At 40.4% G+C, this 144,179-nt stretch overlaps 2 protein-coding genes across 2 annotated transcripts; both read right to left on the bottom strand.

Annotated features, from left to right (window-relative positions):
- Positions 1–12,681: 12,681 nt before the first annotated feature.
- Positions 12,682–14,582, bottom strand: LOC126213218 (zinc finger protein 708-like). The gene is made up of 2 exons (XM_049940860.1): positions 14,164–14,582; positions 12,682–13,911 (listed from the first exon to the last, which is right to left on the bottom strand). Exons 1-2 carry the CDS (start codon positions 14,580–14,582, stop codon positions 13,266–13,268), a joined length of 1,065 nt encoding a protein of 354 aa, XP_049796817.1. The 3' UTR covers positions 12,682–13,265.
- Positions 14,583–14,690: 108 nt separating this feature from the next.
- On the bottom strand, positions 14,691–104,321 carry LOC126213219 (uncharacterized). Its single transcript, XM_049940861.1, has 8 exons — positions 104,200–104,321; positions 102,027–102,108; positions 99,668–99,730; positions 90,666–90,758; positions 89,046–89,138; positions 71,902–71,949; positions 50,779–50,816; positions 14,691–14,826 (listed from the first exon to the last, which is right to left on the bottom strand). Exons 1-8 carry the CDS (start codon positions 104,226–104,228, stop codon positions 14,739–14,741), a joined length of 534 nt encoding a protein of 177 aa, XP_049796818.1. The 5' UTR covers positions 104,229–104,321; the 3' UTR covers positions 14,691–14,738.
- Positions 104,322–144,179: the final 39,858 nt, after the last annotated feature.

The raw sequence follows: 144,179 nt of genomic DNA on the forward strand, positions 1-144,179 counted from the left end.
CTAGCGATGCAAGCGCGACGCGCGGCGCGAGAAACTGTGCCTCAACCACAACGCCGCGCGACCTGGCGCAGGCGCGTGTCGCGTCCCAGTCGCGTCGCGTCGCAATTTGCGCGGTCCCATTTGAACCTATGATGTTACAAAAACGCGCGCTGCGCTGCGTCGCGCCACACGCGCTATACGCGTCTCAATTTGCGCCTAGCCTTAGTGTATTTAGATAATATCATATTTTCAAGGAGTACTGAGGAACATTTGGTGAGATTAAGGTACGTTTTATCAAGTTTAACAACGTACACATTTGAATTTAAAGTTTTTTTTTTTTCTGCACAGTCAAAGGCTAAGTACCTGGGACATATTATACCAGTTCAGGTGAGGTTAAGACAGATCCACAGCTAACCAAAGCAGTTCAGACTCTTCCAGGCCCACTAACGTTAAGGAGATTCAACGTTTCTTGGCCTCACTAATTATAATCGTCTTTGGTAAAGGTTTACACAATGACATCCAAACGATTAAATAAGTTGTTAAAGTAAGGTGCAGTGTTTGAGTGGACAGAAGGATTTGAATTGGCTATGAGGAAACTTAAATATGATTTGACAGGTTCACATTATTAATATACTGATTCTGAGAAGCCTTATATCCTTTGAACAGACACCTCGAATATGCTGTTAGTGCTGTTCGTTGTCATGTATAATTGCTAGAACTTAAAGTTGGAGTCAACTATTTCGGATGTTGTCTGTACAGAAGAAAATTCGCTGTAGTACCTGATAATACTGCTCTTTTGTAGAGGTTCAGTTTAAAGGGCCCCAGTAGTCATTTGACTCGTTGGGCATTAAAACCGTCAAAATAGGATTATGACGTATGCCACAAACAAAGCTGTTCACACCTGAACGCTGATGCACTGAGCCATATGGTCAAAATGATTCAGACTGACAATGTTTTAATAAAAGAATTGAGAGATGTACAGTGTCACTGGTACAATTCTCTTCCACATTTTGTCACAGTTGATTATATTCTATGCCATATAAATCCCCCTGAGCAACAGAGTCATAATTGCACAGAGAGTTGCAAGCATGTATACTATCTCAGTATCATGACAGTTTGCAGGCATGTCATAATGGACATAAACCCATGAATGCCAGAATAGACACACGGTATTGATGGGAAGATAGACAGACTGATGTTCAGAAGCACATACAAAACTACTTGTCTTGTGGTCAGAGGTCAGTCCCACCATGAACTTAAATTGCCTTGCAAGCACTTCTAGACGCTACAGACGTTACAAACCCGTTTCAGAATGTTACCTCAGACATTGTCAGACCGTTGTCACAGACGACATAAAATAATAAATATATCCTATCTATCACTGATCTTTTCCTAGATATCTAATTCTAGTAAAAGTGTGCAGATATGACTACAGGAACAGTAACAAGAGCCTTTGTCAATAGTTAAGTTTAATCATTCGGAAGTCCTGATGATATTTTGAGTGAACAAAGGACTAATTTCTTGTACACCCTGTTTTTACAAGCGGACAAATTTCTAAGAACCAAAAATAGAGAAACACGCCTTTTCACCCAAAAGCTAACAGCCACCTCCAATGTGTTCATCAAACAACAGTTCGGATTTTGTCTTACTACATAAACCACACAGTGACTGGGACAGGTAGGTCGCCTATGTAACGTCTGCGTAAAATGGTCATATACATGAATCAACTTCCTATGAGGAAGTATATGGACGGCCTATGAGCTCCACATTTGAACATGATAAACTCCCATCTGTCGTGGATCTGGCAAAATTTGTCACCTCAAGGCTATCTGTAAGGAGATAAAGCAAAATAAATATAAGCTACCCAGAAACATGATGAACGAAGTAACAAAGGAGCTGTGCTTTCTCAGTATAAACCTGGAGAATTACTTTTGATTCGTAACCCCATGATTAAGAAATGGAGGACTAAGAAGCAGATATTCATTGTCTGACCATACAGTGGTAGTATATTCTGACTGGTTACAGCTATACCATGGTCAAGCTCTGCCACCCTCTACAGTGTCACTTAGTCCAGCTCAAAATAATTTATGAGAAGGCGCATGTACTATCATGCAGAAATGCAGGAAGAAAAGGACAAGTTGCTGTCAGCATATCCTCAGTATGCCTTGGGAAATAAGCACCCTTATGCCTTGAGGTCATGGTATTGTTTGTTTGAACAAGTTTCATGTGGTATTTTATTCTGTGTAGGAGTGATTTCACTATGGGAAGAAACGTAGTTTATTGATGTGGTTCTGAGTAATATTTCTTTTGTTCAGTCAGTCATTTTGACTGACTGGTGCAAACGAATTGTGCTAGACTGTAGAACCAGTCTCCAGTTGAGGCTAGATTGCCATCTTCCATTTGCAGTTTTTTATGCAAGAAGTTGCAAGAATTGCTTTCTAAAACTGGAGTGTGCCTTGCTGTTTTATAAGTTACTGCATATTAACAGCAAAGTAACGAGAGCAGTGATAATGTAAAGGATTAAAGTGTGACCAGAAGTAATTGCTTATTCAGTGGACAAGAGTTTAGAGAGATCAGTTATTTAGTAATAATAATGTACCAGTAAAAGAGAATGTGAGGGGCTACTATTCAACATCATCAGGAGGTTACTATGTTACTCAGTAAGGCCTTAGATGTTCCTTTAAGTGAGAAACGCACTGTGGTGATACATGAAATAACTGTTTTCCGTTATATGCACTAAAGATTTTACGTCATGTGAAGTGAACTTTTTACGAACGAATTTACACTATTGCAAACGAGGTTTAATCAGTACTACATTCTTATAAGATGAGAATTACAGTTTTGAGGTAGAAGAATGTTTTACTGAACCAGTTCATAAGCGGCGTTGAAGTGAAATAGATAATTGGAGATATTATGTAACGAAGTGTCTTTCCAGTAGCTGCTATTAATAAAATGGTTTCTTTATAGGAATACATATTTTTCTTTTGCCGAGTTTCGTACGAAAAACACATACACGAAATTTCAATTATTATCAGATGTCACGCTATTTCCACGTTACTATCAAAATTTACTTTAGAATTCATAGTTCTCTTGTCCAAAATAGGCAAGTAAACTTCTTAATTAAATACATGAAGAGACAAGAGATAAGTGCATTCATTTATAAAACAGTTTAGAACCAAATTTGCAACAATCAGAGGACCTTTACATGAAGTGTTTGGCGTTAACACTAAAGACCAATTAATGCAATGAGTAACCTACAGAGATCATGTACTTGACACACTCGCCTAAAATCGGCAAACCACAGTTATTTGAAATTACCCAAAACTCTCGTAGTATACACTAGTCGGAAGTTATAATGTATAAAACAATATTATCTGGAAGTTGTGTTAGCCCTTTTGTAAACAAATAATAACTCACACTGCAACATTTTACTAGCAGTCAGGCTAACGCATGCACATAGTGTAGAATATGTTACTGTTTGGCAGCACCTTTGTACGTCAGATGACCTATATTCTTTGTATGTAAAGGATAACACAGCAAAAATAAGCCCTGGTCTTCGTAATTTGTGGTGGAATGTGTTGTACCTCACGTGGATTGATCTGGTGAAACAAGCGATTTATGGTTACGAATTTTGCCATATGCCATTATAGGAAATGTATTACGCCTTTAAAAAGTACACTTTCCTCGATTCTCCAACTAATATATAATAGATTTCAGACGTGAAATCCTGAACATCACAGGTAAGTCCATTGTCAGAAGACACTCCTACATGTCAAGACCATAGATCCAGCATGACAAAAATATAGGGTATGAATGGTACCTCAGGAGAAAGAAAGCATAGATAAGTTGAATTATATACTACTGCTGTATCAAAAATGACTTAACTCCATTACCAAACAATGATACTTGAAAGGAACTACGAACACAGGTGTCAAATGTAGTTTCTCAGCAATGGTTTGCGAAAGGTAATGTTTAATTATGCCCAGTTCTATATGAAGTTAAGAGACAAACAATTTTCTAACAACAGTAGCACCTTCACTGTCATATGGATGAATAAGATTTACTTACGGTTCTGCAAACAAGGGTAGATGCATTGATTGTTGTAATTACACAGTGATGGGCTAACTGCTCTAGTCACTGCGACAGTTACTCTGAAAGCACGCCATTCATAGATGGTCATTTACATTTCACTTTAAATATTTTCATGAGTACCTCTTTTTATGCTTTGTGTTACTTTTTCTGTATTTTGTTTACTGTATTTCATGTGTGATAGAAATGATGACATGACAGTCACTCTCCCCTGAAACTAGCCAAAACCAGTAAGCTGGTTTGTTACACTATTATGTGATAGATTACCTTCCTTTAAGCTTCAACACAGTATTTCACTTGAAATACTCTGATCAGTCAGTGTGCATATTCTTATACAATAATTATTTTGTTTCTTTCTTTTATGGGTTACCCAGTGATTGTGATTGAATATCCTCCTGGGAAACCTTACTTACTACATTCACTACAGTGACGCATGTTATCTCTCCATCCACTTTTGGCATCATTAACTACATTGTGTGCTCTGGCCAAGTAATATAGTACTATATCTTAATTGTATTTGCGCTTCTACTGCATCTGCCACTATTCAAATGTGTAGGCATCATTAAAACGAGTTGTTCCCACAAGACCTCGTGGTAGTTACCTGTATTACATATGGTTAATGTCCAAGTGGCATAATTTTGATACAACCCCACGGTTATGAATAAATATATGCATTGATCCATAGTTGTACCATTTTGTCGTTAGACAATCCTATGGTGCTGGCATGTGATAATGAAGATTATGCTAGCCTCTTTTAATCTGGCTATCTGCTAAAAAATGCATGTAGTGTCATTGGTTCTCATATTCAGTAAACAAAGAGGAATAGGGACAACTTCTCAATGACGTGGTTTCTTACACTACTGCTAATGCACGACGAACAGTCATCCTGTACTGCTGGAGAAATCCTGTAATCAGATATCATTGCAGTTAGTTTCTTAACCCTTCCCTGTTATTCCTGTCCCTACCACCATGTTCCTGAATCTGTTCTGCTCTTCTTCTTCCGCTAAGAAGGGACTAGTCTCAGTTCATCTTGACCATGTCGCTCTCATAGTACCATAGTACCAGAATCTGTTCTGCTCTTCTTCTTCCGCTAAGAAGGGACTAGTCTCAGCTCATCTTGACCATGTCGCTCTCATAGTACCATAGTACCAGTTCTGTTTCACTATTCCAGCCAATACAACAGAATTATCAGTGCTGCTTTGTTGCAGTGTCCGCTTTAGCTATTCTCCAGAGACTTACTACATGGTATGTGCCGTCTCTCAGTTGATCAGTTAAGCAAGGAGGCAGTGTTATTTTCTATAGGAATGATTGCATCTTGACAGCCCTCTTCCTCTCCCAGCTGGCTCAGTACATGGTCGGAGCACTTGCTGCCTCTGCACTACCACACCACTGTACCAGTTCATTATCTCAGTTGGCTGCATATATTTCTACAATAACCAAAATTGGCCAATTCAAACTATAAATTATTGTACTATTATCTTTAACTTCTTAAATTCTTTTGAGTTTTCTATTCCTGTCCACTTTTTGTACTACATTTTGGGAATTATTTGTTTCCCCTATTAAAACCTTGCATTGCTTAGCAAGAGCCACCTGTCCAAAGGAGCATTTTCAAACATTAAACTACTACTTTTGTGATTTTGAAATAATTAGCCTGATGCTATGGAGGGGGAGTGAAGTGTCCATGGTAGACTGACAGACTAAGTCAGAAACACTTTATGAAATATGTTTCACTGCAGAGCTGTGGCTAGGCAAGGGATGGTTCTGTACCAATTACCACTGTATATGCCTTGTTCACGTTCATACCATCCTGGCAGTAAGAATGCTGATGGGGTGACACTTCTGAAAAGCATCGCTAGTGAGGAATAGCTTCTAGAAAACCATCCAGCAACCAATTAGACAACTGTTAATGGTCACATGGGGCCATAAAGCGTTGCTGGGATCAATTTGGCTCACTCTTAGCAACCAGCTTTCAGTCTCATCAGAGGTGCCCTTCCATCCCATTCTCCAGCACTATGCTCCTCAGTCTGTTAGTGGCCTTAGAGGTAAAGTTCTGATGTAAACACAAGTCAATTGTTTCAAAGCACTCTACATTGTTGTTTTTTTAAACAATATGCTCGATTACCATGTACTCCTGGATCCACATCCTACAATTGAGTTGTACTTGACAATTCTTGTACAACAGTTTATTCTGTCATGATTAGCTTAGGTTATGATTTTATTAGGTGCAGTTACACTCTTTAATTTATGGGTATCTACTGTGTTTATGTAGACTCAGTTCTCTGGGTGGTTTTCCACACAACCACTGAATATGTTTATTTTCTGCTTACATCTCGTGTACCAGAGAAACGCTAAATGACCCATCTTTAGCTGACACATTCAATACATATTGTGTACCTTTTTTAACATGTTACTACAAATTTAACTGTTTTACTTAGAGATTCACAATTTGTATAGTCGCCACACTTAGTAGTATATTTTCAGATTCAACTGAATATAAGGCTATTGGCCAGACACCCTGTTTTTCTTCCGTTTTATTGGAAAATAATATTTAATATGAATGTATGTGGATGTTGCCTATTATGAATAATGTATACAGCAATTGTGGATGTCCTATCATGTTAAAGATGGAATAAAATGTAATCACATCACTACAAAGTGCCATAGTGTAGCAAAACAGAACAGTGCCAATCACTTAATCACAACTATCTCCAGTTCCTACACATACGATGGGACATACTAAACCACTTTCACCAATAACAAATAGATAGGAAATCAAAAATAAAACAATCGTTCTGAAATTAAAAATGAAGCATAAATACAGATTTCCAAAAATGTCATTTATTTATACAAATTAAGAAAAATATCCACAATAGAAACATCTTTGAATATAACACAAGAAATATTTAGTACAGACGTTCTGATGTCTCCCAAGTGTTTTTCTTGTGTATAAAAATATATGGAATCGAATTGTAACATCTAATGTTTGTTTACCTATTTCACTTTTAGAGAACTTACACAGTATTAAATGCAGAACAAATAATTACGAAGTTTGGTGCATAACACTTATCTACACTATCTCTGAATCATGTACAAAGCTTTGTGAAACAAAAAAATTTCACACAAAATATAGCTGTTGTGCACTGGTGTAAAGGCAACCAGGCACAATGAATTTGTTAGATTACACATTTTCGCATCTGACCCATTGACGTGAAGATGAACTGATGAACAAAAATGTCATGAACACTGCCCATCAGGAGACTGAATGCCACATGTTGTTACACACATGATGCAATAAGCAGATTACAGGTATATAAACACACGAGAGATTAACAAGAAATTGTTCCACCAGTTAGATAGGTTGTGAGCATATGAATCCAATGCTGTAAGTGACTTTAGCAAAGGGCAAGTTACAGTGGCATTGCAGTTGGGAACTAGCGCCTCAAAAGTGGTGAAGCTGGTTGGCTGGATCTATGCTACTTTTGTGAACATCTGTGGAAAGTGTCTGAAAGATGATAAATCCATGACCTTATGAAAAGGTGTAATACATCTATACTTCATCACAAATCATGGTGGCCAGAGGCTTGCCTGCTCTGTAAAGCTGGACATGTGGCAATGTGTGGCATATCTAATGACAGAAAACAATGATGCAGCAGCCATACATGTTTTTGAACACACAATTCAACGTACATTTTTTAACATGGGGCTCCACAACATACAGTCACTGTATGTTTCCATACCGATCCACCAAAACGTTCAATTGCAACTGCAGTGGGCAAGGGATCATTGATGCTGGAATGAAGGTCAATGCAAATGTCAACTGTCAGGATGGGTGACATTTCCTGTTACACTAGATCAGTTGTCACATCCAGATATGCTATCATTTAGGTGAATGATACCAGATGGAGGGCCAATTGTGCATGCGACAGTCACTTGGGCTCCTTTGGGACATCTGGTAGTAATTGAAAGCATCATGGCAGTTGCAAACTATGTGACCTATGTTGCAACTGATAGATTCGTTCATGCCTGATGTGCTCTCCTATGGTGAAGGCATCTTTCAGCAGGGTAACTGTCCATGTCACATGTGCAGAACGACTCCACAGTGGTCTGAGTAGCATGGTAACTAACACTGATGTCTCGACTACTCCATTTAGCTGATCTGAACGTGTGGAATACAACTGGTGCAACATACATCCAGAAATGTGTAAAAGACATGTCAAATCCATATCATGTAGAATTGTCATTGTATTGTGTTCCACAGGAGGACAAACATGCTATTAAGCAGGTTGCTATATCTTTTGATACGTTTACTAATGCAGGATTAGTACTAACAGAACTTAAATGTACACACTATTTACCCATCAGTGCCGTGCGTTGCCATAATGCAATGTCTGTAACACTTTTTTAAAATCGTTGATTCCACGACAACAATGAAGCGAGAGTGTTGGCAGCACTGGATTCCGTTCCACAAGACTGTATAGATAACTACAATGCAACAGTTTTAACAATACATTTAAATTCTGCGGCGTAAGCAGTGTTGGAAGTCGTTGTTTGCTGTACGACGAAGAAATATGGAGTATAAGTTCGAGTAAGTATGTTTTACACAGTAAGTTACGATATACACTCCTGGAAATTGAAATAAGAACACCGTGAATTCATTGTCCCAGGAAGGGGAAACTTTATTGACACATTCCTGGGGTCAGATACATCACATGATCACACTGACAGAACCACACGCACATAGACACAGGCAACAGAGCATGCACAATGTCGGCACTAGTACAGTGTATATCCACCTTTCGCAGCAATGCAGGCTGCTATTCTCCCATGGAGACGATCGTAGAGATGCTGGATGTAGTCCTGTGGAACGGCTTGCCATGCCATTTCCACCTGGCGCCTCAGTTGGACCAGCGTTCGTGCTGGACGTGCAGACCGCGTGAGACGACGCTTCATCCAGTCCCAAACATGCTCAATGGGGGACAGATCCGGAGATCTTGCTGGCCAGGGTAGTTGACTTACACCTTCTAGAGCACGTTGGGTGGCACGGGATACATGCGGACGTGCATTGTCCTGTTGGAACAGCAAGTTTCCTTGCCGGTCTAGGAATGGTAGAACGATGGGTTCGATGACGGTTTGGATGTACCGTGCACTATTCAGTGTCCCCTCGACGATCACCAGTGGTGTACAGCCAGTGTAGGAGATCGCTCCCCACACCATGATGCCAGGTGTTGGCCCTGTGTGCCTCGGTCGTATGCAGTCCTGATTGTGGCGCTCACCTGCATGGCGCCAAACACGGATACGACCATCATTGGCACCAAGGCAGAAGCGACTCTCATCGCTGAAGACGACACGTCTCCATTCGTCCCTCCATTCACGCCTGTCGCGACACCACTGGAGGCGGGCTGCACGATGTTGGGGCGTGAGCGGACGACGGCCTAACGGTGTGCGGGACCGTAGCCCAGCTTCATGGAGACGGTTGCGAATGGTCCTCGCCGATACCCCAGGAGCAACAGTGTCCCTAATTTGCTGGGAAGTGGCGGTGTGGTCCCCTGCGGCACTGCGTAGGATCCTACGGTCTTGGCGTGCATCCGTGCGTCGCTGCGGTCCGGTCCCAGATCGACGGGCACGTGCACCTTTCGCCGACCACTGGCGACAACATCGACGTACTGTGGAGACCTCACGCCCGTGTTGAGCAATTCGGCGGTACGCCCACCCGGCCTCCCGCATGCCCACTATACGCCCTCGCTCAAAGTCCGTCAACTGCACATACGGTTCACGTCCACGCTGTCGCGGCATGCTACCAGTGTTAAAGACTGCGATGGAGCTCCGTATGCCACGGCAAACTGGCTGACACTGACGGCGGCGGTGCCCAAATGCTGCGCAGCTAGCGCCATTTGATGGCCAACACCGCGGTTCCTGGTGTGTCCGCTGTGCCGTGCGTGTGGTCATTGCTTGTACAGCCCTCTCGCAGTGTCCGGAGCAAGTATGGTGGGTCTGACACACCGGTGTCAATGTGTTCTTTTTTCCATTTCCAGGAGTGTATAATTTGGGTTTTTGTATGGTTGTGCTTTAAATACTCAAATATATATTCTTTGGAAGTTACTGCTTGCTGTGAAATAAATTACGTTCATTTAGTCCGTTTGAACGTCGGTGTTGCCATATGGCAACGCTAGGCGCTTGTACTCAGTAAAAGGACGAATATTTTGTTTTGTTTTACAAGAGGTTTCTCGCTTGCTGAGGCGCTGGAGATTCTTTATAATGACGATATTGAAGGTGATGTGTTTCTTAAGCCCCCAGATCCGAATGTAGACACAGATGAAGATTCGGGAGATGAACATGTTGGCGGGTGAGTATGTCTATCATTGGTTTGTAATTGTTTGTATACTGATGCCGACTTTATTATTATTTACTATTTCATTTCTTATTTTTACAGATCATTAGTCAACCGGTCCTCTCGTCAGCTACGAGCTAATGCCGAAATAAGAATGCCAAATAACGAAAGGATTGGTGTTGATTATGAGCACTGTAATCCGCCAGCACCATTAATGCGTACTGCACAAGATCCAATTGTACCTGAAACAGCTACACAACGTCCAAATATACCAGAGCCATCTGTATCTGAGGTAAGATCTACCTTATTATCGGACAATATCGTGGTCTGGGTTTCTGTAAAAGATACGTGTGGGAGGCAGTGGGAGAAAGGAGCTGACTTTGAGGGTCAAATTACCTCTACATTTCCAAAACCTGACTACTCAAGCTATGGAAACATGTCGATTATTGACATATTAGAACTTTCCATTGGCCAGGAATTTATTGAGCATTTAGCGAAAGAAACAAAGCTTTATGCACTATTTCTCAATTGTCAGGACCCAAAAATTACAGCAGACGAAATATCGTGTTTCATCTCCGTTTTGTATCTCAGTGGCTACAATAAGTTACCTCCTAAAAGAAATTATTGGGACTCAAAAGATGACATGAAAAACTTGGCTGTGTCTCAGTCTATGAGAAGAGACAGATTTCTACAAATATGCAGGTTTCTGCACTGTGCAGATAACACTAAGATCCATGGAAATGACAAGGCATGGAAAATTCGTCCAGTTATGGAGATGTTGAAGAAGTGCTGCATTGAGAATTTTGTACCTGAAGAACACCTGTCATATAACGAATTGTATGGTAAAGTACTACGGCCACCATGGATGCAAACAGTTCATTCGTGGTAAGCCAATTAGATTCGGCTATAAAATATGGAGCCTAAATACTAAAGATGGATATTTGGTGAATTATGAACCGTATCAGGGAAAAGTTCCTACGGGAAAAGCAGTCTATGAGCAGTTGTTTGCAAGTCGGCAAGTCCCTTACCTGTTTTAATTGATGAAATTCCTGAAGTGAACAGAAAAATTTGCTACAACTTCTACATGAACAATCTATTTACAGGGGCATCTCTATTTTCATTTCTCAAGTACTGTGGATACTCTGCCATTGGTACCATCAGAGAAAACAGACTTCCTAAGGAATGTATACTGCAAAACCAAATATTATTTTCCAAGAAAGATTGGGGATATTTTGAGACAGCAATAGAGAAGAGTGATGGATTATTGTATGTGCGGTGGCTGGACAACTCAGTTGTCACAATGATCTCTTCTTTATGTGGTGCACAAGAAGTTGGCCAAGTCAAGAGATTCTCACAACTAAAAAAGCGAAATATATGAGTCCCAGACCAAAACTGGTAGCCAAATATAATACGTATATGGGAGGTACTGATCAGATGGATCAAAATCTAGCATGCTATCGCATTGCAATAAAGAAGCAAGAAATAGTACTGGTGTCTCTTTACATGGATGTTAGATGTCGCCATACAAAACAGTTGGATTTTGTATAAATAAGCAAGAAACCAAACCATTTCTCAGCTTGATTTGAAGACAGACATAGCAACAGTGTACTTGCAAAGACACCAAGCTTTACCAAAAGGAGCTGGGAGACCATCTGCATGAAGGGCATGTTCCGACAGCTGCATATCAGATTCAATTAGGTTTGATAAGACTGACCACCTCGTCCAGCACAAAGAAGGGAAGAAGAACAAAAGGTGTGCAAACAAGGACTGTAAACCTATTGTGAGAACAATGTGTTCAAAGTGTAATGTGGCATTGTGTATTGACTGTTTTATTCCATTTCATGTAAAATAATGCTGAGTTCAGAGTTTGATTCTTAATTGTACTGTGCTATAAAGTATCAATTGTATGATGAAGACTGAATAATAAATTTGCACAAAAATTGTATATGTAATAAGAAATTTCAATAACCTACTTATTTTAGTTGAAGTTGTAATCCATATAAAATTAGGTAATGAAAGCACCTATTGTTGCCATATGGCAACATCAAATAACTTGCTAATGACGGTAATGACTTTCGTCAAAAAACTCTGTTGTGTAATTTATGCCTTTTACAGACATAATAACGCAATTTAAAGAAAAATCACGAAATAATTAATTCCGGCGCTAATGGGTTAATGACATATACAGCATATCTCTTGAGGAAAAATACCTGAGTAAAATAATTGCCATAATCATGGATCTCCAGTGTTGAGTTTATGAACCTCAGTGAAGGAAGTGCCATGAATATATTTTTGCTGTCACTTTCTCAAATGCAGAGTTACAAGTACTACATAATGACCATGTTTGGAATAATAAGCAGCAAGTCATCACATTTCCTTGGCCTTATACTGAATATTGCATGGTAATTATAACTATTGACAGTGTTAATGACAAAAACACATTTGATTCATGTTTCTGGAGTATTTAGTAATACAATTTCTTAACATCTCAAGCTGCAGATAGTGATTTTTGTATTTCACATTATCTCTTACCTCAATATAGTACACATTATTGCACTTTTTTCACAATGCTACAACACTTTAATGTTATTCCACATTCATTAAAATTTATTGTCCCCCTACTACATTCATTATTTTATAGGCCTTTAGGGCACCAACCAGGAATATCTATTTGCATAAACTAACAATTACTTGTAGTTACTTTCTGATGTGAAGTAATGCATGTGTCTTGAAAGTACCACACTGAGAAACTTTTGTCACAGATATCACATTTGTGAGGTCCCCTTCCCATGTGGACTAATGCATGTGTCTTGAGATCACCTGATGTAGTAAATGATTTGCCACAAATATCACATTTGTGAGGTCTTTTCTAGATGTGAAGTTTCTTTCCAGTGTGAACTGTTATATGCCTCTTGAGAGTGCCTGACCTACCGAAGGATTTCCCACAAATCACACATTTGTGAGGTTTCTTTCCAGTGTGAATTAATAAATGTGTCTTCAGATCGCCTGACCTAGCAAACCATTTGGCACAAATACCACATTTGTGAGGTTTCTTTCCAGTGTGAAGAAATTCATGAGTCTTGAGATCATCTGATCTAGCAAAACATTTTCCACAAATCTCACATTTGTGAGGTTTCTTTCCAGTGTGAATTAATGTGTGCTTCTTGAGACTGCCTAACAAAGTAAAAGATTTCCCACAAATCTCACATTTGTGAAGTTTCATTCCAGTGTGAATTAATACATGAGCCTTGAGATAACCTGATGTAGTAAAACATTTTCCACAAATCTCACATTTGTGAGATTTATTTCCAGTGTGAATTAATACATGAGTCTTGAGAGAACGTGATGTAGCAAAACATTTTGCACAAATCTCACATTTGTGAGGTTTCTTTCCAGTGTGAATTAATACGTGAGTCTTGAGATAACCTGATGTAGAAAAACATTTTCCACAAATCTCACATTTGTGAGATTTAATTCCAGTGTGAATTAATAAATGTGTCTTCAGATCGCCTGACCTAGAAAACCATTTGGCACAAATACCACATTTGTGAGGTTTCTTTCCAGTGTGAATTAATGTGTGCTTCTTGAGATTGCCTAACAAAGTAAAAGATTTCCCACAAATCTCACATTTGTGAAGTTTCATTCCAGTGTGAATTAATACATGAGCCTTGAGATAACCTGATGTAGTAAAACATTTTCCACAAATCTCACATTTGTGAGATTTAATTCCAGTGTGAATTAATAAATGTGTCTTCAGATCGCCTGACCTAGCAAACCATTTGGCGCAAATACCACATTTGTTGGTTCTGTTTGCAATATGTAGATCAGCCTGGGCACTGACATTAACAGCTGTAGATAAAATTCCATAAGCACTTGTTGTATCATTTGTCATGTGTGTGTTACACATGTCATTAGAAGCCTTCTTTGAAGTTTTCCACGTTTCCTTATATGAAGACTGTTCAATGTGTTCTGTAACAGAAACTTCTGGCTCACTATCCAAGAAGATACTGCTTTGATGCTCATCACTATAGTCATATTTTTCATGGTGGCCAGCAGTTAAGACATGATAATTCTCTCTCACTCTCAAATGTGTTTCCAAACTAACCTTACTGCGAAATACCTCACCACACCACTTACAAACATACAAAGGTGGCTGCATGCCATCAATGTGCATAAACACATGCATTATGAGTCTGTATTTTGAAGGAAAGTTCTGTTGGCAGAAATCACAGCTAAATAGAAGTAATTCCTTTTCTCTCTTACTACAGTCATATTGGGTGGCAACTGAGCATTCCTTGTCAATAGTCACATTTTCTGTACCAAACTCATGTGTTGACTTCTCCTATATCACCGAATCATCCTGGACCAGCCCATGGTGATAAATTTCTCCACATGATATGCCACAGCTCCCACCAGTAGTCTGAGTCAATCTGAAGAGTGAAGACAAGAATGTTAAATGTTGATATATATACAACAAAGAAACAATATTTGAATGTCCATAAATGCAGTACTATAGGCCACAAGTCATAAAAGTGCATAAGAAATTGCATATTTAGTAACTGTTAATGATTTAAAATTACTACACTCCTGGAAATTGAAATAAGAACACCGTGAATTCATTGTCCCAGGAAGGGGAAACTTTATTGACACATTCCTGGGGTCAGATACATCACATGATCACACTGACAGAACCACAGGCACATAGACACAGGCAACAGAGCATGCACAATTTCGGCACTAGTACAGTGTATATCCACCTTTCGCAGCAATGCAGGCTGCTATTCTCCCATGGAGACGATCGTAGAGATGCTGGATGTAGTCCTGTGGAACGGCTTGCCATGCCATTTCCACCTGGCGCCTCAGTTGGACCAGCGTTCGTGCTGGACGTGCAGACCGCGTGAGACGACGCTTCATCCAGTCCCAAACATGCTCAATGGGGGACAGATCCGGAGATCTTGCTGGCTAGGGTAGTTGACTTACACCTTCTAGAGCACGTTGGGTGGCACGGGATACATGCGGACGTGCATTGTCCTGTTGGAACAGCAAGTTCCCTTGCCGGTCTAGGAATGGTAGAACGATGGGTTCGACGACGGTTTGGATGTACCGTGCACTATTCAGTGTCCCCTCGACGATCACCAGTGGTGTACGGCCAGTGTAGGAGATCGCTCCCCACACCATGATGCCGGGTGTTGGCCCTGTGTGCCTCGGTCGTATGCAGTCCTGATTGTGGCGCTCACCTGCACGGCGCCAAACACGCATACGACCATCATTGGCACCAAGGCAGAAGCGACTCTCATCGCTGAAGACAACACGTCTCCATTCGTCCCTCCATTCACGCCTGTCGCGACACCACTGGAGGCGGGCTGCACGATGTTGGGGCGTGAGCGGAAGACGGCCTAACGGTGTGCGGGACCGTAGCCCAGCTTCATGGAGACGGTTGCGAATGGTCCTCGCCGATACCCCAGGAGCAACAGTGTCCCTAATTTGCTGGGAAGTGGCGGTGCGGTCCCCTACGGCACTGCGTAGGATCCTACGGTCTTGGCGTGCATCCGTGCGTCGCTGCGGTCCGGTCCCAGGTCGACGGGCACGTGCACCTTCCGCCGACCACTGGCGACAACATCGATGTACTGTGGAGACCTCACGCCCCACGTGTTGAGCAATTCGGCTGTACGTCCACCCGGCCTCCCGCATGCCCACTATACGCCCTCGCTCAAAGTCCGTCAACTGCACATATGGTTCACGTCCACGCTGTCACGGCATGTTACCAGTGTTAAAGACTGCGATGGAGCTCCGTATGCCACGGCAAACTGGCTGACACTGACGGCGGCGGTGCACAAATGCTGCGCAGCTAGCGCCATTCGACGGCCAACACCGCGGTTCCTGGTGTGTCCACTGTGCCGTGCGTGTGATCATTGCTTGTACAGCCCTCTCGCAGTGTCCGGAGCAAGTATGGTGGGTCTGACACACCGGTGTCAATGTGTTCTTTTTTCCATTTCCAGGAGTGTATATTCCTCCAGAAGGAAAGAACTGATGAAGTGAAAGTGGTTTAAAACGAAATTAACCACAGGAAATTCAATAATGATGAATCTGAGTCACTGCTGATTTCATTTGAAATTTTAAGTGAGAGTTAAAATAATTCACTTTCATGTGTTACAATCTTTTCAAAATACAGTACTACAAGTTTACAGTTTACACCAATTTATTAAATGTATCAAAAACATTCTTATGTTCAAGGCATTTAAGATTTAATTAAGAGAGATAATTTTTAAATGTTCTTCTCCCATTATCTTTTTCTGTTTCGCAAACACTTTCACCTTTGGAAATGATAAATTTATTTCACCTAATTAACAGATTTTTTTTGTTTGATTCCCAATGACTAAAGAACTAGTGCAAGCTTCAACATTTTGTTAGGTATCTAGAACGGATGTTAATCAGGTGAATAATGATGGTTCATGAACAAGAATCAATGTCACATCAATCAAGGGAACAATCTGCATACTGATGAATGAAAGTGAATGACACACTTGCAGATGGTTTTAATCTAAGACTGTGTTTTCGGCACTGCAACTTGTATGAAGCCTTGCACAAATGGAAATACTGTCTGAAAAGATGGAAATAGTTGTAAATTTTCCAGTATATTTGCACTGAGCCTTTTTGAAAATTTTTACATCTTCCTAACATCTGCTCATCTGGCATTGCAGAACACCATTGACTGAAGGGCACACATATAAATGGCCACTTCATCACCCATAAGACACTGCTAGCTGACACCACATATTGTGTGGCAGTGGTAACAGCTGATGCATGAGCTGAGTATCTGGGTCCCATTATTCCACCTGCAGTTAAAACTTTTCCCACAGAACAGAACTGTGATGCCTTTCAGGTCCCCAGTATGTGCATCATGTTGGACATGAAAAAGTATGAACTACTGAAGGCATGCATACCCAGTGTTATCTTTTGCTCTGCAACTTTTGACTTTTTTGCGTTTTGTTGGGGATATAGTTTTGCGTGGCATGATATCTGGTAAATTTCGAGTGTTTTTAAACTCTTAATTAGGATCACACGATTTTTTTAACGTAACTGGTATCATGATGTGTGTCAGATTCTAGAAGTTGACAACTGTATAACTAGATATTGTAACTTTTTTAAAACTCAATTAGTTACAACATGTATTTTCATACATATGGAATAAAATCAACTGAATGTTAATAATTAAGAAAGAAATCAAAAAATATGCAAGTAAGGTTTCAGACAAATAGCTTTCTTTTTCTCAAAGTACTAGATATAAAACTTACAATTAAAATTTTATGCTATGCCAGTGAACCATAAACAAACCAGGATAAGGAAGAGAATTTGTGGAAAAATTCAACAATAAATAAAGTTTGATGTTAATTATTTATCAATTGTTTTAGAGACCTCCATGCAACCATTGTGTAGGTACTGGGTACTTGTGTCATATCCTTAATATTTACTGCACAACATTTTTTGTGGCAGGCACATTCATAAACTGTTCATGCAGTGATAATGGAAGTGCACATGTATTTTATCAACACACATACTACAGCCTGGACAGTAACAGTGCTGATGGCTCACACCACATTTGTTAGAAATTTTGGCACTAAAGCTGTTACCTCTACTTTATTCCTTCCTTTGTTCTCTCAAACCAAAGAGCTGTCATCATGAACAAATACCGTTTCTTACATTCTATATATCTATCCCGGTACCCTTTATCCAACCACCAGATTTTATACACCCCAACTGTCTGCGTCCAGTGTAATTCATGGGAAAGTGCGAATGTCTGCAAATGTTTGCCAGTTGTGTAACTGAGGTGAAACGTGGGGACCAGCCCGGTATTCACCTATTAGGATGAGGAAAACCGCCTAAAAACCCCTTCCAGGCTGGCTGGCACACCGGCCCTTCATCGTTAATCCGCTGTGTGGATTCGATCCAGGGTCGCTGTACCTACCCGAATCCAGGAAGCAGCATATTAGTGCTCTGGGCTACCCTGGTGGGTCGTTTGATACATTGCCATGAAAATATAACATCTGCTTCCATCTACTAAGGAAATATTATCAATGCATTTGATGTCAGGGTTGGAGACTGCTGTTAATGCGAGCAAGCCTATAAAAAGCTTTTATCTCAGAAACATCAATATCATGCAAAGAAGGTACGTTCTTTTGAACATTTTTATATTATCAAGATTGTTTCCACACTGTTGAATCCCATCTAAAATTCCTCAAGGGAAAAGTACACCTGATTTGTTGTTCAGTGTCTCGATTTCTACCCATCACAATACCACTGAGTAACAGGGCAGAAATCTGCAAAGCAATGTTATATTGTCTAGCACAAACATTGCTTGGGTTGTGCATTTCTCTATTTGAAAGCGTTTCCCCTCCCACAGAAGAAGTAATCATGATGATATGACTATGTCCTCCGTTATCACCACCACCACCACCACCACCACCACCACCACCACCACCACCAAGGCCCTGTTGTGAATTTGTATCACCAATTTTACAGTCTATTTTTTTTACACAGTCCATTGTAGCCAATGTCACGGATGATGATGATGATGATGATGATGATGATGATATTGTTGTGATGATGATGACAACAACACAAACACCCAGTCACCAGGCAGAGAAAGTCCCCAACCTGGCCACGAATCAAACCCGGGACCCAATGATCCAGAAGCAGCAATGCTAGCTACTAGACCATGAGCTGCAGACAGAACTCATGGAGAATAGCACGTCCATTGAGGCAGGTTTTAATGATTAGAGAGACGTGGCACACACTGCATATTGTAAAAGACACTAACAGAAGACACGATAACTATTACACTGTAATAACAACAATAAACACAAGCTGTTGATAAAAACTTCTGCTGAGTAGCAATCATAGAATGAGTGTGGTATCTCTGCAAGACGTCATAGCAACTTTATTATGAATTTATTGAGGGGAAAATTGTCTGATGTTTTGGTGCTGCAGTGTGCGCTCTATACTTTGTAGGATGCTGTAACATCGTAATGTAGGGAAAGAGGAGAAACGATCAGAGCGATGATAATGATGGTTCTGGTACATTTATTAGGATATGATCAGAAGTTACGTGTTCAAAATGGTCTACTGACTCTGCAACATGCTGTATCCATGACATGACATGGCTAACAGTTGCCTACAGCATATCCTGTGTAATCAGATTGATTGTCATCATATGATATCTTTCTGATCAGGAATATCTGGATACATCCCCAATAAATCTTCCCAATCAATGGGAAGGGGACCTCACAAATGTGATATCTGTGACAAAAGTTTCACTCAGTTGGGTACTTTCAAGACACATGCATTACTTCACATCAGAAAGTAACTACACGTAATTGTTAGTTTATGCAATATCCCAACATGCACATGTCGCATGAACTTAGGTCGGGGGATCTCTAAGGCCACATATTTTAAACTGCCTAGATATAATGCGGGTGATACCAAAGATTTCATGAAACCAATAGTTCACTCGACAACTGACATATCATGCCACCCCATCTCACATCAAAATAATGGTGCAGACACTTGTGGTCTTGAAATGCTTGAATCACGTTACATAACATGGTCCTTATAAAGTTCAGATGCCTCTGTACACCTAAGAGGTGCTTGACCTGTCACCTACAAGGAACGGTGACTCAGAATGAAGGGGCTTGTGAAATCACACCACACTGTCACATAAGCTGAGTGCAGTGGATGTTCCTGCACAAGATTTGGGAGGACAACCCCATATGTAATAGTTCTGTGCACTCATGGCCCCATGCAGAGTAAAATATGCCTTGTACTTCCAAAGAATATTCCCCAGCCAAAAGTCACTCTTTTCCAGGCATGCCAAAAATAAAGACAAAGTCACAGTGTTGTGGCCTATCCTGGGGCTTCTTAAGCAGCAAATTCTGAGCCTTATAGAGATACTAGTGTGAAATGTGCCACAAAATCTTTTGAACTGTTGACTGGGGGAGGCACGGTAAGAGGCAGTGTGTGTGAGTGAGACAGAGAGAGATAGAGATAGAGAGAGAGAGAGAGAGAGAGAGAGAGAGAGAGAGAGAGAGAGATCCTGTGACAACTCTAACACTTAATGCAGAATTTGAGGCATCTGTTGCATGGTCAGCTAAAAGCAACTTGAATGACCGCTATCGGAATCTGCTGCACCACTCAATTCACCCATTTCTTCAAATTTCTTGCTTGTATTCTTCACCATATTTATTGACATGGAGCTCTTCTCGGCCATTATGTCAATGATATTCTTGCAATGCAGTGCTGCTGTTCTGATAAAACAACTGTACCACCCATGCAGGCGTCTCTTCTCAGTAGGCATTTCATTTCATATGGAAGCCTTAAACCTTTTTAACTGTTTTTTTTTGTTTGGGTTTAAGGGCGCTCAACTGCTGAGGTCATTAGCGCCCAGTCACTGATATGAGAGCACATGGAATCTGGTAAAACTCAAGGGGATGGGGGGACACCAGAAGGACCTGACAAATATGCAGATAAAATAAGGAAAAAGTTTAAATGTCTTTGGACAAGCCAGTTAAAGTTATAAAACGCAGAATACGAGCAGCTGCTCGAGCGTCATCAGCTAAAACATCCGGTAAAGTAGATGGCAGGGACAGGACAACACGAAAGTGACTAAAACGGGGACATGACAATAAAACATGGCGCACTGTTAATGCCTGACCACAAGGGCACTGCGGGGCTGGGTCACCGGAGAGCAGGTAGCGGTGGCTAAACTGGCAATGCCCAATCCGCAACCTGGTCAGAAGGACCTCCTCGCGCCGAGATGGTCGGGAGGATGTTGTCCAAGGAGTTGGGAGCGGTTTTACTGCCCGGAGCTTGTTTCCTTGGAGGGATGACCAAGCATCCCACCACAACGACACAAGCCTCTTACATACATCCCCACGAACGTCAGATGACGGGACACAATGGGAGGCTGGCCGAGGCAGGAGGACTGCAGCCTTGGCTGCAGCATCCGCAGCCTCATTCCCAGGCACTCCTACATGTCCGGGAACCCACAGAAAGCTGACAGAACCACCGTTATCAGCGAAAGAATGGAGGGACTGCTGTATCCGTTGAATCAAGGGATGGACCGGATAGGGAGCTCCAAGGCTCTGAAGAGCACTGAGTGAGTCAGAGCAGAGTACATACGATGAATGGCAGTGGCGGCGGGCATACTGAACGGCCTGATGGAGAGCAAAAAGCTCGGCCATAAAGCTGGAACACTGGTCGAGGAGCCGGTATTCAAAGGTGGCGGCCCCAACGACAAAGGCACAGCCGACACCATCGTCAGTTTTGGAGCCATCGGTGTAAATAAAGGTGTGACCGGCAAGTCGAGCACGAAGTTCGACAAACCGTGAGCAATACACTGCAGCCGGAGTACCCTCCTTCGGGAGTGAGCTGAGGTCGAGATAAATATGAACCGGAGCCTGGAGCCAAGGTGGTGTCGGGCTCTCACCCTCTCTGAAGGTGGTAGGGAGGGCAAAATCCAATTGTCGAAGCAGGCGACGGAAGCGGACTCCGGGGGGCAGCAGGGCAGACACATACAACCCGTACTGACGGTCGAGAGAATCGGCGAAGGAGGACTTGTAAGAGGGGTGGTCGGGCATAGACAACAGCCGGCAGGCATACCGGCACAGCAGGACGTCGCGCCGGTAGGTCAATGGTAACTCGGCAGCTTCAGCATAAAGACTCTCGACAGGACTAGTGTAGAAGGCTCCGGTCGCAAGACGTATCCCCCGATGGTGGATGGAGTTGAGCCGGCGTAAGAGGGATGGCCGAGCGGACGAGTAGACGAAGCTCCCATAATCCAGCTTCGATCGGACTATGGACCGATACAAGCGAAGCAGGACAGTGCGATCCGCTCCCCAAGATGAACCGCTAAGAACTCTGAGAATATTAAGGGAACGTGTACAACGGGCCGCCAAATAAGAGACGTGTGGAGGCCAACACAGTTTCCTGTCCAACGTGAGCCCTAGAAACTTAGTTGTGTCCACGAATGGGAGAACAACGGGACCGAGATGTAAAGATGGCGGAAGGAACGCTTTATATCGCCAAAAGTTGATACAAACCGTCTTCTCTTCAGAGAACCGGAAGCCATTTGCCACGCTCCATGAGTAGAGGCTGTCGAGACAACGCTGGAGGCAGCGCTCCAGGAGACATGTTCTCTGGGCACTGCAGTAGATCGCGAAGTCATCGACAAAGAGAGAGCCTGAGACATTAGGTGGAATGCAATCCATAATTGGATTGATCGCGATGGCAAAAAGGGCTACGCTCAAGACGGAGCCCTGAGGCACTCCGTTCTCCTGGAGGAAGACGTCGGACAATACGGAACCCACACGTACCCTAAACTTTCGATCCGTTAAAAAGGAATCAATAAGAAGGGGCAGGCGACCGCGTAGGTCCCACCTGTGCATAGTGCGGAGGATACCTCCTCTCCAACAGGTATCATAAGCCTTCTCCAAGTCGAAGAACACGGCTACCGTTTGGCGCCTGCGCAAAAAGTTGTTCATGATGAATGTCGACAAGGTCACAAGGTGGTCAACGGCGGAGCGGCGGCGACGAAAGCCGCATTGGACATTAGTAAGTAGCCGTCGAGATTCAAGAATCCAGACTAACCGAGCATTAACCATGCGCTCCATAACTTTACAGACACAGCTCGTAAGCGAGATGGGTCGATAACTGGAAGGCAAGTGCTTGTCCTTCCCCGGCTTAGGAATCGGGACAACAATAGACTCGCGCCAGCATGCGGGAACGTGTCCCTCAAGCCAGATGCGATTGTAAGTATGAAGAAGAAAACCTTTACCCGCAGGAGAAAGGTTCTTCAGCATCTGAATATGAATAGAATCAGGCCCTGGAGCGGAGGACCGTGATCGGCCAAGTGCGTTTTCGAGTTCCTGCATGGTGAATGGGGCATTATAACTTTCACGATTCGAGGAGCGGAAGTCAGGTGGCCTAGCCTCCTCTGCCTGTTTGCGGGGGTGGAAGGCAGGGTGGTAATGAGCGGAGCTCGAAACCTCTGCAAAAAAGCGGCCGAAGGCATTGGAGACAGCCTCAGGGGCCACAAGGACGTCATGCGCGACCGTCAAGCCAGAAACTGGTGAGTGGACCCTAGTGCCAGATAGCCTGCGCAGGCTACCCCAGACAACAGAATAAGGAGTAAAACTGTTGAAGGTGCTTGTGAAAGCAGCCCAGCTGGCTTTCTTGCTTTCTTTAATAATACGACGACACTGTGCACGTAATCGTTTATAATTGATACAATTCGCCACTGTAGGGTGGTGGTTAAAGGTGCGTAAAGCACGTCGACGAGCACGTAAAGCGTCTCTACATGCCGCGGTCCACCAGGGGACCGGTACGCGACGTGGAGAAGAAGTAGGGTGAGGGATGGAATATTCAGCAGCAGTGAGAATGACTTCCGTGAGGTGTGCGACCTGACTATCACAGCTTGTGAATGTTTGATCCTGAAAGGTCGCCCTGGAAGAGAAGAGCCCCCAGTCTGCTCTGGAGATGTTCCAACTAGACGAGCACGGAGAGGGGGTATGCTGCAGGAGATGGATAACACACGGGAAGTGGTCGCTCGAATATGTATCAGAAAGTGCATACCACTCGAACCGGCGTGCAAGTTGGGGAGTACATATAGAGAGATCTAAATGGGAATAGGTGTGAGATGTGTCCGAAAGGAAAGTAGGGGCGCCAGTATTGAGGCAGACAAGATGGAGCTGGTTGAAAAGGTCGGCTAACAGGGAGCCCCTCGGGCAGGATGCTGGAGAGCCCCAAAGGGGATGGTGGGCATTGAAGTCTCCAGTTAACAAAAATGGTGCAGGTAGCTGAGCAATAAGTTGCATCATGTCTGCCCTGGTAACGGCAGACGACGATGGAGTGTAAACGGTACAAATGGAAAATGTAAAAGATGGGAGAGTAATGCGGATGGCAACTGCCTGCAGGCCGGTGTGCAACGAGATGGGATCGTAGTAAATATCATCCCGGACCAGCAACATAACCCCTCCATGAGCTGGGATACCTACCACAGGGGGTAGGTCAAAACGCAGAGGTGTAGTGTGCCAAGGCAATTTGATCGCATGGGCGTAGCTTCGTTTCCTGGAGGGCTACGACGAGCGGACGGTGCAAGCGGAGCAGCAACTTCAAGTCCTCTCCGTTGGAGCGAATGCTGTGAATATTCCAGTGAATAAGTGCCATCGTAAGAAAAGAAAAAAAAGGGAAGATGAAAGAAGGGGTCACCTCGAAGGCCGCTGAGGGCCTGGCTTCGAGCGAGCACTGCCGCCGCTGTCAGTAGGCGGACAGTCATCGTCCATTGGGTCTATAGGTTCATCGGCCATCTTGGGAAGATGGCCGGGAGGGGGAGCTTCCTCCGCCGGTGAACGGCCAGATGTTCGGCTACCAGCGGTGCGGCCAGGCGAAACGGATGACGGCCTGGGGCGGCAACCGCTGGGTGGCGCAGGAGAAGAAATGCGCCGTGGCGGCGAAGGAGAACTGTGCTTCCTGTGAGCCTTCTTGGAAGGTCGTTTGGTGGAAGTACCGGTCGAAGGCTGGGAGGTCGAGGTACGTAGGAAGTCTGCACGGGACGGCTCCTTCTTGAAGGCCCGTGCATCTGACTTCTGGGTCTTCGTCTTAGCAGAAGCTGATGAAGGGACTGGTGTCTGTGGGGTGATGGGAGGAAGAGGAGACGTCGACCGCGCGATCTTAGCACTGGCCGAACGGACGACCGTAGTGCTGAAGGTCAGATCGCATGTCTGGGTTGCCACCTCCATGGTAGTCCGAGGAGAGGCGAGGACAGTACTGTATTTCCCCGCTGGGAGCAGCGTGGGCTTCCTACTAGCCAATAGCTTGCGAGCAGCCGATGTGGACACTTTCTCTTTGACCCGAATTTCTTGGATACAGCGTTCTTCCTTATAGACAGGACAGTCGCGGGAGGATGTGGCATGGTCACCCTGACAGTTCACACAACGAGGAGACGGAGGTGGACAGTCACCCTCATGGGCATCCCTGCCACAAGTGACACATTTAGCCGCATTGGAACACGACTGGCGAGTGTGATTGAAACGCTGACACTGGTAGCAGCGCGTAGGTGTCGGGACATAGGGGCGAACAGAAATAACCTCGTAGCCCGCTTTGATGCGCGATGGCAGCTGAACACTATTGAAGGTCAAGAAAAGTGTCCGGGTCGGTACAAGGTCATTGTTGACCTTTTTCATGACCCTATGGACAGCCGTCACGCCCTGCTCAGCGAGGAAAGATTGAATCTCCTCGTCAGTCAAGCCGTCGAGGGATCTAGTATAGACCACACCACGAGACGAATTCAAAGTTCGGTTAGCCTCCACCCGGACAGGGAACGTGTACAGGAGTGTGGCCCGAAGCAGTTTTTGTGCCTGAAAGGCGCTCTCAGTTTCGAGTAATAAGGTACCGTTACGCAACCTGGTACAAGATTTGACAGATCCGGCTATAGCATCGACGCCCTTCTGGATAACGAAAGGGTTGACAGAGGAAAAATCCTTTCCGTCCTCAGATCGAGAAACGACGAGGAACTGTGGGGCAGGCGGTAGTACTTTTGTCACTGGTAGCTGGTCATGTTTCCGTTTTTGGGCAGAAGTCGAGAGAGATGGAGTGAAATCCATTGCGGAGGAATCCCCCATGATTGCCAGCGTCTCCGATGGCGTGCTCCTTCCTTGTGGGGACCCTCTCAGAGGGCACTCCCGCCTTAGGTGAATGTTTACACCTCAGGTCACACCTCCCGAGAAACAGACGGAGGGACCAATCGGCATGGTCAGAAGGTATCAGCGCAGGCAATCACCCCTCCCCGGGCCTGGCGTTTACCAGGGGGTACGCGCGTGCCTTACATATCTACCCAGGGCGGGGAATTACGCGTTACCCCGTCACCGGCTACGCGTGCGAACGCGTGGGTCGGCCTTCAGGCACGCACAGGGAGGAAGGAAGAAGAGGGAAAAGGAGAGAGAGAGAGAGAGAGAGAGAGAGAGAGAGAGAGAGAGAGAGGACAGACTGTCTCAAACGCCGAGGCGGAGACCAGAGAAGGCAAGGGGAAGAAGGCAATGAGAAGGCAAGGGGAAGAAGGCAATGAGAAGGCAAGGAGAAGAAGGCAATGAGAAGAAGGCAATGAGAAGGCAAGGAGAAGAAGGCAAGGAGAAGAAGGCAATGAGAAGGCAAGGAGATTTTGCAGGGGAATGAGTAAGGAAGACAGTGAGGTGGAGAAGAGCAAAGAAAGGAACCAACCAAACGAAGGAAGAAACGAGAAGTGAAAAAGCAAAATGACCGCAAATAGAGGTCGTGGAACCATCCGTCTCCGGACGCAGGCGCTAACTACCCCCTTGAGGGGGAGGGACTCCTTTTAGTCGCCTCTTACGACAGGCAAGAATACCTCGGGCCTATTCTAATCCCCGGACCCGCAGGGGGGCTTTTTAACTGTGTGTATGTCCAGAAAAGAAAAATTCCCAGATGTCCCAGTTAGAAACGCGCTTTCCAGGGTGAAAAACGTTTTAGTGGGTGGAAGTACATTTTTCCACCTTGAAAGATATCGTTACCCTAGGAGCTGTAAACCTCATCAATCCCTTGAATGGTTATGGGTTTATAAGATTGTATAGAACTCTCTGGCAGTTTAGGAATCTCAACCTAGCAAAAATCAAAGCATTTATGAAAGATCTTTGATGTGTGGCAACATGTCCACTACATATTTTCGTATGACGAAAGTATGAACACGAATTCCAACAATTACATCACAGTAGCTTCTAAAGCACTGAAAGATTGTGACGTGCTTTTGTGGGCCAAGCATAGCTTGTGTCACATGATCTCGCCGGCCGATGACAGCAGATATTCAGAGCATAGGAAATGTGATGTCAGCCAATAACAAAATGAATGTTAAGCTGTGCAAACACACAAGCGAAAGAAGTTAATTGTTTAAATTACTATGCATCAGTCAACTACAAGGAAAGTTAAGTTTTCATATATAATATTGACTTTCTAACAGTTTTTGCTGTTTTTCTGAGGGCACCAGTTTCAATTTTAGCAGCTTTATATTTCTGACAAGTACGATTATAAATTTCACTGATTTGCACCAGACACTTCGTGGGTTACATGGCTGGATGTGTGTTCTGTAGAGCACTTCGACTTCTCCCATAGTAAAGCCAGTTACATGTGAAATCACTCAAGAACTTCGCTCTTGTTTTTGAAAGGCAACTATATTCTTTGCCAGCATTATTGCATAATCTGTCATCAATGAACAAACTATAATAATTATGAAAGACTAAACTCGAAACTTCGTCATTTTTTGTATTACCTTTTCAACATATAGCAAATGCAAGTGTGTCACCAAAATTTAAAATATAAGGCATAAATGGCTTGTCCTCTGGGCCCAAAATTTTTTCACACTTGCTGGTGGTCAGTGTTAACTCTTGAATGTGAATATAATGCTCCATGATTTAAGAAAATCATCACACATTCTGACATGCATGATCATCTTACATAAAAGGAAATTTACTTCAAAAGTAATGCCTCTGAAACCAACATTCGAGATATTTCACCACGTCATGTAGAAATGTAATCAGTTGTGACTTCACTCATCAAAATGTGCCCAGGAATGAGATATATTGAAAGTTCATTGTTAGAAAATATTGTAGAATCTTTAACAGCGCTGTCGGCAGATGCCTGTGTGTGCATTTATTCTGTTTATGTGAATGGCTCATTTTCTTTGCAACGAAAGATTTATTTTGGTGATATTCCCTCTTTTGCGTTTTATTGCTGCAGTATTATTCTGCAGTGGCGAGCTAAACTAATTTTTTTTATTAGTGTATCAGTTCTTAGCAATCAAAATTACAAAAATTTTACTGAAAAACAAAATTAAAAAATTCCTACAATTCTGAAAAATCCCTTATCCGGATCTGAACAGATCCGAGTCCTTTTTGTGTGGCTATATTAAAGACAAGGTGTACAACAGTAATCCCAAACCACTGCTGAGCTGAAAAGCGACATTCAGGTGGTCATCGACGACAATGATGTTCTGACACTTCAGTGGGTATAGCAGAATTTTGCTATTTGGCTGAGCCACGTCATCGGTAATGATGGCAGGCATATCGAACATGTCATAACCTAAATCTCAATATCTGTGGTGAAGTTTACATGTTGAATAAAGTGTGTGAACGCTGTAGTTTGTAACTAATTTACGATTTTTTGATATAGTTCAATAATTATCACCTTGTATGTTTGCTAAGTTACAGACTGGGTCCTGGGCTACATATCCCTCACTGCTACCTGTGTTTTGACTAAGTAATTCAATTACATATGTTGGTGTGGCTTTCTGCCCAAGTTCAAAGTGAGGTTATCACTTCCTTTGCCATAAGGCATAGGAAGTTGAAATCACTGTTAATGTTTGTCATCCTTAACACACAGTATCACTCCTTCACTCTCTCATTCTTTCATGGAAACAATTTTTGGTCAAGAGAAAATTGAAGGGACCACTGATTGAAGCTTTCCGCTTTTGGTGAGGTTTGTGTACTGGAGAGTGTATATCATCCATGTACACACACTTTAGAACCATTTACTCTAAATGTCTGATTAAATATATTTATTTTGTGATTGATCAAAATGTTTGCAGATAATCACTTTATCGATTAGTAGTATTAACTGCTCACAATGTTACACATTGTTTCAATGAATTAAAAATTGTAGTTTAAGAATAAAACAATGAAATGGCTTTTCATCCAATTTTCCAAGTCGGCAGGTTGATGTGTAATATCATATCCTACTGATTTCTGTACTCTGTCTTCAAAAAATATATGCCTGTCTGGTACCCATGTAGGTACATGTCTTATACACCTGCTGTCAGATAGGACAAGTTACACAGCATAGAGGTCTAGTGAATCCCTTTTAGATATTGCTCAGAAGACAAACTTTCATGATCTACAGATGGCAAGTGCTGACTATCTACTTGAGGGTCCTCTGAACACAATTAATAAGACTAATAAGACCATTACAAACTTAATTTATCACGCACTGCTCAAACGTAACATTGACACACAGGTGGTCAGTGCATTCTGGCAATCATAGTGTACATAATAGAATGATACCTTTTGAACCCCGGCAGAAAGTCAATCAGTACTTTCTTGGATCTTTGACACAGGTAAACCACATGCTGACCAAACTTTCAACATGTTGTTGTTTACAGCTGGTAAGATACAAATTATGATAACTATAGAGTTATGTACAGTCCTTGCCAGGTTTGATGATACTACAATACATTAATACATGTTCCACAGATCCTGAATATGTCACTCTGCAATGTGGAACTTGTGAGTTTAACATTAGGTTTCTTTACACAATGTATTTTTTTTTACAATTACTATTTCAATTTAAAAATTTATCTTCTGAGTAGACAATGTCCTCATTCATAAATACTTTTGATTTGTTTTAGAAGCTGGTTGGCTATCTGTCTGACTGTTAATGCTACCTGATAGACGAACAAAGATTTTTCTGGCAGCGCAGTTCATCTCTTTCTGTGCCAAAGTCAGATTTAGCCACTGCTCTTTGCTACTATCTTTGAACTGTGATTCTTGTATTGTGAACCTCCCTAGTTCCTTAAATAAGTGTCTGCAATGTGATCTTCAGTGCTTCCCGACTATTATTCTGATTACAGGCTTTTGTGCAATGAATACTTTTTCTCTAAATGATGTGACCCTAAAACTTCATGGTATATGAAAGCAGTGAACGGAAATATGCATTATAAGTTAATTTACTGATATGTTTGTCACCAAAGTTTGCAATAACCCTAATGGCGTAAGATGCTGAACTGATATGTTTCATAAGCTCATGATGTGCTTCTTCAAATTAATTTTTTATCAATGCACACACCCAGAAATTTCAAATACTCTGCTTAGCAACAGATTCCTGTTCTAAATCTATACTTATCAATGGTATTCTGCCATTTACTGCACAGAACAGTGTACACTGTGTTTTCTCAAAACCATCTGCAGACAACCAATTAATTTCCTGAAAGACATAATTCACAGTTTCCTCAGCTAATTCATATTTCTTTGGTGTGATTACTGCATCATCAGAAAAAGAACTAGCTTTGCATCTTCATGACTGTAGAGTGTCAGGTCATTAACATATATTAAGAAAAATATGAGGAACAAACGTGAACACTGTGGGACACCATTCTTCATACCTCCTCAGAGGATGTAGTGTTATCAAAGCAACATTACCATTTCCGCTCATTCACATGACCGCAATGCAGCCATACCTGGATCGACACTAATAGACCAAAAGATTTACTGACTTTAAAAGAAAAGCAATACTACACAATAATTAAAAAATGATTCAGAAATGAAAGGAGAATGGTAGTGTTCCTCCCTGCCTCAATGCTGTGTTGGGTCCATCAGCATGATCGTAGGTTCTGGAGATAAACTGATACAAAATGATTAACATTAAAGTAATGAGGAGATGCAGATACTTATGGATAATTTGGCTATATAAGCACACGTTTTTAATGCTACGTACCTTTTAATATTAAGTTACAATGGCTGGTGCGTATTAACAAAAGCTTTGTACATAACAGGCAATACTTCATACTAATGTCCTCTCGATGGACCCTGTTAGTAATTAATTACATAAAACTACATGTTCTCTGATTGAAAAGACAATTAGGACATTTACGGAGTATTTTACACAAATTTTAACACAGCAAGTCTGCCTTTCATGGAATAATAACAGTAAAAGGTGAATCGCTCAAGGCTTCATTTGTCTTGAAATAACAGAATTCTTTTTTTATATCATTAATCGGTAAGTGTACTTAGAGATTTACGACCGCCGGGTGAGAGTGGCAAAGATAAAGAATAATAGATTCTGCCACTGCTATTTGATGGTTAATTTCTTTTACATTACAATTGTTTGATAGCTTCAGGCCATCAGGCGTTTACCATTGAGCGTATACTAATGTTTGTAGGGCAAATATTACTAATATTAAAAGGACTGCTAACTTTAGCACACTATCTCTACTGTTAAAATCAACCTTCTACATTCTTCCACTTAAATATGATTTAAACCGTTTGTGCACGTCCTGCTCACAACAGGCTTTTAGTACTTTGTTGGAAGTGCCATCAATTCCATGTGTACTTCTACATTGAGTGAATTAATTCTTTTCCTAATTTCAGTTCGAGAGGTGGTTTGAATTTCAATTGTATCAAATTGCATAGGTATTCCTTCTTCCATGTACAACCTTGTATTTCCCAATGAACAGCTGTATCCTTATTTTCCCTACAACATTTTAAAAAAATTATAATTACAATTAATTCTGATTTTTGTTAAACTTTTCATTGAGTTTGATAGGAATAAAATCTTTCTGTGATTTCCACTGTCGTGTTTCCTTTCTAGCAATATCCCAAATTTTTTTCATTTTATCATCAGAGGTGCTAATCCGAGACATGGTGCACACACTTCTTGGCTTTTTAATAACTTTTCCTAATACAGTGCAACAGTTTTTTGTAATATTTGGCTCTTACTCGATAATTACTCCTGGCTGTAAAATAAATTTCGATTTTCTGTTTACAACATATTATCTGTTTAATAAGTCACAGCTTTTTAGATTGTTTCTTACAATTACGATTTGTTGTTTCCTTTGGGAAATTATTTTCACATTAAATTTGAAATTAGCATCAGCTTCCCTGTAGATTTCATCCCATTCTGTTTCTAGCTGTACAACTGTTAAATTAAATGCACTATTTTGGAGGACTATTTTGCATTACTTGTATGGAACTATGTTATATAGTATACCTAGATGTGCATCCTGATCATAAGGATCATTCTCAAAAGGGGTAAGTATTTGACTAAATTTATATTCAGTCTGTGAAGTATCTTTCTTAGTGCTGCTTTCCTGTATGCAGCAAAATCTATAACTGGCATCAAATTGAAAGAACCAAGAAATACTCCAATGTAGTTCTGATTTCTTCAGAATATCTACATTGGAAACCCCGCAAACTATAATTTGCTTGTCTGACTGGCAGATGGCACAATAAAGATTCAAAGTATTTCAGAAATCGTTGGAAATATCTGACTGGGGACCTATACACAGCTAGAACTATAAAGGTTCCATTTAGTTTAAGCTCACAGGCACATGGATGTGCATGTTGCTCTAAGCAATATGTTTTTTAGTTTACGAATTTTTCATACTGTCTTTAATTTTAACGTATGAAGTCCCCTCTACTTGCCCACTCCCATCCCTCTAGCCCCTCTGCTCAACACCTTTTCTCCACTGCTTTTCTTCCCCCGCCCCTTCCCCTCAATGGTACCTCATCCAACTTCTCTGCACTAAGAGGCAGTCTCACAATCTTGTGCTTCATTTCTGGTGCTAAGCTGTGAAGTTCATATCGATTATAAATATGGCAATGACACCTAATCACCTCCAATATCGCCAACTTGGTATATCAGCATTAAATAGAGTTACTCTTCCCTTCCAGCTAATGTGGAATTTCCTCCTCCTTTCTTCTTGAATTAGAAAATTTCCCCTTTATTCTGTAAATTTAACTGGCATTGTCACCAATCAGAGCGCCCTCATTGAATTGTCTCAATAAAGGTAAACACAAGGATTCAAATACGTCACTGTTGAGTTCTTCGTGATAGTCATTGATTTTTGGGCATGTTCAGATCATTCTGCATGACAGACAGTAAGTGTGTTTCCTCTGCCATACAGTACTTTCAAACCATCATTTCTTTTTGAAGCTTGTCACATTTTGTTTATTGCACTATTTTGTTTGAGCCACATCTGATCAAAATAAATAATACGGAAACAGTTATTTCTTTTCCTGATGCTGTGAATTTATTTCAGAAGTAGCAACATTTAATACAGTATCGGATCCTCCATCAGAGACCATCTTTCATCTTTGCATTTGCTGAATATGTATGCCAAAGGTTTCAGAACTCTTCCTCTCAATAATTAGCCCCCTGTGAAAGGTATCTTACAATTTAAAACATCACCTTCATTTTGTCTTGTAGGTTACTCGCCATGGTCATGAAATTTCAATATAATACAATGAAGAATATCTTTCTAGAGATCCTCCAAATCCGTTTCCGTACACAGGTTTCCATCCACTGCACTTATGTAAATATTCTCAGTAAATTTCATGGTCAAACACCAGATATCTATGTTGTTGAAGTCTGCAGAGCTGATAAGATTCAGTCTCTTTTGCTTTGTCTTTAAGGTCATGAAGAAATTCGTTTAGCTTATGTAAAATACTCTTTGCTGGTTCTGTGTGTTTTGGAATCAAATCATCTTAAATCAGAAATAAAAACGGCAATATTAATAAATGGAAATCACTGCTCTCTTAGCAAACATATGCCACTGTCCAGTGAGCACAAGTAAAAGATGGATAGTGAGTGTCAAACTGTCTGCAAAGCCATGGCAACAGCAGCATGAATTAACCACAGCATTACCGTATGACCTTGTCTGTCTATTTCGAAGGCACCTGTCGTGGAAATGACACTGTGGCAGAAGTATGAGCTTAGAGACATGCACCAAGCAAAATGTGCCCAAGAGTGCTTGTTGGCATTCAAAAAATGGAGGGAAGATGAAAGCTGTGAAAACTGGCATAACCCTCACAACCACCACTTGTTGCTCCTTGATGTAGGTGGGCGGGCGGGGGCTGTGGGGGGAAGGCGGGCGGGCGGGGGCAGGGGGGCAGGCAGGCGGGCGGGCGGGCGGGCGGGGGCAGGGGGGCAGGCAGGCGGGCGGGCGGGCGGGCGGGGGCAGGGGGGCAGGCAGGCGGGCGGGCGGGCGGGCGGGGGCAGGGGGGCAGGCAGGCAGGCGGGCGGGCGGGGGCAGGGGGGCAGGCAGGCGGGCGGGCGGGGGCAGGGGGGCAGGCAGGCGGGCGGGCGGGGGCAGGGGGGCAGGCAGGCGGGCGGGCGGGGGCAGGGGGGCAGGCAGGCGGGCGGGCGGGGGCAGGGGGGCAGGCAGGCGGGCGGGCGGGGGCAGGGGGGCAGGCAGGCGGGCGGGCGGGGGCAGGGGGGCAGGCAGGCGGGCGGGCGGGGGCAGGCAGGCGGGCGGGCGGGCGGGCGGGGGCAGGGGGCAGGCAGGCGGGCGGGCGGGGGCAGGGGGGCAGGCAGGCGGGCGGGCGGGGGCAGGGGGCAGGCAGGCGGGCGGGCGGGGGCAGGGGGCAGGCAGGCGGGCGGGCGGGGGCAGGGGGCAGGCAGGCGGGCGGGCGGGGGCAGGGGGGGGGCAGGCGGGCGGGCGGGGGCAGGGGGGCAGGCGGGCGGGCGGGGGCAGGGGGGCAGGCGGGCGGGCGGGGGCAGGGGGGGAGGCGGGCGGGCGGGGGCAGGGGGGGAGGCGAGCGGGCGGGGGCAGGGGGGGGGCGGGCGGGCGGGGGCAGGGGGGAGGCGGGCGGGCGGGGGCAGGGGGGGAGGCGGGCGGGCGGGGGCAGGGGGGGAGGCGGGCGGGCGGGGGCAGGGGGGGAGGCGGGCGGGCGGGGGCAGGGGGGGAGGCGGGCGGGCGGGGGCAGGGGGGAGGCGGGCGGGCGGGGGCAGGGGGGAGGCGGGCGGGCGGGGGCAGGGGGGGAGGCGGGCGGGCGGGGGCAGGGGGGGAGGCGGGCGGGCGGGGGCAGGGGGGGAGGCGGGCGGGCGGGGGCAGGGGGGGGAGGCGGGCGAGCGGGGGCAGGGGCTGCGTATTCGTATTTTAATTCCTATGTATTTAGTTGAGCTCACAGCTTTTAGGTTTGTATTATTTATCGTGTGAACGAAATTTAGCACATTCCTTTCAGTACTCATGTGGTTGACTTCATACTTTTCATTATTTAATGTCAATTGCTATTTTTCACATCATACAGATATCTTTCTCACTTCACAATTGGCTTTGATCATCTGATGACTTTACGATAACGCAAATGACCGCCTAATCTAAGAGGGCTGCTCAGATTGTCTCCTACATCGTATATGTACATCAGGGACAAGACAGGGCCTATAACACACACTTGGGAAACGTCAGATATTACTTCAATTACTTTCTATCAGTTATTACGAACTGTGACCTTTCTGGCACAAAATCACGAATCTGTGCACACTACTAGGATGATACTCCAGGGGCACACAATGTAATTGGAAGTCACTTGTGAGGAATTGAGTCAAAAGCCTTCTGAAAATAAAAAATATGGAATCAATCTAATGTCATCTGTCCATATGAGTTATTACTTTGCGAGAATAAAGAGCTTGTTGTATTTCACAAGAATTATGTTTTCCGAATATGTGTTGGCTATTTGCCAACAAATGACATCTTCCAGGTAATTCATAATGTTCAAACAGATTATGTTTTCGAGTATCCTCCTGCAAAGCGATGTTACTGGAACGGGTCTGCGTTTCATCGGATTACTCCCATTTCCTTTCTTGGGTTCTGGAGTAATTTGTGCAACTTTCCTGTCTTCGCGTACCGATCTTCCTGCAGATGAAGAGTTGTATATGACTTAAGTATCGATCTATTGCATCAGCATATTCTAAAAGGAACCTGAATGGTCTACAATTTGGACCAGAGGCATTGCCTTTCTTAAGCTGCTCCACTGCATTTAGGATACCAACGCCTGAAGTTACAGACAGTTATTCTTGATTAGAATTCAAAATGGTTCAAATGGCTCTGAGCACTATGGGACTCAACTGCTGAGGTCATTAGTCCCCTAGAACTTAGAACTAGTTGTATGTATTCACGGTGTATTTGGATAGTATTAATCCAAATATACAATTTACTACGGAGGAAGAGAGAAATGGACAACTAAATTTTTTTGATGTATCAGTAATTAAACGGGCAGATTGCAGTCTAGGGCATAAAGTGTATAAAAGAGAAACACACACACACACACACACACACACACACACACACACACACACACACACACACACACACCGACCATTACCTCCATAAGGATTCGAACCATAATCCCAGGCAGAAGAGAGGCATCATTAAAACACTGGTGGACACAACTAATAATATCTGTCAGCCAGTTTACTTGCAAGATGATCTAAATCATTTGCGAACGGTTGTTAAGAAAAATGGATACGCTGACAACGAGATAGATCAAGCACTTCATCCCAGAAGAAAAGCGTGTGACAACATTCAGCAAGAACAACTGTCAGCTGGAAGAGTTTTCTTCCATTTATTTGCAATATTACGGACAGTATTGGGAAAGTTCTGGCAAAGTTTCAAGTTATAACAATCTTTAGACCCACGAAAACGATTAGTGAGTGTAAACGTAGGCTTTCACGGCCCTTGCCACAGTCAAAAAATTCTTCTGGGGCTAAGGCCGCATTGTCAACTATAAAATTCTGACGTTTCAGCGGCTGTTGCAAGACGCCTTCCTCAGGGTGTCTGAGGAAGGTGTCTTGCAACAGTCGCCGAAACGTCGGAATTTTATAGTTGACAATGCGGCCTCAAATCCGGAAGAGTTTTAGTGACCAAGTTTTAGTGTTTAAGATCGGCGAAAGATGCACTACACCTCTTATCAACTCCTGAGGTGTATACAATTCCGTGTGGCTGTGTGAAGGTTTATATTGGAACAACGATAAGAAGTGTTAATACCAGCTAAACCGAACACAAAAGGCAGTGTCGACTGGAATATACCGACAGATCAGTTGTAGCAGAACATGTTTTTAAAGATGTCGACCATGAAATAAAATTTAATGAGAAAAACGTGCTAGCCAGGACATCGATTATTATGCACATATGTATAGGGAAGCTATAGAGATTCAGGAACACCACAATGATTTCAGCACAAAAGCGGACGGCTTAAAGTTAGGCAGGATATGGCAGTCAACTTTGCACCAACGATGTGACGATCTATTACATTAAATCGAGAATAATGACGTTAGTCAGAGACAGACTTACAGTCGGCCCCACGTGACTTACGTTGGTGCCCTCTATATAAACGGGAAATCCATGGCCTGGCAGCCATCATTGACTCACCTCCGAAGATGTTGCCCGCAGTTAGCAACGAATTACAGATAGACTATAGCCTCTCAGCCTGGAACTTTTAATTGATTGCTATCTGTACTACCTCACAGGAATATCTACTTAAGTTTCATTACAAGGTAAACTACTTCGAACAGCAATGAACATTACACCAACTGTATTTCATCCATTCTTTGTGAACATGGTTAGGTCTCTTGAAAAATTTCAGCTGAACTTATTTCAATACCTACAAGGATTTGAGATTCAGTGCTTTTTGTTACCGCTTTGAGCTCTGTTCCTTTTATAATGCAGCTACCACAATTTACAACTACAATACTTATTGTGGTTGTATCTACCCTCCTTGGGTGTTCTACTTTCAGCCTTTGAAACTGAAGCCCTTTCTGCACTTACCTGAGACCCTCTCACCTAGAAAAGCCCAGTCTCCTCTACACATCCCCTATACTCGTGGAACTGCTTTCTTTGCGTAGTTTACTCCTGACCCATTTAGCAGAACCTGTAAATCCACCACATTTTGGCGCAGGTTGAGGAATCTGCAACCTACCCAGTTGCAGAACTGTCTGGGACTCTGATTCAGACCTTCACTCCACTCTGTACGAAATAACCACGTTCAGTTTAGCCCATGATGGTGAGCTCCACCTTCATCTCTCAGGCAAGAATGGCAGTCTTTATTAGCTAGGCGCTGAAACCAGACAGAACCTATTTCATTGCAATGTGACACATGTAAGTTGCGTTTCATAAGAAATGCGACCAAATTCATAAAAAAATCATTTATTTAATATATTCGTACAAATAAAAAATTTTCAAAATAGCACCCTCTTGCGTCAATACACTTCTGGAGGCGGTGTTTCCATGCCTGGAAGGCATCCTGGAATTTCTTTAGAGCTGATGTAACATGGGCCTGGATGCTTTCAATCGTGTCCTAATGTTTTCCTTTCATGACTCCTTTTAACCAAGGAAACAAAAAAAGTCAGCAGGAGCCAGGGCAGGACTGTAGGGAGGCTGAGGTACCAATGGGGTCTTGGTCCTGGCAAGGAAATCTTTTACAATGAAGGCACTGTGACTGTGTGTTGTCGTGGTGAACTTTCCACTTATTCTTGCTGTCGCTTCAGCAGCACGAGACCCTCCTTTTCAGTCTTTTGAGCACTTCCAAGTAGAAAGCTGAGTTCACTGTAGTCCCAGTAGGTAGGAATTCGTGGTGGACTATGCCCCTGACGTCCAAGAAGGCAATGTGCATGGTTTTGATCCTGGACTTGCTCATGCATGCCTTCTTGGGACGGGGCGATGATTGGGTGTGCCACTCTGAACTCTGCCTTTTTGTCTCAAGGACGTACTCAAAAATCCACGACTCTTTAGCAGTGATAACTGATTTTAAAAAATGAGGATCATTTTCACACATTTCCAACATTTCTTGGCAGCGTGCTTGTATTCTTCGGTCAACACTTTTGGGACAAGTTTGGCACACATCTTTCTCATGTTCATATCTTCGGTCACAATGCGGAAAAAGGTTGTTTTTGACATGTTTAAAGTTTGTGCTATCAATTGAAGGCTCAGCTGTCTGTCAGAGTTCAAACAATCGCGCACAAGCATCACATTTTCGTCGACTCATGCGGTTGATGGCCATTCACTGCGAGGTTTGTCAGTGATCTCCTCTCGGCCCTCCATAAACGACTTGTGCCATCGGAAAAGTTGCGATTTGGACAAGCAATCATCCCCAAAGTCATGCTGAACTAATGGAAACATTTTGGTGGCGGACTTCCTAAGTTTACCGTAAAATTTGATAGCGTACCATTCCTGTACAGAATGATCCATTGTGCCGAGTTACATAAACTCAAAACGGGGTTGACAGAAATGCATGTCCTGACTCTCCGGCAGCTTGCAACCGAATGAGACAAAGAGCGTTTTGAAACTAACACCCCCATCCACTTAGCCCAGCAGGTTACAACACACTGTGGTGTACCATTGTGTTAGAAAGACATTGGTCTCATTACTCATGGAACGCAATCTGTATTGTTACCACCAACGTGAGTCACCACTTACAGCTGGCTATGCCATGGTTTTCATGGCATTCAGAAGCACCCATTTCTAATCTGTAAAGACTCCAACCAGTATGCACACAGAATGCACATTGGATTCCTTCCCCTCCTATGCAGTCTTATCTCTAAATGACGCCATTACACACCTAACATCGAAGATTCCAAGTACCAGTAATACTACCCTCTGCGAATGCTCAGTCTTGCACACTGAGAGGCTTCCTTTGGAACATGGCACACGACTTCATCTGGCTCATGGATTCCATCAGCCATAGACAGCTCCCAAATCTGTTCATCAGACGAACAGAGCAGGCTCTTCGATCAGCAACATGGAAATTCTTCCACTGCCTCCCACACGCTTGAATGACTTTCCACTCAACCACAAGTGAGAGGTCAATCTCAGTGTGGACAGTACCCAATATGACTGCAGCAGTGGACCAATTGGTGTACAACACTGCCTGGAGCTGTGAGCGAAGAATCACCAACTTGATTCACATCTGAACACAGCAATTACTATATCTGTCCATACCAGAGTTGGTATTGTAGATACACAGACATATGCGAAAAATAGGAGTTGAAGGTAAGGAGCATTGACAAAATTTAAAATAAGTCGCTTCTTATGGAAACATGTGTCAGCCCACAGTACTCTGATGTGCTACTGCTGCTACTATGAGAGCTACCACTGGATTGGGCGATCTAAGTGCTGCAAGTAACACAAAACGAATGATTCAATGCAGACAGTGGTTCTATGCACTACACAGTTACTAAAGCGTATAAATGTGCCTGATAAATACACAAATGTGCACAAAATACAGGGTTTGAAGCTAAATAACAACAACAATATTACAATTATAACTATAATGATAGTAGATGTCACGAAAATATACTTACATCAATTGATAAATAATTTGCTCTCTTGTGACAAACAACAAATGATAAGGATGTCAAGTCATGCATCAGAAGTCCCTGTTGTGAGCCAGTTTAAGTATTAATGCTGACGCTGATGAACAGATAAACTGAGCAAATAAGCTTCTAACTAACACTATGTGCTTTCCTTGCGGGAAAGGTGAAGTCGTCGTAGCAGCAGGCATCTGGTGTCAACATAATGCTGTTCAACCAAACCTACTGTTTGAATACCAGTGGGTGTACGCATGTTAGTGTCAGTGTAATATCGAAAAGGGAGTTCTAATAAGTGGTATTACTTGAAAACCATCAATTTAGTGATGACAAAGTAATATCCCCCCCTCCCCCCCAATGAACCATGGACCTTGCCGTTGGTGGGGAGGCTTGTGTGCCTCAGCGGTACAGATAGCCATACCGTAGGTGCAACCACAACAGAGGGTTATCTGTTGAGAGGTCAGACAAACGTGTGGTTCCTGAAGAGGGGCAGCAGCCTTTTCAGTAATTGCAATCTGAATGATTGACTGATCAGGCCTTGTAACATTAACCAAAATGGCATTGCTATGCTGGCACTGTGAATGGCTGAAAGCTAGTTGATTGCCTCCATTTTTTTGTCAAATGCACGTGCTTTGCATCCTCTTAATGAATGTGCAACACATCTGCAAATTTGTACATAGTGTACAATATACTGACACATGTGCGTTTTGGTGCATTGCCTTTTTGAAGAATCTAGTTAAAGTTCTGTTTCTATTGATTCTCATTCAATTTACTAGTTTTATCTGTAACCAGCAAGCTATGCTGAGAGTTAATCCAGCAATCCTTACATATAACGAATTCATTGAGTAACATTTCTGTTCCTAGATGTGCTTCGAAAATATGCTTTAATTCAGATTGCCTGTTCGAAAGCTACAAGGGTGGTGCATTCCAGACCAACAGCTTTTGGATGCTTAAGTATGTCTCACTGAAATAAAATATATTGACTTGCATGCGGCGAGCAAAGCAGAAATATCTGCACATATCCTGATTTCCCACAGAGATGGTGCCAAATAAGAATGTGCTGTTTTGTTTTACTTTTTCAGGTGGTGAATATCACTGCCTGTTAGTCCCTCAATTCCGTGCAAAATCTCCTGCAGTAGCTGATATTTTAACTGAAACAGTATTTTTGAAAAATATGTACATGCTCTAAGTGGACTCCCACAGGATATGTCAACAGTGTAAAAATTTGATTATTTTCCACAGCATGAAGCCCCAATAACCAAAGCATTTCTAATATCAGGAAGTAATGATCCATTCGTCTCGTTCTTCTGGTTTATACCTTCATCATTGCAGGACCAGTCATTTAAAGACCCTTGGGGTGAGACTGTTTCTTTCGTCCACTTGGTCATGGTGGTAACTGTTTATTTACATTGAAATGGAGGGGTTTTATAAAGTATTAGTTACAGCTGGGCATATAAACAAACTTAAATACGATCATAATTCAGTGCCCACATCTGGTAATGTTGAATAATACATTGACACTTACCTCAGTGCACAGAATGCATCATGGAGTCGAGCTATGGTAGTTTCTAATGAGTGGAGAGTTTGGCAAGCTATCGACAGTAAATTACTGCACAGTGTGTCGTAGAATTGGAGAATATGTGACTGCCATCTTTGCCAACACTCTAGCTCATCCTGTACTGCATTTCATTAAATGTTAAAAATCAGCTCCTGTAGATCTGTGCTCCCTCTGTTAAATATTTTAACTGTCCCGACTGAATCCCCTACAGAGATGGTATGATCACTTTGTAACATCAGGGAACATCAGGGGAGAGCAAACTTTTCTGTGGAACAAGGCTGAAATCTGCGTTGACACACTGCATGCTCAATGTCATTAATCCAAGGGGAATATCGTTGTTGTTGTTGTTGTTGTTGTCTTCAGCCCAGAGAGTGGTTTGATGCTGCCCTCCATGCTACTCTATTCTGTGCAAGCTTAATCATTTCCAAGTTACTACTGCAACCTACATCCATCTGAATCTGCTTAGTGTACTCATCTTTTGGTCTCCCTCTACGATTTTTTCCCTCCATACTGCCCTCCAGTACTAAATTGGTGATCCCTTGATGCTTCAGAATATGTCCTACCAACCGATCCCTTCTCTTAGACAAGTTGTGCCACCAATTTCTCTTCTCCCCAATTCTATTCAGTACCTCCTCATTAGTTGCATGATCTACCCATTTAATCTTCAACCTTCTCCTGTAGCATTCTACCTATGTAATCTTCGACCTTCTCCTGTAGCACCACAATTCGAAAGCTTCTATTCTTTTCTTGTCCTAACTATTTATCGTCCACGTTTCACAACCATACATAGCTACACTCCATACAAATACCCCAATAAAAAAAATATTTTAACAAGATTGCGATCAAGACTGTTTTAAATTTTAATTTCAACCCTCAGAATCGCCTGATTTAATTAGACTACATTCCATTATCCTCGTTTTGCTTTTGTTGTTCGTCTTATAGCCTCCTTTTAAGACACTGTGTGTTCCGTTCAACTGCTCTTCCAGGTACTTTGCTGTCTCTGACAAAATTACAGTCTCGTCGCATCGGCAAACCTCAAAGTTTTTATTTCTTCACCATAGATTTTAATTCATATTTCGAATTTTTCTTTAGTTTCCTTTACTGCTTGCTGTCTCACTCCCTTCCCAACCACTGCTTCCCTTTCATGCCCCTCGACTCTTAAAACTGCAATCTGGTTTCTGTACAAATTGTAAATGGCCTTTTGCTCCCTGTATTTGACCCCTGCCACCTTCAGAATTTGAAAGAAAGTATTCCAGTCAACATTGTCAAAAGATTTCTCTAAGTCTACAAATGCCTTTCCTTAATGTGTCTTCGAAGATAAGTCGTAGGGTCAGTATTGCGTCACGTGTTCCAACATATTAATGGAATCCAAATTCATTTTCCCTGAGGTCGGCATCCACCAGTTTTTCCGTTGGTCTGTAAGGAATTCGTGTTCGTATTTTGCAGCTGTGACTTATTAAACTGACGGTTTGGTAATTTTCACACATGTCATCAGCACTTGCTTTCTTTGAGATTGGAACTATAATATTCTTATGAATTTGAAGTGTTGAATGTTCATATACAGAAATATGAACTGTGTGTCAACGAGAAAATTAAAGGAGTCAGTATAAAACTAAATTATGTGTGAAATATCGATGTGATAGCTAAGGCACTTCATGCCCGTCACCACCAATTGTCTCAAAGTAAACCTAAGTTGTAAACTGTCTCAAAAATGGCGTAATTCAAAAATGGTTCAAATGGTTCTGAGCCCTAAGGGACTCAACATATGAGGTCATCAGTCCCCTAAAACATAGAACTACTTACACCCAACCAACCTAAGGACATCACAAACATTCATGGCGAAGGCAGGATTCGAACCTGCGACTGTAGCGGTCGCACGGTTCCAGACTGAAACACCCAGAACCGCTCGGCCACAACGGCCAGCAATGGCTTAGTTTACACCAACATGTTGATGAGAAAGTGTAATGTTAAAAACTGGAAACTTGACCGAAGTTACTTTGGTGAAAGTAAGGTCAACTGCAACAAGACCATTATCTCTCAGTAATATTTAAGCCAGTAACTGAGAGGCTGAAAGAGCTGTCATGTACTATGGATAGAATCAGAAATAGGAGGAGGAGGAGGAGGAGGAGGAGGAGGAGGAGGCATGCTGAGTTAAGACAGAACATATAGGGTCATCAGGGCAAAACCATATTTCTTAGGTAAGCACACAATATGTTTAACCACGAAGGCAGTAAGAATTGTTAACAAGGAATTTGGAAGATTGCCTAGGCTGTTACAGTTAATAATTTTGAAAATGGCGAATGTTAAAAATATACCCTGTAACTATAAAAACACGTGGTGCAATATTAAGCATGACCAACGCATGTAAAACCCCGAAAGGATGAATGGATGTCTCAGAGCGACAAATACAGGACTGTAACTACAGCAGCAGTAGCAGCTCCACATAGTGTAGGTAAAAGTCGAAGTACAGCAAGAAAGACTAAACAATCGGCCTCTGAAGTATATAAATTATGGTAACTAAATGAAATCATAGCTCGATTACGACTGTTTACAGCTTCAGTTAGGCAAGAGATTGCAGATTACATGAACAAAATGTTATTGATCATACCTGAGCTTAGAAAAATACGCATCGTCGAGTAATTGCGAAGAGAGTAGTTCACGAGCTTTACAGACCTGCATGCAGAATATATCTGATAATACGAGGAATGGATTATGCATGGCAGGCTGATCTCTTAGATACACAGGACTACTTACAATCAAATAATGGTTTCAACTACATTCTCACAGTCACAGGCACACACGGTCACAGGCACAGAGGATTCTGAACAATTGTTGCACACAGGACTAAATCGACTGCCCAACCGACTTGAGGCGTATGATGGAAGTGAATTTTACAATAGGCATTTCAAAGCAGAATTGGAACGATGTGGGATAAATCACTATTCAACATTCTCTCATTTGGAAACTATTATTGCCAAATGGTTTAACTGGATAATTAGAAACCGAATGTAGAAGCAATTTAATCTTCAACGTACGTGCAAATGCCTGAACATACAGCCACAAATCATTTCAAGTATAATCACATTATTCACCACAGAATTAAAAACGAACCTATTGATGTTACAAACGAATTATGGGAACGCTTCGAACCCAATCTGTTCCTCATACAGCAGGTCATAAGATGTTGAGGGAACAGGGCATTGATCAAATGGCTTAGTTTCTCATCAAAGCACTACAGCTGGGTGAACACTTGCATTTTGCTATGTAATACGAAAAGCAAAGCTCAAGCCATGCAGTAGTGTGATATGAGTGCTAGGAAACGTATCAACAAAGTTGGAGGTGGCATTCTCAAGAATCTGCGATCAGAAGTTTGTATCTCTGGATACAGTTTCTGCGGAGTTGGAACAAAATTGAAATAGCACCTAGCTTATGGTGATAAGGGCTTTGATGCTTTGGACAATGTACGCAAAGAGCACATGATCGCCTACACTACAAACAAAGATCACCTTATTGCAGACCAAATATTCATTGATGAGGTTGTGCAGGTATGTCAAGAGATGGATATTCATGTAGGACAACCTATGTCTGCATATGTGGTTGATAAGGCGATGTTTGCTCGAACTTAAATTGGGTACTGGACTAACCTTCAAGCAAATACTAAATGCAGCTCACTGCATACTAAACAAGAAGAAAAACCTATGTGATGTTTAAAAAATTCGTGACAGCGGCAAAACGAGCCTAGAGGCAGAAAGATGGAAGGAAATGATGTGTTAAAAGGCATAGGTTGCTACCAATACCAAAGAGATCTGGTGGACCAATTCTGTTTATGATACCTCCATTTGCTGGGCTGTCAGCCACTGGTTTCATTAGCTAGGAGACCTGATATATTTCAAGCAGTACAGAACATCCAAAAATGCGAAAAGTAATTACAAGCGGGTAAAAGGCATAATATGACCATGGAGGCCATCGCTATGGGTAAAGGCTTATATTTACAATACAGGAAATAACTTGGGTTGTACATTTAAGAAACAGCCCACAGCAGTGGTACTGGAAAGAAGGATTAAAAACATAGATCCGCTTAAACTCGTCAGAAAATTTAAAATCGCGATATTTTACAGCATGTTTATGTAGGATACATGGCCTGAGACAGTGTGGAAACCCAAGAAACGTGGAACTGTCAATTTAGATGTTGTTCAGGGTATGTAGCGCTTTGTGATTTAAGGCCACATGAAAGATTGTGTTGTCATTTTACCAATAGGAACCAGCTGTTGTACAATGTTCGACACTACCATAACTTCAGTTCATACCTCTGAGGATATTTCTGCATGGTATTTTTCCAGAAAATTGCATAAAAACAAGCAGTATGCAAGTCTCCACATCATTTGAGGCTGCAATGTAATTACGTACACTCTAATGCTAATTGGTCTAAATTGAAAGCAAACTACTTTCCTCCAATAGATGAGCAGGGAGTAGGGATGTACAGAATCAACTGGTCTGGAAACACACAAAAACATAGCTAACGTCACTGAATTAATAATAAATTGCGTCTAGAGAATGGGGAAGTTGTGGCAATACCTCCTGGCTCTTGCCGCATTGTCAATTCATATGTACACTTGAAACGTTTTGCTGAGGGATTTGAGGTACATGTAAACGTTAATATGTTTAAATCAGAGCGGACTTCAGTCACAAATATTCAATAGGATGGCTACTTATTTTCTCAAAGGGTCAAGTGATGGTGTATAATACTGATAAAATTTTTGAGTTATCAACTGGTGGCCATACTGTCAGTAAGTACAATTCGCATAGAGCATAATATTGCAACGAATTTTGTACCTTGAAGACAGGTTAGTCCATACTATTTATCCATTTTTTCCTACAGTGGGTCCTGCTTATAAAAGTGAAGAAAATGAAGTCCACAATGAACATGGGCTGCTACACGAAGCCAAGGAGGTGAAGGGTTCACAACCATCACGAATGTGGCAGGTACCGTGAAGTTAGGCTGCCAAAGCAAAAGCCAAAAGTGAACTCTGGGATGTAACAGAAGAATGGCATGTCCCATACTGGCAGGCAAGGGAGTCTTCAAATATGAGGGAATAGGATGAGTGGCCACACGTGAGAGAGATACAACATGCCTATCCACTGAGGAGGACATCATGCCAGTATGACTAGTAGTTCAGCATCTTCTGCACAGACACTCAACTGGGCTAGTGAAAAAGCCACCAGTGGCGAAACGTATTCCGTGGTAGTGGAGTGTGTTAAGACACCATATGATGGACAGAGGTGCAGAGGAATAAACTAAACACCAACAGTCTAGTTATGAATGGACATGGGATAAAGAAAACGGAGCAGGGTAGTCTCATCAACTCACCTGGAAGTACCACTTAGGAGATGCAAGACACTGAGGAACTAGGTACTATGTAGAGCCAAGTAAGAATACATGGGAGGACCAAGGAAGTTTCGTATCAGACATGAGCCCCAGGAATTTTCTAGTTTCAGCGAGTGGAAGAACAAAAGGCGCAAGATGTAGGATGGTGTAAGAAACTCATTTCACTGAGAAATATTCATACAAAAGGTTTTGGCAGTGGAAAGTGAAAGCCACTGCACAAGCTTCACGAGAAAAACCGATAGGAACGACACTGAAAACGCTGCTGAAGGAGACAAGTTGATGTAGAACTGCAACAGATCGTAAAATCCTTGACAAAAAGGGAGGTGAGATGGCTGATGGGAGAATCGATAATATGGTTAATGGGGATAGCAAAGACAATGATACTGAGATAAATGTGTCCGACAAAGCCAAACCATATAAACAGATGTATATGGATGATGGTTCAAAATGTGGAGAGCACATCTCCACAAGCGAATCACATTCCTGCACACCTCAGTCCACCAGGGACCAGGACATGCTACAGTAAACTTGAAGTGCATGGTATGGAACAGTTTGCAACGGAAGGATAACGTTCAGAAGATTCCTTACTTGGTCATCACAGCTATGTGAAGGTCGTGAGGGAGGAGTAAAGCCTCCAGTCGGCCTCAGAAACCTGCCAACTGGGTTTGCACTCAGGTGGGGTAGAAGTCTGAAAATGGATAGCACACAGAAAGTGATCACTTGGGTATGTGTCAGAGGGAGTGGGCCATTCAAGATGACAGGTGAGCTGGACAGTGCAGAACGAGAGGACGAAATGGTAATAAATGTGAATGGAATCTGAAAGAAACATGGGTGCTCCAGTGCTAAGAGGGAGGATTCAGAAGGTCTGCTAAGAGGTAACCTCTTGGACAGGTTCTCTGGGAGCCTCAAAGCGGATGGTGGGAACTGAAGTCACCAAGTAGCAAAAATGAGTGAAGGAGCTGACCAATGAGCTGGAGTAAGTCTGACTTGGTAACAGCAAATAACAGAGGGGTGTAGATGTTACAAAGAGAAAAGGTGAAATGAAGGAGGAAAAAGCAGACTGCAACAGCTACCCAACGAGTGTTCAGTGAGATGGATGACCAGCATGGCTCCATGAGGTGGAATGCAGTCCTCGGGGGAAAGGTCACAGAGTCCCAGAACGAAATATGAGAGGTCAAAGGGGTTGTGAGGACAATTTGTTTCTTGGAAGCAGAAAACAAGCGAACACTGCAATTCCAAGAGCACCTGTAATTCCTCCTTGTTGGATCTAGTACCACAAATGTTCCATTGGATAAGAGTCATAATGGGGATTGGGGAGGAGGGAACAAATGAAGGTTAGTCACCTTGCGGTTGCTGAGTACCAGCCTTCAAAAATTCACTGCTACAGGGGCAGAGGCTGGAGAATCCTCTTCATGAGATCTACAAACATTTTGTCATTCTCCTTGGGTCAGCCTGTGAATTCCATGGCAGAAAATCAGTAGGCAGTGGGCACCAGCAAAATGGAGGTCAGCTGGGTGAGGGTATATGTGCCAACAGCACTGAAGGGGATCTCTAAGTCAGGGAAGGAGAAAACCGTTCATTTTTGTTTGATTTCATAGAACTTTCTAGTTGGCAGATGAAGACTACGTTTTTAGCTGTAGAAAGTATTTGCGGGAGTACTGCTTTTGTCCTTCCAGCCTGATAGTTCTGTAGCAGGCGATTTCGTCATCAGGGGCAAGGATTTGATGGCTTGTTGTGCAGCCGCAGGAGGAGAAGGAGATGCTACTGTGACCTGAGTGATTTCACTACTGCAATACTGAACTTGAAGTTGCAAGTCTGGGTGGGCATATTCTCCATTATTCATGGCATAGCAAAAATGATACTGTAAATGCCAGATGGGAAAATGCAAGGATCTTGACTAGCAAACAACTGTGAGTGACAAGGTGGAGTTTGATGTCCTTCACTCAGATCTCCTGGATGGCTCACTCATTAAGACACATGGGACATTCATGGGATTACAACTGATACAGCAGAGAGGAGGCAAACAGCTGCCCTAATGAGCATCTCTGCCAAGAGTAACACATTTGGCCATGTTTTGACAGGATATGTGTTTTATTATAATGTTGAACTCATTTTGTTTGTAATGTATGGTTGGACCATGATGACTTCATAGCCTGCCTTAATCTTTGAGGCAAACACTACTTGAGCAAATGGTAGAAAAAGAGTGCATGTGGGCTTTAAGTTTGCATCCATCTTCTTCATTACTCAATGGGGCACAGTGATGCTATGGTTAGAGGGAAGTGTGGATTTCTCCCTCGGTGAGGCCATCTAGCATCAGAATGTAAAGAACACCATGTGAAGAATTCAGTGAACGATGGTCCTCAACACAAACAGGATAACTCTGGAGGAGTGATGCTGTAAGCAGTTGTAGGGCCTGAAAATCACAATACGTCTTCAGAAGCAAAGTTGTATTACATAAATGACAAAAGAATTTCACAGGGCCTGCAACTACAACAACACCTTTCAGAATAATGCAAGCATGAACCGTAGCAAAGGACTGACCACCTCCAGTACGTGATACCATGAGGAACTGATGTACAGCTGGTATGGCCTTGAAATTTTTAGCCTCATTCTGTTTATGTTTAGTAGACACACCCTAAGACATTGATTGAGCCACTGCAAAAAATCCCCATGATTGCCAACATCTGCAATGGCATGCTCCTTCCAATTGGGTGCCCCCTCAGAGGGGGATTCACACACCGTAAATGACTGTTCACACCTCCCGAACTCCTGACAGGGACCAACTGGCATTTGGGAAAGTAACAGTCACCCCTCTCTGGGCCTGGCCTGTATCAGAGGGTATGTGTGAACCCTACTGTTAACCCAGAGCTAGGAATTATGCATTACCTTGTCACCTGTAATGTGTCTAATGAAAGAGCCAGCCTTCAGGAACACACCAGGATGATGGAGGAACAAAGAGAATGAGGACTTACCAGTTAAGTCTTCACAACCTTACTGAAACTGGCACCAGCTACTTTCAATTCTTCTTGATCATGGCCCGTAAACTGTCACCACTACAAGCTTGTGTGTGTTTCCTGAGCACCACTGTGGCACAGCATTGAAAGAGTTGTCCAACACTATATTCATTCATCTGAAAGGCTGGGAATCAGCTCCAATTTTTTGATTTATAGCCACTCACCATTTCTTGTTCTACTGCAGTATGACATTAGCTTGTGGCTATCAAGATGAATTTGTTGAATGTCAGTGATTTTCAAGTGATGTTCTAGATTAAGCACAATACAGCTGCTGATATACCACCTGAACATTTGTCTTCCTGTACAGATATTAGACATGTGCTCTATTTATTTAGGAACAGTCACATAATGGTTGTTGCACAGAACAGCATTACTGACCATACTGCCTTGTAATGTTGGTGCTTATTGGTAATTCTGAATAATTAAAATAGTGTATTTTATTTCTGAAGTACTCTCACAACAAATAAAAATTAATATTTCTCAAAAAGTTCTGCAGTGAATTATGAAAACTTACCTTGCACTATCAGATGCATATCTTGTTGAGGCTTCCACCTGAAACATTTCAAGAAATGGCCAGTGATTTACAACTGATGGGACAGTAAATAAATAGATTTATATTAACACCTACCAACATGTGATTAGTCCACCAAATGCTGTAAGTGAAGAAGTGAAGCTTGAAAATATCATTAAAGAGGACATGATAAACTGTTGCAGTTAATGAAACAGAATATTAGTCAGAATTCACTTTCCATTTTCTCAATTTGTCTTCAGTACTGTAAATAACTACACAAGCTAGTAATTTGGTTGTAGCCATACTTCCTACTAGACACTTCACATTTTTAACCTGTCATGCACTTCCGCCTTGTGTAAAATTTTCATTCACGTTTTTTTTATTATGAAAACTGCCATTCACTGACAGAAGAATCGATTATCATAAATGACACATTTGGGCCTTTGTACTCTGGGCAGCCCAGATGAACTTGCAGAGGTGAGGAGCGACTTCTAAACCCAACCTTAAGTTCACACCCAGAACTACATACAGACCTGGACCATTAAATATACAAACATTAATAAATATTGGCAAACTCAAAATACTTTCAGACACTATAAATGTATAACAAAATTGGTATTACAAAACAGCACATTCACAGATGAAGAAATACCACATTCAGAGAACTGTAGATTTTTACATAGAACACAGGGAAGAAATTCGCGAAACTATCCCAGACTAGGCTCTGCATTCATAAACGTCAAATCTATGTTGCAATCAGTACCAAATTTTTCCATTACCTCCAGAAAGACTCACTCCCTGCAGTAATCCAATATTTAGATGAGAGGTACACAATAATTGATGCACAATAAATCATGTTAACAAGAACAATGCAGAAAGCAAAACAGTCCTGAGAACTATGTTGAGAAGCATCTGTTGAAGTTCCAGAGGAAAACGTAAGTTTTTATTAAATTTTTATCCTCAGATTGGTACAGAATGGAGATGAGAACACTTTCTGCCTAAACTGCTATTAATTAAATGTATTCACAACTGGAATTTTGACTTAAGCCATTCTCAGGTGACAGCTTACTATGAACTATGTCGAAGTTATTACATGTCATGCCTAGTCATTGGGGAGTGGATATAAAGATGTGCAGTACGATATGACTGACAGAAATTAGTACATTAAGTACTAACATTGTCTGGACATACAGATTATGAAGACTCCAGTCTTGTAATGACTATGGAATTTGCAAACACGGTTAACACAAGGAAAATACTACCTCAAAAGGAATTATAAAGGTTTCAGACATCACACTGACTTACCACTTGAGAATCGTACAGCCGCCAAATTAATTTTGAATAAATATGTACCATAACAGTCCAGGGAGAAAATGTTTTCATTTATAAATGTCTGCCTGACTGTGGATGTAAGAAAAAAGGACAAATGGTAAGAAAAAGACAGTTAGCTAAATTGTTGGCAGATAACCATCCGCCCCACCCCACATATACATCACTAAATCAATAAAAAGATATGCAATCAACACTAATATGATTTGAGAATATCACATAGCTTATGTGCCAATAACAAAGCACAATTCCAAGAACTTGATAAATTTCATAGTCAGACATAGATACCTGTTGAAATTGACCATTACCACTGATTAATAAAAGTGGTTCCTGGCCTAGAATAACTGATAATCATGTTCACAGAAGATTCAAAGAAATTACATGAAAAGTTCAAGGAGAAAACAACAGCAGAAATTCTAAAATACAAGATATATCAGGGATGGCTTAGGACAGGAAGGTCCTGTGATGGGCAGATTGACGAAGGACTAAAGTGGCAAAATACTATTGGAATATATTTGTAAAATTTTAGAAGGCTTATGACTATAAAGCACGACTGCTTTTATTCAAAATACTTAAAAAATCTGACATGCAGAATACAACATGAGTCCTTTTAAAAGAACTTCAGCCTCATTTGATATAAGAACAGACTTTAGCCAAGGCAATGGACTAACTCCATTCTTCTTTCAGACCATAATAGAAAAATGAACATTGAACAGATGGAGCACTTGTCAGAACATAATACCACAAGTTGAATACTACTTGGTTAGAAAATGGATGTCAAAATTGACTGTTATACTTTTGTAGATAATTTAGCAATACTGATAGCGTAGAGAAGGTACAAAACAGAGAGAAAGAAAAACAGTAGGAAAAGCATGACTACTCATCTCCTCTGATAAGAAGCAGTAATGGGGGAACAGCAATACTGCAAAATCCCACTCAAATACTGAGTATGAGAGTATCAGGGGAAGACAAATTTAAGGATCTATGATAAGTCATATAGCCAAATGGTGGAGAAAATGGAGCCACAAGAGGAAGACTATGAAAGATGGACTTTGCATTACAGTAAACAGAAGATGTTCATAGTAAAAATTCATTCTCCAAAATTGCAGAACCTCTGACTCGCAAGGCAGTCATTTGGCCAGAATACACATCTGTATCATAAACACTGATTTCAGATTTAACAAATGATAGTGAAAATTATGAAAAAAGAAAAGGTATTAGGAAACAGAACACCAGTACAAACATTTAAATTCTGAAACAATAGACAAGTATACATAAATATGTAGGAAAATAACTGGGGCCAGAATTTGGCAAAGAAGGGTAATGAGTCTTAGCATACTGAAAAAACTCATTGGCTTACAGAAGTGCACAAAGACCTACAAGACACTTGTATAAATAAGCAAGAAACTGAAAACCAAACCAAATACAGAAACAGAATTGAGTTGATAAATTCTCCACAGCAAAATAGTTCCAAAAAGACAAGATAGAAACTAGACATCAGGTGAGTGGAGAGAAATACATGTACAGATGAAGGAGTAGCATAAAGAAATGTTAAACCTTAGCTGGCCTGTAACTGAGCAAAACAAAAAAATTTGTTTCTCATTTGTAATACCTTCGCAGTACAGCATAGTGGTGCTGTATGTACTGCAAATGAACTACAGCAAGGAGGTCAAAAAGTCTCTGCAAATATGCAGATAACAGTATTTGGGGTGTTTTGTTAGGCTACAGCAGTGCTCAGAAGTATTTTTCAGTTGCGTTGTTATGCTGTCAGTACTGCTTGCATGCAGTCACAGAAGAGCAATGCATTTAAGTGTCACTCCATCAAGCACTTCATGCTGCTGTTGTTACATATCTACTAAATGAGCAAAATCATACAACAATGTAAGTATATATATTCTTTTAGCTCAAAAGTATGTAACTTGCCTTGATGGCATGGTATTCATTGACCACTATAACTCAGGTATTCACTCAGAGATTGTTTACTTGTAGAGAACTAGAAGTATAACAAAATGGAACACTTGCTTGATGTGAAACAAACTGTTTGGCATGTCTTCAAGACTGGCAGGTAACAGTCTAGCACTGCTACAGAGTATGGCATATTGCAACAACTAACAAGTGTGCGAAGTCAATGGCATGAACAGCAAGTAACAGTAACCAATAAGCTACGTCCGATCATCCTTGATGAAGAGCGAGGATGAAAGACATTGATTTATTGATTTATTTTATTTCATTAACAGTACAGAGTAACCCACCACCTTGAAATTTAAGGTGGGTCAGACGCTTCTGAATCTAACAGCAAAGACTTCTCATTGTTACAATCTTATTGGTATACAGCTGCTATGCTTTTTTAAAAAATAATACGAAGAAAATAATATATAAAATTTTCTCTTAGGTTACAGCAAATGCAATGCTTAACAATTGTTAAAATGGTTGAAATGGCTCTGAGCACTATGGAACTTAACATCTGAGGTCATCAGTCCCCTAGAACTACTTAAACCTAACCAACCTAAGGACATCACACACATCCATGCCCAAGGCAGGATTTGAACCTGCGACTGTAGGAGTCGTGAGATTCCAGACTGAAGCATCTAGAACTGCTCTTAAAGTGGTTCCATATAATTTGTTACTACCTAGTTGATGAGAATATAATTTATAATATGCACATATCAAAGAAAAATAAATGAAAAGAATATGTAATACAATGAGTGCAGCGAAAGAACATGCCGTATTTGGAAGTGTAATATAGTCTAAGTAGCACATTGGCTGATAATGGCGTATTTCTACGTATTTCAGATGATAAGGTCTTGGTACAACCTCGAGCTATTCTCATCTGAAATGGTTTGTGCTAAGGACAGAATGATTTGTAGGCAATCAGCTGTAGCTCCAAGAGAAACACCTCAACAAATCAGGGATGATCTGAAGCAACATAATTGACTGAGCCCATACACGCCTACCATAAAAAGTCACTTAGTAACAGGCGATTTACATGATAAATGAAATAAACCAGCTCATAAATTCAAAAACTAGGGACAGGATAGACTTTCCAAGGAAACCCTTAACTTGGAATGCCAAAGACAGATTTAAGGTTTTATGGAGTGACAAAAATAAATTTAACATTTTTTTTCTGATGGTGTGGAGTATACAGGGTGAGTCACTAACTACTGCAGCCAAGAGTAACTCTGAAAGTATGATAGGAGTTGAGAGGTTTGTGGGACAAAAGTTGCATGGTACAACAGGGGCCACAGTATGAAATTGGTTGATTGTTGCTTCAGAGATATAAAGGTCAACTTTGCTTTTTAAATGGGATGCTACAGTTTGATACTTATTTTCTGATAGCAGCTATGGAGATGAATCCGACGATGTTTAACACTAACTTCTTTGAAGGTCAATGAAGGTCAAAAAGGTGGCTTGAACATCCATTTACAGAAGGTGTTCAAAGTGATGACCATTGGTATCAATGCAGTGCTGCGATCTTCTTACCATGGATGGAGTGGTATTTCTTATCACATCAGCACTTATGGTAACACACACTCTGACAATTGTCTCATATCTCATGCAAATAGATAAGCAGACTTGTAATAAATAGATTACAATTTCATATCCTTCGATTACCCAATGGCAGTTTTTTGTATTACACACTTATGTTTATGTAATTGTAACTAATGCTATCTATAAAACATTTTTGAGTGCTACTGTAATAGGACTGTATTAAGACCCATGGTGAGATGAAAGAAGGAGATAGTAAAGAACAGTGGCACAGTACAAATACTGTTTTGTTCTGCAGATCACTATATGCAATCTGGTGACCATCTGGACAGCAGCAACAATCCTTAAGTACATTGATGTGAGCTCATCAGATCAAATCAAATTGTATTCGAAGAAAATAACTACCATATTTTACAGACTATAAGGTGCTCCTTAATTTTCAATCAATTTTAAGGAAAGTACATTTTTACCATTTTTTTATTAGATTGCAAAGTCAGCCAAAAAATTTCTTAGTTTATAAAACCAAAATGACCTTGTAAGATCACTGACATTCATTATCTCAACTTTCCTCAGCATCATTGTCCTCTATATATAAGATGGTCTTCACTACCATTATGAGCATTATTTATGTTGACCTACTAAAAGATTTAACGACGATATTTTCTCTCACCCTACATCGCAACTGCTTTACTGACTGACACACTTGTTTGTTTGTAGATCATTTTAGAACTCCCTTTGTCATGAATTCATGTTGGGCTTAATCCATCACCCATTTGTTCCAATCCTCTTCCATTTACAATTTAAATGCACTGAAATGCCATGGAAACTGGTATACACATGCGTATTCAAAGATAGAGGTATGTCAACAAGCAGGATATGACACTGCAGACTGCAATGCCTATATAAAACAAGAAGTGTCTGGCACAGCTGTTTCATCAGTTACTGCTTCAACAATGGCAGGTAATTAAGATTTAATTGAGTCTGAATGTGACGTTATAGCCAGTGCATGAGCGATGGGACAGCATTTCTGAGATAACAATGAAGTGGAGATACTCCCATATGGCCATTTCATGAGTGTACAGTGAATATCAGGAATCCATTAAAATATAAAATTTCTGACATTGCTGTGGCTAGAGAAGGATACTGCAAGAATGGGACCACCAATAAATGAAGAGAATCATTCAACATGATGGATGTGCAATCCTTGCACAAATTGCTGCAGGTTTGAATACTGGGCCAACAAAAAGTATCAGCGTGCAAACCATTCAACAAAACATCACTGATATGGGCTTTTGGAGCCGAAGGCCCACCGTGCACCCTTGATTACTGCACGACACAAAGCATTACACCTCAATTTGGCCTGTCAACACCAGCATTGGACTGTTGAGACTGGAAACATGTTACCTGGTCAGATGAGTCATTTCAAATTGTATTGAGCAGATGGATGTGTAAAGGTATGGAGATAGCCTCATGAATCTATGGACAATACTTCAGCAGGGAACTGTTCAAGGTGGTGGAGGCTCTGTAATGGTGTAGGGCATGTGCTGGAGTGATATGGGACACCTGATACATTTTGATATGACTGACAGATCACACGTACATAAGTATCCTGTCTGATCACCTGCAGCCATTCATGTCCATTGTGCAATATGACAGACTTGGGCAATACCAGTAGAATTGCTACAGAGTGGCTCCATGAACACTCTTCTGAGAAACACTTCTGCTGGCCACCAAATTCCCCTGGCATTAACATTACTGAGCAAAACTGGGATGTCTCATGACATGCTCTTCAGAAAAGATCTCCAGTCCCTCATACTCTTTCTGATTTATGGTCAGCCCTGCAAGATTCTTGGTGTCAATTCTTCCCCTGCAGTACTTCAAACATTAGCTGAGTACATGCCATGTTGTGTTGCAGGACTTTTGCATGCTCACTGGGGCTCTACATCATATTACACAGGTGTACCAGCTTATTTGGATTTTCAGTCATCATCATCATCATCATCATCATCATCATCATCATCATCATCATCATCATCATTATTTACGACTGATTATGCCTTTCAGCGTTCAGTCTGGAGCATAGCCCCCCTTATACAGTTCCTCCATGATCCCCTATTCAGTGCTAACATTGGTGCCTCTTCTGATGTTAAACCTATTACTTCAAAATCATTCCTAACCGAATCCAGGTACCTTCTCCTTGGTCTACCCCGACTCCTCCTACCCTCTACTGCTGAACCCTTGAGTCGCTTGGGTAACCTTGCTTCTCCCATGCGTGTAACATGACCCCACCATCTAAGCCTGTTCGCCCTGACTGCTACATCTATAGAGTTCATTCCCAGTTTTTCTTTGATTTCCTCATTGTGGACACCCTCCTGCCATTGTTCCCATCTACTAGTACCTGCTATCATCCTAGCTACTTTCATATCCGTAACCTCAACCTTGTTGATAAGGTAACCTGAATCCACCCAGCTTTCGCTCCCATACAGCAAGGTTGGTCGAAAGATTGAACGGTGCACAGATAACTTAGTCTTGGTACTGACTTCCTTCTTGCAGAAGAGAGTAGATCGTAGCTGAGCGCTCACTGCATTAGCTTTGCTACACCTCGCTTCCAGTTCTTTCACTATGTTGCCATCCTGTGAGAATATGCATCCTAAGTACTTGAAACTGTCCACCTGTTCTAACTTTGTTCCTCCTATTTGGCACTCAATCCGTTTATATTTCTTTCCCACTGACATTACTTTCGTTTTGGAGATGCTAATCTTCATACCATAGTCCTTACATTTCTGATCTAGCTCTGAAATATTACTCTGCAAACTTTCAATCGAATCTGCCAACACAACTAAGTCATCCGCATATGCAAGACTGCTTATTTTGTGTTCACATATCTTAATCTCACCCAGCCAGTCTATTGTTTTCAACATATGATCCATAAATAATATGAACAACAGTGGAGACAGGTTGCAGCCTTGTCTTACCCCTGAAACTACTCTGAACCATGAACTCAATTTACCGTCAACTCTAACTGCTGCCTGACTATCCATGTAAAGACCTTTAATTGCTTGCAAAAGTTTGCCTCCTATTCCATAATCTCGTAGAACAGACAATAACTTCCTCCTAGGAACCTGGTCGTATGCCTTTTCTAGATCTATAAAGCATAGATACAATTCCCTGTTCCACTCATAACACTTCTCCATTATTTGCCGTAAGCTAAAGATCTGGTCCTGACAACGTCTAACAGGCCTAAACCCACACTGATTTTCATCCAATTGGTCCTCAACTAATACTCGCACTTTCCTTTCAACAATACCTGAGAAGATTTTACCCACAACGCTGATTAAAGAGATACCTCTGTAGTTGTTACAATCTTTTCTGTTTCCATGTTTAAAGATAGGTGTGATTACTGCTTTTGTCCAGTCTGATGGAACCTGTCCCGACTCCCAGGCCATTTCAATTATCCTGTGTAGCCATTTAAGACCCGACATTCCACTGTATTTGATGAGTTCCGACTTAATTTCATCCACCCCAGCTGCTTTATTGTACTGCAATCTATTGACCATTTTCTCCACTTCCTCAAATGTGATGCTATTTCCATCATCATTCCTATCCCGTTCTACCTCGAAATCTGAAACATTACTGATCGTATTTTCACCTACATTGAGCAACTCTTCAAAATATTCCCTCCATCTGCCCAAGGCATCCACAGGATTCACCAGCAGTTTTCCTGGCTTTTCAGTGTAGTGTATTTTTCAAGAAGTTGCAATTGTGAAGTAAGTCCTCCTGCAATAACAGCAAGCTCTGTATTTAATTGTCTCCATTTCTCTTTCACAGAATTTTACAAATGACTACTGAAGTGATCTAGCACAAGAAGAAAACTCATCTTCAATGAAGTGACTTTCCTTTGCTTCTGTTAATCCACAGTTTCATACCAGCCTCATCCATCCAACTCCTGTCACATACATGAACAACACCTGCCAGTATTCCACAAGGTTTTGACGTTTTTTAGCACTTGAAAATGATCACTGGATTAAGTTTAGTGCCATCAACACAACACGAAAGAACAACAGTGTAGTGCATTTTTTCATGTTCACCTGTTTTAATAGTTACCATTTTAGCACTTTTCATGGCAACAATTTTGTTACTTGGCAATCAAGTCTTTATGCACTATTTAACTTAGTTCCATACTGGTTTTCTTTCTATGTTGTATAATAATGTGATGGAAAGGTACTACTATTGTCATACTCTTGTGGAATTTTATGAGATGTTTTGGTCTTGGTTCACATGCTATGTCCATGACACTTTATAAACCTGTAGCACCAAACATTTTCACCCTTAGTATCTGTTAAGTTCCACTGTAGCACTAGCTTACAAGCATGTATTTGAGACTTTTTGTAGCAATTCGAACACCATTTGGATGGTGTGCTTGAATCCATTTCAGTACAGCATCTTCTAGTTTTCGCCATTTTGTATTCAGTCCCCTATTTGCACATTTGGCCTTCCTCATGTTTTTCTGTTCTTCTTTACTAGCCTGCCAATAGCAATTTTTTTTCTGTTGCTGGAGGACTGGAATGCTGCTCAGCTGCTGTGTTTCCACATTGTTTTGCATATGCTTTTACTTTCTATTTATAGCCTGCATCATATGAGTACCTTTTATTTTTTCCACTGTGAAGCTAGCTACTAAAGAAAATATTCTTCTGTTACCAATAACACAAATCACTTTCAATTAAAGTTTGCTGGCACTGTAGACTGCAATGACACGTCACAGGCTAGACAGTGCTCTTGGTTTGTGATTGTGGGGCATGAGGGAGACACTGTTAGCAAGCTTGTGAATCCCATTAACTCATGTTCGTTGCATTGGTGCAATTGAATCCAATGTTGCTAGATAGATTTCCTGCAGCATTGAATATGTGGCAAATTTTAAGGCAACCAGGAATTTTGACGCCAACACTGGACTTGTTATATTAAATTCGAGTATAACACACCTCAACTTTGAAGGCACTTTTTTGAACAAAGAAATGAGTTTTATAATCTGTAATATATGGTATCAAGTCTCTGTAAGTACCACTGGAAATTTGAACAAATAATTAAGGTAACTTAAAATTTATCTTGCATTCAAACTTTCAAATACTACGAGTGAGATATTAATGTATCATCAAATGTACAGGATTGATTGTCACTGAACATTTGTCATTTAACATTGAAACACGAACAGATATGTGGGAATGTCCATGTTACTGATAAGTCGCATATATGTACAGTATTTAACAATCACTTTCTGAATATAGCAGGTGAACTAAATAGAAACCTAGTCCCAACAGGGAATCATATAGCGCTCTTAGAAAAAAGTGTTCCGAGACTGTTACCTGATATGCTCCTCCATGATACTGACAAGAGGGAGATTGAGTTAATAATTAAATCACTAAAGACCAAGAACTCTCATGGATATGACGGGGAATCTAGCAGAATACCGAAGTATTGTTCTATGTATGTTAGCCCAGTACTTAGCCATATATGTAACTTTTCCTTTAGGAGTGGTCGGTTTCCTGACCGATTAAAGTACTTGGTAGTGAAGCCACTTTATAAAAAGGGAGACAGGGATAATGTTGACAATTATAGACCTATTTCTATGCCATCGGTGTTTGCTAAAGTTATCGAGAAGGTTGTATATGCAAGGTTACTGGAGCATTTAAAGTCACATAATTTGCTGTCAAATGTTCAGTTTGGTTTTAGAAATGGTTTAACAACTGAAAATGCTATATTCTCTTTTCTCTGTGAGGTTTTGGACGAATTAAATAAAAGGTTGCGAACGCTAGGTGTTTTCTTTGATTTAACGAAGGCTTTTGACTGTTGACCACAAAATGTTACTGCAGAAGTTGGACCATTATGGAGTAAGGGGAGTAGCTTACAATTGGTTTGCCTCTTACCTTAAGAACAGAAAGCAAAAGGTAATTCTCCGCAATATTGAAAGTGGTAGTGATGTTCCGTCCCAATGGGGCACTGTTAAGTGGGGCGTTCCCCAAGGGTCGGTGCTGGGGCCACTGCTGTTTCTTATTTATATAAATGATATGCCTTCTAGTATTACAGGTGATTCAAAAATATTTCTGTTTGCTGATGACACCAGCTTGATAGTGAAGGATCTTGTGTGTAATATTGAAACAGTATCAAATAACGTAGTTCATGAAATAAGTTCGTGGCTTGTGGAAAATAATTTGATGCTAAATCACAGTAAGACTCAGTTTTCACAGTTTCTAACTCACAATTCAACAAGAACTGATATTTTGATCAGACAGAATGGGCATATTATAAGCGAGACGGAACAGTTCAAGTTCCTAGGAGTTCGGATAGATAGTAAGCTGTTGTGGAAAGCCCATGTTCAGGATCTTGTTCAGAAACTAAATGCTGCTTTATTTACCATTAGAACAGTATCTGAAATAAGTGACAGTTCAACACGAAAAGTAGTCTACTTCGCATATTTCCATACGCTTATGTCATATGGTATTATTTTTTGGGGTAATTCTTCTGATTCAAAAAGGGTATTTTTGGCTCAAAAATGGGCTGTTCGAGCTATATGTGGTGTAAGTTCGAGAACCTCTTGTCGACCCCTATTCAATAGTCTGGGAATTCTGACATTGCCCTCACAGTATATATTTTCTTTAATGTCGTTTGTTGTTAGCAATATTAGCCTATTCCCAAGAGTTAGCAGCTTTCACTCAGTTAATACTAGGCAGAAATCCAATCTGCATGTGGAATGCACTTCCTTGACTCTTGTGCAGAAAGGAGTGCGGTATTCTGCTGCATCCATTTTCAATAATCTACCACAAGAACTCAAAAATCTTAGCAGTACCCCAAACACTTTTAAGTCTAAACTGAAGAGTTTCCTCATGGCTCAGTCCTTCTATTCTGTCGAGGAGCTCCTGGAAGAGCTAAAAAATTAAACAAATTCCAGTGTTACATTGTTGATTTTCTTTCTTTAAATTTACGACTTGTCACCTGAATATGTTTTTTTATATTTCATTTTATCTGTTTCTACAATCGTGTTATAATTTCATGTATTGACTCGTTCCATGACCATGGAGACTTCTCCTTAATTTGGTCCCACGGAACAATAAATAATAAATAAATAAATATACATTTAATATTTTTCTCTGGTGAACTATGTTCCTCCCAAGCCAAGAGAAATACCATTAACCGGCTATCCATTGGGAATACTTTCCTGAGAGAGAAAGCCGACAACTGCGAGGCAGTATTTAAATTCCCATTCATACAACTTTTGCAATAGTATCTTTGAGGAAGTTTAGGACATTTCGAAGGTCAATGCTATGATGGCAAGTAGAATTTGTCACACATTTAAACATACTCATCAACCCATTGACAAACAAAAGATGAATGCAGCCAAAGTAAGTGAGGAACAGCAATAAGCAAAGGATTCAACATATCAAATATTCTAACTATGCTGATTGATCTCTCAAAAAATCAGATGCATAGCCAACTGCTAATTTGTCACTTTCCGGCTATAGAACATTATTCACAAGTATTATATAGAAAAACACTAAAACTGAATTCAACGGTATTATACCAAACTGTGCATCTGAACTTCAGGAGTTAAATATAACACTGTAAAGTTTTTCATTAATAAGTTTTTATAAACACTGATGATTACAATATGGCTGAATTTTACTACTGTTAAGCCAAAACTGCCACAAGCACAAACCACACATCAAACTGTACAGTTTATCTGGAACTCAACTGTATCCAGGGTATCTAAAATTTGACTAAAACTACTCAATTAATTTGACAAGAGCTAAATATACTCCACAATTCCATACACCAAAAGACAGTATATTTTGCACTACACCCTTACCTTTATCCTTGGTCAGTATGTGTTCACACGTTTTTGGAAAATTAACTATTATGCAGTGTGAACAAGATATGTTCAGTTCAATTGGTTGAATTCAAACTTCGTATGTGCTACATAGTAGCATAAAGCACCATGTAAATAAGCAGGAAATTATGATCTAACCTGATAAGACGCATTTGTTTGTATACAAATATTCCTTTGTGTTTACTTATTTTAACAGTTTCATGATGGCAGTTTATTATGTTTCCACCAATATTTAATGTAATATTTATCTTAGAATATTTCATAAGGTTTTAAAGTGACAAGCATGGGGAGGTGCTTAATTCAAGCCAGGCTTCACAAACTCCTCACTAGGGTACGAACTAATCCAGAAGGTACGTTGAGGAAGGAGGATGGGGAAAATACAAAAACAGCATGTGAGACACTGGAACTGCTCCTCAAAATTCATTTTCCTCAATATGCTCTGGCGGATAACATAGGCCAGAATGCGACCCCTGAAAGACAATGGTTCACAGCCACTCAAAGAGAGGACTGTGACCTGCCAAGGCGTGTGTCGATTTCAGTAAAATCCAATGGGCAGTGGGAACATTGTAACTGGTCAAGTCACCTGGCCCCGATGGAATCTTTCCAGCTCTCCTGAAACAAGCAGGAGAGAATCTTGTAAGAGTGCTGTGCAGGTTATTCAGGGTTAGCCTAGCAGCGGGAGTCATTCCCAATGCCTGGAGGGCAGTGACAGTTGTCTTTATTCTAAAGCCAGGGAAAACTGATCATAACAGGCCCAAGGAAATGAGATCAATCAGTCTGGTTAATGTACATGTTGGGGAGAGGAGGCTAACTATGGCTCATCTATATTCAAACCAACACACACATCAACCAGGTAAATCACCAGAGAAAGTTTTCTGTCCATTTGTTGTGAGGGTGGAGAAAGCCCTTTGCTTTCAAGAAAGAGCCTACTCCATCTTCCTGGACATTGAGGGAACTTTTTGTAAGACAACCGTTGATTCCATGATTAGGGCAGCAGAGCTGCATGACCTTGTGACCACTATATGTAGGTGGACTAAGGCCATGCTTAGTAGGAGGAGGGTAGAAGCCACCGTGATGAATGAAAAGATGGTAATTAACACCACTAGAGATTCTCCACAAGGAGGAGTTTTGCCCACTTCATTGTGGAATCTAGTGGTGAACAAACTCATTGAGAAACTAGATTCCAGGCAATGATTTTGTGAAGGATACACCGATGACCTTGTCATAGTAATACTTGGCAAATTTACTTCCAACACTGAAGTTGGAATCTAAAGCTTTTTGATGAAACTCAATCTGTGAAGGGGATTGTGAAAAATCTAGGGGGTACCCTTAGATGAGGAACTAATATGGACCCCTCACATTAAGAGCATCTGCTCCAGGGCGAAAGGTACTCTAGTGAGTACCAGAAGGACTTTAGGCAAAAAACTATGGCCTAAGAACCTGAGGTATGCACTGGATATACAGCACAGTGGTTAGACTTAGGATCTCCTATAAGGCCGTAGTGTCCTGGAAGAAGGTAGAACAGCAGGTTGCAGCTAAGAAGCTTGCTAAGGTGCTGAGCCTGGCCTGCTTCATCACAAGAGGCAGAATTAGTAGCACACCAACCACTGGGGTGGAAGCCATGCTGGACATGCCTCCACTAAACCTTTGGGAAGCAGCTGGTGCATACAGACTCAAAACTGGTAAAAACTGGATCTCATTGAGATATCCAGACCCACACACTAATATAGAGAGTGAGGCAAATATAGGAATGGCTGGGGAACTGCCGGCCGACTATATAATAACTCCCAACTGCTTCAACAAGCTTTACAATATAATAATTTGAAGTTGGGAACAGTAAGAAAAAACAGTTTGACACCATACTGGGGACATTGTCTGGTTCACTGATTGGTCGAAATCAGACCAAGGTGCTGGGGCCGTGGTATATGGAATTCAGCGAAGACTGGAGGGCATCATCTCTCTAGGACAACTGGCCTCTGTATTCCAAGCTGAAATTACTGCAATCAGGGTGTGTGTGTGTGTGTGTGTGTGTGTGTGTGTGTGTGTGTGTAGGAAAAAATACATAGGTGCTAGAAGGATCGTAGCATCTACATCTATTCAGACAGCCAGACAGACCTTAAATCATTAGCAACTCCTGTAACAAGATCTAAAATTATTGCAGAATGTCACAGGGCTCTGGTGGAGCTAGGGGGAAGCGATTGGGTAAAACCAATGTTGGTCCTTGGCCACTCAGGGATCGGTGGCAATGAACAAGCTGACAAATTGGGGGCAGAGACTCCATTCATTGGACCGGAACCTGTCCTGACAATCACCAAGGCTATGATCAAACTAGAACTACAGAACTGGCTTAGAAGACAGCACATAGAATACTGGTCCAAGGTCGATAAGCAAAAACATGGCAAGTTAATGATGCCAAAGCCGTGTTTTGAAAGAAGCTCTGTAATCCTGGGCTTGAACAGCCAAGAGATTAAACTCACACCCAAAGGTGTAATGGAGGCATGTCCAGCACGGCTTCAATCCCAGCAGTTGCCGTGCTACTAATTCTGCCTGTTATAGCGAAGCAGTCCAGTCTCTGCACCTTAGCAAGCTTCTTAGCTGTAACCTGCTGGTCCACCTTCTCCCACGACACTATGGCTCCATACGAGATTCTAAGTCTAACCACCGTACTGCACAACCAGTGCATACCACAGGGTCTTAGGCCCTAGTTTTTTTGCCACAAGTCCTTCTGGTATTCACTAGAGTACCTTTCGCCCTGGAGCAGATGCTCTTAACCCCTAATCACAGTATTGAGTACTTCTCATGCAACTACAGTCATGCAGTCCCGTGGACTGCATTCAGAAGGTGGGAAAAATAAGTAAAAATCACCAATCTAGTGCTACTTTTTGAATTTAGTACTACATACTTATTCTTCAATTATACATAAATGGTAAATTATGAACAAAATATTGTTTCGGTGCTGTGAAAAAGACTTATTCATATTGCACTCTAAATTCTCATTGAAATTTACAGTAATTGACAAATATCCAAATATCTAAGTGTAGTTCTTTACTTGAAACTTGGTTGTTGCAGGTTAATGTTGATCAAGTACCACCGGTGTTAAATTTAATGAGAATTCTTGACAGCAAATGAAACAGAAAAAATCTGCACTACTGAAAGCGGCCACATTACGCACCACCTTACACGCACTGCGGACGCACCTTACAAGAGCATTCCAAACAAATTGGGACCTTGCACTTGCGACACAAGTAACTTGTCTTTCTCTTCTTTTTTGGTGGACAAATGCGACATGGCTTCCTTCCATCCCTAGGTAGTTTGTCCTCCTTTTCCAGCTCTTCATGGAGATGTACTTCAGTTCCTAGAACTCTAACGATAGAAAACCTCAATTCTCATGGGAGGCATTTATTCACTATCCTTTCATGCAGTGAATGTTCGATTAGTTCTTTCGCTAGGGCTTTCATGAAGTTCATCCTGGTAAGCACAGTTCTTTCCTTGAATGACTAATGAACAATATATGCACTGACAACACTCATGTCAAGAATATGGAAAACCACGGCCATGGTCCAACGTTGCGTGCGGCAACTTTAACAATATTTGACACACTTTTCGTCTACAGTATCAACAGCACCCTTTGTGTTGTTATAGTGGGCTATTATTACAGGTTTTTTTTTTTACTTTCCACGTCATCTTCTATGGAGTGATGCATTGTTGATATAAGAATTACTGCTCTTCCTTTCTTAGGTACATGCAAAATGAGCGTGATGTGTTTGGTAAATCCATACAGCATTGTTCCAACTTCATGCCTACAGGAAGGCAAGAAAGATGCAGGAATTTCCTTTCGGTTCTTCCGCATTGTTCCCACTGTGGTCAAATCATTTTTCTGTAGCACATCTGCAAGTTCGATTGACACATACCAGTTATCAGCAGTGTTGTTTCGGTTAGCATGTGCTATTGGCTTGCACAATCTGAGGACAGCCTGAGTGATAATGGCATACTTCTTCTCATCTGGGGAAGGTCCTACTCCATCAGTACCTTTTCCACAGTAGAGATAGGTGTTGAAGATGTAGTTAGTCCTGGAGTCAGCTAGGCATTGAAGCTTCAGGCCATACTTCGCCGGTTTAGATGGAATATACATTTTGAATTTACAGTGTCCTCTGAAACCGATTAGCATTTCATCAACTGTAGCATTAACCCCAAAAATATAGGATCGCTGCAAATTTTCGTTGAATTTATGTAGAATGTTTGTTATAGCAGCTGCTGGATCAGAAACCTTACGTAACTCCACGTCATCAGGGTTGTCAAATCTCAAGCAGGTGAGAATTACAGCAAATAATGCTGAAGATATAGTGATACGGAAAATAGCATGGACAGTCCCATCAATACAAAAGAGAGAACATATGTCTTAGTTAATCAATTTGAATACTGAAGTGTATATAAGAAGGTCGATGAAACTCGACATTTCAGACATTGTACAAGGTCTGATTTCTGTTCTCTTCCTGTAGAAATTGGTCACAATGGAACTGAATAAGTTCTCTACACTTTAATTACAATTCAAAGTTATATACAAAGTCCTTGTGGACACTAAGTACAATCCGTACTTGTAAATTTATTTGCACTGTCAAATTTTCCTCTGCCTCTCTTTTTCTTGTCTTTTATGAAATATTAATAAATACAGTACACTAATACACTGGACATCATTTTAGTTTATTTGCAGTGTAGTATAAAAATTGAAAATAAAAAGATTAAAAGATCAAACAATGGAAAATCCAGGACAGAATGGAACAATATGGTGAAAAGAGCAGTTGCTGTGCACCATATAGCAGAGATGCTGAGTCGCATATAGGAGAAACAAAAAGACTGTCACAAATATAGCTTTCAACCAGTGAGGCCTTTATCAAAATTATAGACAACAAACACACACATACACACTCGTACCAACATAACTCCTACACACATGACTGGAGTCTCAGCCAACTGAGGCCACACTGCAAGCAGCAGCATCTGTGCATTATGAAGTGAGCGGCAGCTGGGTGGGGGGTAAGGAGGAGGCTGGGGTAGTGAGGGAGAGGGATAGTAGCATAGTGGTGGCAGACAGTGATGTGCTGTTGGGTAGCATACAGCACTGAGGTGGAAAGAGGGTAAGGCAGCACACTATCTGATCAAAAGTATAGAGACATCCCCGAAAACATACATTTTTCATATTAGGTGGATTGTGGTGCCATCTACTGCCATGGTCTCCATATCAGCAACTTCAGTAAACATTATACATCATCAGAGAGCAGAATGGGGCACTCTGCAGAACTTACAGACTTTGAACGTAGCCAGACGATTGGGTGTCACTTGTGTCATACGTCTGTACACAAGATTCGAAACTCCTAAACATCCCTAGTGCCACTGTTTCCAATGTGATAGTGAAGTGGAAATGTGAAGGGACACTTACAGCACAAAAGTGTACAGGCCAACATCATCTGTTGACTGACAGATACCTCCAATAGTAGAAGAGATTCGTAATGTATAATAGGCAGACACCTATCCATATAATCACACAGGAGTACCAAACTGCATCAGGATCCACTATAAGTATTGTGATAATTAGGCAGGAGGTGAGAAAACTTGGATTGCATGGTCAAGCGGCTGCTCATAAGCCACACATCACACCAGTAAATACCAAACAATGCCTCGCTTGATGTAAGGAGTGTAAACATTCAACGACTGAACAGTGGAAAAACATTTTGTGGAGTAACAAATCACAGTACACAATGTGGCAATCTGATGGCAGGGTGTGGGTATGGTGAATACCCAGTGAACATAATCTGATAGAACGTGTAGTGCCAACAGTAAAATTGGAGGCAGTGGTGATATGGCGTGGTCGTGTTTTTCACGGAGGGGCCTTGAAGCCCATGTTGTTTTGCATGGTACTATCGCAGACCAGCCGTACACTGATGTTTTAAGCACCTTCTTACTTCCCACTGTTTAAGAGCAATTTGGCCAGAATACCAGGGGTATTCCACCATCCACCAAACCTACACAATTTACTCATCCACCCCTACACAACCCCTTCTTCTAACCTCTTAACCTCATGGCTCATACCCCTGTAATAGACATAGATGTAAGACCTGTCCTATGCATCCTCCCACCACCACCTACCTCCAATCCAGTCACAAATATCACCTATCCCATCAAAGGCAGGGCTACCTGTGAAACAAGTCAAGCAGTCTACAAGCTAAGGTGCAACCACTGTCTTGTATTCTATGGGGGCATGACAACCAGCAAGCTGTCTGTCCACATGAATGACCACCGAATAAACTGTGGCCAACAAACAAATGGGCCACCCTGTTCCTGAGCGTGCTGCCAAACAGGACATACTTTATTTCAATGACTGCTTCACAGCCTGTGCCAGTTTTTCTGAATTGCGCAGGTGGGAACTTTCCCTGTAATATCTCCTATGTTCCCATAACATCCTGGCCTCAACCTTAGTAAGTCATTGTCCTCTCCCATCCAGTCCATTCTCTGATCCCATTCCAGCATTACACAGCCCTCATTTCTCTATCACACCATCATTTTACATTTCCTCTTTTCTGCATTCCCCTCCCCATCTCTCCACTGCCCTTCGTCTAACCTCCCAACTGCACATGGCTGCCCTACCCTCTTTCCACCTCAATCCTGTGTGCTCCCCAACAGGATGTCACCCTCTACCTCCGCCACCCCTACCCCACTATTTCTCCCCATCCCCGCACCAACCTCCTCCTCACCCCCACCCAGTCACCATTCCCATCATGCACTGGTGCTGCTACTCACAGTGTGGCCTCAGTTGCCTGACACTGCAGTCATGTGTGTGTGAGTTGCATTTGCACAAGTATATATGTGTATGATTGTCATTTAATTCTGAGAAAGGCCTTACTGGATGAAAGCTATATTTGTGACAGGCTTTTTGTTGTTCCTATCTGTGACTCAGCATCTCTGCTATATGGTGAGTAGCAACTTTCACAATATTGTTAGAAGATTAAAAGAATCATCCACATAGGGGCTTGACCTAACAACCTTCAGACTACATGAATGTTGGTTGTCTACCATTTTTGACATGTCCGAAACAACAGACATGACACAGAATCTGCACCTCTTATAAATCATATGTAAATTAAAGGTGGAGAGGGAATAAAGGGAAGGAAAGGGAATCGATCACAGCTATTGGCTGCATTGGGACATTACGGAGTGAACATGTGTACCTGGATCTCCTGCTTACTAGGCAGGTTCAATAACCACTGCACCATCCAGGACATAACTGCATGGACTATCTTGGCTTGCCCCTCAGCTGATCCACACTCCCATCGAGCACCACCTACCCACAGCTCCTGTCCATGTCCAAAAGAGCAGACACCACACATTCATATAATTTTATAGGCCTAGCTAGGCAATGAATCCAGCTACTTCAATGTGGATGCACAAGTATGTCCTACCTCCTGTGGGAATCTCAGATGAGTAAATATGGAGGAAATGGACAGGGGCTGAGGATAGGTGGCACTCGATGGGAGTGTGGATCGGCTGTGAGGCGAGCCAAGATAGTCCGTGCAGTTGTGGTAACACTGAGTCCCAGATGGTGCAGTGTTTATCGCATCTGCCCTGTAAGTAGGAGATCCCATGTTCAAATCACAGTCTGGTACATACTTTCACTTGTCACCACCGATTCTGCATAATGTCCCAACGTAGCTGACAGCAATTATCGCTCCCCTTTCCTTTCATTTCCACCCCCCTTGACCTTCAATTTACATATAACCTTCAGATTATTGTTTTGTATTCTTTTCACTGTGCCAACCACTCCCTATAAACTATACTAATATAAATGGCCCATGCCTTACCCGACCTGTACCAAAATACTATTCCTTCTAAATCCTTGGGCATCTGGAGTTCCCACTTCTGTCATTATCATTTCTGGCCAAGCCCTGCATGTATCATAAATTTGTGCGAAATCAGACATGAAGAAGTACATTTACTTCTCAGTCATGTCGTCCTCTAATCTGCCAAGTAGGGGAGTTGAGACTTTCTTTCGTTTCAAAGACGTCTGAACATTTTCCAATACAAACTACAATGGTGAGTGCATAAGTTCAGAACTTGGGTTTATGGTCCCAAAAAGCAAGGAGCCCTATTTTCCTGCAGAAATCATGTACAATAAAACTACCCTTTCATCTGTAATCTATTTGACATTCCCATGCCTCACAACTAACAATGGATTAGCAGTATGAATTTTGTGTTTCCCCAAGTATCCACCTGCTGTATAAAAAATGCAGCACCTAAAGCTGAATGTGTTTTTCCTTGTGAATACTACACCCTCCTCCTCTGGAATTTGAGGTTCCACTAAGTGCACATAGAAACTAGACAAGAGATATATCCCGAGAAAAGAAAGACTTAAAAGACCTTAAGACATAGCAGTAGCTTACCTCCTCCATCTTAACTCCCAGAGGATCGTATTCGGGATTGCTGAACATCTGTAACAAAGAAATAATTTAAGAGATTCATTACTATCGTTGAACATGCAGTACATGCACACGTTAAATTCACAACATTAGGAATCTCTCATATGAATTATTGTATAAAGTGCTTTTCTTTAAGAGGATGAGGAGAATACACTAATGGCATGCACCAAATTAAAACATGACTCAAGATCACACACTTCTCTTAAAGTATAACCTCAGTGTTTTTATTTATTCATTCATTCATCCATTCATGAGGAAAAAACTATTTATCATGTAACATATATGAAATAAACAAAATATTCTCAGAATTTAATAAGAATGTGATTATTCCAGGTCCAAAGAAAGCAGGAGCTGACGTGTGAATATCCTGAACCATCAGTTTAAGAAGACTTTATTGCAAAATACTGTCATGAATGATTTACACACAAATGAAGTGACTGACAGAAGCCAACTTTGGCAACATTAATTTTGGTTTCTGGAGAAATGTAGGAACACATGAAGAAATACTGACCTCACAACTTAACTCAGCAGGTAAGAAAGGCTAGCCCCTGTTTATAGGGCATTTAGATGTATGGTGAGCTTTTGACAATGCTGACTGGAACACACTCTTTGAAATTTTGAAGGTAGCACAGAAAAAACACAGGGAACAAAACTTATTTGCAACTTGTTCAGAAACCATTTTGGTGTTCTAAATGTTAAAGGATATGAAAGGAAGACAGTAGTTGAGAAGTAAGTGTGATCAAGTTGTAGCCTATCCCCATGTATTTATACCTGAACATTGAGCAAGCAGTAAAAGAAACCAAGGAAAAATTTAGTTCGTGAATTAAAGTTCAGGGAGAAGAAATAAAATCTACAGTTTGTCGATTTTATTTATTTATTTATTTATTTATTTACACATCACGTTCCATAGGAGCAAATTTCCAAGGTCATGGAACATGTCATTACATGAAATTACAACATACAAGTAATAACAGAGGCATACCGACAATCCTCCTTTCCACGAACAATACGAGACTGGAATAGAAGGGAGAACTGATAGAGGTACTCAAGATACCCTCCGCCACACACCGTCAGGTGGCTTGCGGAGTATGGATGTAGATGCAGATGTTAGGAACCCAAGAAAAAAAGTCAGTCCATTAGTTTAAGTAAACACAATCAACAATACAATAGGAATCAGCTTACTTTTTCAAGGAACTCCTCAACAGAATAGAAGGAGTGACCCATGAGGAAACTCCAGTTTTGATTTGAAAGTGCGTGGATCACTGCTAAGATTTTTGAACTTGAGTGGTAACTTCCTGAAAACGGATGCAGTAGTATACTGCACACCTTTCTCCACATGAGTGAAGGAAGTCTGATCCAAATGCAGATTTCATTTCTGCCGAGTATTAACTGAGTGAAAGTTGTTTATTCTTGCGAATAAGCTAATACTGCTAACAAGAAATGATAGTACAGTCAATGTCAAAATACCCTGACTCACGAACAGGGGTCGACAAGAGGTTTGTGAACTTAGACCACTTATTGCCCAAACTGCCTGTTTCTAAGCCAAAAATACACTTATAGAATGGCAAGCGTTACCCCAAAATATAATACCATATGACATAAGCAAATGAAAATAAGCAAAGAACACTAATTTTCGTGTTGAACAATCACTTACTTCAGATACCTTTCAAATAGTAAAAATGGCAGCATTAAGTCTTTGAACAAGATCCTGAACATGGGCTTTCCACAACAGTTTATTATCTATCTGAACACCTATAAATTTGAACTGTTCAGTTTGATTAATCATAAGCCCATTCTGTGAAATTAAAACATCAGGTTTTGTTGAATTGTGTGTTAAAAATGGTAAAAACTGAGTTTTATTGTGATTTAGCATTAGTTTATTTTCTACAAGCCATGAACTTATGTCAAGAACTGCACTACTTGAAACCAAGCCAATGTTGAACACAACATCCTTTACTACCAAGCTAGTGTCATCAGCAAACAGAAATATTTCAGAGTTACCCACAACACTAGAGGGCATATCATTTATATAAATAAGGAACAGGAGTGGCCCCAACACTGATCCCAGGGGCACCCCCCACTTGACCTGTACCCCAGTCAGACCCCACATCACAGCCATTCTCAACATTGTGAATAATGTCCTTTTGATGTCTGTTGCTCATGCAAGAGGTGAAACAGTGAGCTACTCCCTGTATTCCATAATGGTCCAACTTCTGGAGCAATATTTTGTGAACAACAGAATAAAATGCCTTCGTTAAATCAAAAAATACGCTCAGCATTCAAAACCTTTTGTTTAACCTATCCAGTGCCTCAAAGAGAAAGGAGAATATAGCATTTTCAATTGTTAAACAACTTCTAAAGCTGAACTGTACATTTGATAGCAAATTGTGCAATATAAAATGATCAATTATCCTTACATACACAGCCTGTTTAATAACCTTAGCAAACACTAATGGCATATAAATAGATCTAATATTGTCTACATTATACCTTTCACCCTTTTTACAAAGAGGCTTTACTACTGAGTATTTTAATTGTTCGGGAAACTGACCATTTCTAAAAGAAAAATTACAAATATGGCTAAATACAGGGCTAACATTTGCAGCACAGTATTTTGATATTCTGTTAGGCACTCCATCATGTCGATGAGAGTCCTTAGTCTTCAGTGATTCAATTATTGACTCAATCTCTCCCTTGTCTGTATCACAGAGGAGATTTTCAGACATCAATCTCAGGAAGGCATTCTGCCAAGGAAGTTAAATGATTCCCCGTAGAAACTAATTTTTTATGTAATTCACATGCAGTGCTTCAAAAATGATTGTTAAATGCTGTACATATATCTGATTTGTCAATAACAGAAATATTTTTACTATGATCTGACTTTGCATCATCGACCTTGTGCTGCTGACCACACACATCCTTCACAACTGACAATTTTATCTGTGAATCAGCTATTCTATTTGCATACCATATACTCTGTCTTCCTAATAACATTTTTAAGCACCTTAAAATATTGTTTGTAATGGGCTACTGTAGCTTGACTGAATACTTCTAACATTTTGATATAATTCCTTATCCCACTAGTCAGCCACCCAGGCTGCCTATGACTGCTAGTACCCTGTTCAGAACGTTGTAATGGGAAGCAACTCTCAAAGAGCATGAGAAATGTGTTAAGAACAGCATTATATTTATCATCTATGTTATCGACACCATAAACATACTGCCATTTGTTCCTTGACAAGGTTTAAAAAACTCTCTACTGCTATTGGATTAACTTTCCTACATAGTTTGTAATTATATGTGACATTCGTGTGAGTACAAAAGCCTTTTAGTGTTAAAATTTGTGCATCATGGTCTGAAAGGCCATTCACACTTTTGTTAACAGAATGCCCATCTAGTAATGAAGAATGAATAAAAATATTGTCTATGGCTGTGCTACTGTTCCCCTGAAGCCTAGCTGGAAAAAAGGCAGTCTGCATCTTATCATATGAATTTAGGAGATCTACCAACATCCTTTTACTTGCACCATCATATACAAAATTTATATTGAAGTCACCACACATAACTAATTTCTGGTACTTCCTGCAAAGTGAATCAAGAACCATCTCTGGCTTGAGCAGAAGTGCTCTGAAATCAGAGTTAGGGGACCTATAAACAACAACAACAATTAGAAGTTTAATTTCACTCAATTCAACTGTCCCTGTGCAACATTCAAATATCTGGTCAGATCAGTGCCATGATAGTCTATGGACTCAAATGGAATACTGTTTTTTTACGTATATAGCCACTCCCCCACCCTGCAAGGGACTCCTTGAAAAACAGTCAGCTAATCTGTATCTTTGTAAAGGAAGCCTCTGAGTTGTCAAATTATTTAAGTGGTGCTCCGATATACCAGTAATTTCAGAGTCAACATCTATAAGCAGTGCACTAACTTTATCTCTAATACCTCTTACATTTTGATGAAATACGGTAATTCCTTTACTTGGAAATATGTCCTCTGAAGGTGATCCCTTAGTTAGTGGGACTTCCTTTAAGTAGGTATACCTATCAGCTGACTTCAGTCTAAAAAAAGGTGCAGCTCTCACACCAACTACTACAGCAATTTTTCCACAAGTGATCCCACCGCCATCAACTACACTGTCACACTGGATAACACTGTAATCCTATCAAAGACAGAAAAAGACTTGAAAGTAAAATTGAACGGAACTGACACTTTCTTAAAGGAGCTTATACGATGAGTATCTACAAAATCAAAACAAGGGTAACGAAATGAAGTCAAATTAAATAATGTGATGCTGACAGAATTAGAGATATACAGTCATTAATTGCAGAAGATGAGTTTTGCTGTTTGTATAGGAAACTGACTGATGATGGGCAAAATAGGAAGGCTATAAAATACAGACCTGCAATAGCATGAAAATACAGTTCCAAAAAAGTAACTTTTGTTAAGAGTGAATAAGCACTTATCTGTTAGGCAGTCTTTTCTGAAGTGTAGCCTTCTACAGATGTGAAACATGGAAGATAAGTAATAAAATGGATGATAATAGTGATCGATGATGAGAGATGAGAAGCACTTGAAATATGCTACTACAGAAGAAAGCTGAAGATTGCAATTTTAGATCAGATTACTAGTGATGACTGAATTAAATTTGGCACAACCTGACTACAAGAAGAAGTCAGTTGACAGGACTCGTCAAAAGCAATGCGAAATTGTCAATTTGATAATGGCATAAGTGTGGCTGAGGGGCAAAATTTGTCAAGGGAGAAGACAACTTCACTAGAGTAATCCAATTAAAATGAATGTTAGTAGCAAATTATTGTTTACATCATGCACTACTGGTCAGCTGAAAGCTATGCTCGCCAAGAGAAGTGAATAAACAACCTTTGTCTGTCAATATGTGTTACAGCCTTTTGAGGAATTGTATCTTGTGCACCTGTTTCATTGATAGTGTTCTAAGTAATTACAAGTCTCTGCAGTTCATAAGAGATATGTAGCTGCACTTACTGGAAAGAGAGCCCACTGGCCACAATGCAATCCATTTAGTACCACCACAACAAATGTACTATCCATTCTACAAAGGTAATTACAGATATACTTAACAGAAAACTTTGAAATTGTTACAGTGATGTGAAATATAAAATGGCCTACATCTTGCCAACCTTAACGCTTCTGGTCTTTTATCTGTGATGAAAATTAAATTAAGAAGCCCACAAGGAAAACCAAAAATCCTGAAGACATGATGTGCTATACAACACAGGCCATTGCTGCCATAAGGTCCCTTGAAATTCAGCGTACAATGCTGTCAGTCCAGCAGTCTGAGCACTTGTTAAACAACTGTATTAATGAAAATATGAACTGTGCCAGAGTTACATGTTTGCTTACATTTGGTACAGTAGGACAAATGTTCTTCTCCTAATGGTGGGGAAATGGTTTGCAGTACTGTTATCTTGTGTACATTTGGATTAAGTTAAACATATGTTGTCCCATTAAAAAACCCTTTGAACACACTTTCTGATGCAAGTGAATAAAACATGTAATTCCATTTCTTAAAGTCAGTGTAATAATTCAGCAGCTATAAACATTAAAAATCACTTAAGTCAGAAAATTCGCCACATTCTCTGCTATATCTCAGCTAACACCACAGCTCGCTAAATTTGCCCATTCTGGGTAGACTTGGGATTGGCATCTCCTTGTCATCTCACCCTGCATACAAGCAAAGTTGAAATCTTATTTTTGAAGTACAATATATTCTTTATTTTGTCTGTATTCACTGTTTTTCAGTGTTATGTTGAAAATTAAAATATGCCCATGAATTACATTACATTTATTGATATTGCAGATCATATTTATTCACATTATTAAAAAAGATACCATTCACAGTAGTCCTATTAAATCTAGTTACATAAAGAAAAACATAACTTGACAAACACTTTAAATTTCTCTTCTGAGACATTATGCAGACAATTCTTAAAAACTTCACTATAGTGTGAAATGAAGTCACTGGAGTCTAAATTAGACCATGGGAGATAAACTAACTTCAGTGCCACCACACCAGACATTTGACAATGTACACACATCCTGCAGGGAAGTAAAACTGTTTTTCCACTAAATTGTGGATTTGTATCCCTTCAGAAGTCTTATAATATCAGCATTAACAAAGTTCATTATCCCATGGCTGAAACAAGAACCCAGAGCTACGAACACAGACTTAGTAAATGGATCTGTGGCCAAAGTAGTGGTTAGTCTAATCTGAAGATGCAATCCAGAGTGTTCCAGTGTTTACTTCTCCCCTGTCTGAAGTACTGGGTGATCAAAAAGTCAGTATAAATTTGAAAACTTAATAAACCACAGAATAATGTAGATAGAGAGGTAAAAATTGACACACATGCTTGGAATGACATGGGGTTTTATTAGAACCAAGGAAAAAAAAAAGTATTGCTAGACGCGTGAAAGATCTCTTGCGCGCGTCGTTTGGTGATGATTGTGTGCTCAGCTGCCACTTTCGTCATGCTTGGCCTCCCAGGTCCAGACTTCAGTCCATGCAATTATTGCCTTTGGGGTTACCTGAAGTCTCAAGTGTATCGTGATCGACTGACATCTCTAGGGATGCTGAAAGACAACATCCGATGCCAATGCCCCATCATAACTCCGGACATGCTTTACAATGCTGTTCACAACATTATTCCTAGACTACAGCTATTGTTGAGGAATGATGGTGGACATATTGACCATTTCCTGTAAAGAACATCATCATTCCAAGCATGTGTGTCAATTTGTACCTCTCTATCTACATTATTCTGTGATTTATTCAGTTTTCAAATTTATACTGAATTTTTGATCACCCGGTATATCATTCATCATACTTCTCAAAATCTTACTGGTGGGATCAACATAAATTCTTCACCCCCTCCCCACAATAATGAAGCAATCTTCACTTTTAACTTGGAAAACAGGTAATCATTTTATCTGCCGACATCATATGTCATAATATTTTTGCTCAACACATCACTACAAAAAGAACGGTTTGGGGAGTTCATTAATGTGGTGCATCAATTAAACTACATTTTCTGAAGTATGCGCATAGAAATAATAAAATGACCAAATATGGCAGTCTAGGCTACCCCATTGGTTGAGCACTAAGAGTTAATGTTATATTTGTGGTCTAGAAGTTATCAACTTTATACTTTTATGCATTAAACTGTAGCCTTCAGTTCCTACAGTCAGAGGAAAAATATGTTTATATTGTGGGAACCTCTGAGTATGTTTAATTGAATTATTGGGTAACTCATTGAAGAACATACATAGTGAGGTGATAAAAGTCATGGGACAGTGATATTCACTTGTAAAGATGGTGGTATTATCACATACACAACACATAGGGGCAGAAATCCATTCCAGTACGATTATGCCATAGGTGGTAAATCATTGGAAGCGGTAACGACCGTAAAATACTTAGGAGTTACTATCCGGAGCGATCTGAAGTGGAATGATCACATAAAACAAATAGTGGGAAAAGCAGGCGCCAGGTTGAGATTCATAGGAAGAATTCTAAGAAAATGTGACTCATCGACGAAAGAAGTAGCTTACAAAACGCTTGTTCGTCCGATTCTTGAGTATTGCTCATCAGTATGGGACCCTTACCAGGTTGGATTAATAGAAGAGATAGACATGATCCAGCGAAAAGCAGCGCGATTCGTCATGGGGACATTTAGTCAGCGCGAGAGCGTTACGGAGATGCTGAACAAGCTCCAGTGGCGGACACTTCAAGAAAGGCGTTACGCAATACGGAGAGGTTTATTATCGAAATTACGAGAGAGCACATTCCGGGAAGAGATGGGCAACATATTACTACCGCCCACATATATCTCGCGTAATGATCACAACGAAAAGATCCGAGAAATTAGAGCAAATACGGAGACTTACAAGCAGTCGTTCTTCCCACGCACAATTCGTGAATGGAACAGGGAAGGGGGGATCAGATAGTGGTACAATAAGTACCCTCCGCCACACACCGTAAGGTGGCTCGCGGAGTATAGATGTAGATGTAGATGTAGATGTAAACTGAAGGTGCTTGGCAGAGTTGTCATTTGTTCTCAGATGATTCATGTGAAGAGGTTTCCATAGTTATTATGACCCCACACTGAGAATTAACAGATTTTGAATGCGGAATGGTAGTTGGAGCTACATGCTTAGGACATTCCATTTTGGAAATCATTAGGGAATTACATATTCCAAGACATATGGTGTAAAGGGTATGATGAAAACACCAAATTACTTACATTACCTCTCACTATGGCCATCGACCTTCACTTAACAAATGAGAGCAGCAATGTTTGTGTACTGTTGGTGCCAGCAGTCAAACAACACTGCATGAAATAACCACATAAATCAATGTGAGATGTACAGCAGACATATATGTTAGGACAGAGCAGCAAAATTTGGTATTAATGGACCATGGCAGCAGACAACCAATGTGAGTGCCTTTACCAACAGCACGACATTGCCTGCAGTGGCTCCCTGGGCTTATGAGAAAATTGGTTGGACCCTAGGTGACTACAAAACTGTAGCCTGGTCACCAGACTACAATTGTTCATGATTGGTTTGAAGAACATTATGGACAATCCAAGAAAATGACTCGTCCAAGGCATTGGGAGAGGCTTAAAAAGCCAAATCTTATTCCTGTGAAGGGAGGACCCTTGGCGATGCCAAAGGGACATCACCACGTGACACACAGCAATGCAGAGAACATCAGAGGGAATAGAGGTGCTCACAGGCTGAAGTAAGAAGACTGCAGCCTTGGCAGCAGCATCAGCGGCATCGTTTCCTGGCAGAACGACATGATCGGGGACTCACAGAAACATGACATTGGCTCCACGAAGAGTGAGCAAATGACAGATTTACTCGACCTGCTGCACTAAGGGATGAGTGGTGTACAGTGCACAGAGACTTTGGAGGGTGCTGAGTGAGTCTGAACAGAGGATACAATCGGGAAGGCTGTGTCACCGGATGTACTCCACAGCCTGATACAAGGTAAAAAGCTTGGCTGTAAATACTGAGGAGTGGGCTGGAAGCAGATATCAAAAGACACGGGCGCCAATAACGAATGCACACCTGACCCTACGGTCAGTATGTGAGCCATCAGTGTATACAAAGGTACTATCGCTAAGTTCCATGCGAAGGTCTTGAAACTGGAGGCGACAGAGTGAGGCTAGAGTAGTGTCCTTAGGAAGTGAATTAAGGCCAAGGTTAACATGGGCTGCTTCACGAACCCAAGGTGGTGAAGGGTTCATGCCCACAGGGAAAACTGAAGGTAGCATGAAGTTAAGCCACTGTAGCAAGTGGCAAAAGCAGATGCTAGGAGGTAATAGGGAGGAGGGACAAGCCCCATACTAATGGTCTAAGGAGCCATCAAAGAAGGAGGCATTGGAAGGGTGGCCACGGATGGCAGACAAATGGCATGCATACCTGCTGAGGAGAAAGTCACAGCAGTAGGATAGTGGTAGTTCAGTACACAGACTCTCAACTGGGCTGGTGTAAAATGCATCTGTGGCCAAATGGATGTCATTATGGTGGATAGTGTTGAGACGGCATAAAAGGGATTGGCGAGCAGATGCATAAACAAAGCACCCATAGTTGTGTTTCGAATGGACAAGGGACCAGTACAAACGCAGGAGGGTGGTTTGATCAGCACCACAGGAAGTACCATTGAGGACACGGAGGACACTGAGGGACTGTGTACAGCGGGCTGCCAGGTAAGAGACATGGGAGGACCAAGAGTGTTTCCTATCGATCATGAGACCCAGGAATTTCGTAGTGTCAACAAACAGAAGGGCAACAGGTCCAAGATGTAGAGATGGTGGGGGAAACCATTTGCACCACCAGAAATTCAAACAGATGGTTTTGTGATTAGAAAAGCAAAAGCCACTGTTGATGTTCCAGGAGTAAAGACAATCAAGACCTTGCTGAACACGCCACTCAGTGAGACAGGTCCATGGAGACCTGCGATAGATGGTAAAATCATAGACAAAAAGGGAGCCGGAGACACCCAGTGGGAGATAGGCCACAATAGGGGTAATGGCGATAGCAAAGAGGATGACGCTCAGGACGGAACCCTGAGGCACATCATTTTCCTGAATGGTATCTGACAAAGCAGAACCCACACACACCTTGAATATTTGGTCTTGTAAAAATGCTCGAAGAAAACAGGGTAGGCATCCACGGAAGCCCCACGTGTAAAGAGTACGGAGGGTAACAGTTCTCCAGCAGGTCTCGTAGGCCTTCTGTAAATCGAAGAACATTGCCACAGTCTGGGATTTCTGCAGAAAACCATTCATGACATGGGTGGACAAAGTAACGAGATGGTCAACTGCAAAATGCTGCGCTCTAAATCCACACTGTGCATTTGTGAGTAAATGGTGAGTTTGAGCCCCTACACCAGCCGGGCACGAATCATACATTCCATCACTTTGCAAACGCAGCTGGTAAGAGAGATGGGGTGGTAGCTGGAAGAAAGGTTTTTGTCCTTACTGGGCCTAGGTATGGGTATGACTGTGGCTTCACGCTACCATCCAGGAAATGTGACCTCAGCCCAGATGCGGTTGTATGTGTTAAGCACGAAGTGCTTGCTGCAAGAGAGCAGAGCTGCAACATCTGAATGTGGATAGCATCTGGCCTTGGGATGGAGGATCTAGCTCCCTCATAGTGAAGGTGGCATTGTAACACTCACTATTGGGAGAAGAGAAGGGTACCGCCCCAAGCACCTCCACTCGTTTCCTATGGATAAAGGCAGGGTGATAGTGGAAAGAGCTTGAAACTTATCCAAAATGGCGGCCCAAGGTGTTGGAGATAGCAACAGGATCCACAATCCACCTACTGTCAGGCTGGAAATGGGGAAATGGATCTTGGTTCCAGAGAGCCATCGAAGGTTTGCCCACACAACAGAGGAAGGTGTGGAACTGGTAAAAGAACTAGTGAACGAAATCCAACTAGCTCTTTTGCTATACCAAAGAACGACAACACTTCACACGCATGTGTTTATAATGAATGCAGTTTTCCAGCGTAGGTCGGTGGTTAAAAACACGGAGAGCACATCTCCATACGTGAATTGCGTCACGGCATGCCTCAGTACACCAGAGGACTGAGACACGATGTGGTGAAGATGAAGTGCGAGGAATGGAACGTTCTGCAGAAGTAAGGATAACATTTGTGAGGTAGTCCACCTGGTCACAACAACTGAGGAAATCTTGTTCTGCGAAGGTCGCCAGGGAGGAGTAAAGCTGCCAGTCAGCCTTAGTAAGCTGCCATTTAGGTATGCATATGGATGGGGTAGGAGTCAGCAGACGGAGAGCACACGGGAAGTGGTCTCTCAAGTAGGCGTCAGAAAGAATGGACCACTCAAGATGAGGGGCACTCTAGGCAGTGCACAAGGATAGTTCCAAATAGGAATAGGGGTGCAAGGAGTCAGAAAGGAAAGTGGGTGCACCAGTGTTAAGGCAGAAGAGGTAGAATTAGTTAGGAATGTTAGCCAAGAGGGCTCCTCTCTGGCAGACCCTGGGAGAACCGCAGAGGGGATGATATGCATTAAAGTCACCAGAAATCAAAAGGGGTTGCTGTGATGCTAGAAGCAGACATAAATCCTCTGTGGGACCGCAGGCCATGAATGTTCCATAGGAGGGCAGTCATGAGGAGGAAGAGAATGTCTGCAGAGGGACAGCCGGTGGAAGGTCGCTACTACAGGGCTCAGAAGCAGGAGGATCCTGCTCCAAGGGGTGTACAAAAGCATCGGAGTGCTTGTGCGGTTGGTTGGTGGAGTCCAATGCCAAAAAACAAATGGTGGTGTGCACCAGCGAGACAAAGGCCAGCCGGGCTAAGCGACCACGTCAAACAGGATCTTCGAGTTGGTGAAGGGGCAGACTGTTTGTCTTTAGCGGACTTCTTTGAGCACTTCTGCTTAAAGGAAGACTTGGGTGTTAGTTGGCTGGAGGGATGGACGAAGTCTTCACACGAGTACTCCTTCTGGCCTTCCTACCTGCCAGTTGTGTAGTGGGTAACTTCGCCTCATGAGGTGAGAGTCTGATAGTTTGTTGCACAGCAGGACTGGGGTCAGTGATGCTACCTTGACACTGGGCAACTTCACCTCAGAGCCAAATTTGAGGTTGCATATCTGTGTAACCATGTCCTTCATGGAGGGAGGGGTAACAAGAACTGAACTATAAGTGCCTGACAGATGAATACAGAGCTTGTGGCTAGCCAGCAAGCTACCGGGTAAGGCACTTTTTCCTTTACCGGAATCTCTTGAACAGCCTGCTCGTCGAGATACACAGAACAATCCTGGGAGGAAGCGGCATGGTCACCATTGCATTTGATACAGCAGGGAGGAAGAGTTAGACATTCGCTCTTGTGTGCACCCCTGCCACAGGTTACACATATGGCTGGGTGTCAAAAAGATGTTCTATTGTGATTGAACCAATGACACTGATAACAGCGCATCGGATTCAGAAGGTATGGCTGGACTGTGATGATTTCAGCTGGCTTTAATCTTGGATGGCAGCACCACCCTATAATAGGTGAGGAAAAGAGTGCGGGTGGGCTCCAAAGAAGAATCGACCTTTTTCATGACATGATGAATGACAATGATGCCCTGATCGGAGAGGTAAGATTGTATTTCAGCCTTGATCAGACCGTCAAGAAGCCCGGTGTAAACTACACCACAGGAGGAAATCAAAGTTCTATGTGCCGTGACATGAACAGTGTAGCCGTGGTGAAGTAAGGCAGCAAGAAGTAGTTGTGCTTGAGCATCAGAAGCTGTCTCCAAAAGCAAAGAGCCATTCCGTAAATGAGAGCAGGATTACAAAGGGCCAACAATGGCAACACCTTCCTAAATAATAAACAGATTAACTGTGGTGAAGGACTGACCATCTTCAGTATGTGATACAACAAGGATTCGCTGTGCAGTGGGAACGGTCTTCAAATCAGAACCCTAATAACGTTTTCATTTCGTTGACATCGATGAAGAGGATGAGTGACTCATCGCGAGGAAATCCCCCATGATTGCAGCATCTCCAATGGCGTGCTCATACTGGGGGGCTCCTACACAAGGGGGCACACCCGCCTTAGGTGATTGTTCACACCTCAGGTCACACCTCCCGAACACATGACAGAGGGACCAACGGGCAATCTGAGAAGGTTACAGCTCAGTCAGTCACCCCTCCCTGGGCCTGGCTTGTATCAGGGGATACATGTGAACCCTACCTGTCGACCCGGGGCTGGGAATTACGTGTTACACAGTCACCTTTTACATGTTAGACATGTGGTCTAGCCTTCAGGAGCGCACAGGGAAGAAGAAGAAGAAGCAGAAGAAAAGAGAGAATCCTCAAACACCGAAGCAGAGGAATGGGAGGTGAAAGGAAACAAAGAAAGGAAAAAGGAGCCACAAAGAAAGGAAAAAGGAGCCACAAAGAAAGGAAAAAGGAGCCACAAAGAAAGGAAAAAGGAGCCACAAAGAAAGTTGAGACTGTTTGCAGGTCAGCAACAGAATGCAGAACATTCCCCATAATACCCCAGACATGTTCCCCAAGGGAGAGGAAAAAGAATAGCAAGAGGATAGACATGTAGCACAGAAGGTAAAAAGGGCTGCCAAAGGCTGGGGCTCCGTGGTAGCCAAGTATGAACCTGCCAAAGAGTGGCTAGCCCCCGGGAGGGGGGAACAATTTGAGAGCCCCCACCAACAATTTTGTTTATTGAAGATAAAATTACTGTAATTGCCCTTATCCATAAAAGTAGAAACAATATTACTTCTTAATGAGTGAAAAATCCTATTGCAAGTGACTTAATTATATTTGTACTATTTGGAAAGTAAATGTTGAAATAGGACTAAGTCCATGTCCATTTCTGGTTTAATTTTGACTTTCATAAATTTTGGTGATCACATAATTCATATATAATGAAGTAATTACTATTGAGAAGAAATAAGCTGTTAACTGTTTCTGTGAGAACTTGCATATACTATTTATAACTGCTAGCATCACTGTACCACTTGTCTGATTATAGTAGAGTTCACTGCACTTCATTGGGTAAGAAGTAATAGTAGCTTTCCTTTATCACAACTCTATACAGATTATATAAAAGTAATGTTCAACATTAGTATGCCTAATTAGGCTGGTGACAATTTTTATTTCATTTAAGCAAACTTGGTTTCTTAAAAAAATTTCCAAATTTCAATCTTTAGCTTTCTGGTTTCCTCCGTAGCACTGAATTCAGGTTCAATAAGACAAACCCATTAGGTAACTCATGGTCAGTTTTACTTAAATCCTCCCAGAGGGTTACATTTACTGCATCGTAATAACATATTTGGTAATACACATTGTATGTTAATATAATATGCGGTGCAGTATAGAGTTGTATGTTTTCAGATGTTCTGCTGTGAAATGTTCATCTGAATTTGATAATAATAATGGACAATGTGCCATACCACTCTGCTGTGGTGGATCACGCTCTAACAACGAGGAGGCGAAAACTAAATATTTTGCTCTGTGCACAAAGAAACATTGTATCAGATAAAGTTGAACTTGGCATGAATAAACCATAGTTAATGGATCTTGCACTGTAGAAGCCAAAACCTCCACAATACAAAGTCAACAAACCAGTTAACATTAAAGAGCATAATGCAATCAAGGCTTCTTCCATATCATGCTCATTTGAATCCAGCTGAGCATATATGGGCCCAGGTGAGAGGTACTGTGGCAGGAGACACCAAGAAGTTTGGGCTCATTGAGGTTGAAATGCAGAAAAAAAGAGCCATTGCAAACTTTACCCCACAGTAATGATACTGAGTTGTCAGCCATTCAAAGAAGGTAATTGAAGAGACATGGATTTATGGACTGCTGAAAGAACAGATGGAACAGAGAGTCAGTTCAGTCAGCTCCAGTGCCAGTTCCAGTTCTGAGGGAGACAGCGATGATTCTTCCCTTGGTTTCACTTAACTACACTGTAAATGTGAGTACATATGAAAAATTCATTGATGTAACTGCTCCGTTTAGTATTGTATTTCTTTACGGCCAAAGAATGTTTGCTTGGCAGCTGACTATAGGTCATAACCTAAGATAGGCATTGTGTTGTTGCTACCCCTTGGAAACTATGCTTCCCTGCACTCTTTCTTCACCAAATTTCCAAAAGTTGCAACTTCTTTTAAACACACTATAGTAGTTTACTGCCTCTGTATTTCTGTTTTGCACAGTTCATCTGATTATAGCTTAGACCTGTTAATAATACCATGTGTGTGACATGAGGCTAAACTATATAATTCAAAATTTATATGACAATCACTATTTCGCCAGTTCACTGTGACTAGTCTGTGTACATATTAGCACATTTAATAATTTTCCCTGCGTGGAAATCTTTTACCACAAACTCACAAATACAGAGACTCACTGACCAGGTAAGAGCCCAATGAATTTGCTTACAACACATTAATCGAAGATACTGAAATGCATAGTCTTCTTCAAACAATGTGAAACTTCTGATAGGAATTTCAAAACTCTAGAAAAAGATAGATTGCTACTAACGTAAAGATAACATGTTAAGTTGCCAACAGGCAAAATTAAAAGAGATTTACACTTAAGCTTTTGGCCTCAGCCTTTATCAGAAAAAGAACTACTTTCCAATACATATAAAATTGAATTAAAAGTCAAATAGCACATTGCTCTAACACAACAGTTTAAGGCTCAAAGTTTTAGAGAAGTTTGATATACTGTGCATAAATAAAGTTTTGTGTGCTAGTTACAAAATACAATAAGGAACACTGATTTGAGGATATCAAGAAGCTAATTAATAAAGATTATAGTCAATAATGTGGTGCAGTTTAGTTGTAATCACTGTGTTAGACACAGTGCAGATATCTGACAGCCTCACAGGCATGGAATATGCCAGACTGGTGTCTACCACCGATGGTTTAGCTGAAATTACCTTCAGAGCATCCTGAACATTACAAAAATTCCAAATTGTTTCTTGGATTGAGCCCTTTTTTGACAACAATTATTTTGCTTGATGTTCAGATTCAAAACTTCAGAGGCACCATATTATTGTCTTCAATTAGTGAATCTCACTAAAGTGTCTAAGGCTTCCATAGTGTTAATCCCAGAGATGTTAGTTGCAGACATTTTGCCATAATCACTGTCAACTTCTGGTGCCTCCTGTGACTTCAAAACACTTTTATAATATCACATCATCCACTCTCCTTCGGTAACTGAATTTCTACCTATGTCAATCCATTTTAATTTCACCTGAAAAAGCACTCACTTCATTGGTAGACACAGAATTTATCATTTGTACAATTTCAGAGCGATCAGCTGTAAACTACTCATCATTTAAATTGCTTTCCATCTCTGTTTCTTCAATCATTTTAGACCATAGTTCACTCATAATACTGTTTTGGTTCTCACTTTTCCCAGTCTGCTTATGATGACCAGTTTTTTGTGGCTTGTCAACATCACGTTTGTGTTTTGCTGCTTTAGGTGCACTTTTGCTCTGTTTGGAAATTTTTCACTGTACATACAAACATTTTACTGCGATGTAGTCTAACTGACAGTCATACAAGTAGCTGAATATTAACACAGCACAATGACTTCATTAAATAATTAAAATACCACAGCACTGATGCAAACATAAGTACTGTAAACTTAGGTTTAGTGAATGAAGAATCACTGATACTGACAAAGCCAGTAATGCAACTGGCTTATCTTGGCAAGACTATAATCACACAGTTAGGCAAACAATTATTGCTGAAAAGTTGTCACGCCATGGCAAAATACCAGACGCATGTTGGACTATTGGGTCCGCTGGATTATAGAGTGCCGAATTATCATGATCTTACTATAACTGATATCAACCTGTGACAGTGAAAATATGATTACATATATTGTTACAGCTCTGTTGAAATTTTACTCATAACAGTCAGCAAATAACTGAAGTGGAATAATACAATACTACAAAACTTCTAAGGGGTATAAACGATGCTAATTTCACTGTAATGCATTCTTTGTATTCCACAGTTACCAAATGACATATTTTTACTTCATATGCAATCCACCTGTAAAATGTGAATACTTACAAAAGTCTCAATTTCTTCTGCTCCTAAATTTAGTACTGAATCCTCCTTAATATGATCAGTGGACCCCGAGGCTATCAATGGGTCTTCCAGATACTGACAAAAGAAAACAAAACCTCTGATTATGTACATACAACATAGCTCTCAATATTTCATTATGAAGATGATCACACTTTTCAGTGACTCACCTCTTATTCAAAGAGTAATTTAATAAAGCTAATTTTCTGATCAAATATTTTAGTACCATACGCTGTTGAGCAAACTCATCAAACCATCTGTTTTGTAGTGTGTGGATCCATATCTGCAACACACTACAGCAGTATTTCTGGATAGCAAAGATTTGACAATTTCTTAGTAGGTTTCTGCAGGTATATGGCACTAGATGTGCTAGAATTTAGCTCATGCAAATCCCTTGAATTACTGGCTGTTGGTTTGTGGGTTCAGATTGGCATGTGTTCCACAGATGCACATCAGTTGGATGTGATGGGCAAGTCATGAATGTGCATTCACTGTAATACTCTTCAAACCACTGCGGCACGATTCTGGCCTTGTGAAATCGACAATTACCCAGCTGGAAATATGTGATTACCATTAGGAAAAACAAAGCATCAAAGGAACCATGTTCACACAATTCACAGTAATCGTAATGCATTCAGTTACTACTAGAGGTTCAATGATACCCAAGGCAAATGTTTCCTTTAGTAGCCCTGTGTCCACAGCACTGTGCATTCACTCTCATGGTGGGCAGTAGCTGTAATGTTTGCCTTATCTGTGTATATCCAAATGATGCCATGCTGTACTGGTCAACGGTTAGGAGGAGTTAGATTAGGAAACGATATACTTAAAGTAGTAGACAAGTTATGCTATTTTGGTAGCAAAATAACTGAGAATGGCAAGAAAAGCGTTTCTCAAGAAGAAATATTTGTTAACATTGAACACACACACACAAGTGTTAGAAAGTCTTTTCTGAAGGTATTTATCTGGAGCGTAGCCATGTATGGAAGTGAAAGAGGGGTGACAAACAATTTAGACAAGAAGAGAATATGAGCTTTTGAAATGTGGTACAACAGAAGAATGAAGATCAGATTAGTAGATCACAGAACTAATGAAGATGTACTGACTCATATTGGGGAGAAAAGAAATTTAAGGGACAACTTGACTAAAAAAGGGATTGGTTGATAGGATGCATTCTGAGACATTAAGGGATTACCAATTTAGTACTGGAAGGAGGTGTAGGCAGGGGATGGAGGGGAGGAGGTGGGCTAAAAATTGTAAAGGGAGACCCAGAGATAAGTACAGTAAGAAGGATTCAGGGTTCAGATGAATGTAGGTTGCATCAGTTGTTCTGTAATGAACAGGGTTACACAGGATAGAGTAGCTTGGAGAGCTGGGTTCAAAGCAGTCTTTTGACATACCACCACCACCACCACCACCACCACCACGGATAACATATAACGCACAAGGATAATGAGTCATGGTAACTCTACAAAAATACTAAAAATTACTGATATTGTAGGTTAGAATGGCTCTCCATCTATGATTTTTTAACTATATGCAGCAATTACATTCCATGATTGTCTTGCTGTACCTCAAGCATAAAACAACACTGATTTGAAAACTTACACTATGTTCAGAGAGACTCACATTCAATTTCAGTCCTGGATCTTCCTTTGTGTTGTAAAATGGAGCCTCAATTTTTAATGGATCTTGAAGTAACTGAAAAAGGAGAATAATTTTACCCATTTAAAGTTTTCATATAAAACTCTGTAACAACTGTGTAACTATTAAGAGTGATGGAGAGGTTTGTCTTCAACCACACCTCACATAGAAAATTACATTGCTAAAAAAGCAGTAATTATCCAAATAGAATAAATTTTCGTTCTGCAGCAGAGTGTGCATTGATTTTACACTCCCTGGTAGATTAACACTGTGTGCAGGACTCTTACTCAAAAGTAAGACCTTTCCCTTTCACAGGCAGGTGCACTATCAGTAGAGCACTTGCCTGTAGAAGGCAGGCAAAGGTTCTAGGTTTCTTAACTTGCATGCATTACACTTCATGATTTGGATTGCTCCCTGGACTGTTTATATATGCTTAAGACAACTTTTGCTATGGTCTAGACTTTGGTTCCTGTTATCAGTTTACTTTGTCAAGAAGATGAAAAAATGCTCTTTAATTACAGTGAACAGCTGAAAGTAGCCAACACTGTGGAATGAAACATTTAGTTTCAAATAAATTGACTGCCTCTGTGGAAAGGATCAATAAAAGCCAAAATTTCTTTAGCAAACCAACAAAAACAACTTCACTGTTCTGCAAGGTGATTAATATTTGACTGCCAAAATGCTGAAATAAAATAAAATGAGGAAACTAAAATCAATATGATATTTTAGACTTCCATTATTATGTGAATGCATTGTAATTCATTTCATAGCTCCTGACCAAAGAAATTCATTTTGTTTCCATTTAATGTGAGAGCTGTAAATGAAGAAGAAACAGTAAAATCACCCTGGCAGCTTCGGTGTGCCAGAAAAACTTTTCAAGTAGCTAGAAGCAGGAAAAGGTACTGCTCCTACATGAATAAACTGAGCATGTGCATGAGCCCACTTGCAACCACTCACGCGAACCTAACAGTCACACTGATTGGAAGCTGTTTGTTATGTTGCATAGTCTTCATCCTGAAGCTTTTGACGCATTTTGCTGTTGGCAGACACTTGTGTGTACACTGTGTTTGTGTTGTTGTTGTTGTAAATGGCACATTTCCTTTGCAATGTTTTATTTTGGTTTTATCCTCTTGTTTATGTTTTATTGCTACAGTATTATTCTGCTGCAGCAGGATGCTGTAAAATCCTTTGTTAGAGCATCAGTTCTTACCAGCCTTAATTACAAAATTTTAACTGAGAACTAAAACAATGAAATATTTCCATAGTCCTAAAAAATTCCTAGGTTTCCCCAGATGAAAAAATTCCAGGATTTCCCAGTTTTCCCAGAGTGAATACATCCTGTACAATATAACTGGCAGAATTTCAAGCCTTGCATGGAACACTTGCTGTGTGAAAATGTTCTGATCACATCACAAGTGCCATGCAGTTTGAGTCTGATGGTGTAGCTGTCAGCTTATGGGCTTCAGACCTGCCAGTTCTCTGTCAGGGTTGGTTCCTTAGCCATTACCAAGGTGAGAACAAAAGTAAAGTATGATTATTATAGGATGGGACCTCTTTAAATCTAAAAACAGTGCTGAGCAATACAGCAGTACAACAGGTCAGCTATTTTAACTATCTGAAATGTGATATCACATACAAACATGACAAAGATACAGGTAAGAAAGTAACAAAATTTGGAAACTACACGTAAAAGCAAACAGGTACTTCAGAAAAAAAGACAGAGAAAATAACATGAAGGAAGTTTTAGAAAATGATGACCATCTCCACATTACCCCGTGGAGGCGAGTCATTAGTCACTTACAAATGACAAGGCAGTAAGATCCAGGCAGTGCAATGGAATTCTTTACACCCACAAATGGCTGTATGAGAGAAGACATTATGACAGAATTTAAAATGTTTAACACACAAAACAAAATTGATGACAAAGAGGAAAACTGAGTCGATATCTTGACACAATGAACAGTGGCAGACAATATTACAACATCAGAGATTATAGCCCAGTAGGTTGACGAAGCCGGGGAAGAGTGAAGGCCTAATACTCAATGCACAAAAGAAGAAGTTGTTTATAGTGCATTTAAAATTAGTTGTGACTTTTGACAATTCAGTATGGATCGAGTGGAGGGGTGCATAGTTGCTAGCATGGATGATATCAGCAGGCAAAGGTAATGTCAGGCCTGCTTGGCAAATAACCTGTCAGCTGCACATCTGGTTGATCTGTAATCTTTCTCGCACATCTTATAGCTTCATTTGTCAACTTTCTGATTAATTCCCTATCATTTCAAGAAAGGTCATAGTTATTGTGATATTTCAGTATAAGTTAAATTACTGCAAGAAATTCTTAAAGTTTGCAAACAAACATAGGGGGTCACTATGAATTTGCATTTGATTTGTGTTAGGTCATATTATGCTGCATATGAAATTTAGATAACATATTGAATTATTCTTTGAACCTCTGAGAAATTGCTATTTATCTCCAATGTCAAGTAAATGGAATGTTAGTAAAGGTCTCCATCACCAACGCACATGCCAGTAAAAATGCCAGAATGAAATATTCATAAATCCCTTATATCTCATAAATGGTCTCCCCCTCAGGAGACACCACCTTAATGAAACACCATCCATGTGGGCGAGAGGTTTGTGAGATCCAATGAAGTGGAGGGCTATACCAGCAGTAGTGTAACTACAAGCAGGGCCTACCAAGCTGGACAGATCTCCATAGAGAATCCAGATGAAGTGTGTCTCACAACGTCCCGCCTAGTGTCCTGACCTATTCTATCATGGCCCATCCTATACTCTCCCTTTCTTTCCTTTTCCTCCCTGTGATTGTGTGGCAGCAGGCACAGCCCCCTAATGTGGACAGCAGAAGATCCTTGGAAACCATGACAACATTGATGCACATAGGCCTTACTGCAAAGACATGGACAGCATTCTTTAGTTGTGCTGAAGACAAGCTATCTAGGGGGTAATGTCCTGAAATAAAACCTTGGCAGGTGTCCAGGCCATGAGGTGGCAGCCCCACCTGGACACTCAGGTGCTGTGGGCTGATAACCCACACCAACAAAAAACACGCATCACAGAAACTAACAGGAGAAACAGCTGGATGGATCTTAAGGATATGACCTTTGGCTGAAAAGGAAAACCCGTATTGGTCTTTGGAATGTAAGGATGTTGAGAGAGGCAGGGAGGCTAAGAGAGGTTGAAAACCAGATGGAGAACTACTGACTAGATATATTGGGACTAAGTGAAATAAGGTGGCCAGAATCTGGGGAGTTACAAACACAAATTGGTGGACTTCTGCTGTACGCAGGTCAGACAGGTGACGACGTGATGTGTAGGAATGGTGTAGGGCTCTTACTATCTAAAAGCAGCAAGAAGAGCTTACTGGAGTGGAAACCAGTCTCAGAATGGATAATAACCACATGCTTTAAAACAAATGTGTGATATGTCACTGTAATTCAATGCTAGACACCTAATAAAATAGCTAAAGGAGAATTAAAAGATGCATTTTATACAGAGCTTAACGGAGCCCTTAGACAAACAAATTCTAGGGGCCTAAAAATTTTAATGGGTGACTTGAACACAAAAGTTGGTTCAGAAAATGAAGGGCTTGAACATATCATGGGTGTGTACGGTACTGGGATAAGGAATGTAAATGGTGAACTGCTGATAGACACATGCACTGAACATGACCTAGTCATTGGAGGCACATTGTTTCCACATCGTAACTGCCATAAGAAAACGTGATCTTCTTCAGACCATGTTACCGAAAATCAAATAGACCACATAGTCATAAGCTGCAAGTTCCAACACTCTCCGTTAGATGTCAGAAACAGAAGAGGAGCGGACGTTGGAAGTGACCACCACCTAGTTTTGGCAGAATTCAGACTGAAAAAGAGAGGCAAACAGAACCAAGATCAGTCACAGGAGCAAGAAAACAGATCTAGCAAGGCTAAAAGACCAACAGATCAAAGAAACATTTGCTCTTGAACTACAAAACAGATTCCAGATCCTCTCTGAAGAAAACTTTATGGAAAAGGGAATTGAAACATGTTGGGGAAAAAAAATCAAAGACAGTTATTTAGATGTGATAGAAAAAATCATAGGATGTAAGGCAAATCTATGGAAGGAACGGACCTCCAATGCTACATCAGATGAGATCAGCCACCGGAAAGAACTAAAACTTAAGTTAAATCTTTGTATGACAAGAGTGCAGAAGAGTGAAGCGCATAAAGAATACACAGAGAGATAAAAGGAAATGGAAAGATGAGCAACCAAAATTAGCAGAAGAGGCATCAAGACAAGGAAATATTAAAGGGTTCTACAATACAACCAAATGGTTGTCAATGAAGAACTTCAGATATGAAGGCCCAGTTAAGAACAAGGATGGGGTGATGCCTACCACTCAACAGGCACAGCTACAGAGATGGGAGGAGCACTTCAAGGAACTGTTAAATTTTGAAGACAACCATGATGAACAGGTAAGAGATGTTCCAGAGTAAGTCGAAGAAGATCAAGATATAAATTTGCAGTGTCCCAAAATGGACAAAATTAGGGTTGCTTTGAAAACCATAAAGAATACAAAGGCTCCAGGCCTAGACAACATAGCACCACAGCTCTTAAAAGCTGATATTGAACGTACTGTTAAGATGCTCTATCCCTTGATGAAGCATATTTGGCTTGAAGAGAAATCTCCAAAGGAGTGGAAAAATGGTTTGGTCATAAAGCTCCCAAGAAAGGAAAATTTGTCAGACTGTAGCAACTGGCATGGTATTACATTGTTGTCAGTGCCAGTAACATCATCACCAGAATTATTTTAAACAGAATTAAAGAGTCTCTTGAAAAGTGACTGCGTAAATAACAGGCCAGTTTTAGGGCACAACACAGTTGTATTGATCTTATTAACACTCTTAGGATAATTTTAAAGCAAAGCGAAGAATTCCAAGCAAACATGTACCTGGTATTCATTGATTTTCAGAAGGCCTTCGATTGCATGAAACAAAGTGCTCTGGCAGGTGTTGCAGAAGTATGGGATACCACAGAAGATCTTAAACATCATAAAATATCTATATGATGGTCACAAACATTGCATACTCCACAAGGGAAATGTGACAGAGCCCATGAAAGTAATAACTGGAGTCCGGCAGAGTTGCATTGTATCACCAACACTTTTTCTACTTGTTCTAGACTCAGTTATGTGAAGAGTCACAGCAGGCAGGAGACGAGAAATCCAGTGGGAGATCCATGAATGTCTAGAGAATTTGGATTTTGCAGACAACACAGTATCACTAGCCTAGCTGACGGATATGCAAGCTACATTAAACTTGCTGAAAGAAGAAGCAGAGACTGCTGGCCTCAAGATAAATACAGGCAAAACAAAGGAAATGATAGTAAATTCAGGGAACATCGGAGGTGCCACTGTTAATAGATGAGCAGTGGGTGGAGACTCAACTCATTCCTGTATCTTGATTGTATAGTGATGGAATATGGTGGAGCTGGAGATGACATGAAAAACCGCATTAAAAAGGCATAAATTGTATCCAATACAGAAAAACAGAAATATCACGTACAAAACAAAAATCCGTATTTTTAATACAAATGAGAAGGCTGTCCTTGTGTATGCCAGTGAAAGAAGGAAAATGGATAAAAAGATAACATCCAAATTACAGAACTTCATAAATAGATGTCTCTGACACATCATGAATATCTGGTGGCCAGAAAAAATATGTAATGAGGAGCTCTGGCGAATAACAAACCAAATACCTATAGAAGACCAGATGCGAGAAAGTGGTGTTGGTTGGGCACACCTTGAGATGGAACCATCGAGAAAAAAGCATTGGAATGGAATCCCCAGGGAACAAGGAAGAGAGGAAGAACTAAGGGCACATGGAAGAGGACAATGGAAGGGGAAGCAAAAAGAGTTGGCAAAACCTGGGCAAAATTGAGGCAAATGGCCAAATACAAAGACAGATGGCGAGTTCTCCTGGATGCCCTATGCCCCCATAGGGGCCAAAAGAATTAAATCAAGTCAGTCATAAATGGTCCGAGATATTAAAACACGCTTGGGAAATGATAGCATGCAAAGAGGAGAGTATTTTACCATATGGTTAATATCTGAAATTGCCATATATACTGACATAAGTGAAGAAGCTGCACATTTACTTTTATACTGAGAACTGGCTTTCTCATAACTACTGATATGTCTCGCCCTCAGTTGCTTGGTTAATAACACACCGTTTTAGGATTCTGTTACCATTTCAATTGCCTTACAATGTTAGTGAGATGTGTATCTGTAAACTATACTGTGTTTAGGCAAAAGAAGCAGATGTTAACACAGCAACAAGAGAAGTACCATATTTCTCAAAACTCGTCACGGTCCATGAATCCAGCTCTCCTCAACTACATTCTTGATATGCCCGATAACGTGAGACCAGTCCGATATAACATTTGCAGTGACTTCTCTTGTCAACATTTCAACATCACTGAGTATAAATTTCTTGTTTTTTTTTTGCCACATTACTTTTCACCTACGACCATATATTCCCAGCCGGATTTAAATGAGCATAATATGGAGAAAGCCTGATTAAACAATGTCCAAACATTAGCCAGTTCACTGACCTGTTAGCATGGAGTTTCTGGCTGGTACAGTACTGAAAGTTCCATTAACTCCACCTTACACAAGATGGGTTCAACTTTATCCAATCGAATATTTCTTTGTACACTGAGAAAAATAGCTGCTTTCCTCTGCTGTATTGATGGGACTTTATCCATCCCAACTAAATGGTATTGTGCATTGTCCATTACTATTGTCGAATTTGGAGGAAAATTTTGCAGCAGAACACTTCACAGCTGGTGAACGAGTTCTTGGGTGATCACTTTTACTGTGAATCTCATGTTCAGACATGCTGCAATGTTATTATTAATGCAACGGCAGCACGGAACACTTGTTTACAATACCTGACAGCTGTAAAACACTTCACTGCCAGAAAGTATCAATTTACAATGAGAGGAAATGAATGTATGTGCCTCTGATGCGTGACACCACATGGTACTGTTTACCCATGGTGTGGCACCATGGGCACTTTACCAGCTGAACAGCTAACCATTGGTGCTACCTAGGCAATGGCACACAGTGAGCCAAACGTCAAAAGTTGCAACTGCTTTTAAATGCACTATAGTGTAAACTGTGTATGATCCAAATAACATTGGCTTTAGGGAGCAACTGAATGAGGCATTGCAGTTGTTAAGAACTCATATTCTGGAGGATGGAGTTTGCTCCATCTGTCCATCTTTCTTTAAGTTTTCCTATTGGAGGAAATGATAAATGTAGAAATGAAAAAAAAAAAAAAGAGTAAAAATATTTAATGAAGGAAAACACAGAAATGAAAAAAAGAATAAAGTAAATTTAATGAAGACAAACAGAATTGCTCCGCAATTTAAGTAAATACCTTGATAACAAGGATAATGAAATAAATTGAAGCACATGACATTGCAAGGGTTTATTAAAATGTAGAAAAGGGGACAAAGAAAAGAAGCCTACAGTGGCGCTGTAATTTTAATGGTAGATAATACTTTGGTGTAAAATATGAAAACTGCCACATTGTTGTAAAAGTGGGTATTATATAGTATCATACTGATTCAGATGGTGATGTGAATGATAAGAGTGTTGAGAAGGGTCAAGATTCACTTTGGGTTTCCGGACATAATGGAGTATTTTCAAGCAAAAGCATTCATATCTTGAATCGTACTTTGTCATCATTTTCACAGTATATGATGAATTCTCATTCTTGCTCTGCCCACTAATCAAACCTCCCATGAGAATAACAACTGATTCAGTCAAAGAAGTATCTGTGGATAGTTTACTCGTCAAGGCAACTGGTCAAATACGTAGGAAATCACTGTTCAGGTCCAGGGCATTGCAGCAACTATCATGCATCATTTTATTTAGACATCAACACAATCACGTGTAGTTCTTATTTTTGTTTGTATATACAAGAGTGTGCTAAAAAGTAATGCCTCCAACTTTTTAATTCTGTTTGCAGTATCGGTCGAGATACTACATGTCACGTATATTACTCGACTGAGTAATGTGCACAGGCTTTTTCGCTCTGCTGACCCAAATTGGAACCATCTGCTGCTAGAGGGCTCTGGATTGTAGCATGTAACATGAACATGTGTAGCTTAACTATGTTGGTGCGTGAGGAGCAGCGTACTGTGATCAAGTTTCAAATTCAAAGAGTCTGCCCATACATGCACCACCCTGTCCTTCAGCATGACAATGCCAGGCAAGACATGGGGGTTGCAATGTCTGCAACAATCCGACAGCTTAGGTTCACTGTCATCAATTATCCTCCATATACTTCTGACTTGGCCCCATCCAATTTTCATCTGTTTCCAAATCTAAAGAATACCTTCGAGGACTTCCATTAGATAGTGACTGAAGCAGTGAAAGCAGAGGTGAGGTTGTGGCTCTGTCAACAAAGTCAGTGTCAGTATCAATGAACTGGTCTCTCAGCAAGACAAATGTGTTCATTGTGTGTGAGACTACGTTGAGAAATAAATACGTCAACTTGAAGAATAAAGACGTAAAAAATTAACAAAGCTTGTTTTATTTGAAAAGCTTTAACAATTTATGCGTAAAAAATGTGGAGGCATTACTTTTTACCATGTCCTTGTACAAGATAATAACTCTACTAATGTAGATATTAAAACTATTGTTCCTGTACAAAGACAATACTTCAACCCATATAGAGCAATGCCTAAAAAATACTATATTTAGGCTTTTGTGCCATATTTGACAATAGTGGGCAAATTATGATATTGTGAGTCAGTCATAATTACTAGCATATCTGAACAAACCTTGACAATAATGCTCAGCTATATTGCTTACCTCTTCATTTACATTCCCCACAACTGTGAAATAACAAATCAGTGATTAATTCCACTCAGTCAAAAAATTCTAGAATTACCTCTTTATTCCCAGTCTCCTGTGGTTCTTCCTTTATTTTCACACTAGAGGGGTATACCTGGACCTGTGGTGAGAGTAACACAAAGCAAAATGAGTACATTTAAAAAGTCATGATCTCCACACACTGTTAGCAACTTCCACAACTTCTATGCCACAATTAAAGTACTTTTCATGAATAATTAACACCACATAATTTAGCAACAACTATCATTTTATTGTCAGTTCTCAGTGTATGTTCTTTTGTGCGACAGTAATTCTGGTTGATGCAAAACTGATTTGTTTTATTTCAGTTAGAGAGAAAATAAAATTATGTGAATGACAACATTATTTTCTAGATATTACTCACTACAGAACTATTCTAAAAATAAATTCTTACTGAGTGATGAAACACCCACAGCTTTTTCATACAGCACTGAGTTATTGAAAAACACTCTTATACAATGGAAGTAGTGTAAAAGATAAATGTCATGTGTATATTGGTTTCTGTAGTTACTCCAAATAGGAGTGGCAAAAGATCATCATCACAGAAATTGTAGGTTTTATTGCATCACAAATTTTTTAACTTGCTCATGATTCACTACCTACAGCAGACACAATACCATTTAAAGAATAAAAACGTGCGAGATAATCCTCGAATTTCACATCAGTGAAGAGAGGTTAAATATAATGAAGAGAAGTGAAATATAATCAAGGTGAAAAGGTTGAAAGCTGAACAACACACATCTCTGTACTGTTGTTCTTAAGCCAGGCTTACAATAAATGTGAAGTCTAGCTTCACTCAATGCAGACTGTCTGCTATGCTGTCAACAAACACATATAATCTGCCAACACAATTTTTGCAAATCCAATCTATGGAGCATGTTCTTGCATTTGTATCATTACCAATTCTGCAGAAACATTCAAGATGAGGGATGCAAAGGAAGCAACAAATATTTTACAGTGCGACAAAAAGTTTGGGTCAAACTTTAAGTTACATTATTTACAACAAAAATTCCTTAATATTTCTGTAACATCCTTGCAATTTTACAAATATCATTCCATCATGAAGTGATGTATATAGAAGAAGTAATTAAAAAGAAAAAAAAAAAAACCAGATCAATACTGAATATACAACCTCTTAGTTTTGCCATAACTTTGCTCCCATCACATATATACACACTGGAATATATCAGGGTGCATGTACACAGTGTTCTAAAAATTAATTAATGTGAACTAAAGAGACAAATCACAATTTTCTGCCATGAGTCTTATTGACACTTGGTTTACATATTCAGAGACAAGTGCTAATGCAAAAAAAAAAATATTATATGAAACTAACTTCTTAAACCAGTGTTCACAGTAAATGTCTCTTCAAACTTCTTTCAAGGTAACTATGAGAACTTGACTGAGCACTGGTAGACCGATTACGTCATTAACACAGCAGAAATACAAGCCTTAAGAAATTAGCAACAGATAACTTCACTAACCACTTGCAAATATCAGAAAAATGAAAACTGAATAACTATCAGGAGTTTGAGTGTGATTAACACCTTCAGATGTATTGAAAACCTGTAAATACTGGACTACGGTAGGAAAGCAAGGATTTTCATCAATGGCATAAATGTAGCTATGGAAAAAGATTGTTATAAAAACTTCATTGGCTTTCCCAAACCACAATTAGACTGTCATCTTCCTACTTAACCTAGGCCTTAGGCTATGCTGCAACTCTATAACCACAACATGTATAGTATAGCACTCAATGCAAATCATTGCTTTCCTCAAGAGATCATCATCTCCACTAGACCTATACAGGTATGGCAAAAAGACAATCTATGACACCACTCAAGTAGTGACATAAACAAAACAGACAACCACAGTCTACAACAGGAACATACAAACACAAGATCCAAGGTGCCATCTATGTAACCTATGATACACTTTTAAAAAATTACACTCATAGCTCATACTGATCACTAGTAAGTGCACAGTAAGTTAGTGCACCGGGTGATGGCAATGTGGTCACTTGTTGAAATATTGTGCTCATTGGAAATGACATCCAGCCAATGACTATTTTTATCATAATAGTTCAATTTTATATAAATATATTATAACTGCCAACAAGCAGTGCATTACAAATTTGTCTAAATTTACAAAAATTAAATTAAAACCCTTCCCTGCATCATTTGTGAATTTTAACACACATTATAATCTATGCATAGTGCTGTAAATGTTGAGTGTAAACTTAAAAACTCACTGGAGATTTTATTGTACTTAATTCCTTATACTTTTAGCAAAATGGCATGAATTCTGTTTATTCACACAACATACTGCACACTGAAATTAATGAAACAACAGTAAAAAAATACTAAGAAACTACTTACAATGGAGCCTGGTGAACTTGATATCTCACTTGTTTCCTCTTTTATCCAAATAGTTTTTTCGTGGTCCATTACTGCAGTCAGGCTGTAGGAAAGACAAGGAACCAGATAATAAAAGTCACATTCAATTTCCATTGTTAATGTGAGATACAGCTGAAAGGCAGTATTTTCAGTCCATTACTGGGTGCAGCAGATGAACCACTAAACTATAAATAAATTAAAACTAGGTGAAGAAAAGAGTCTAATGTCAAGAACTGATTTACAATTCTCTCATAATGAAGTGTCATAACATATAATCTCAAAATGATTGAAAATCATGTTTTGCAAAATCCATCCAACAGAAAAATGCTAGACTGACTGATACTGTTTGTGTCTGTCATTGGTTTAAGGTATACTCTACTACTGTGAGCATTATTTGAGAGGTGTCTTGCTTTTTCCCAGAGGAACTCTAACTAGGCATACAGCATTATGAGCGATCAAAGCAACTAATGAATGGAAAGGATATTTTCTACAGAAAATCAGTAACTTACATCAACCACAATTTTAAATTTGAAGAAAGATAAATTGAAATAAAGCCTTCCATTTTTGGGATTTAGTTTGGGAATACCCCAATGCAAATGATTATCCAAATGTGTTATAATCCTGTTCTCATCAATGTAAAATGGAATTTGCGCGTCTTAATCATGTATGTGGCACTTTCAGTACTTAATCTCTAAACTCTGACATTAGTCTGCAGTTACTCAGTATCATCTTGATGTGTACAAAATTAAAACCTAACTATAAGAGGAGTTCAGCAGCCTACAAACCATCATTTTGTCATTTGTTTAATGTGTGTTTTTGACACAGTTGCTCCTTTAAGGCTTTCCTTGTACAAGGCATTACTGAATACCCACAGTAGAGCAAATAATGCCATGCTGATTTTTTTTTATCTATCCACTAAAGAAAATCACACATACTGTATTTTATATGAACTGTCGAAATTTTTTTTAAATGTCGTCTATTTTTAATATTGGTTAACTTTCTATTGCTAAACATATTTACTGGCTCTCCTCCCTCTAAACTGCAGACCCATGGTGAATGTTCTGTTACAGTCTGATTATGTGTAATGTTCTTTGTCAGTGAGAATTGCACTTACGTAGTAGCTTTTTCCACACCAGCTAATTTCTTTCTACATCTATTTGAAACACTGCAGCATTACCCTTATACTAAACCACTTTCATATACGCATGTTAACACAAACTGTTGTTAATGTAAGATTTCCAGGTCTATGCAGCAGATCAAATAACAGGATACTAAAATGATTCTAAATACCCACAACAAATTAATACATCCAACATCTTTTATCTGCAGATACCGGTACCCAATTCCTGAAAAGAGGTAGTAACTATGTGCACTAAAGGACTGACGAATACTATCAAGTTACTTACGCTATTATCGGGAGGAGCATTACATTACATCATAGCAAACGCTATTCTTATTCCTCGTCGTTCCTTCACAACAAATATTACATAACAACAGTGATACTGATTAAGATAACGAAATAGTGAAAGTGAGCACCTGGCTGTCTTCGGTCGTCCTTCCCTCAAAAATTATAAATGACTAGCCACAGCAATTATAAATGACTAGCACTTTCACTGGAGATCACAATAAGTAGAAACTATTGAAAAAACGTCGAAAATACAAATCGTCTCTTTTACAAAGTTACAGAGTATACATGTAGAGATTTTATCGGATGGGACAAAAAAACATGTACTTCACAAGACGCTACAGGCTACAAACGGCACATGTACTTTTCGTAATTGATGAACAGTATACGTAGAGTACTTAGCGCGCTCCGAAATACTGGTGGAAAAATTATTGATCTCTGTCTATTGAGAAAAATTACAAGCTCATGGAAAACAAGCTGTTTGCATTGAAAAACATAACCTAAAACAAGTACACACCAAATTCGCACGCAAGCCCAGACCATAAACAAATCCACCAACGATAATTTAATCATGGCCGTTTGTATACACAACAAAGTAAATTTCAAATATGCCGCAAAAGCCATTAAATTAATACAATATTGAAACTATTGACAGAGCATCATCACAAAAAACATGTAAAATGCTTCGTGTTACCCATGCAGTTACAAGAATAATAAAAATGTGATCGAATGAAACAAGTTTACTGTTACCTCTGCTTATTTATCTCCACGGTGTACATTTGTTAGTATGACACACAGTCTAACATTAACAGTCGCGACACCCACTGCTGTTAAAGTTGTCACCGTTTGACAGGTGGAGCGACACTAGCGCTCCAATCGGCGATAAAGATGCGTCGGCAGCACGTTCGTTATGCATCCCTTTCCTACGTGATTGACGAAATATTTGATTTTTTTTTTCTTTTTGCCTACCAGAGTTTGTGTAATATCAGAAGACAACGATGTTTCTAAAAATGATTCTAACATAAGCGCAAGTAGGGATAAAAATCATGAACCAGTGGCAAGTTACAATACATTTGTGAAGAAACACTTGTTACTGTGAATAGAGCTGCAGCTTATCACATGGATATCAACCGAATACAAACACATAGATTCACAACTCGTCCAAGTACCTGTCAGACTTCCGTCGCCTTGCCGGAACTAAACCCTCCCCCTACTATCCTCTTCGCCATGATGATCACCCCTTCCCTGACACCCTTAGTAAGGGCAATAATAATAATAATACTATAATAATAATAATTTTATTGTCATTCGGCCATTACAGCAATAGACAACGTCATATACATACTAAAATACAATTAATAGTTTGAAAGAAACAACAGGTTTCTTGTTAACATTATAGTATTATATTACAGTAGATAAATTCTCTTATGTCATAGAATGGGTGGAGGACTAGCCAGTCATGAATTGTTTGTTTGAACAATTGTTCAGGTAATTCTTGAACAGATCGAGGAAGATTATTAAATAATTTGTACCCCATGATTTCGTAGCTGTTGAGTGACTTTGACAATCTGTGGTAAGGAATATAGAGGCACCTATTCCTTCTTGTATTGTGGCTGTGTACATTTTCTCTGGTTTTTGTTTCTGGTAATTCCTTCTTCGTATAAATTAGAACATAGTATATGTACAAGTTTATAACAGTCATGATTTTCTGTTCACAGAACAATGGTTTACAGTGTGCCTTATAGGCAGAACCAGTAATTATCCTAATAGCTTTTTTTCGCAGTATTAATATGTCATGTACACAGCTAGAGTTCCTCCACAAAATAATTCCATATGTTATTATACTTTGAAAGAATGAAAAATAGGATGTTCTAACATATTTTTCAGGAACACAATCCATAAGTCACCTTAACAGGTAAATAACTCTAGACAATTTACCACTAATATATTGTACATGTTGATCCCAAGATAATTTATTATCAATGTATACCCCCAAAAATTTGACATAACTTGGATCATCTGACAGAGGCTTGTCTCTAAGACTACAGACCATCTGCTGTGTTTTGTTTTCATTCAGCAGGAATCCATTTGCCTTGAACCAATAGGATGCTTGGTCAATTGTCTTTGCTGCACAAGTTTTAAGGCTATTGAAATCCTCACTAGCATGAAGAAATGTTGTATCATCTGCATACAACACAGTGGTGGACTTGATAAATGATGGCAGATCATTTATCATTATCAGGAACAAAAAGGGGCCCAGCACAGATCCCTGCGGAACACCTACCTTGACTTGCTCTATACTCGACATTTCTCTCCCTACACAAACAACTTGCTTACGACTCTGAAGATGTGACTTTATTAATTTAAGGCTGTTATGTCTAATGCCATAGAATTCCAGTTTTTCTAGGAGTGGCTTATGCTTTACACAGTCAAAAGCTTTGCTTAGATCACAAAATGTGAGTTGAGCATAGCCCTTATCCTCAAACACTTGATGTAAGTATTTGACTACAAAGTCTATAGCATCCACAGTAGACAACTTTTTCCTAAAACCATACTGATATTCACTTATTATTCCTAATTTTTCAAAATAGACAGATAGCTGTTGGTAAATTACACATTCCAGTATTTTAGAAAAAGCTGGGACTATGGAGATTGGTCTGTAACTGGAAAGTGAGTCCATATCTCCCTTTTTATATATTGGAATTACCCTAGCCACTTTGAGTTCTTCGGGAAAATATCCTTCAGATATGCATTTATTTATACAGAATATGTCATATATATCTACACTGTCTGAAGATTTCATCCGTTTTACAATGCTTAGGACATGACTAGGTGAGACCTCGGAGAACATAAATGTACCTGTGTCTGTTGGTGTTCTGCAAACATTTTTGCAAAGTAACTCTGATGAACTGATATCAGGTTTGATTATAGTATTTCCTACATTTTCAACAGATTTAATAAAAAAAATCATTGAATTTTTGGGGACTTATATTAATTTTTTTGCTTCTTACATCTTTAGCAACACCATTTATTAATTTCCATGCAGCTTTGCACTTATTTGTGGAATTATCAATGGTATTGAAATTATGTGCTTTTTTGGCTTCCACGATGGCTTTTTTATACTCATTCCTGCATTTTATATAGGCTAATCTGGCATGTTCTGTTTTCTGATTGCTACATATATTGTGCAACACCATAACTTGGTTTTTCATATTTGATAATTGTTTAGTGAACCATGAATTTTGTCTGTTTGTAGCCCTGTTTGTAAAGCCTTTGTCAGTTAATTTACATTTCTTTATGGGGATATTGTCATTAAATTGTGTCAGAAATGCTTTAAAAAATCTCTCAAATAATAGTTTCCCTGACAAATCAGCACTAAGACTATAACTTGTGTCACCACGACATTGGTTGAACCAGTCTCTCTCAGCAAGGGACTTACAGAGCTGAACAATTTTGTCATCTGTGACAGGCCTGGTGATTATAACTTTTGGGACAGGCTTAGGAATATTACTATTATCAATACAGAACCTACTCGTATAGTTTAAAGATACAGAATCATGATCTACCCGTAACACTTGATGCTGCTTCTCCTGCTGCAATTCTCATTTCTCCTTTTAGAGGCCCTATAGTTACTGTTGCTGGTGAAACTTCTGCTGTTGCTGCTACTGTTACTTCTTTTTCCACTGCTGCTACTGACAATGCCACTGGTGACTGTGACGCTTTACATGTTTGCACAGTTGTAATTTTTTCATCGTAGGGTGTATCTGCAGATGTTTCTTCCTCATATGCTGTTGGTGCACTTTTCTTTTCTGTTGTCATTGGCAGAAAACCTGTTGCAGGTAGTGCTATTTTTACATAGGCATCCACTCCTGCTGTCTTTATCACCTGGAGAATTTCTTTGGCCAGCACTTTCTTGCCTAGGTTGTTTCTGTGCAGTCCATGTCTAGTAAAATGCTCTCTTACTGAACTAGTTGCTTCAATGAAAGTTGTGTGCACAAAACCGCTACAAATCTTCCTGAATTTTCGATTTGTCGCGATGATTTCTTTGTTTACACACGAGTCTTCCGTTAAGTCGTGTCTGTAGGGAATGTTTACAACAAATACCTTCACCTGTGAAATTTTTCCTAGCGATTCTTTCAGTGTTCTTACAGCAAGGCTGCTTTCATTTTTATAGACATCGTTTCCCCTCCGATTATGACACAGTTGACGTCGCTTTTCACGGAACTTTCACAGTTTTTCAGCACTTCTCGTAGAGGAGCACCAGGTTTCGAAATTCCAATCACTTTATATTCGGACTGCATATCAGACATGATTGTAGCCAGTCCCTTGCCATGACTCGTCGATAATATGTATATTTCTTCCTTCTTCTTCTCTGTTTCCTTTTTTGTCTCGTGTTCAGTTTTATTACAAGTTGCTCTCACACGATTTTTTCGTTTAATAGTATTTGATGGTAACGTGTTTCTGCTGGCACTTTTTTGTTCAACAGATCTCTCCGAGCAGTTACCTGTTACACTGAGACTTTTTGTCCGTGATTCTGAGCTGTCTGCACTTAGAACATCGTATTTATTCATTAGTGGAACACGAAAAACATTGGTATTTAAGACAGGTCGAGAGATTTTCTTAGGCCTAGTATATACACACTTTCGTTTGCCTGTTTGCGTATCTGTTGGAGGGTCCATATAGTCGATCAAACTTTTCAGCATTTCTGCATATTGTCTAGCTTTACTTAAGTCACTTTGCAGTTCTTCCCTCACACTTATTTCGAGTCCAGCGTTGCACATTTCAAATGCAGTTTCAAGACCGTTGCACTCAGTTCCACAGTCACATGTAGGCCTATGTTGACCGAGATTTGCTTCCACGAAACAACAAGAATGATACCATTTATGCGCCACTACACATATTTTAACACCTTTTATCACTTTTCTTGCACATAGCATACAATTCACTGATGGTAATTTACCGATATTCACGGAGCGATTTGCCACTACATCCATATACGGCGCCATCTAATCACTTTGCATCCTACCTCTCCGATGTCTTTTCCATCCCCGATGATCCCTAGTTCGATTACTCACTCTTCCCGGATGTCTGCGATCGAACTGACACCTCTGCCCCTCCCCTCGCACCTGGTTTCCAGGACTTGGACAACATTGCACACACAGAACTCAATGCCCCTATCACTACACAGGATCTCATTGCTACACTCCGCACAAAACGCAACACCCCTCCTGGTCACGATAGTGTCACCTACCATCACCTTCGTGAAGCTCCTGTCTCTTTCCTCTCCACCCTGGCCAGGCTCTAGAATGTAGTCCTGTCCACTGGTTACTACCCCGACCTGTGGAAAACCTTCCGTATCCTGATGTTCCTTAAACCTGGTAAACCGCCGTCCGCCGTCTCCTCCTACCGTCCCATCAGCCTTACCTCAGTCTTCAGCAAGGTCCTGGAATCTATCCTCACCCGTACCTCGGTCTTCAGCAAAGTCCTGGAATCTATCCTCACCCGACGCATCCACCAGCATCTCCGCCAGCACTGCCTCCTTCCCATTACCCAGTGTGGCTTTCGGCCGTCCTTCTCTTCCGATGACCTTCTCCTTCACCTCACATGTCTCCTTTCCGAACAGCTTAATTCCTGTCGCTCAGCAATCTTCCTCTCCCTGGACCTCGAACGTGCTTATGACCGCATATGGCATTCCGGTCTGCTCTTCAAGCTCCAAACCTTCGCCCTTCCCATTAACTACATCCGTCTGATCGGCTCCTTTCTCTCCCACCATCCTTCCTACGTCACCATCCATAGCATGGATTAGTACACCGTTTTTCCCTCCGCCGGTGTGCCCCAAGGCTCCGTCCTCTCCCCCCTTCTGTACCTTTTGTATACGGCGGACATGCCGCCGCCGTCAGCTCCCCGTCCACCTTCTCCAGTTTGCCGATGACACCACCTTCCTTGCCCTTGCCCCCAGCCTGCAGCGCTCCCAACACCTTCTGCAGTCCCATCTTGACCGGTTCACCGCTTGGTGCAACCAGTGGTTGCTCAAGGTCAATCCCTCCAAATCCCAGGCGATCATTGTAGGCAGAACCACCCCCTCCTTCCGCCTCCTTGATTTCTATCTCACCATCTATGGCCATCCTATCGCCCTCACCCCCACCCTTAAGTACCATGGCGTCACCCTTGAACGTCGCTTCTCCTGGACCCCCCATCTCCGGACAATCCAAGCCAAGGCACGCTCCCGACTCCGTCTCCTCAAGCTGCTTTCCGGCCGTACGTGGGATCTGGACCCCTCCACCACACTCCACACCTATAAATACCTCATCTGCCCTATCCTTTGTTACGCCCATCTGGCCTGGATCTCCGCCCCCCCCTACCTTTTATAAATTCCTTCAAATCCTTGAACGCCATGCTCTCCGCCTCGCGTATCGCATTTGTCTCCCCTCCCCCACGCGGATCCTTTCCCTTGAAAGGGTACGGATCCTGTACACTTTCTGTAAACTCGATCCTCCTCATCTGCTTTTCTTGCCCATCCTCTCCCACTCCTGCCTGCTGCCGCGACTATATTCCCATGTCCCAACCAGTCTCCATCTCTCCACCCTCCTTACCCTCTCCCAAGGTGGCTTCCGCCAGCTCCCCCTCACTGATGATGTCCTCCTCCCCTCCAGCTACCCCTTCTATCAACTTTTATCCTCCCACCCCCACCTCCTGTGTCTTTTCCTTTAAGCACCCTCCCTCCCTTCTCTCTCCTTTTCCCCCCATCCCCCTTCCTCCACCCCTCTTCCCCTGGGCTTCCTCTCACCCTTCCACCATTCCCCCTATCTCCCCTGCCCGTGGCATCTCTGCTCTCCCCTCTCCCTCTCCCATCCCCTCTCCTCCTCTCTTGGCAGGTCCCCGGACTCGTGCACGCATCGTGAGCATTCTCGCGCTGGAGATCAACGCCTCATGTTTCTGTGTGTGCCGTCGTATTGTGCTTAAGTGGTTCAGTGTTATTAGTTTTGTGCACCTACGTTTGTGTGTGACAATTTTCATCTATGTATGTGTCCAAGTGTCTGAACAAATTTTATCTTGGACTCTAGACCCGTGAATGGCTCCATGTATTTTAAAAAGTGTTTGTCTCCGTTTATATGTCCACCGTGTTTTTTCTCTAATTGTCTACATTTGTATCTTTTGTGTTTCTCTGAGGCCAAAGAGCGGCATAGTATGCTGCTGCTGGCCTGCCTGTAAACAGGTTTAAAAATAACAATAAAGAAAAAAAAACATAGATTCACACATAAGAAGCATATACGTATACCTCTACATGCAAAAGGGATCGATGCCCCATTTCTCATTCCGTAGGCCTACTGTGTTTTAGTCATTGTCACCTGTTGCCACAAATATGACCTTCATCTTCATATTATTTTAAGTGGAACAAGCAACTGCCAAGTAGTGGGAGAAATATACTGTGAGTGTAAACCCCAAGTCATCTAAGCCAATAACATTGTCAGAAGTGCTGTCATATGTTAAATTTGCAATTAGAGACTTTTCATCCAGTGACATATGCGCTAGTTTATCAGTATTGGAGAAATGCTGTACCTTCTGCATTAAAAGGTGGAACATACTGTCACTTATCCCACATGTAATTTGTATCCCTTCCACATATCTCTAATGTATGCACTAATGGAAACATGAAACAACAAACAGCTTATTTTTCTCTTTCCATCTTGCAGATGGCATGCTAATTTAGCTTAACAACAAGTCAAGGACATCTTTTTTTTCATATTGGGCCCCTATAGTCTTCAAAATTTGTTGGTCCTTCTTCACGTGATTCTTCTGATACAGTTCCACTATCAATCGTCCAGTGTTTACACTCCTTACATCAAGCGAAACGTTGTTTAGCATTTATCGGCATGATGTGTAGTTTATGAGCAGCCACTCAACCAAGATATCCAAGTTTTCTCACCTTCTGCCTAACTGTCACAGTACTTGCAATGGATCCTGATGCAGTTTCAAAATCCTGTGTAATGGTGTGGATAGATGTAGGCCTATTATACATTACGACCCACTTCAACTGTTGGCGGTCTCTGTCATTCAACAGACAAGGTCAGTCTGTATGCTTTTGTGCTGTGTGTGTCCCCTTGCATTTCCACTTCACTATCACATTGGAAACAGTGGACCTAGGGATGTTTAGGAGTGTGGAAATCTTTCATACAGACATATGACAGCTGACACCCAATCACCTGACCACGTTTAAAGTTCATGAGTTCCACAGAGCTCCCCATTCTGCTTTCAAACAATGTCCAATGACTACTAAGGTCGCTGATATGGAGTACCTGGCAGTAGGTGGAAGCACAATGCACCTTAAATAAAAAATGTATGTGTTTCGGGGTGTCTGGATACTTTGATCACATAGTGTGCATCATAAAAACATTATTACAGATTAAGTTTCAAAGGATGTGGAGGTTATTGTTTTGAGGAATTGTATACAAGCTTTGGAATAAATATTTTAGGTGGTATATAAATCTGATCCTGTCAAGTTTATACAGCTTCATTCTTGTCTATATAATCAGTAGACTTTTGGCAAACTTTTAAGTACAATAATTATGTTGGTGACACTGGCAAAATTATACATACCGTTTGTCCACAATAAGGTGACGTTTAGCGCAGTGTTGGTCGGAAACGGCTGTGCCCATGCAATATGGCTGCCGAGACAATCTTTAGCGACAGCGAAACACAGGAAGTAACGTAGTTAATGGAATTTAACACATCCAGTGGAAGGCATTATGAACCCGCCAGCGTAGCCAAGAGTGCTAACGTGCTGCTTCCTGGACTTGGGTAGGCACGCTGGCTCCGTATCGAATCCACCCAGTGGATTGATGACGACGGCCGTTGTGCTGGCCATCCTGGATGTGGTTTTTAGGCGGTTTTTCACATCCTACTAGGTGAATACTGGGCTGGTCCTCATGTCCCGCCTCAGTTACATGACTCGCAGACATCTGATACACATTCACACTATTTCACAATTTACACTAGATGCAGACAGCTAGGGGTACAATACTTCCGTTCCAGAGGGTGTGGGGTGGTGGCAGGAAGGGCATCCAGCCACCCCTTAAATTTAACCATGCCAATTCTGTACTTAACCCTGCTAACCCTGTGCACAATGCAGGATAAAAGCAGTAGCAAAAGCAAGAAGAAAGCAAGTGGAAGGCGTTATGAGAATAACCTTCGAACACGAAAGTTTTGGCGGGCCGAAAGACCTATGTCATTCTTGTTTTCCCCAAGATAGTAGATGCTGTACTGAAATGTAATAATAACTCAGCAGTAGGCTTTGGGCTATTCTCATTTCTAAGATATGGTAATCGGAATGCAAAACTGTTGGAGAGAGAATAGGAATCATAATATACATTCACATTTTGGAAGGCAAGTAAGTTGATTGGTTAAAATTATGTTGTTAGAATATTTTATTTTCCCATAGAATATAAATGTATAGGATTTATTTAATAGTGTAATGTATGTATGTATTCAACTTGCAAGTGTAGTGTTGTGTTGATAACTGTTATAAACAGCAGATTTAGTCTCATAGCTACGTGCAAATGAAAGGGTATAGAGTTATGCTGTATGCAGCTACATACTGTTGTAGTGACTGTTGGAAAGCTTCTTCAGAGTTAACTCTCATCTAAACATTTTGAGTAGTTAAGTAATGGAGTTCCTGGAACTATCTCAACAGAAGCGTCCGATTCCACCCATCTGCTTTGACATGTGACGTAAGGGTGGTGTGTGTGACGTCATTACGGCGCAGAATTTTTGGGTTGGTTGTGTTTGTATATGTTGCTTTGTTGTATTTGATGGTCCTTCTGGTGGTCTGTGTGTATGTGCTGAGTGTAATGTGTTGTATGGGTTCATTTGAGATTTGGTTTAGGATGTAAGTACAAGAATTTCAGTGTTAGAATTGAAAATTTATAGATCTTAGCTGCACTGCTTCAAAAGAAAATGCTCTAGGACAGACTGAATAGAAGTATGCTGTCAGTCCTGTTTGTGGGCCACTACAGTGAGAAAGATTTCTAAGTGCAAAGCAGCCAGTATTGACATTTTTGAGTTGTACCAAGAAGGTGCACACTTTGAACAAATGTTCCAATAGTAACTGAACCTCATTCTAGATAATTTAGCCCTCTGCTATTTGGCAATCATTGTCACATCACTATTTACTACCTGAGGCTAATGTAATGTTATTCGCATAAGATCGGGTTCTGGTACTACACTCATCTGCAGAGACCCATGTTGCAACTGTAATGGGGTGTGTAACGAATTTTATAGTTTAAAAGTTGTTTTTTTGTATTGTGGGCTTCGTATTTTGCTGCTGTGTAGGTCAAGTGAAATTTGTGTCATTGTGTTTTTGAGTTTTGTGTGGTTTCACAGTATCTAGGCCTTTGATCTAGAAGGGTGAACTGAAATATTCAACACAATGTTTTAGAGTTGTATGTTTTGTCCTGGTATCAAATGCTTTGTTTGAGATATGTAGGTCAAGTGAAAACTGTAGTGTTGAGTTTTTGAGTTGTGTATGGGTTACTGATATTGTGGTCTTCTTTTGAGATGTATCAGTCACTCAAAATTTACAACACCAATAGTTTTCATTTTCGCAATGTTTTCGTATTAAATTTTGAGGATTTAGTGTACTTGATTTTTGGGAAAATATTTGTTTTGCATTGATATCATTATTCTTACAGTCATGTATTTAGTTTGTCCCTGCCAAAAACCCCCCCATCTTCATTTGGTTGTACTTTTAGTTTCATTCTTTCTGTTGCGGGAGTAAATACTTTACATATTATTTACGTTTAATTGCAGGTGTAATGAGTGACACCATGGTCACCATATTGTATTTTCTTGAAGTAGATGTTTGCACCACATTGATGACATTACTAGTTAAAACATATTGGTGGAGTCACAATTTTCAGTTATGCCAATCTACCTTCTATTATACAGGGTGGCACACAAAATGTGTTACCATTTTGTTTTTGAATATAAACTTTATTGCCAATACAATCTGAAAGGAACATATACTACAATGAAGAGCCGTCCATGGAGATTTGTTCTAACTCAGCACATGCTCAATATGTCCACCATTTCATTTCCTAACTTCCTTCAAACGAACACTGAAGTTAGTGATTACCCTACGGCACATGTCTTCCATAATTTCACTGCAAGCTTGAAGAGTAAGTCTTCTGAGCTTCATTAAATTCCACAGCTTCTTGCTACTGCCTTGCTGCCTTGCCCTTCAACACGCAGTGGTTCATGCAAGATGGAGAAAGGCCACATACTGCAAACACTGTGTTGGAGTTTTTACACGAGCATTTCGACATGTCACTCAGGTTTCCAGGTCGCTTCAATGATAGACAAAATTGGCCCCCCAATAGTCCAGACCTCAATTCATGTGACTTTTTTCCTTGGGGGCACCTACAGGAAAAAAATTTCCCAAAATGTCCACGTGATGTAATGGAGCTCAGAAGACTTATTCTTCATGCTCGCAGTGATATTATGGATGACATGTGCCGTACGGTAATCACTAACTTCAGTATTCGTTTGAAGGAAGTTAGGAAATGAAATGGTGGACATATTGAGCATGTGCTGAGTTAGAACAAATCTCCATGGATGACTCTTCATTGTAATATATGTTCCTTTCAGATTGTATTGACAATAAAGTTTATATTCAAAAACAAAATGGTAACACATTTCGTGCTCCACCCTGTAGTTAGAGCAGTAGATACCTTTGTATAGACTGATTTTGTTTTTCAGATATAGTTTGTGTGTGTTTTGATTAATTAAAAATAATGCTATGTTCCAAGGATCATTGGCCTGTTTCTATCAAAATGGTGTAGATTACATTGGTTTTACACTCTGTGCCTTCCTTATGTTTATGGCTTCATACTAACCATTTACAGATACCAGCTGGCTCAATGGCTGAAAAGTAATGATAATGAACCTACTGATTTCTTTCCCTGCTCATGCAACAGTTTAGGAATATTTACATCTACTTCTTAACAGCACAGGCAATCATTTTAGTCTTTTATGTCACAAGGTTTTTGTTAAATATCTATCTTCCGAGGAGGAGTTGCCAGGTCAGATTTAAAAATTGTGGAAGGGTTTCCAGCAGCCAGTCAGCTTTACTTTTAGTCTTCAGTTTTTATTTACCGTGACTGGTTTTTAAATTACAAGTGATTTATCATCAGATGGTACATATTTATTGCATATTTGCAGCATTGTCGTGGATCATGTAGCTGTGTCAAGATGTGAGAACGAAACCTGTATGCACTGAATGTGATGAGAAGTATGTACAGTTCATGCCTGGCCACAGGTGCCCAATTGCAACAATGCTGCAAACATGCAATAAGTATGTACTGTCTGAGGATGGTGATACAAAACTGGTCATGGTAAATAAAGACCAAAAAATAATACGGAAGGTGGCGAATTGCAGTAATTTCTGAAAACCTTTATTCATCACTCCCACAGTGTCCCACATATGTAATAGATATACCTTAAAGTATTAAAATTATATTGGTACCTGTCAGAACTTATTAGTGGGAAAATAACAAAAAACTGTTGTGGCTATTGTTGAATGCTTTTGAGAGCCTTTGGCATATTTAGTGATAAACAATTATTACATTTTCTTCTAAATTTGGATTGAAATAAACTTAGTGGCTTACAAACAACCATGGAAGCACAAGGTTGTTGGTTGTATACAACATTCCATGTGCTTAGAATGAGCAACAGCTGCACATGCAATGCAAATGGAGCAAAACATACATTTGGATTATTTTTATTGTTGTCTTTGTCAGCATCAGTGGGGGTGGTGGATAGGGAATCAGTTGGCTCTCCCCTTCCTGTATCCTACTGTGCCATAGAAAGTTGTGTGATGCCTAAAACTCAGTCATTATAGCGAGCACACAGGTGTCACGAAAGAACTACAGGTGTCTGACTCCTTTCCTCTTCCACAATCACAGATTTATTTTAGTCAAGGCTTAGTGTGATCTTAAAAATCAGTTCAAGCTGAACTGTGATTGTCACTATCAATACAAGACAGAAATATAACTCTTGTGTAAACTTTGCATCATTACCTAGGATTTAACGAAGTTCTGTGCTACATAATAATGTGAAAACATTCTAGAAGCTCCTATCCAACATACACCAAGTAATTGGTTATCTCAGCCAATTCAAAAGAAAATTTAAAACATACATCATGAGCAACTCCTGCCACTGATTATCTTAGTGCAAGGATGTGACTCCTTTAGCTAGATGGCAAGCAGTGTGTTGTAAACTATCCTGTGTAATTAAATATTTAGATCTCTGTTTTCTTTGAAAAACACCTGAATAATCAAGTAAATATTAAGTTTCTGATAAGAAAGTTAGCAGATACCTAATATAACTACAGTAACTGCAGCTTTCTTTCTAATTCACTAATACACATTTAACTAGCATAAACAGAACTAGTATTAAGAAGTATTTATTCTTAATATAGTGTACAGCGTATGCTATGTTTGGTTGTCTTTTGTTAATGTGTACCTTTAACTGTTCCATGGCCCTGTGGGTTCACCTTGTTGGTGGGTTGTACAGAATATGATAATGAGTGGAAAAAATCACTATACTTTTGAAATTGTGATGGTTTATTTATGTCAAGCCTCATTAGTAAATGTATATGTTGTGAAGGTGCTGTTAGAATGCTTAATGCCTTGAAGATACACCTTCAAAATGATTATCAGTAAACACTAGCATCTCCAGCTGTCCATGTACAATGTGAATGGAATACCTGATCAGATTAACTGATTATTTGCTTCACCATTTGTCAACTTAATATTTGTTCAAATGCAGGAGTTTTAACTCCTAGGTACTTCATTTGAGATTGATTAGTGCCTCATTGGTGATGGAGTGGTGTACTTTACATACAAAATTCATGTTAGTAATCAGTATGTACTTAACTCTTTTCTAATTTGACATATAGTGATGTTATTCTACTTGTGTTCATTCTTTCCATTACTGCCAGGTTCAATCAAAAAATATTCAACAGTTTATTCAGTATACCTTTGATTTATTTTCAGAAACAGATTCCAAATCCAGTACCACACCAGAATGACTACAGGATTGAACAGCCAAACATTCTCTACCACCACACTATATTTTCTGGGATGGTTACTAAGGATAGGCCATGGCCAATACCGAAGAACATTATTTTATATTTTACCATCTGTGCCAAATTAATATGCCTGGTAATACATTAATGTTATGGAATTGTCAACAATAGTATCATAGATCCATTTTAAGAAAATGAAATGGTTTACATTCCACTGTGAAAAACCACTGTCGTAAAATGTTTATTGAAATGGATGACACTTGTATCTCATGTGTTGGAGTTACTGTTGTAATGAATGTGATTTTTTTAGTATGATATGTTAAAAACTGCAGTAAAATAAATTTGTTTATTGAAAAAAGAGTTATGTATCTTAAACAGCCATATTGTCCCATCTTATATGTGTGTTGTGCTTAACCACTACTCCCATCCCCTCCCAGAGTAAGTAATACAGAATCATTGCATAATGTAATGTGCGTGTGTTGTAAAAGGGGGGCGGGGGTTTATGCAGTTTTGAGAAGAGAGTTTATTGGTCCATCTACTAATGATTATAAGTCTAAGGATAATGTTTCTTGACTGAGTTGCTTACATTTCTTTAAAACTAAAGTTGTGAAAAATTTGAAATTATAATATTTTGTGACTGGCTGTTCATGTAATGTTGTGTTATAATATATTCAATTATTCAAAATTTATTCGCTTATTGTGAACTGTTAATCAGCTGTATTGGGTATAGATGTAATACCTATTAGCAACATATGAAAATTTCTCCTGGACCGCAACTTGCACCTGCATTTCTTTGTTATTCTGAGGAAATATTCCATGAAGTTTTGCGTTTGCTGTCAGATGTTACTGAACCAGTCTTTTGGCTGCGTAGTTTCCAGTAATCAGAACGTGAATTGGATGAAGAAATACTGAATACTCATCTGTCATAGAAACCTCATCAAATATTCACTGTGCATATGTTTAGAATAATCAAACAATGGAAAATTCAGGATGGAATGTAATAATATTGTGAAAAAGGAGAGTTGCTACTGTCCATAGTGGAGATGCTGAGTCGCAAACAGGCACAACAAAAATCTTTCGGCTAGTAAGGCCTTCATCAAAATTAGATCTGCTGTCTCAGGCAACTGAGGCCACACTGTCAGGAGCAGCACCAGTGCTTGATGGGAGTGGTGACTGGTGGGGAGGGGGCTGGGATAAGGAGGAGGATGGGGCAGGGAGGGGGAGGGATGGTATGGTCTGGGTGGTGGACAATGATGTTCTGTTCGGGAGCATGCAGGTAGATAAAGGGAAGGGCAGCTATGTACAGTCAGGAGGTTAGGAGGTTAGATGTATGGTAGTGGATAGACGCTAAGCAAGGGGGGGGGGGAGGCGGTAGCAGAAAAGGACAGAAGTAAAAAGACTGGGCGCGATGGAGGAATGATGGCTGGGTAGTGCTGGAATGGTAACAGAGAAGAGGTTGGGTAGGAGAAGACACTGAGTAACAAAAGTTAAGGCCAGGAGGGTTATGGCAACAAAGGATATGTTGCAGGGAAATTTCCAACCTGCACAGCTCAGAAAAGCTGGTTTTGGTGGGGAAGATCCATATGGCACAGGCTGTGAAGCAGTCATTGAAATGAAGGATGTCATGTTGGGCAGCGTGCTCAGCAACAGGGTGGTCCACTTGTTTCTTGGCCACTGTTTGTCGGTGGCCCTTCATGCAGACAGACAGCTTGTTGGTTGTCATACGCACATAGAATACACTTTACCTCATAGAGCACATGACTGGTTTCACAGACAGCCCTGTCTTTGATGGGATAAGTGTTGTTTGTGACTGGACTGGTGCAAGTGGTGGTGGGAGGATGTATAAACAGGTCTTATATCTAAGTCTATTACCGTGGTATAAGCCATGAGGTAAGGGGTTGTGTAGAGATGGATGAGTATATTATGTAGGTTCAATGGACAGCAGAATACTATTGTGGGAGGGGTGGGAAAGATAGTGGGCAGGATATTTCTCATTTTAGGGCATGATGAGAGGTATCCAAACCCTGGTAGAGAATGTAATTCAGTTGCTCCAATCCTGGGTGGTACTGAGCTATGAGGGGAATGCTTTTCTGTGTCCAGATGGTGGGACCTAGGGGATGTGGTGGGAGACTGGAAAGAAAAGGCTTGGGAGATTTGTTTTTGTACAAGGTTGGGAGGACAATTACAGTTTGTGGAGGCTTTAGTGAGACCCTTGGTATGTTTCAAGTGAGACTCTTTGTCACTGCATTTATGACTGCTGTGGGTGGCTAGGCTGTACGGAAGTGACTTCTTGGTATGGAAGCTATATTTGGTCGAATATTTGTGCCTCTCTGCGACCCAGCATTTCTGCTATATGGTGAGTAACAACTCTCCTTTTCACAATATTGTTATGTTTAGAGGTAGGTATAACAAGCCAGTTATAACACATTCAGCTAATGATGCACAGCTTCTTATTTGCCATGTGTTCAGTTCTTTTTCCTTGATTCTTTGCACACGTCACCTCTCCTGTGCTTGTGACTTCATATTGATCAGTCTGTGAGATTATAATGGGTTATGAAACAGAAATATACACAAGGTGTCTGTATATGTGTGGATGGATATGTGTGTGTGTGCGAGTGTATACCCGTCCTTTTTTCCCCCTAAGGTAAGTCTTTCCACTCCCGGGATTGGAATGACTCCTTACCCTCTCCCTTAAAACCCACATCCTTTCGTCTTTCCCTCTCCTTCCCTCTTTCCTGATGAGGCAACAGTTTGTTGCGAAAGCTTGAATTTTGTGTGTATGATTGTGTTTGTTTGTGTGTCTATCGACCTGCCAGCACTTTCGTTTGGTAAGTCAAATGGCTCTGAGCACTATCGGACTTAACATCTATGGTCATCAGTCCCCTAGAACTTAGAACTACTTAAACCTAACTAACCTAAGGACAGCACACAACACCCAGCCATCACGAGGCAGAGAAAATCTCTGACCCCGCCGGGAATCGAACCCGGGAACCCGGGCGTGGGAAGCGAGAACGCTACCGCACGACCACGAGATGCGGGCTTTGGTAAGTCACATCATCTTTTTGATGAAGGGCTGTTTTACAGTCTTTCTGTTGTACTTATCTGTGACTCAGCATCTCCATTATGTATTTCTTATAATGACCCATTTTATAAGTCTTTTGTCAGTTATATCCTTACTCGCCACGACCACTAAAAGAAACTGATAAAAGAAATTGATCTCTTGAATTTTTGTGTATTTGAGGTAGAGGGAACTAGAGGGGAAGATTTACACTGTGCACATGGAAAAATCTATCTTAGTATGTGATAATTAAGAAATCCCTATCTAATCATGGATTGTGAACTGTGAATTTACTTTAAAAACATTTTCTCAAGAATTTACTTTGTTTACTAGGAATTCATCAAGAACATTAACGCATTTAATCACACTATGTGAGCATGGAAGTAGTTGCCAATGGGTAACTGATGATCAAATTAAATTTTTTTTTTTTTATTAAATGGAAATTTTATTCCTAAAAGTCCTCTTTTTTTTAAAACAGATTCAAAATTATAATCAGAAAGCACCCTGTAAATATCAAGTTACAATTTATTCAGAAGCAGAAATTTAAAAAAATTTATTTATTTATTTATTTATTTATTTTTTATTTTTATTTTTTTTATAGTATGAGCTTTCGGGCTGAAAACCTTGCTGCTCCCTTTTAACATGGCTGCAGTCACGACTGCTCACAACAACCTCTGAAAGACTACACTGGTGCATATCTGCAACACACCAGATTACTTTAAACTAAAAATTTTAACAACTCACACAAACACATAAACTACACACTCTGTAAGACGGATGGATATGGTACAAAACACACATTAAAAATTATTTGCGACCAAAAGCGCAACTTGTTTTTAAAAGAACTCTTACAGTGGAATGGTGGCATCTTTATATATGAAAATAACCATTTAAATAAAATCCATGAAATGCAGTTTTATATAAAATGTACAACAAGCTCTACATTACACATATACCACCTTGCAAGATGATAGGCAAGATAAAAACATATTTCAGGAATTTGCCCTTTACACCTTAAGCAATAAATTCCTTAACATTGATCCGACAAACATGACAGAGGCAGCTATTAATGTATGGCAGACTGACAGGGGGATTACTGAGCAACCCGAACTGCAGATTTCTCTAACCCGCCCCAACTCCACAAGGGAAAATGGACAACCCAATTCATAAATAACCACCTTACTGCGGGTTGGCAAATGAAGAAGAATGGTGGGATGACCCCAAAACAAAGCAGCTGGTGACCTCACCAAGAAAACAAGTATAATATAACAAGTAAATGAAACAACATGTCTCCAATCACTTAACTTCTAATAAACTGCAATTTCTGGCAAAGACCTGGTGCAGCACCCCCAACACTCTCCCAAACTGTCCACTGCCAGTTGCTTCAACGGATGCAGGAAGGCGCGCCGATCTCCCGTCCCACAGCGTCGCAGCTCGCACTGGCCAGACTGATGTTGTGTGTTGACTCCTGTTGCTCTCGTGTCAACCGCGAAGCCGCTACCCCTTTCTATATGGCGTGGCCCACTGGATTCATGTGGTGACCTCACATGCGCCGATGCTCAAGCCAGACCAGTCATCTTGTGTCTCAGTGCATGACCAACCAACCGCCTGATCCAACTGACAATGACCATTGCCTAAGCAACTCGAGCAGACTGGCGGCCTAATGCGCAAGCTCAGATGCAGGAACACAGCCCCGACCGGGTGACCACTAGCTGTGTTCTGTTACTGGCTGAGTGACAAGACTCTCATTTCCTGGCTTTAAAGTTTGATCCAAATGACAGCCATACTAGCACTCTGATAAAAAATGGAGTGACAGACAGACACTCACTGCTGCACAAATGCGAACGGGAGACAGACCAGCAAATGGTGTCATGATACTGACCCAGCCTCACTTGGACTAACCAACTGACCAGACTCACCTGATTGACCTCCTGCCGAGCTCATAATGTCCCTTAAATGCACGTGAACAGGCAATCTTTCCCCTTTTCCACCAGAGGGAGACACCAAAGCTGTGATTGCCACAGCGGCGCCACCACCAGAAACGGAGGGCGACTGCTTCACACAACGTGCTGCAGCACACTCTTCAAAACAGCAATTTTTACCATGGCTCAACCTCCTCCCCTCAAACTATAACAGGCACCCGAACTCGGAGACTTCACCTGGCTCAAATAGAATCGATATTCCCTACCGGTCTGATCATGTCTGACTAACAGGTTAACCAGCCCCAACACACAGAGCACCATGTGTGGACCTATAAAGTGGGGTGTGAACTTCCCTACATGGCCTCCCATCCTTCCTCGACCCTGAACATTCTTAATATAGACTTGATCCCCCGGTTTTCCCTGATAAGGATGCCAATTGCAGTTGTACTGCATGGTTTGTTGACCATGGGCAGTGACTATATTGCGACGAGCCTGATTCCAGTTCTCTCTAATTAACCCTGGGGATACCCGCTCAAGGAGTAAGTCTTGGATGCGCCATAAGTTAGACAAAGGCGAATTGATAGGATAGGCCAATAAGAAAGAGGCGAGAGTAGTCTTCAATGCCTGATGAACCACAGTGTTAAACACAAAATTAGTCCAGCGCAAGTTAGTATCCCACTTACTCGGTTTAACTTGATGGTAAATTAATATAGCTGATTTTAGGTTGCAATTCACACATTCAGCAAAGGACCCCTGAGGGTAATACTGTGTTGTGTTTATGTGCTTGACGCCATTCCCAAAACAAAAGGCCTTAAACTTATTTGACACAAAAGCAGGGGCATTATCACTAACCAAGCTCTTAGGATGCCCAAAGATCCTAAAGATGTTTGTAAGGTGAGAAATAGTTATGTTGGTAGTACTACTTCTACTGGGAATAAGACAAGTAAAGTGAGAAAAGGCATCAAATACCACCAAAATATACATATTCCCTCTACTGGAACGTGGCAGCGGACCCACATAATCAGCATAAAGATGATCCATTGGGTAATTTTCATGTTCCGAAGACAATAGACCTTGCTGTAGCGCATTGCTAGGTTTTACGGCCCGGCACAAATGATAACCGGATACTAATTTCTTAATGTCACACTCAAGATGAGGCCAGGTCTCATACTGCTTAATTTTCTGAATCATTTTATATGTGCCTAAGTAACCTCCCACCAAAGAACAATGATAATACTGGAATATTGGCTGGAGTAATATTTGTGGCAGACAAATTCGGATGTGACGCTCTCGACCCACTGCCCTACACAGAATATCTTTTCTCAAGCTGTAACCTTTGACTACCTCACCCAACCTAATCTGCTGTTTGATGGAACCCAATTCAACATCCTGTTCCCGGTTATCTTTGAGATTACTAAACAGTTGGGGTACTTCCCCTAAAACCAAAAGCTGACCCTGAAGTGGACCCTGGTGGTACTCCTCCGAACAATCGGATGGTGGGTCAAATATCCGGCTAAGGGCATCAGCAACTACATTCTTGGAACCTTTGATATGCCTAACCTCAAATTTAAGGGCTGAAATTCTCACGGCTCAACGTGTGATCCGATTGGTCTTACGTGGCCTAGCCAAGACCCAACTCAAGCCTTGATTATCAGTCTCCAGCAAAAAAGGTTTGTGTTCAATGTAAAACCAGAATTTTTCTAATGCAAATAGGACCACCAAGGCCTCACATTTGTAGACTGAGTACTTTGCCTCAGTATCATTCAAATGGCGTGAGGTATAGGCCAAAGGCTGCCGCTGACCTTTCCATTCTTGTAATAAGATGGCTTACACACCCGCACGCGACACATCCGTCTGAAATATAAAAGGCTTATCAAAATCAGGCACCCCAAGCACCAGTCGATTAGCTATGGCAGTTTTGATCTGTTCTAAGACCGCCTGCTAGGTGGAACCCCAAGTAAATTTAACTCTCTTTTTATGCAGCTGATTCAAAGAGGTAGCTAAGGCTGCAAAATTTGGAACAAACCTCCTGAAATAATTTGCCATACCAATAAACTTAGCGACTCCCTGCTTATCAGTCAGAGGTGGGAGCACCCGCAAGGCTTTAGTCTGATCTTGATTGATCCAAACCACATCGCCTGAAACAATATGACCTAAGAAGGAAATCTGGGGCCTCACAAGTGTGACCTTGGAGAGTTTAACAGTTAGACCACCCTGCTGAAGTTTAGTAAATACTTGGTGCAAATGACTCAAATACTCTTCAAACGATTTACTGTATACCACAAGATCATCCATGTAATTACAGACAAAGCATAGTTTAAATTCACCCAGTATACTATCTAATAAACGAGTCAAAACAGCAGCTCTGGTGGCCAGGCCAAAGGGCACCAGGTTGAATTCAAATAGATTCCAATCAGTGCAAAATGCTGTGACATGTTTACACTCCTCTGTCAATGGGATCTGGTAATAAGCCTGATTTAAGTCAAGAACCATGAACCAAGATGAGCCTGTAAACCAAGTAAAGGGGTTGTGTAGATCAAGCGATGGGACTGATTCCAAAATCACCTTTTCATTTAAACAACCGTAATCTACCACTGCCCTGATATCACTACCCTGATCCTTTGGTACCAAGAATATCGGAGAGGCATATGGAGAAGTCGAGGGATGTATAACCCCTTGATCTAACATCTTCTGTACCTTTTCCCGCAATATTTTCATCTTAGGAGGTGAGAGACGATATGGGGACTGTCTAACCGGAATATTGTCAGTCAAACGAATATCATATTCTAATTTATTTGTTACCCCAAGTTTATCACTAAATAAGCCAGGAAATGCATCCAACAACTCATGGACCTGTTGGCCCTCCTCTGGAGAAAGACGACAGAGATCAATATCATTAATAGGAGTGACTGACAAGGAAGGAGGTGTGGATGTTAACGCCACTCAACATTCACAAAATCCAAACTTATGATTTGGTATGAAACTTAAAAGAAAATCTACCCCCGGAATAATCCAAAACTAGTTGAGTTTTAGAAATCAAATCACAACCCAGCACCATATTTACTGGCAAGCTAGCAACGAGAGCAAAGGTCATTGGCAACGAAATCTGTCCTACAGTAACAATACCCTTAACCCATCCCGCCAGAAGCAACATCTGACCACTGGTCACAAAACATCTCCGAAGCGGGATTTTTTTAGGTCTCAGTTTGGTAAGATTGCCAAATTCCAGAAACCAAGTCTCATTAAGCAAGGAATACGTGCTACCCGTATCTAATAAAGCACACAGAGGTTCCCAATTCAAATTAAGACTAATATAAGGTAGGCGTAATCGGGAATTGGCAACTATGGCACACCCCTCACTACACAATAAGTTACTACCGGAAATGTGTCGTCTGCCCTTATGTCATTTAATATTTCTTGCCCCACGTGAAACCGGACAACTCCTAACCAAATGCGTACTAGCCCCACATCAAAAACATTTCCTGTGTAAGCCTTGATAAATACTGCTTGGATGATCTCTCTCCACTCCAAAATTTTCCTTCACTTGTCCCGACGCACTAACATTCCTAAAGTCCTCACTTAACCTTAGTGCAGATGCAGAAGTAACAACAACAGAGAGTTTTTCCCAGGTCTTTGGGGGTGACTTGAAAATAAAATTAATTTTGTCAGCAGCTGCCATCCCTTCCAAAACTACTGCAATTAATTGTTCTTCTGATAAATCACTTAGAAAGCGCTGCGAAGCTACCCTTACCCTCTCCACATACATTGACAAATCTTTAATAGCGGTCTGCACCTTCCAAATATACTGACATTCTGGATGTTTCCTAGAGCCCTCTGTGAGTGTCTCAGCAATTATAAGTCACCTAAGTTGTTGTAACGAGAACCCTTCTGAAAGAGCTCTAGAAATTAATTCATTACACTTCCCCTTTGCTAACAGGTACTGTAGAGCTAACAGGGTGGAGCATGATATTCGAAAAGCAAAGGAATGCTGCTCAAAATAAACCAGTAACCACAGAATTTCACCAATGATTCTACACTTAATTCTCCTACATCCTTTAACAGAAGTGCGGTAGGGTTAGGTAGCTTTGCGAAAAACTCCGAGCTAGGTTCAATTCCGCTGTTTGGGTTATTTAGTTCGCTTCCTGTCCCTGCCAGAATGACTTGGACCTGCCCACTAGATTCTTTGGAGATAGACTCTAACCCAGTTAACCTAATCTGCAATACAGCCACCTTTCGCTGCAACTCAACCACTTCCTTATGATCAGCCTCATTTACAGTAAGTTGTTCTAAATCAGAGACCCGGTTAAACATGTGAACCAAATGCGTGCGTAGTCTAGCTAATTGCTTACGACTTGGTTGATCAACACGAAACCAGTCTAAATGTTGTTGGAACTCACCAACCTCTACTGCCTCTGCTGCCATGGCTGTCAGAAAGGAACCAATAACCTCTGGTGAAATTTGGACCGGATTGAGCAAGGTATCTTTTAAATCCCCTAGCAACTCAAGAACAGTGCCTTGTTTGTTTATATTACAGATGTGCAACTCATATGATGTTTGATTTTTGCATAATAGACCGAATCCTGGACATTCTCTGGCCGCCATGACAACCTGAAACATGCAGCTAAACAGTCACTCAGCCAAAGCGAAATATTACTAAATTATAAAATAAGTACAAGTATAATTTCATCAGTTACTCAACCTGAAACATCCAGCTAAACAGTCACTCAGCCAAAGCGAAATATTACTAAATTATAAAATAAGTACAAGTTTAATTTCATCAGTTACTCAAAGAGTAGTAGCAAGAAAGTAACCACGCTCTGCTACAAGTAATGAACCATGTATTTACTTTCAAAACATTTTCTTAAGAATTTACTTTTTTATTAGGAATTCGTCAAGAACACTAACACATTTAATCACACTATATGAGTGCGGAAGTAGTTGCCAATGGGTAACTGATGAACGTATTAAAATTTTTTTTTAATAAATGGAAATTTTATTTCTAAAAACCTTCTTTTTTTTAAACAGATTTAAAATTGTAATCAGAAAGCGCCCTGAAAATATCAAGTTACAATTTATTCAGAGGCAGAAATAACATCTTTTTTTAATTTTTTTTTATAGTATGAGCTTTTGGGTTTAAAACCTTGCCGCTCCCTTTTAACATGGCTGTAGTCACGACTGCTCACAACAACCTCTTAAAGACTACACTGGCGCAAATCTGCAACACACCAGATTACTTTAAACTAAAAATTTTAACAACTCACACAAACACATAAACTACACACCCTGTAAGACGGATGGATATGGTACAAAACACTCACATTAAAAATTATTTGCGACCAAAAGCGCAACTTGTTTTTAAAAGAACTCTTAGAGTGGAAGGGTGGCATCTTTATATACGAAAATGACCATTTAAATAAAACCCGTGAGATGCAGTTTTACATTAAATGTACCAACAAGCTCTACATTACACATATACCAATTTGCAGGATGATAGGCAAGATAAAAACATATTTCAGGAATTTGCCCTTTACACCTTAAGCAATAAATTCGTTAGCATTGATCTGACAAACATGACAGAGGCAGCTATTAATGCATGGCAGATTGACAGGGGGATTACTGAACAACCCAAACTGCAGATTGCTCAAACCCGCCCCAACTTTACAAGGGAAAATGGACAGCCCAATTCATAAATAACCATCTTCCTGCTGGTGGGCAAATGGAGAAGATTAGTGGGATGACCCCAAAACAAAGCGGCTGGTGACCTCACCAAGAAAACAAGTAGATTTTTTGACTAAAGTTCAGTCTTGATCACACCATTCATGTTTCAATGATATAGGTAACCAGTTTCGGTTATTTTTACATAACCATCATCAGACCCATGGCTCCCTTAAAATGGTTCAAATGGCTCTGAGCACTATGGGACTTAACATCTGTGGTCATCAGTCCCCTAGAACTTAGAACTACTTAAACCTAACTAACCTAAGGACATCACACACATCCACGCCCGAGGCAGGATTCGAAGCTGCGACCGGAGCAGTCGCGCAGTTCTGGACTGAGCGCCTTAACCGTGAGACCACCGTGGCCGGCTGGCTCCCTTAGGATGGTAGGCAGAGCTCTCCTCAGTTAACTTCATAGCAGCTAAGGAGAGCTCCGCCTGCCATCTGAAGGGAACCATGGGTCTGATGATGGTTATGTAAAAATAACTGAAACCGGTTACCTATATCATTGAAACATAAATGGTGTGATCAAGACTGAACTTTAGTCAAAATATAATAATCTATTGATCACTGTATTCCAAAAATGTTTACCAAAACAAGTAGAATTTAAGAAGTAAATGAAACAACATGTCTCCAATCTCTTAACTACTAATAAACTGCGATTTCTGGCAAAGACCTGGTGCAGCACCCCCAATGCTCTCCCGAACCATCTGCTGCCAGCTGCTTCAATGGACACAGGAAGGCACACCGATCTCCCAGCTCATGGCATCGCAGCTCGCCCCGGCCAACCCGATGTCATGATTTGACTCCTGTTGCTCTCGTGTCGATCGCAAAGCCACTTCCCCTTTCTATATGGTGCAGCCCACTGGACTTGTGTGGGGACCTCATATGCGCCGATGCTCAAGGCAGACCAGTCATCTTGTGTCTCAGTGCATGACCGACCAACCAACCGATCCAACCGCCAATGACCATTGCCTAAGCAACTCGAGCAGACTGGCGGCCTAATGCGCAGGCTCAGATGCAGGAACACAGCCCCGACCGGGCGACCACTAGCTGAGTTCTGTTACTGGCTGAGTGACAAGACTCTCATTTCCTGGCTTTAAAGTTTGATCCAAATGACAGCCATACTAGCACTCCGATGACAGACAGACACTCACTGCTGCACAAATGCGAACGAGAGACAGACCAACAACTGGTGTCGTGAGACTGACCCAGCCTCACTTGGACTGACCAACTGACCAGACTCACCTGATTGACCTCCTGCCGAGCTCATAACGCCCCTTAAATGCACTTGAACAGGCAACCTTTCCCCTTTTCCACCAGAGGGAGACACCAAAGTTGTGATTGCCACAGCGGCGCCGCCACCAGAAACGGAGGGTGACTGCTTCACACAACGTGCTGCAGCACACTCTTCAAAACAGCAATTTTTATCATGACTCAGATTGGCTACTATAGATTATCATGGAGCCAGTATAACAGAATTTAAAAATTATTTCAAAGTAATCAATGAAATCAATATATTTTGTGATTGGCTCTGCATGGGATGTGAGCCATGTCACTTTCATCTTTTGTTCTAATATATTTGGTTACATTGATGAAAAACTTCAGTAAGAGTACACAAGCTGAAAGCTCTATGTATAAGGGGAAGTCAAATGAAAACAAGACTTATGGAAGTAAGTAACTTTGTATTATTTAAAAAGTAGTTACCATAGTTGTGAATAAAATTATGCCACTGTGAGATAAGATGGTCAATCCCCTCACAGAGAAATGTTTGGAGAAGTAAGTAAACTGTGTATTATTTCAAAAGTAATCACCATAGTTGTGAATAAAATTATGCCACTGTGAGATAAGATGGTCAGTCCCTTCACAGAGAAAGGTTTGTGGTTGCCCACAGAATCATGATCGTACCCATGTGTGCCCATCTTGTATTGAAGCAAATGGATGGCCAAGAATGTTTTTCTTCAGGGCTTCAAAAATATGGAAATAACATGAGGAGAGATTGGGACTGTATGGAGGTTGTGTGGAGGCTTCCCAGGAAAACTGTGCGGCATAGTTGAAGCAACTTGCCAACAAAATGCCTGCCAAGTTCCTATATAGTACGCTGTAGAAATTTCACTGGGAAACCCTTACATGTTCTCCATAAAGTCACAATCTCTCCTCATGTGACTTTCATATTTTCAGAGCCCTGAAGAAAGACATTCATGGCTGACCTTTTGCTTCAGATGCTGAGGTGCATGACTGGGTACAATTATGTTTCTGGAGGCAACTGCAAACATTTTTCCACAAAGACATTCACCACCTTGCCTTACAGTGGAATAAATGTGTTAACAACTATGACAATTACTTTTGTATTATTGAATAGTTTACTTAGTTTTTTCATATCTTTCATATTAATTTGACTGCCCTTGTATGCCACTGTTACCAAGTTTGCTTTTGTAGATCTCTGTACTATGTGAATTGTGCTCTATTACCTTTTTAGAGCATTTTATTTTTTATAATACTGTGTTCCTCGCAGAAACTTGCTGGGTTAAAGATGTCCCTAATTTTGATATGTTTTCATAATCCAGCTAGTTTACCTGCAGTGCTAAAGCAATCAACAGTAACTTCATAAAAGCTGATTTACATGTGCCATTTTGGATTTGAGAACCTTAGATTCACTTTTTTGAAATGGGAGCAGCAAAAGACATGCTTCTAATGTACAGATGAGGAACTTGAAACTTAGCAAATTGAAATAATTCTGTTTGCTATAACTCTACACCTCCTTTTTTATATTGTGCTGGTAGTAGAGGTACCACATTTACATAAAGCACCAAAATTCTTATTTAGGTGATGTTTCAGTAAAATTAATTATTCATCAGTTTATTTGAGTTCTGCTGATGCCAATGGTATACATAATTATTCACTGTATATGTTGTTTTAAGAGAAATAGGTGATTTACTTTATTTGGAAGCCATATGCTCAGAAACATTTCATGAGGTAACAAATGTTTATTTCCAGAATGACATAAATTATTTGAAGGCCCTCATTTCACTCTGTCAGTAAACATTTTATTATTTGTGGAAAGTAATTAACTAAAAAGTTATCCGTAATTTAGGTCTCCACCACCCAGAAAATAATATTATTATTTGGACCTTTCAGTATGTTTATAACACAATAATCTAGTTATAATTTTCTTGCTCTAATTTTTCTGAACTGGAAAATTGCTTTGGTTATCAGAGTAATCTGACAATTAAGAAATGAAGAAAACTACTATACTGGGAAATTTACAGGAAGCTCAGTAAGTACCCACAACAATGCGTGTTGAATGAATAAAACAATCCACCCAACTTTATTTATTTCCCAATCGTCTATCACATAGATAAAACAAATTATTACCTGCTTCCTCATAATGTCATTGCTACTAATTTTGACATTGTTCTCTTTATATAACAATAGGAATATGCGTCTAGTAATCATTACAGTAACTTCTGCATGGAAGAGTCATGATCAGCTGTTTTCATCTTAATGTCTCAATGTAAAAATTCATTGAGTGAACTCATCATTCTACATTTCAATGTCAAAGTCACTAATATGAGGAGATCTTACTGTTACAGTCACTCAGTGTGATTATATCATGAACTTTTTTGGAAAATCTGGCTGTAGTCATCCACACAACTTTTCTGTGTTAAAGTGTTAGTGAAGCTACAGTGACTGAGTTCTTTCAAATGCTATTTTCTGAAGATTTACATTTTTGTAGACTTGAATTTGTTTACAGTTCAACCAGTGCAGTAGCTTACTTGGTTTATTTAAACAATAAAAATAGGTGATAGCAGAAGTTAATCTTCATAATTATGTGTTTTGTCACTAAGAAATGTGAAGTAATCTCATGTTTAAATCAGTGTTTTCATGTTCATCATTGAAATATTAGATTACATCTCCAACTAGTTTCAGAGAATGAGACTTCAAAATTTTAGCATTACCAAAGAATACCAGCAATATAACCAAGTCAGTAATGTTATATGGTGTGTTTAGATTTTCACTAGGCAATTGTAGAGTCCATAATGATGAAGAAAAGCTTCCTAATGAAGCACTAAACATAAAACATGGCTACTCATACAACTATGTAGAGAGGAGTGCACATAAAAAAGGCATTTTGTAAGCAACTTCTTTTCCAACTGGAAAACATGTTGCCCAAAACTGCAGTACTAAATGCTATACTGTACAGTGTGCTCATTGACACTTTAAGTGTTTGTTTCTATGTTGTGAAGAGAACAAATCATATGAGGAATGAGTCAATTTTGTAAAGATTTCTAATCTTCATATACAATATATGCCTGTAAGAGTTTCTGTTAAGTCAATTAAAAGCTCATCAGCAAATTCAGGAAAACTAAAATTATGAGTGGGGGCTAAATACCCATACACACTATTAATATGCGCATCTAACAATGAAATTGTGGAATAGTCTATATACTAATGCAATGAGTTTGATGAGATGATGAATCCATAAAGAATAAACACATCCCAAGTACAGGCAATCTTGGCTAAATAGTATTATACTGCTGAAGACCAAATAGAATAAATAAAAAGGTACTGAAAACCATTTGCTGTCTTTATGTAACTCCCTGGACTAAAGTAATCTTTGACAAAGGATTAATATTGAATTCATTTTGTGTTAATCACCAAATTTTTAATTAGTTCAGGGATGAGCATAATAGCTCTTGGATAACACATAATCCCCTCCTTTTGACAAAATATTGGCACATTCTGATAACAGTATTTACTTGGGTTAGTACTCACAGTAACAGAACACTGTTGTTGTAAAAGAGAGCAGTAACACTTGCACCAGATCTGCATCCACAAAGCTATTATCCAGCATAAATATTTCATGACATGTACCTCAGACAAGAAGCTAAAAACAGGAACTCTGGGTTAAGTAGGTATGATCTTGTGTAGGATGACCTTCGTCTGGAATGATAAAAGAAAACATAAAAAATGATATTTACTTTCACAGATATTTTTGATTTCCTGTGTACCATCAAGATTAGTCAGATATGTGTAATAAGATAAATGATCACAATACCATTACTTCAGACAAACAAAAATTTATGAGTAGATGCATGAGTACAATACCCTACCAAAATATTTTAAGAGCAGTAACAGAATTTTTTTTTAAGTGAAGTATTGAATAAGCAGCATGGATTTTTAACTTCTCAGTACTGTATGACATAGTCCAAAATAAAAGAACTGTGGTTTTACAAATCAGAGACAACAGAATCCAACAACTGAGTCCTACAATCTTACAAATGGCAACATTTGCACACCTGTTGCAGTAAACTGTACATTAAATCACGATGTCAGTTTCAGATATTACTATGAGTAATTGACACTTACAATGAAAAACAAATTATGTGTATTCTATGTACTCATGTAGAACTGACAAAAATTGTTCATGTAGACATTTTGAAATCCTACTTGTGAAATGTGAACAACAATAATTTAGGGTCATTGCAAATCTAGAAAATGGGAAAAAGGAAAAGGATTTTGCCAGTGCACCAGGGGAGTAGAAGGCTGTGTAGGGGCTGGAGTGCGAGCAGGGAAGGGGATAGGGAAGGTTGAGATCATGGGGATGGTGTGGGTGGGAAGAATCTAGTCAGTGAAGCAGTCATTGAATTCAAACATATCATACTGGGTGGTATGCTCAGCAACTGGGTGATCCAGCTGTCTCTTGGCCAGTTTGGTGGAGGCCATTCGTGTGGACACACAGCTTGTTAGTGGTCATGACCATGTAGAATACCAGAAATTTATTGCAGATAACTTGGTAGATCACATGACTGCTTTCACATTTCTCGCTGCCTTTGATGGGATGAGAGATGCCTGGGACAGGATTGGAACATGTTGTGGTGTGGGTCAGGTCTTGCATCTATTGCAGGATAAGTCCCCTGAGGCACTTGGTTTGGAGCAGGGGTGGAAAAGGGGGAGACAAAGATATCATTTAAGTTCAGTAGGCAGCAGGATAACTCTGTGGGAGGAGGGGGGGGGGAGGAATATTTTTCATTTCAGGATGTGATGAGAGGTATAAGAAACCCTGCCATTTTATGAAGTATCGTTAATGAACACTGATGACAACAGAAAAACTGTTATGAACTATCATCAATGTAATACAAGTCATCCAGTCATAGCACTTTAAGAAAACTAAATTGTGTGGTTGCCTTAGTCTTAAGTCAGTATTTATGTCACCAAGAATGTATATCCTGTACTTACATCATTGTGCAACAAATAAGTCAGTTTTCTCCCAGGACTGTGCAAATGCTTCAGTATTAGTGTCTGGCATACAGTGCAAAATTATAGTTATGGTTTTTAATGTGGGCTGTAACAGTGCAGCTGCATTAATTGCATTTTCTATGTTTTTGTCACCCACACCAATGACACTGTATTGCATAAGTACTGTAAGCCAACCAACCTGATTTAGGTAGTCTCTTCTAGGAAGCCACTTAAGTAGTGCATCAGTCTTGCAGTCTGCCCTCCATCACGTCATTTGTTGATTGTCACTGACTTCATAACCAACTCTTTTAATAAGCATCAAGAGGAATGAGATTTACAATAAACATATTACTTATATCCTTTGCTTGTCGTTGGCTTCAGTTCTTCATGTCTAGGGGCTGATTCCTGAAGCTGAAATTTTTGACATTGTAGGTTCTCACAGTTCCAATTGATGTACATAAATCTGAAGTATTGCCTGAGCAGAAATTTCAGCTTCTGTAATTCTTATTCTTGTACATTTTTCTATATCACACTGTTTTTACAATTTCCACTTCAAAACTGAAAATTACATGGTTATTGCCAAAATTAAAACGCATCTGATCACATCAGAGGCAAGTCACTTAGAAATAAACATAATCATCATCACACTGCCCAATTAATAATAGGAATTTTAAGTGTGCCAAATATTTCGTAATTTTCAAATGTTTCTAAAAGTAATTATAACTGTATGTTCAAAGCTAGCACATACCAATTGTAACAACAAAAATAAATTAATTTCTTTTTATACATTATAGCCATAAATGTAATACATCCTGTACAAAATCGTGGGAAATTCCTTTGAAAAACAGCTGAGATAATATTAACCTGTTTAAAAAGTTGTAATTATTTTTGATATTGACTACTTCTGTTCAGAAAAGTAGTGCTAGAGGAACGTGTCCCTTTACAGCCTCCTGCTCACAAAAATTGGGAAAAAATGTGTTTACAATATTTTGTGACAGATTATAAAGTTTGCCAAACAATATACAGGATGATGCCAAAAGACAGAATACAGATGTATAGAAGTAACTGATATATAACACATTACAGAAAACATAAGAGAAACATCTATTGTACATATATCTGGACATGGCATTCAGATTCTCAGATCTGTGGAACATACCGTCCCAAGACAAATAATACAAAGTTAAAACTACAACATTACAACACTAAACTATAGAAATAAATACAGAGAGAAGGTAAATTACTAGAACTACAATTGCAAGTTTACATCCATAGAAATCACACCTCCAAAATCTTCAAAGAAGAAGAGAAAAAATTCAAAGCCTAAGTGTAAGATATGTGAACTGACTCGAAAAACACAATGACAGGTACTGACCAGAATAATATACTCAATCATGAACAGGAATATAGCTCAAAATCAATCAGCCACATAATATTTAAGGATATGTTGGCTCATGAAAGGACAAAATAATGAAAAAATATTTGGGTCTAAACTTATGATGTAGGGACCGACACATGAGTCCAAACCACACATGTACAAACAGCAAAAAATGTTGTGACACAATGAAATGAATAAAGTTCACAATCGTATCAATAAATTGAGTCACATGTAAAGAGTAATTATAAGAAGCATCTAGCCCCAACCATTAATTGTATGCACTCCTTGTGTACACATACACTGTTGTGATGACCAGGGCTACCCAAGACAGTTTGCCCACAACTCAAGTTCCAGTCAGATACAATCTTGCAGTACTCAGGATAAAGACAGGTAAACAGAGTCATAATTAGCTTTGAATGATGACATAATCGAGTAGCTTGAGAACCAAAATCATTGTATGAAAGCTGACGTGGTTGCATCATGTTATATGGTCTATACTAGTAAATGTCTTCCCCACTATTTGCTAGCTATTCATACAAACTAACCTACATATGTAAATGCCTAATAGAATCGTTTAAAACTGGTAAAAAAACCATACTGATTTCAAGTTATATAATGTATTGGGATATAAATCCCCCTGCTTGAAAGAAACATATTTTTGTGGAATAACATTGTCTTTGGCAGTTTTGGCTAACAATTTACCAATCTCAGTCACAACACTGATGTAGTTGGCAGATGCATGAATACATTGCCCAACACATATAATCTCATGAAAGTTCACTAGTCCAGCATGGTGCAGACATACATCCTCTCTTAACAGATCCAAATGTTGTTCCCAAACGTTTTCAGTGACCAAAATGTCATCAATGTACACAATTAATTTTGGACTCACTTAACTTCACAAGACAGAATCCAGAGCTCTTATGAATTCAACTACAGATACAGTTAGCCCAAATGGCACCATACAGTACTGAAAACACCTTAACACAAAAATGCAGTATACTTTCTACACTTAATTTCAAGTGCGATCTGATGAAATCCAGAGGTCAAGTCTGAACTACTCACATATTTTACATAAGAAAATTTGTGTTACAGCTTATCCATGTTCTCCGGGTGGTCATTCTCTATGACAAGAAATTTAATAAGATGTATAGAGTCCAAACCAATTCTCACTCCATCATTTCTCTTACTTACCACAGTTAAAGGATTTTTGGAAGCATTCCTACTTCACTCAATTACACCCCATGTTTCCATTTTCTGAAAATCTTTCTCTACATCTTTTCTTTTTGAAAATGGTGTATTATATGCCTTGAGAAAGAAAGGTTGATGATCTCTCAGCAAAAGCATGCACTGATAGCCTTCCACTTACCCTGGGTTTTCACTAAACACATTTATAAACTCCAATAACAAATTTCTAAGTTGTTTCTTTTGTTGGTCTTAAGAGTTGTAGCTTCCCTTGCTTTAGAATCTACTACACTTTCAAAATCTTGATCCTCAGTCCCACCAAAATCTATATCGTCATCAAACACCTGGTACTCACCTTGGTACACATTGTTTTGTAAATAGTTACAACTTTTCTCACAGTTTAAAATACAGAAATTAGTTTTCACATAAGTATTACTTTTAGGTTCCAAAACAAACAATTCTTTAGCATTACATCCAAACAAGCCTCAATTTTCAGTATCCTATCCATACCAGGAATTATATTTTCTTGCAGACTAGGGGTCACTAAGCATCCATATTCAAATGTTTTGTTTTCTATACTAAACATTAAAAGTACCTGAGATCTTAGCAATTTGGTTTGATTACCTGTAGCTCCTCTTATCTTTACACCTACAATCAGCATTTCCACAAAATTCTTACTATACTCAATCTTGTCTCTAAATTGTTCAGATATACCAAAAATCGGGCTACCTGTATCAATTGAACAGTTACCTTCCCACTTGTCAGTCTTAATCTTAATGTAAGGACACCCAAAATATGAATCATCATTTCTGTTATTAGACACTTTATGTAAAAGATCACTTTCAGTTTTATCGATTGTTACATCCACACTGTCTTTACAGGGTTTTATCAACTTTTCTGGTATCACAGAATTACAATAGTTACTCATGTTGTCAGGTAAAGATTGAACACAATGAATTTATTCGATCAATTATTACAGAAAGAACACAAAATATATTACTGCCAATATTACACTTTCTGCTTAGATCTTTTACTTCTTTCCACCAATTTGGATACAAATGTTGACTAAACACAGTTAACTTATTCCAGAAGGCACATTTATCTACTTTATTATCAGTTTGGTTCCAAACAAACTTGGGACCGATGACCATCACAGTCTAGTCCCTTTAAATCCCACAAACCAACCAACCAAACAAACAAACTTCAAAAAGTTTTCACCTTTATTCTCTACACTTACAGATAAGTCACCTTTACTGTTTGATTCATTACTCTGCATGACTTTAATGAAAAACTGCTTTGACTGGACAGGTATTCCAAGACTGTCACTTACATAATCACATACACCACTTATCTTCCTGTATTGTCAACATTATTTGCTAATAACTCTGAAACTACATTATTCTTAAATTCCACAAATACCTGATACCTGTCAACATCACCATCATTATCATCATCATCATATTCTTCAGAAATTGCTAGATCAACAACATCATTAAAAACACAACTCTCATCTCCATCAAAGTCATTCACCTCACCTACATTCATTTGTAATAAACTATCAGTCTCAGACGTACCAACCTCAGTTATTTCACAGCTCTCTTTAACACAAATATATCAAAAATATCACCTAGTTCATATCCAATACAGTCATCACCTGATTTACATACATCAATAACATTGCTTTCTGACCAAGCAGAAATCATTAGTACATATGTCAAAATTCTCACTACTCTCACATTCTGGTTTGTGATTAGTACCTACATCACCATAATTAAACATAGTATCCCAAAATTTTTGATCAAAACATAAATGAGAAATCTGATATTCCCTCTGTCCAACTTCAGATACCTGTGCCATATCATGAACACTGTTATTACTCTCTAATTGCAGGTGTAAATTGGGGACCCTGTGCTTGTTATTTCCTTGCCCTAAAACTGTGGTACTTCATTGAGGTGGACTGCTGTTTCCCAAGTAGTTAATTCTATGATTGTTTCTCCTATTAAACTGCCCATAGTTATCCCCATTATGCCTATCCTGCTGATGTTCAAAATTTCTGTCTCTATTAACATTTTGATCCAGGTAGAAATTACCATTATCTCTGTTTCTGTAATTATTCCCATTGTGATATCTATTATTCTGATTGTTGTGGTACATCTTCTTTATACTGCTATATTCAGCCTCTCAACATATTGTAAAAATTGTTCAAGACAATTGTCAAATCCGTGTACTAAATGTCACTGCATCCTCTAAGGTAATCTCCTTTTGAGTGCATCAGTCAATGTCATTTCATCAAATGGTTTGTGAAGGTGTGTTAATTTATTCAGTTGGTTCTTATAAAACTCTTTCAGAGTACCAGTACTCTCCCTATTCCTGTAATTAAGACTACTCAAAAATTCATTTTTAAATCTTCCCTGTTCAGCTTTTGACCAAAATGTACTAAAAAAACTTTTTTCAAAACTTGGATGTGTTTCCCACTGGCTTAAAATTTAATTTACTCGTTATAGAGCTTCACCTTTAAGACATCTTTTAACAAACTTAATTTTTTTTTTTATTGTCACTCGTGCCTGACACAAAACTATCTCTACAGTGATACAGAAAATCAACTGGATGTAACTTGTCTGATAAAAAGCTTTTGATTGGAGTGTTGGACCACACAATAGCATTGTTTGAATAAAGATTTTTGTGAATGCAGTTAACCTAAACTGTTGCAATTTTTTGATCTAAAACATTTACACTAGTTTACATAATGCTTTCAACTTTGAAAAATTTTTGTCTGAGCTAGTGTGTCCCATTGTTTTTGCTATGGCCTTTTCTGTTCAGCTCTGTCATTAACATTCTTCAACTGAACTCATTTTCCAAACCAATAAATTTATTTTCTAAAATATCAACTTTTTCATTCACACTTCTTAATCCCCCTGACAAAACCATTTTTTAGCTCTGAAACTTGATTGCAAAGTTGGTCTATTTGGCATTGTACCCTATCCATTTTACAATTGTTTCCAGTTTTTAGGTCATTTAAATGTCCTTGTAGTGAAGTAAATTTGCTATTGTTATCTGTTCTTATTTCAGTTAACTCATCATGTTGTTGTTGTTGTTGTTGTCTTCAGTCCTGAGACTGGTTTGAAGCAGCTCTCCATGCTACTCTATCCTGCGCAAGCTTCTTCATCTCCCTGTACCTACTGCAACCTACATCCTTCTGAATCTGCTTAGTGTATTCATCTCTTGGTCTCCCCCTACGATTTTTACCCTCCATGCTGGCCTCGAATACTAAATTGGTGATCCCTTGATGCCTCAGAACATGTCCTACCAACCGATCCCTTCTTCTGGTCAAGTTGTGCCACAAACTCCTCTTCTCCCCAATCCTATTCAGTACCTCCTCATTACTTTTGTTATCTACCCATCTAATCTTCAGCATTCTTCTGTAGCACCACATTTCGAAAGCTTCTATTCTCTTCTTGTCCAAACTATTTATCGTCCATGTTTCACTTCCATACATGGCTACACTCCATACAAATACTTTCAGAAATGACTTCCTGACACTTAAATCTATACTCGATGTTAACAAATTTCTCTTCTTCAGAAACGCTTTCCTTGCCATTGCCAGTCTACATTTTATATCCTCTCTACTTCGACCATCATCAGTTATTTTGCTCCCCAAATAGCAAAACTCCTTTACTACTTTAAGTGTCTCATTTCCTAATCTAATACCCTCAACATCACCCGACTTAATTCGACTACATTCCATTATCCTCGTTTTGCTTTTGTTGATGTTCATCTTATATCCTCCCTTCAAGACACCATCCATTCCGTTCAACTGCTCTTCCAAGTCCTTTGCTGTCTCTGACAGAATTACAATGTCATCGGCAAACCTCAAAGTTTTTACTTCTTCTCCATGAATTTTAATACCTACTCCGAATTTTTCTTTTGTTTCCTTTACTGCTTGCTCAATATACAGGTTGAATAACATCGGGGAGATGCTACAACCCTGTCTTACTCCCTTCCCAACCACTGCTTTCCTTTCATGTCCCTCGACTCTTATAACTGCAATCTGGTTTCTGTACAAATTGTAAATAGCCTTTCGCTCCCTGTATTTTACCCCTGCCACCTTTAGAATTTGAAAGAGAGTATTCCAGTCAACATTGTCAAAAGATTTATCTAAGTCTACAAATGCTAGAAACGTAGGTTTGCCTTTCCTTAATCTTTCTTCTAAGATAAGTCGTAAGGTTAGTATTGCCTCACGTGTTCCAGTATTTCTACGGAATCCAAACTGATCTTCCCCGAGGTCGGCTTCTACTAGTTTTTCCATTCGTCTGTAAAGAATTCGTGTTAGTATTTTGCAGCTGTGGCTTATTAAACTGATTGTTCAGTAATTCTCACATCTGTCAACACCTGCTTTCTTTGGGATTGGAATTATTATATTCTTCTTGAAGTCTGAGGGTATTTCGCCTGTTTCATACATCTTGCTCACCAGATGGTAGAGTTTTGTCAGGACTGGCTCTCCCAAGGCCGTCAGTAGTTCCAATGGAATGTTATCTACTCCGGGGGCCTTGTTTCGACTCAGGTCTTTCAGTGCTCTGTCAAACTCTTCACGCAGTATCGTATCTCCCATTTCATCTTCATCTACATCCTCTTCCATTTCCATAATTTTGTCCTCAAGTACATCGCCCTTGTACAGACCCTCTATATACTCCTTCCACCTTTCTGCTTTCCCTTCTTTGCTTGGAACTGGGTTTCCATCTGAGCTCTTGATGTTCATACAAGTGGTTCTCTTATCTCCAAAGGTCTCTCTAATTCTCCTGTAGGCAGTATCTATCTTACCCCTAGTGAGATAAGCCTCTACATCCTTACATTTGTCCTCTAGCCATCCCTGCTTAGCCAATTTGCACTTCCTGTCGATCTCATTTTTGAGACGTTTGTATTCCTTTTTGCCTGCTTCATTTACTGGATTTTTATATTTTCTCCTTTCATCAATTAAATTCAATATTTCTTCTGTTACCCAAGGATTTCTACTAGCCCTCGTCTTTTTACCTACTTGATCCTCTGCTGCCTTCACTACTTCATCCCTCAAAGCTACCCATTCTTCTTCTACTGTATTTCTTTCCCCCATTCCTGTCAATTGTTCCCTTATGCTCTCCCTGAAACTCTGTACAAGCTCTGGTTCTTTCAGTTTACCCAGGTCCCATCTCCTTAAATTCCCACTCATCATTAACTGCACTAAATTTGCTATTGTTATCTGTCTTCATTTGCTCTAGTTTTGCCAAAATTAACTGTAAAATATCAGTTTCTACTTTTCCTTTGCTGACTATGCTTTCACTCCTCTCAAACATGTCCTGACTGGGTTCTACAGATTTAACTTCTATATTACTCCTACCCTTGTCTCTATTCATTTTGACACCAAGCTAGAGTAGGGTGTTCCTTTACAGTCTGCTGTCATAAAGATGAAAATCTTAATGAGTAACGATGGTGTTTGTTCAAAATTGTACACACCACCACAATTTTGTTTTCACTTTTTCACTTATTGTCTTCAAGGTCCTATTGTTGGAAGATGACCAATTTTTTAACATTGTAGGGAAAAAAATTGCTACTCAGGGTAGACTACCATTATTAACAATAATTTGGTTTGTAAAAAAGTATAGTAGTCTAGGACCTTGAGAAAGTATACCGAACCATTTTATGCATCTGAATTGGCACTAACCTATTTATGGATACTAGTGCAATACTGAACATCATGGTAGATTACGCAAAACTAATAACTAATGGTTCAATTGGTTATAGACGTAAGCCACCTTGTGCATAAAAATGGAGCAGCTGAAGTATAGGAGCCAAAGATGAAATCTAAATGCGCTGAGTCAAAATCTGAAATGCAAAATGTGGCTACTTCTGAACTTTAATGACAATTATCTTGTAAGTTAATTATTTTCACAAAATATTAACTATGTTAATGAAAAATTGGAATGTTAGTCTTTAGAATGAGTGGTATCATCCTTACCAAATCTATCTATAAGGTCAAAATATTTTCATTGTTATTTACTATAGTAAAATTTTAGATGGAGGATACCAGCTTGATCTGCCACAGTGTACCAGGACTGACTTATATCAAAGGCCTCACCCCACAAGGCCTGATACATACAGTTGTAGCTTATCTTCACTGAGCCAGTGTTTATTAACACATAATGTAATCGTCTTGTTCACACCCAACAGAATACTAAGATTACCAGTTTTATTTTGTAAAGACCTGACATTCATATATTAGAACAATCATTAGTCATCATCACAAAGCGGTAAAGGTGGAGCCTTAGGCAGCGGCACATCACTGTGCTCACTTTGTTTAGTCTTCTGTTATGATGAATTGTGTACATACAACAACTGCTAGCTTCTTGATTGCATTGACTCCAGAAGCTCTCAGCAAACTGAATTGCCTAGAACTAGCCATAAATAAATCACTGTTCCTTTCTTGTTCTGCAGACTCTCATACAACGACTTCTTTATTTTCATCCAAATTCTGTGTATTTGTTTCTTGCTATTTCTTACTAATATAATCGAATATTTGTAATACTGTCCTATGAAAGAAACGTAATTGTTTCCATTTCGTTGGATTATTCCATGCATTTGTAGCAGTAGCAGTAAATATGAAAAGATGACAAAATAATGTAATACTTAAATTTCAGTCATTGTGTAGAATGTAAACAAATAGTGATATACTGAATTCATGTAGTAATCCCAGCTAGATGTTCTCAACTATTTATCATGAAATAAACTAGAACTGTTCATTGAATGTGGTTAAAAGACAGTATGCCATTCCCCCACTGCATTTTTTTGTAGTTTACATACAATAACTGTTACGGTTCATGAGGCACTTGTTTATTATTCTGTATGCACTTTCTGAATTTACCTTGCAGTTTGTTTTTATAACAAAAATTTCATAAAATATGGCATGAACATAGACATAGTGCTACACTACAAATCAATATGTTACATATAGCACAAAATAACTGGGCACCCACAAAGAATCAGTCTTGTTCTCAGCCCCAGGTGTGTCTACCTTTTTGTTCTGAAGGAGTGACCACTTCAGTCTGCAGTAATCTGCTGAACAGTGTGCTTTGTCCATTATCAGCAGTTGCATTAATTGTTATCACAGTGGCTTTCT

The sequence above is a fragment of the Schistocerca nitens genome, chromosome 11, assembly GCF_023898315.1.
Source record: "Schistocerca nitens isolate TAMUIC-IGC-003100 chromosome 11, iqSchNite1.1, whole genome shotgun sequence".
NCBI classification, from domain to species: Eukaryota; Metazoa; Arthropoda; class Insecta; order Orthoptera; family Acrididae; genus Schistocerca; species Schistocerca nitens.

Bases quoted from the DNA above. Each gene is read 5' to 3' on its own strand.
- LOC126213218 (XM_049940860.1), bottom strand. From the start codon at position 14,582: ATGCATGTGTTTATGCACATTGATGGCATGCAGCCACCTTTGTATGTT. The intron at 13,912-14,163 runs GTCAGGCGATCT...ATGGTTTTCTAG, and splicing joins TGCGCCAAATGGTTTGCTAG to GTCAGGCGATCTGAAGACAC.
- LOC126213219 (XM_049940861.1), bottom strand. From the start codon at position 104,228: ATGTACACCGTGGAGATAAATAAGCAGAG. The intron at 90,759-99,667 runs GTAATTCTAGAA...CTCCTTTTTCAG, and splicing joins AGGAGACTGGGAATAAAGAG to TTACTTCAAGATCCATTAAA. The intron at 71,950-89,045 runs GTAAGTATTCAC...TCTTTGTTACAG, and splicing joins CAGAAGAAATTGAGACTTTT to ATGTTCAGCAATCCCGAATA.